Here is a 139,154-nt window from a genome sequence, read left to right as displayed (position 1 = left end):
TTCTGTATAAACAAAGGCCCTCTATCAGTATTTTACTAGAAAAACCATTAAAAACACAGCCATGATCTGTTGACTTGACAGTCTTTAAACCTCTCTCTTCAAGTTAAAACTCCTGAGGGAAATATCTGGCCCTTTAGCGGCTAAATACTCCACTATGTTCACCAGCTAGTTGCTATCTTTGTCTGTCGATTGTTTGGCGCAGACAGTGGGTGTACAGTGGGTTATTAGAGCGGCCGAAAACAACGCCATGACCACTTGCACTGGTCCCCTTGGGGTCTCACACCATCGCCATCCTCCTCTTGCTTCTCTCCTGCTACCCGTCCCCTTCCTCACAGTTGGCCTAAATACTTGTATTGTGCAAATAATCTAGACAATCAGGGGCCACATGAAAACCAAATGTATTAAATTAGCTAACTGCATACCTGAAGGACTGGATGTCAAAACTTCCTAACCAGACTGATGTCCTTGTTATACAGTAGATCCTCAGCAAAAATCCAGACAATTTCAACCTGCCCACAAAAACTACATGAAGCTTGTTTGCATGGACAGACAGTAGGGGCACAACATGACCAGGAGACAATTATGGACCATCACAACCCATGTCAAACCTACAAATTAGCCTTTCCTACTTAAAGGTGATACATGCATTCCCTCCAGCATCACACCCAATCTGGGCTTGGTCCTCTTGCAGTCTAGAGAAGAATTCCTGTCTTTATTAAAATGTGAGATTTGTTTGGATAGTACTGTGTCATATGACGGATTGTGATGCCAGACAAAAGAGTCTGTTTAAACCTCCCAGGGCCTATACTGTAGCTCTCCTTTAAACCAACATGCTCCAGCTCCCATGCTTAAACTGTGCACTTCATTATTGATTTATTGACACTGATCCCCCTATCAAGCATGATTACATTCCAAACTGTATTATGGCAACAGGCCTTTTGCATCTTGTCAAAGCCCGGCATGAGACTCGGAGGCTCCCCTGAAAGTAATGTGTGTGCACACATGCATGCTTAGGATTTTTCAAGTGTGTGGCGAAGTGCACATACAGTAGGGTATGTACAGTAAAGACACTGACAGCAGCTGTTGTGTGTTTGGTATGTGTTCCATGCATTATAATGGCGTGTATAACCTTCATTGTGTCATTAAAGCATTCTTCAGGAATCGCAGCAGGAGGTCCACAGAAGATATGAAGGCAGAGACCTCTGTTTAGGATATTTGTATGATTCTGTATCTACAAGGATAAACAAGCCACAGTTACAGACTGTATGCAAATTGTGTAACACCATTCAGCTAATTGAAACAGGGTTCCAAACAGGGACTGAACTTAATATTGTAATATTGGTTAGGTTTTATCAGCTCACTATGTATGGTGGTAACCCTAAGTGTATGTCTATCCTGCAAACCTCAAAGAGGCATTAGAATTATACTTGTGCATCACAGCATGCTTCGGCCCAGCTGTTGGTGCCTCCAGCTTAGGAATCGATTAACAATTCAGCGTCTCATTCCACCCCCTGATATCACCACCCCAGCAATAGACGGGTGTCGTACATTGTCAGGGCATTTCACGCATTAGTTTTTATTATGTTTAGTCAACAAGACCTTCATCAGTTATATGGACAACCATCAAAACAGTTCCATAATACAGCCTATACATGGATGCTGGGCAAATTATATCAATCAGGACCGCAAAAAAATCAGTTAATTGGCGAATGAGACCTTGAGAAAACAACATTTCCACCCAGGTAGTTAGGTAAAGAAGTCCATAAAAAGTCACACTATTGAAATATTATAAAAAAGGTAGATAAGGGCAAAAATGCCAGTGTTGAATTGTAAATCAGAATCTATGAATATACATAAAGCACAGCATGTGCAGCAGTGCATTACATTTGGCTCAAACACCGCCACTTCCACTACACCACACTGCCACCCGCACAAACATGTAAACACACTAACAAAATAGCCAAACAGTATAAAGTTGAACTTGAATAAGCTTGAGTTTGAATGAAAAAATACATACATTTGACATGTCATTATTCTGCAGTGAGCGCTACACTGCGGATGTGTGCAGCTTGCGGGTCTGTAGATACTGTGTGTGTGTGTGTGTGTGTGTGAGGAATGTATCAGTGCACAGTTGCTTGTCCAAACTGGCTGACTCAGTGACATCTCCCAAGTTCTAACGCCCTAAGGTGTAAAGTGCTGGTCTTTGAATGGACACAAACTCCAGTCTCCTGAATGAAAGTCGGATGTGCTGTACGTGCCAACTTCCTGCGTTGACACTGAACCTTGGCATTAGATGCAAATCGTGAGGGGCAGAATCGTGCAATCTGGACGTAATTCCTGAAGATACTGGTTATACACATACTCACAGGTAACAGGTTTTGAATGCTACCCTATATCTTATTACAAGAAAACTCAAATATCCCAGTGCCTCAACAGAGGAGAGGCCCCTAACACACACACACACACACACACCACCATGTGATTGGACCTCCAGCTTTCAGAACTCTCTGTGCTTCTCCTCTGTTCTGACTCTGTGCCAGAGTCTGTGAAATGAGATGATTATGTGTGAAATGAGGAGCCCTCTCACCTCCTCTTATGATCCAGGCAGGACAAATCAGGGTTAAAGACAGACGATAGACAGTGCTGAGAGATAGCTGCAGGCGAACGCTGCACCACAGGGGGGGTACAATACTGGACTAAATTCTTCCACATCATTACATATAACTTTCTTTGTATCCTGTAGCCTGAGGGGGGAAAAGCTTATCCAGTCAGAGATAGAGATGATGGAGGCAAAACCATCTCCTCCAGTTTGGGCTCCTTTCATAAATGATCCCAGGTTGAACAAACATTCATCTGGGCGTGAATTGCGGTCCTCACCTCCTAACCTGCGACTCCCTCTTGCAGCTCTCTGCAACGTCTGTCTGACTCTGCTGCGATGGCATTCCCAGCATGCCTGTGCTCTCAACTGACGGGGGCACACGCACAGGTCACAGGGCCACAACTGGGAGCGGATGTATGCGTATTGACTCAAATCTCCAATGACAACCCCATTTTCCCGTTATTGCGGATTAATCTTTCCCAGGCTGTGAAGGTACAGGGAATATGGGTCAAGCTGCTGAGTGAGTGGAGGGTGATGGGGTGAGGCAGGGTGGAGGTGAAGGTGGGTATTTGAGCGAGAAGTTTCAACCCTGGTCAACTGTGACCTCTAACTTCCTGATGTGAACCTGAGGCGAGCTCAGTAGGGGCCGACCTCCTCTGACGGAGTAATTAGCGTGAACAATAACGCACAATTGGTTACAGTTGGATTAGCTTGAACTCATCTAATAAGGCATGCAATGCACCAAGTGGCTCAGTGAAGCGCTCAGGTTGGGGAATGATACACACTCTTTGATGTTTTAATGAAAGGCATCTCTGTCTTCTCAGTTCACCGGCTGTTTGATCGCCATATGCACTATAGATAATGATAGAGGTATGAAGTTTGTGGAGCAAAAAACAGTAATGAATGACCAACTACATACAAAAAGACTTTTCATAATATATTTTACATTACCCACTCCTATATTTCAGTCTTGATTCATTTGAGCCCTTCCTCTCTTGCAGCAAAGTCTTCAAAATGTCCCTTCTGCCTTCTTTTGTTTGCAAGAGCTTCTCCATCTGTAAGTCCTTTATGTGTCATTTCTTTGAGGTCTATGCCTCCTTTAGATGATGCCCATTGTGGTCCTTCGATTGTATTTCATTGTCATGCTCTTTTAGAACTTTTAAAAGAGTCCCCAAAGGGAAACAAATCCAAAGATTCTGAAATTTATCCATGGGACCCCCAACTGAAAGTTGAAAGTTTTTCTCATTTCATTTGATTAGTTCAATCCTTTTATACTAAATGTTCCATCAGTGTAATGTGCCTGCTTAGTGTGTTAATATTGCATGAATGTAGTCCATTTATTCTATGTCACTAAAAGACTTAAGAGGACAGTTATTGCTCTAATCAGCCAAATGCACAAATTCAAATCTATTAAAATGTGATTCATGTGTAGCTTAACACTGCAAATCAGGGATAACCCAGAAACGTAATAATCATACTTCAATAACTAACTTCTCAGGGTTACTCCCAACCTTTTCTCAACTTTTTGGGGTTGCCTCTGACTTTTTATGTTTAAATAAACAAGCTGAAAGTCAATATGCAAAGTTAAGACCAAAAGATCTTTAAACTAACATTTAAAAACAAAATGATCAGGTGAGCCTCGCTACATTGTTCTTGTGATGCAATTATAATCAATTGAAATCTCTGAGCAGAATGTTTTGCATTTTGCCATCTGTTTTCTGTTGACCACAGCAGAGTCAGGGACAGTCGCATCCGAATGTGATAATCCTTGGCATCGTCCGTCTGGTGGCTTGCACTGCCAAATGCACAGCCTCCTCTGCTCACACAATGTGATTGGCTGCTGCTGGATTGTTTCAAAGTATGTCTGTCGTCAGGAAAATAAAGAGTTGATTCTCTGCATACTTTTTTTTTTTTTACAAAAGAAACTGTAATCTTTGAGCTTGGGGAAGATATCAGGTCATTCCAGGTCAAAAGGCTAAAGTCCAAGTGAAGTCATGAGTCTTTACTGTTGAAGTCACATGTAGGTCGGAAGTAGTTTTTGGTTTTATCAAGTCAAGTAGAAAGGCATCAGATTCATGACTTGAGTCTGACTTGAGTCCACATGTCTGCCATATACCTGCTTAACCACGCCTTGTCATCACGTCTGTCGTCAGTTAAAGAGAACCTGGCCTAAATGTAGAAGACCAGTGGACCAATTCTGACTTTTAGACTTAACTCGCTCTGATGTTAGTCCAAAAGTAGGTTGACCAATCTATCATTTGCCATTTAGTAAGTGCAAGCCTGTTTGGATCTTAAATTTTAGTTTGGGGTAAAAGTTGACCTGGGTTGTGGCGCCAAGGTCCAGATTACATACTCTGTGGACAAGCAGCAAATACATAAATGACAATTTCAACATACTTTTTGCCACCTAATAGTTGAATATCAGTACTTTGCAGATGTTTTGATTCAGTTTATACTTCTATAAATATCTCTACACAATATGTCTTCCCCAATACACATGGTGACGCCACCCACTTCTTTTCACTTGCTAGCAAGCAGCTTCAGCAGGAGGGCGAAGCACGGAAGGATGTCGATGCTATCCCCACCAGACCCTAATCCCACCCCCACAGGCGCCCTGCTAGCGCAGCAAACAGTTGTGTTTGATTAGACCCAAAACAAAAGCAGTACTGCCCTCAACTGAACTTGGGTCTCTGCAGTGGTGGGCAAGTGCTTGTTCCCCAGCGCCCACAAGGCGCCCCCAATATTTCTCCTATTTAACAGAGAAAAGCTCAGTGCCAGACTGCAAGTGAATGGAATACTATTTAACTATTCCTCCAACTTTCAAATCCCTACAAAGACCCCTGGATCCTCTTTTGGAAGGATTTCTACAATAAACTGTACCATATTTTTATTTTGCCACTCTTATACAATGCTGTATCATTTAATGTTCTCTGCAACACACCACCATGATGAGGTGATCACGTTGACTGTGCACTCACAATCACTTCCACAAAGCCTCCAGTGGCAATTTGGTCTGTTTACTGCCTGAAGTGCTGATTGATTGCAGCTTTCTCACTGTTTACCGTTGTGGAGCTGATTCCAGCATTATTAACAGAACCAAGTGGACTCCAGACCTCTGCAAACCAGCCTCTGATGAGCACTCAGTTTGTCTTCAGCTCCTGACCAGCATCCAACAAACTGAAGCTTCTTTCTCTCCACTCTCTCCAGTCCCCCTCCGCAGGCACAAAGAATGCCTGAACGGAATGCACTTGATTCATTTCAAATGTTTTGCATCTCCATCTTTGAATTTCCAACTTTTCTTCACTGTATCATATTAGCATGTAAAGAATACTGTATACCTCTTAATAGGACTTACATAAGATATCCTGAATAGTTTTCATCTAATCAACAATTGCAGCCAAAAAATTCTCAGCAATGGAAATAAGACATTCAAAAGAAAAGAAAGCATCCCTGTTAAATGTGCAGAGGTTTAATCCCTTGCTGTGGGGGAATGTCAAGGGGCAAAGCATGCCAACTCGGTGCACACAAGCTGTTTCCTGGGGAAATGACTCTGACCAGCCCTTCTGGCTTTCTGTCTGTGTGGATCAGGAGCATATCACCAGTAACACATGCTGCCCTCATTCTCTCATGCTACCTCAGGTTCACGTGTTTGTTCCTGTATATTAACATACAGGTTAAAAAGTGAATGAAAGTAGGATTGAGAACCTTCATTTGTAAGTTTTACAGACATCAAAGTCATACAAATTATAGAGTGAGACAGAGATCTTGCTGATATGGAGAAAATAGCTACTTATCTTGATTACTTGCATACAATAATTTAATGTATAATCACAGCCTGCTCTGTACAATTACAAGGTCAGGTCATATGGTACAATGCAGAGGCAAGTCAAAGTCGAAAAGTCTCAACCAAGCAAGGACCATCTAAGGACTTTTAGTGTACACCGCCAGTACGATTTAATTAGAACAGGGGTGTCAGGGGAGGACTAGCCTCTATTACCTCTGATTGGTGAGGCTGAAATTATTTCCATTCATCCATCAATTAAGTTCAGTGGTAGAGGAACCATCTGTTTGTGGTTACAGTGCCTGGCTCTGAAATATATTCTACCCTCTGCTATTCTTTTATTTTAATATTGAATGGGCTTCGTTATGATCAGAGAACTTTGCAGTCCATGCTTTGGGTTATAAAATACCATTCAGTAAGCAAATGTATGTGGGTGTGTGTGTGCATGTGTGTGTGTGCGTGCGTGCTCATAACTGAAAGTAGACTCCCATCCATTTGGCAGTTTGAAACTCATCCAACAGCACTGCATGAGATTTCATCAGTGATTATGTTGTTTACCACGCTTGACTTTCACACAGTACATTCAATATTTTGGTTCTGGTCAGAGGAATGTTATACGTACATTCAAATGATCTTGTAAATCAAGTTTATGAAAGCAGCAGAATTATATTAATGAGGCCATCACTGGCTGTGAAGAGCGGTCATGGTTTTACTATTGGAGGGAAAGTTGTAGTCTTGCTGTTTTAAGTCAAGCATGCTTGGGTGATGAAACAAAGCAACTTGTTTAGCAAATCATAAAGTTAACAGTGTCTAATGGTGAAACCCAACTAAAAGCCACTTCTCGTGTGTCACTGTGGGTTGTTTCAACGCTCTCAAGCTAGCGAGTAGTTTGCTTGTCATCCATTTATCCATTCATCCATTTTCTGCCACTTATCCGGGGCCGGGTTGCGGAGGCTAAGCAAGGTAATCCAGATGTCCCTCTCCCCAGCAACGTTTTCCTGCTCCTCTTGGGGGATCCCGAGGCGTTCCCAAGCAAGATGAGATATATAATCTCTCCAGCGTGTTGTGGGTCTACCCTGGGGTCTCCAACCAGTTGGACGTCGCCGGAAAGCCTCGAAAGAAAGGTGGCATCCGGATCAGATGGCCAAACCACCTCAACTGGCTCCTTTCAATGTGAAGGAGCTCTACTCTGTCCACCCTCCAGATGTTTGAGCTCTTTACCCTGTCCAGCCACCGTACAGAGGAAACTCATTTTGGTCGCTTGAATCTGCAATCTCATTCTTTTGGTCCCTACCCAAAGCTCATGACCATAAGTGAGGGTTGGAACGTAGATTGACTGGTATATCGATAGCTTTGTCTTCTGGCTCAGCTCCCCGGTACAACGCCTGCATTACTGTAGACTTTCTCCAATGTTACTGTTTGACTTAGCACTTAGCACTTAGTTTTTGTTTGTATCTGTAATCTTGGAGACAAGGCACATACAAAAGAGGGATCTTTAAAAAGTCCTCTAACGTTATCTGGACTTCACTAATCAGCCATAATGATTCAGCTGTTCCTTTTCTACATTCAACATTCCTCTCAGAGTGGAAGCTAGTTAGCCTAGCTTACTAATATTTGCACATATTCATACTAGATGTTACTATTCGTGCATACTATTTTAACACCTGCTGAGTCATCGGCAGTGATCTTGCAGGCTCGTCTTGCATTCTAGAAAGTTGCTGGTCTCGCTAACATGAGCTGTCTTTCTCTCTTTAATGTGGTGACGGTAAATGACCCCACAGTCAAATATTATAGCAATGTATAGCCCTGTGATCTCAGCGCTTTATTTGGTTGATTGAATGGGTAATCTATGGAGCCACAGAGTGACAAAAGGAGTGCTAAAATCATAGGGCTTAACAACGGGAAACAACAGGGAACACTCAGCTGGTTAACAGCCCATTCGGTAATTTAAGTGGTATAACAAACTATTTTTAGTGCCTGCCCATACAGATATTGCACAGGCTAATAACATTAACAATGGCTCCTTGATTCAAGTGTCCCTGAAATCCAGATAAAGTAAACTCTAAAGTTCCTGATGTTCTCACAGTTTGAAGGGAAAGAGGGTTGAATGAGTGCATGACGCTGGGCGCCCTGACTCACTGGATCGAACATGTTTGGAATTCTTGGCTGTTCTCCAGGAGAGATGGCTTTCATTTCTATGATCAGAATCGTATAACTCATTGTTGTGTGTCATCAGCTTGGCCCACAGGGGCGCTGTCCTCGAATTTGGGAGTCATTTGTTGTTTTCCTCACATAGCATTTCAACAATGCAACTTTAGTAGTGTCAGTATTGTTTGTGTCACAGGATGTTAATGACTGTCTTTTCATTTGCAAAGGAGTAATCATCAGTGATCAGTAGTCATTTTAAAGACCAGATGAAGCTCTAAACCTACGCTTTACGGACATGTGGCAGTTGAGTGCCGACACACACATATATTCAGCAGATATCACACATATTAATATGTTAACAATTTGCACGAGCACACATCCCCTCAGCTGTTGATTTGCAGTTCCTCCATGTGGCAGTCATATTGAGTGAGAGGGAGAGAGGAATAGAGAGAGAAGGATCATAACCATGCAGAGCTGTTGTGATGTGCTTGGCCAGTAGCCTGTATTAGGAGGAGTTGTGTGGTTTTGTAGAAGTGACCAGAGAGATTTTCGCTGATTTTCATTTGCAATTTGGCTTTTTCATGTGGCTCCAGAGCTTATATAACAGCCTGGCCAGAGGCGGCTGTTACATCAGCAGCAACAGGACAACGATGTCCTTGGAGTAGCAAGCAAAGCTGAAGTCACTCTGAACAGCACATGTTGTGGCAGTACAGAGGCTAAATGGTGCTTGACTGTTTTCTAGGAGCATTTGGTCCCATCATTGATAGGTGGGATTTGTTTCAATGGGCTTCCACTCCATCAGATAGGCCCGGGGGTTCAATACCCTAAAACGATGGGTTGGCTAGGATGGCGTCTGGCTTGTGATGAAATGGACTCGACACACTGGTGGAAAGTAAAATTTCTGGAAATCCTTGGCATGGACCACGAGTGGGGTTAATAAATAATACGGGAAATAATGCGGGAAGCCAGGATAGCATCTGGCTTTTGTTTGACCAGCAGGCCACAGAGCCAACCTGTATCTCAGACCTCGAGTATCTCTGTTTATCTGTTCAGTTTACTTCTCTGTTGCCCTCATAAACAGCCAGCTGTGTCAATAGATGTGAGTTTTTATGTTTGGCTATTACTGACAATGTGTCACTCAGACTTGTGTGCGCTCAGTTGCTTGATATCAATGTGAAATGCACCGAACCTAAAGTGAAACAAACTAAACTACAAGGGTACAATGTAAACAGTTTGGGTTGACAAATTAAAATTTTGGTAAAACCAAATGGATGCATGCGCAAATTCATTTACTGATAACCTCTTGATACTTGGGTATATTCTACTTTGAATGCATTTACCATAAGTCATCCATCTTGACCTGAACAATGTACAAAGAAACGGTCAGAGAAGGAAATAGGTTTAGCTGTAATTCTGTTTTAAACAGTATAAGTGATCATCTTTGCTAACTGATTCAAACAAGTAATTATTACAGTGTTTGAACCCACAATCTCTGTGTTACAAAAACTTAACAGCAGGTTCTGAGTTACATCAGCTCTCACAGAGGGATCATAACGTTAAAAATAAACCAAACTCACTGAAGAAAGTCTGATTCTCTTCATTGCATATATGAGGTATCCCCATAAAGTTACACGTGTGTCTTTGTTTTCTTTTTTAAATATATATGACAAAAACATTGGATTTATTTATGCTGTTCTACATAAAGTCTAATCCATGCTCAGAGTCTATCTTGCAACCAGCCTCTGATGTCATCTCTAACAGAGCCCCATTGTGAAATAAAGGCTGCCAGAATAAGGTTCTCACAGGGAGTTAGTCTATGTCAGCATTGCCCTCACACCCTTTTAAGAACACAGGTCTACGTCTGATCCCTTCATCACACAGAGGTCAGCCATTTCTGTCATATTAGCCAATGATGAACTGGGGCTCAACCAAGAATAAAGGCCTCAGTAACTGCTATTTGTTGCACATATATCTGAATCCACGTCACTGTTCCCATGAAACACAGCACAACAATGAAACACACCCTCACCTTATTACAGAGGCTAACCAGATGTTTGGCCAACATTTTTCATTTAACCTTGCCAATGTGCACTCACCCTCCTTTGTGACACAAGATTTAGTGTGTGTGTGCACTCTGTAGGACCTCTATTATACTACTCTAGTGACTATGATTCTCCATCTACTCACAGCCTCCTTCCCTCTTGCATACACACACATGCTGAAGCTCTTTTCTAATTGCGTTGAGATTTTGGGAATACCTGATTGGATAATCAGGAATTTCACTTGGCAAGAGGCAACGCAGAGTCAGGAATACTGGATCATTATTTCGTCATTTCAATGACACCCGCCCTGATATAACAGCTTAACCTTTGGACCTCAAAAAGAGATGGCAAAGAGCTGTGCTGACCCAGGCAGCCACTGATACACCATAGCAAATGCAGAAGCTGTGGAGAACACAACGCAGGAGTGGCATTCACATGCATTTATGGCATTTATGCACATAAATCTGCACAATTTGTACATACTTTATATTTTCCGTGTATATATTTATTTTTGTCCCCCATATTTTTTATATCTGTATTTACTATTTGTATATTGTTTTTCTTTTTAAAAAAAACTTCTAATTCTCATTGACACAGTGCTTGTCTGCTGTGTGTTTCTGCACCTTTCTGTCTTTGCTGCTGTGACTTGTAAATTTCCCCGCTGTGGGATTAATAAAGTCTAAGTCTAAGTCATTCAATCGTCCATCAACACGGTTATTACAATAGATGGCCTCTTTAAAAATAGATGGAGAAAAGAGATGAACAGAGATGGAAAAAATAGAGATCAAAGCTGCAAAATGAAGGTCAAAAGAAAAAACACAAAGGAAAGACTTAATAGAGAGGCAATGTAACACTGAAGGTGAAGAAGGAAACAAAGGATAAAAGATTCTTGGAGCGAGTGAGTCAGAGTGAGAAGGACATAATGGAGATAGATGCATAAACCCCAGGGACAAAGGGAGACAGAGAAAGAGAGGCTAAACTAACAGTCAACAATTGGGTCAAAGGTCAAATTGACGACAGGACCTTGGTGGTCCAAAACACAGATTGGGGAGCTCTGGTGTCTTAAGAGTTCAACTCTGTTTGTGGGGGAATCCAACTTGTCAAATGGCATTAGTGAATAATTGGAAAAATTAACTTTGCACGTGAATGGTTGCATTGATGACGAAAGGAGTGTCTGGCAGGTGAAAAAAAAATAGCTGCATGGGTCACGAGTTGTTTGTGAGTCAGTGAGCTGTGTGACAGTGAGTCTAACAGCCCCTCTGCAGGACAGGTCTCCACCTGTGACTTTGATATTACGGCAGTGCTGAACTGGATGGTTTCAAAAAGACTTCTGACCTATAAGACACAGACGGAAGGGCAAGTTGAAAAACAGTAAAGTGGAGATGATTCCTGGAAGGATTTGGAATTCTGGAATTCCAGGATTCACAGGCTTCCCACAGTGGCTCCGGAGCACCAGGAATCACATTGTCTCGAAGTGACAGGATGGTGCAAATTCTGCTTCCTGAGAGGATGTGCATCTATGTAAAGGAGGGGGAACATGATTTGTGTCTAGTAAGTCCAGCGTCTAAGCTGTTTAGTCCCCTGCACAGTTTATATCCCTCTCTTATCATGTTAAATTCAAAATTAAATTTTAAATCTCCTAACTTTTTGTGTATGAAAACACAAACAATGTTCGGGTGTTGCTAGGAGACACTAGGCTGTCAGCTTCGGTGGTTTGCTAGCCACTGGAGCACACCATACCTACAAATGTTGAAACAAAAGGTTTTTTCCCATTTTTTAAATGAGCCTCACCCAGCGTTGGTCACCTGTCCCTTTCAACATTTGGGAGGAGCCATTGTGCTGTTAGGTTTGTATTCCTTTCAGGAAGATGAAGCTACTTAGCCTAGCTTGTTAACGTACTCTTTCCCAGTAACTGCTGAGTCATGGGAGCTCCTGCATGCTCAGCGCTTGTCCTACATTAGAAAAAGGAAATGCAAGGTATAGCTTGCATTAGATGTCTCTCATTTAAGGGTTAAGATGCGGTGACAGCAAACGAACTGGATACCACGTTCAAAGATGACGTCCCGTTCGTTCCTAAGTTGCTCACTCTGCACGTGTGCCTAAAAAGCCACTACAGGTTTCTTCATGCTTCCATATTTTTGGGCCCTCAGAGCATGCATACAAGAGTCCTTCTCCAGCGGAGATGGTTGAGCACATGCACATGGGAGACTCCCGTTGGCCGACCTGGTGACTTCCTGTTGGCTCCCCACACACATGAATGGGATAAAATAATGAAATCATAATGCTAGACTTTCCAAATGTTATTGGACAGAATGGATCAAAATCTGATAATAAAGATTTTTGGGGGGTTTGTGACGCTCAAAAAAATGTATTCACCGTTTTACTGCTGCTCCTTTTCCAAGTATTGCGTTTGGGGAAAATGCTTTTTATTACAGTATGCATCATGTGCAATACCCCATCCTGCCACTACGCCAACTTCTTGCCACTTCTCAGCCCAGCTCCGTTCCTGGTTGTTCCAACCTCAACTTAACTTTCTTCTTTTTCTTAGTAACAGCTTTTACAGTTAAGTACAAAACAAACCCCAAGAACACACTGATATATACTGATACATACTGAATTATACTGTATTTTCAGTTTGCCTTCAAGCATTTCTGTCCATCCCCTCTTACATCCAAACTGAGTATTTGATCTCTGTCTGTTAAGTCACTCAGGCTTTCTCAGTGGCGCTAACACTGTGTTGGGTGGTCTTGTTATGACACTTACACATACAAAAGCCTCCTTCAGCAAGACTTTAAACATACAAAGGGAATGCATTGCCTCAGCTTTGTCATTGTCACAAGTGATTAATACGCACTTCTAGTGAGCTGTTTACACTCGAAAACAATGAGTCACTCTATTGGACAGCAGCTTGCCTGAATGATTTTTGATTATTTGGAAAGCATACTAAAATAAAAACTGCAATTTGAGGATGACATAATAAATGAATGTACTGTGACTGGGGGAAAAAGAAAACTGGAAGATGGGTTGGAGCACAAAGCAGTCTGTGAACCACAGGGAGTAACAGAGCAACACAGGGTCACCCAAAAAGAAACAAACGCTGTTAAAAAAAAACAAAACAGGAAAAAACAGTTTCCTCTACCCTCTGGGAAAAAAGGTGCTGGAGCGTTATTCTAATTGTGAGTCTGCTCTCACTCACTACATGCTACTTAACAGGAAACAGCTACATTAGCAGCCATGAACTAACTGTATGTTACACATTTGTTCTTGTAACATTACGATATACAGTAGGCCCCGTATAGTAGCCTGTAGTGCAAACAGTATCTCATCTGCAGCTTGATTTTAGTCCATGTTACCAATAGCTGACGGCACTTGTCGAGCATATGGAAGCAGTATGTGGTTTGTTGGCCAGACATGAGAGAAAATACAATGGGAGGGATGAAATCCGAAATACTAATCTAGCTGTAAATTCGGTGGTTGTGAAAGGTCACAGAGTTGAGCTTGGACACCTTCGCCTGGAATTGCTGTGTCATATTTCACACATAACTCTAGCGTTGGGTACCAGCAAGGATTTTTACAGTTGAGATTTGTGAGAACATATTACATTTCATTGCAAAAAAGATGTATCAAATAGCATGAAGCCGGGTTCAACTCTGTGTGTGTGTGTGTGTGTGAATGTGTTGTGGAAGGGGAGGGAAGGTTTTCTACGTACTTGAGAATCATTGTGTTTTGCACCATTATCCCTGGGTGGATCCTGATTTCTGGCAAGGATGATAAATATTGTTCTCTTAAAAACACTGAAATGCAACACCACAATCTCTTACTGCCCACAACTCAATCTCTTTAAGATGAGTACTGTCCATGTGAACTCCAGCTCGTTGTTTTTATCTGCTTTTCACAGTGGGACATGATGGCTTGGAATTTCTTTTATGTGCCAGAGCAAAATGATATTCTCTGCATGTCCAGAAACACTAATCAAATTATGGCCACTGTCAACATAATTTGAAATTACTTTAATGATCATTGACATGTCTTACCCATGACCCCATGCACTTTGACATTTGGTGTCATCCTGATGTCTCAGCCAGCGCAGGTGCCAGGTGCCTTAGGGCAGGTGTGTTTGGAGTTTCATAGCGAAACGCTGCCAGAGGGCAGAGATTTAAAAATGCTAGTCAGGTGAGTTTCTGACACATTTTTTACTCATTTCACTTCCCATCTGAAAAGGCCAAGCATAAAGGGATTACAGGGTACTGGTATGTCCAAATATCCCCATCATCACCGTAGGCTCCAGGTGTCAGGCCATATTAGTATCAGCGCCCCCCAATAAACACATCTGTCCCCCTGCATTAAGCTCCAAATCTAACCCCGGGCTTCCCGGGCCCAGGACAGGCCACACCTAACCTGTCCACAGATGTTGACTCTGTTTGGGTGAAGGAGAAGGGGGAAGCTGCTGAAAAGTGGGATTGCATTCATTTATTGGCTGAGTCCCAATGTTTGATTCCATAATCTAGTATCCTTGAGCTACTGTCTGAAGGAATTCAAGTGTTCACTGGCTGCTCTTTAGACTATAGTCCATTCAAACAAATCATAATTAACTTTCTGAAGAGCAAAGAATAAAAAAAGAATCTACTAAATACCCTCGTCTGGTTAATTACTGATGTTTCAGCTGCATTATGAAATCCAAACGTCATGCATTTATTTTATTTTTGTGATAATTTGTGATAAAAATACAAACAATATTCAAAACAGATACAAACAAATACCTACCCCACCCCAGGGTGCTGCACAACCACAAAAAAAAAACAAGGGGGAAAGAAAGGAAATACATTTTAATGTCTCTGCAAATATTAATATAGTGTTTGACAAGTCCAATAAAAGACTGTGTAACTGAAGCTCAATCTTGCATTATCCCAAGCAAACATACAACACATGTCTTGGACCTGTACCTATTAACTGTTGCAATCCATGGAAACCTTAAACACACAAGTGGACAGTAGATCAGCTTCTAAACACAGTATCATCACCACTTCTTACCTTGTGGATGGCTTAGAGCTCAGGACAGGTCAGATCCCATACTCACAGAGCAGATCCGCTGGTCTCCTGGGCTCTGATAGGTTACAGCTGCCCCCCTTGCTCCTCTCTCACGGGTCCAATGCATCCCAGATGTCTCACGCTGACTGGCTGGACAGACTCACAGCTGGCTAGGAGGCCGAGAGAGAGAGAGAGGAAAGAAAGAAAGAAAGAAAGAAAGGAAGAAAGAAAGAAAGAGAATTAAGGGTACCTGCCAAACCTGGCTAGCTCTGCTGGTCTGTCACACTGCTTTTACTGACTTTTATGGTTTATCTGTTTCAGCTCAGTACAAATGAAACACAAAACACAATATTGCAGATAAGCAGCAGTCATTGTTGTATACATTTCAATGCCAAACATCTTTCATGAACAAAGAATATAGAGTGCACATTGTGTTTATTGAACTTCACTGTATTTTGAGATAACAATCTGTCGTGAATATTAACACACAGACAGGCACACATGACAAAAAAACACAAACCAACTTTTGTTTCGTCTCTTCTTCTCATTCTACATCTTTGATATGTATTGCTTTTGTGTTTTGTTTTGGCTCTGCCTTGACAGAAAGTGAAGGTAATAGTGTTTTAGGGCTTGCTATCATTGTCCTCAGGAAAACATTTCATCAGCTGTTGCTGCCACAGTGTCTCCAGCCAGCAGAACAGAGACGGACCCAAGAGACAGGAGACCGCCTGCTTCCAGAGTCCCGTCACACCGACACTCCCTCCTCAACTCAGATCTGCCTCCCCTCTGTGTCGCATAAAACTGCTGCATACGCTGCACAACCTGCACACACACACACACACACACACACATACACACAGGCAGGCAGGCTTTCAGTCAGCCTCCGTCCCATGTGCTTTCGTCTGGAACAATCTATTAAATAGTGGAACACACCTTTAAATTGGTCTTTTGGGGATGATACCTAATGCACATTTCATTAAATGTTTTGACATGCTGTTGTTTTATTTATTACAGCAGTCACAAGAAAGTATTTGTCTGACAACTTTTTCCATTTGAGAAGGTAGTTGTGTGCATGTGCGTGTATGTGTGTAGGAGAAGGGGGTACGTGGTGTCAAATGATTGTGGCCCTAAAAAGCATTTGTGTTTGCCCATTTTCTTCGGACCCACAGGTGCTCACTTACACATTTTATACAGTACTTTCACACAGGAGAGAAAGAATAACTGATCTTGGAAATTTGCCAATCGGCTCCAGAATGAAGCCATAGAAACAAAATACAATATGTTCATTCTTTCCTGACGTTTTTCCTGTTTGTAATCTAAAAGCTGAAGTACTTGATGGAACTGAGAAAAGATGAGTAGTGAACTTAGGGGGCTTGTTAACACTTTGATCCAGTCCTGCTTAAGCCAAAAAAAGAAGAACATTTGCCGACAGCTATTCACTCTACAGGTTTTAAGGTTCCTCTGAGGTTTTCTGATCAACCACTGTTTTACAGCGCATACTTCAGTCGTTGAATCATGTGTTTAGGCTTCGACTGGATGGTGGTATTCACGTGAGTGTGACCATGTCGGTCCTCCCTGGGATCTCTTGTGGTCTTTTAACAGGAGACATTTGATGTCAGAGGCCCTGTCAAACCAGATGGTCCTTCCATTACTTTCCCCAAATCAGCTTCAGGACCAGAGATGGCAACACATGGGAGCCGCTAATAACATGTTGACATAAAAGTAACGAGGAGGAATGCTTTTCTGCTGCCTCTATTTCATATCAAAAACAGATTTGTTTACGGCCACATTCTCAAACATTTTGGGTGGCTTTGAGACAGAAGAGAATTCAAGCAATTACAGCATTACACTTTTTCCATACTTTTATAGTAAGTTTTTTACTTTCAACAGTAATAAAAGATGAGCTGTAGATTTTTTGTCTTCTAAATACCTGTACAGACTGTTTGCTAAATCTATCCTCTGAACAGGGATTTTCCAATCAAACCCTAGCAACCTTCACTGGGCATGGCAGGGCCGTCAAGCTTTCAACTTCTGGGGCTGCAGTAAGAATGATGCTGCAGTCAAGAGGGTGGTGTCTTTTTATTCTTTTAGCTTTTCCAAAACCAAAAACACATGAGCAAAATGTAAGGAATGCATCTAACATAAGCTAATGTGTCTGGCTAACCGGTTTACTACTTACAGTGAGCTAGGTAGTAAGCTAATAATGGTAAATAAAGCTAACATGCTTCCAAGACCAAGGAGCATGTCATTAGTTAACTATGTTATTTTTGAGGGAATTGATAGTTGATAGGTTGATAGAGAAAAAGCCCCATTCAAAAGTGGCACATGCACTGTGTAGTTTTCCGCTTCTGCATGGGAGCTGGTCCTGGAGGCTACTGTATCAGAGTTTAAAGTAACGTCAGTGGTCTGTCATGCTCTCTATTGGATTTGAGGCAAGTTTACACTCTAGCAAGCCCAGCCAATCTTATTACCCGAGATAAGTTAGTCCTGATCCTCAAATCCTTTTCTCATGTATAACCGAAACGTACTGTTTGAAATTTTTAACAAGTCTTGGTTGCTTGTCTAGGTGTACATTACGCTAAGCATCCAAACAGGGTCTGATCGTACATTCTATAAGGCTAACTAACTCTACCGTGAAATACAAGAACAAGGATTCTCCTTTATGTCTTCTATGTGGATCATCAACTCGTGACAATGCTGACTTTTTGTCAAGAACATGCAGCTATAGTGTCCGTCTTTTAGCATGATATCTTGTACTGTATGTAGCCAAGATTTTGCATCTAGGCCTTCTTATATGGTTCTCATTTTAAAACGAGACAACCAGACAGACTTTTTCACCCATTCACAGAGTAAATTTTAATTAGCTAGCTACTGCTAGTAAAATCTGCTAGCAACAGCTGTCATTACAGCTGAGAAAATCAATAAAAAATTGATAGCAATGCCTGCTGCTGTCAGCTTCTGTCTGAAGTCAAGAACTGAATCTTTCAAAAACTATAAAAAACATCTTCTGTGAAGTGCACAAGGTACAGTGCACGAATGGAAAGCTTGACAGGTGAAGCAACAGTAAGTACTGTGAGTGAGGGTCAATTCTCTGAAGACATCAGGGTTTCTCTCAGCAAGTTTTAACAGAAAGCCTGAGTTACAAACTATGGAATATGAAAGATGATTTATGAGTGTCTAACAGAAGGTGCACAATGGGAAGTGACGAATCTAATATTTTTGGAGCTTGACCCACATGGACAAAAAATCAGGATTCCTCATCTTCTGCTGTATTTATTTTGACTATTACTTTTTCAATCTGTGTCTCGCAACCCACACATTTTGTGGGAGTGTAATACTAAATTGCTGAAGAATCCCTTTAAATATCTAATCCTGCAAATAATCCTTCCTCAGGGAAGCCTAATGACAGAGGAGTTTATTGAACTATTTGGCAATATTTGAGTCTGTAGTCTGTGGTGTGGCCCATTGCTTTACATTATAAGTTGTTTGTGTTATTTTGACCACCCCTTTGACATGCGTCCGTACCCATTTTTCAAGTAATTCTTGTAGAGTTTCTATAGAGTTGTAAGTAATGATTTAGAAGAAATTTAGAAAAGAAAAACATGAGGATCGACACTGATTCATCATATCAGGTCAGAAAAACTGAAGTGGCCTTATCAGTTGAGGCAAGAGAGGGAAACACAAACAGCAAGACGGGCAGAAGGGAGGTGGAATGCAGAAGAATGTTTTGTGATGTACAGATTCCTGAGATCACATGTAGCTTTAAGCAGCGGCTGCATGTGTGAAAGAGCTCTTTGTCTGCAGCCCAGGTTCTTGGGTTCAGCTAATCAAATGGATTAGAAACGGCTTTGAAAGTCCGCCCATCGGAATTGGCCATCCGCACAAAAACAAACACACTGTAGTGGCTGCAGCCGTCCACTTTCACTAAGGTGCCTGTTTGTGTTTGTGCGTGTGTGGGTGCATGTGTGTGTCTGCATACCAGTGCACTGGACTGTATGAGTCTTTGTGTTCTGGTCTGTGTGTGAGAGTTATAAATGGGGTCCATTTGTACACATGTACAATCTCATGAGAGCAAATAAAGCGCCCTTCAGATGCTGATTAGAAGCTGTATAAGACAGTGAAGAAGACAGTGTGGACTGATATTTAGATTGTGCTGTTACTTTTCTGACCTGACACATCAGTGCTACAGTCCAAAGTGTTGTCTGTATCGGTTTCTGGCATTTTAACAAGATCCAGATCTTATTATTCTCTGTCCCTTCCGACGCTTTCAAGTGCAATGTCTGTTTGTACTGTGATGTCAAACCTAATCAGTGGGTATTATTGACGCAGCTAAATGATGTGGATTGAAATGTTTCAGGATGTTTTGGGGAAAAAGCTTCTGCCTCACCTCAATTGATTTATATTTGAGACAAAACACTTGGGGCTTTTGTATCACCTCCAAATAAACCAGTAATTAAGCAGATTCATACCAAGTACAGATTCAATACCACTTCAGCTATTGTTTTGGAAAAGATTTCTGTTGCTTCTCAAAATCTGGGAGGATTACTGACACTCTTTGTAAACCAAGAGGTCAGGACATTTAAAGAGATGGGCTCTGGCTTATCAGTGAGGATGCAGACTTGTAACACTGCTCCTGATCCTGGGGCTTGATTACTCAGCTTTCCCAAACTGGGAAACACTAGGACTTTCCACTCAATACTCCACGTGCATGCGTGTGTGTGTTTGTATTTTATTTCCACTGTGTTGAGGAGTTTCCACTGAGTGTTTGCTTAAGAGAAGAAAAGGTCAAATTGTGCAGGACTCAACTTACCCTTGTGTTTCAGTCATGGGATCGCAGATGTCTTTGTCTCTTTGCTGCTCTCATTAAACTCTGTTGTGTTTTTACATGCTGGACACCCGCAAATGTGCATGTGTACAAGCATGCAAACACACACAGACCCTCATATACACACACCACTCAACGCCCTGAGCTCCCAGGTGGCCGGCCAACTGCCTGGAAGTGATAAAGTTGGGAGGCCACTTGAGACATTGAGAAGAGGAAAAATAAGCTTTTTCATCCAATAGACACCACCGCACCATCAAGTGGAGATCGCACACACAAACAGATCGCTACAATGGGAGGTTACAAGTAGGGCTCTGTTTACTGACAAAGCTCTCACGTGGCTACAAATTGCATAAGATAAAGACAAATGCATGAAACTGAGCTGTCTGTGTGATTTAAAGAAAAGTCGCTAAAAGCAAAAAATATCACTCCATGTCATCACCACCGATGAGAGATGCAAATGTTCTGTCTTTACATTGTGGTATTTTATTTTAAAAGTAACTGACTACTGTGTCTGTGTCTAATCAACCACAATGTTGACGCTCTGAGCTTTGCGCAATGGGATGATTTATGGTTGATTGCAATTCATTGTTTTTTTTTGCCATGTTTATTTCCAGTATATTATGCAAGACTGCCGTAATGAAACCCTGCAGGCTCCATAAGATACAGTTTTCACATGTTCTCACTTTCACTTTCTGTCTGTCCCCCTATTACTGCATTAGGAAATGTTAACGTGTCACCCTGCCTTTCTCCCTGATATTTTTTCTGTGTTTACTTGTATGTATCTCTGGTCTGCAGATGTGAATATTTGCTGGTGGGGTTTATCTCCACAGCTTTCTGATGTCTGTCAACCTGACAGAATGCAGGGCTTACCACATAACTGGATCCAAACTATCGTCTTGGCTTTGTGTCCTCGTTTGACCAAAATGGCCTTTCTGGAGACCATGTAAACCCTCTGGATGAATACTGCAATGCATTATAATTATGTATAGTTCAAGGAGAGGAGAGGAGAAGACTTTAAATATGATAAAAGATGGAGGCAATGAGTTAATATATCGTCTAAATTTCCTCAAATTGGGAATATGCGTTTTGCTCCCTCCAGATGTCTCTAATGACAAAGTGAATTTTAAATGAAGACATGGCATCTGGTGTCTCCTGGACCAGCACTGTCATCTTTGAGGCACCATGATGGCTGATGACTTAAGCTCCTGTTCCTTGCTTTAATGGACAATTCAGCATCAACAGAGACAATACTCCAATTACTCTAATAGACACACATTTAGCAGTTGTGGAGGTACACATGAGCATATTATAGCGCACAATCACACATGTTGAGAACGGAGAAGCAAGAGAGAGATGTGAAACAGCTAGACAGCACTCATTAGATATGTAAAACCTGACAAACACACAATGGTATGTGCGAACACGACTCATAGGCACTCATGCGAAAACACACACTCACTGTACACACAAGCATGCATTCAATGACAGACAGTCAGTGGTGGGCTTTGGGGGCCTTTTGGAGGCGCCAGATGGGACAATCTGCTATAATTGAGGTAATCTGGAGAGGCATCCAGACATACTGATGCAGCACTGCGAGTTCGAGTTAGAAAAGTGAGAGCAATGAAGTATCATAAAGGCTGTCACTCTTGAGCCAATTCAGCCTCTTTTCTCCATGGATTCCATTGAGCTTCATATCCTGTTCTCATTCATCTCACAGTGCATCGTCTCACTTTGTTTTTGTTCCACACATGAAAAACCGTGCCAAAGTCTTCGGTTACCGCTGGCTTTGTCTTCAGTCGCCGCTATCAAAGATGTCACTAATACTGTGGATGTTCTGAACTATGCCTCTTCTGCTACCAATTCTACCAGGAAATCTGTTCCCCTGTCTCTCTGGCTCGTGTCCCTGTGGTCCCAGTGGCTCCCAGGGCCTCGCTGCGCCCAGCTGGCATGGCTTAGGGAACTGGGACAGCTGGGATCCTTGACCACCCGGATTACAGCAACCCACTCACCATCATCATCAACAGCCCATCAAGACAAGAAGTTTTCCACCTCAAACCCCGCAGAAATCTCTCCAAGTTCCCAGCCAGGAGTGATGGCTAATTGTTGTTTCATACTTGGACATAAAACAGAGCCTTTTCTCAAATCCTTGACTCTCTAACTACTTCCTCCAGAAAGTGAGTGGTTTGGATATAACACTGATTTGACTGCTAAACCTCATACCTGGCCATTAGGAGTTGAGAGAAGTGTCCTCCTTGATATCCAGTATGAAAATGTTTAGACTGAGAGCTGGTTTTGGCATCCAAACTATGTGTCCTCTGTGGATATGGTTCCCTCAGTGTGCAGCGTGATCACAGAGTGGCTGTGGATCTGGGAGTCAAAAACAGGAAAAGGCTTTCAGCAGTCCAAATCTTAGTAGCATGCGGCATGAAAAAAAATGTCATCTATCGACACTGATGGCTTCCAAAACCTTCAAGCTGGGATGTAGCACTCCCTAGTTGACCATCTGTGTGTGAGTTGTGTTGTTATAAAGAAAGTGTTGAATTGAAATTTGGAATTGGATAGCCCCTTTTCAAACATTGCTAGCTTCATCTATCTGTTCAAGTTTGGGACTTTCAAACAATGGTTATGTAAATGGCAGAAAGACATATCTGCAAAACTCACGCAATATCTGTCACGTGGTACACGAGTAGTTGGAAAATAATGATATCGAGGAAGATGAGAGTTCTCAGTTCTCTCGCAGGCTGCGACAGTGATGGATTTTAAAACTTATTTTGTTTTTGCAGCACAAATCAATGACCATCATGAGCACAAGGGACACTCACTCCTGCTTGTCAATAACTCGCTTCATTTCATTATTTATCAGAAATAATTCTAATGTATATGCTACAGTGTTCAAGCATAGCAAAACATTACATTAGGTTGTGATTCTCATGTAATTCCTATTGGCTCACACGCTGTATTTCAATGTTTTCTGGACATTTATACTGCAAACAGATGAAAATATTGTGAGGGTGACTGATTATCCGATTATTATTTCAGTATTAACACATCTGAAGGGTGGAAAAAAAATCAATGAAATTACATTTTTATTGACTGAATCTCACCACAAAGTAAATTTGGTAGCGACTACTTATTATTATGAGGCTCCACCTCTCAGTTATTATCCAATGATTTCACTGGGGTTGTTTGTGGGCTTTCCTATCATCCAATGATCATCATAGCCGAATAATATTCAAACCACCATACCTATTTGATCTCTCTGACGTCATTGCAGTTTATGTTGCCTTGCAAAGTGAATGTTCCCATCATTTATGTTGTTGTTGCTGCTGAATGCCCGTAATTATCTCTCCACCAACACACACACAGCCATCTTGTACACACTATCCAATCATTGAGTCAATCGTAGAGTCATGAGGTTTGCGTGCTTGCCCTGGTTTGTCCCCGGTGGTCACACATGGGCAGAGGGCATAGATGGAGTGACTCTGGGCCCCTGTTTGGCATGGCTAGGGGCCTCCTTGTGCAGACTAGCAGACTCCTGCCTTTGTTGTGTGCTGCCCTGTGAGAAAGCCTAACAGCCAGGGTCTGAATGTTGACCCCACGCGCTAATGGTAAACACCAGCCAAATGCCAAACAAACAAAAGCAAAACAAGGAAAGAGCTCCTATACGATCTCTTTAATGAGCCCATTTCTCTCTATCTTTCTCCTTCACTCCATCTCCTCGTGTCCCCTGGAAAGCCTCAGTGGTTAGTGTGCTAATTTAACATTGGAACATCAAGTGAGAGGCCAGCACCAGCAGCAACCCGGAGTTCATTCAGATGTCTGATGGAAATCCAGCTCAGCTTTGTTTACATATTCATTCAGGATCATTTGGCTCCAAAGGATTTGATTTTCTTGTCCATGTTGGGTTTCGTTCACCATTTCCCCTCCATTTACTGTATTTCTGAGAGCTTTGGGAGCAATTTGGACTTGAACCCACATCTCTACTTTTTGCCCGCTTATACACTCTCAGGACTCCCGTGTCCACAATTACACACAAAATTACAGTCACATGGTGATGAATGTGTGGTTCCACAAGCACCAGCACAGCTGTTGTTGTGGTTAATATGGTTTGTATCCTTGTTCTCTTTTACACACACACACACACACACACACACAACTAATCCAGTGCCAGTGTAACCAAGCCAAATCCTGGTTATGAGGTAGTCTGTGGCAGGACTCCATTAGTTTTGGCCCAGACGGGGCCCCTGTGTTCCAGCCTTGACCAGCAACACTGGTTCACTAACCTCTGGATCTGTGAGCAGACTAATGCCTTGTGGATTTGCACTGGTCGAAGAGAGTAACCACACTCTCTCTACATTCCAGTGTTCGCCTGTAAGCGAGCCTAATCCTGTAAGCCCTAATAGATATTATCACTTTACTCTGAAAACCACACGGCATTTAATTAAACCCGGCTGCTCTGATCCTGCTGTAAAGTAGCGGTTTGTTTAAGAGCAGCACCAGTCAGTTTACATGTATTAGTTTTCATGGTGTAGTTAATTATTAGCAAGGACAAATCTACCGGTGTTAACCAAGTAATACTTCTTTAGTAAATATAACAGAATAACACTGTGTGATGTTCTGTCTCTGGTTCTCGGTCTCTCTGCTTGTTGTTGTCCATTCAGAACTTTTAACTGGCTCTTGTCTTTCTTCTTCCCAGTGTTTTCCTTCAGATGACTACGCCTGCTGTTTTAGAGTTCTGCTTTTCATTGGCTTTTTGAGACCAACTGTAAATTCCTGAGTGCGTTGTGTCTCACAGCGGACTCTCTCCAGGTTTTCCTTCACCCCACTGAATTCTGCCTCCCTCAATTTAACTGCCTGGCAAGCACTTGCCCTGGCACACCTTTTACACTTTCTGTTTGGCTCGTGAAAACCTGGACCACTAATTATGAGGTGATAATTATTGAGTACAGCTGATGAAGGGTGTGCTGGTTGTGGTGAAGGAAGCAGGGCCATTTCCCTCAAAGGGTGTGTGGCTTAATGACCGCCGAAAGACTCAATGTGTTTCACAGACACAAATGAAAGACAACAAAAATACCTTTGAGTCGAATTTTTAAATATTTCATATCTGTATTTTATCACAAAATAGAAATTAATTCTATTCTCCCCCAAAAGGAAATGGTTTGACTGAGTAAAAAGATAAATAGAAGTGACACAGTCATTTTATGAAGTGGTCTTGTGACAACTTCATCTTGCAATATGGGATTAAAGATGCCACAAGAGAGCACAGGCCGCTACAGCATAACACAAAACATGAGAGACGTAAGTGTTTCTGGTGATCATGGTTTTGTTGGAATGGCATAAGCCTGAGCACAGAGGTGAGCAAGTGTGAGTTAGTAAGTTGTCTCTGGGAGTATTTGCATGTGTTTGTGGCCTGAGAGCATCAGCACGTGAGCAGTGGAGATGGAATTGAGGAAATGCAAAGGACCGGAGCCAGACGTGGTGACTGAGGAAATGGAATAATGTAGTGAGGTAGAGAGAGTGTGTTTGCGATACGCTGGCCGAAGGAGGCTCTTTAGACATCTGTTAATGATTTTGCAGATGTGTGTTGGGGACAGAGAGGGGCGAGTTTCACTGTAACAACAGAAGCTGCATTGTGCTTTGTCTAATTTAGGTGCATTTTGTTCTTTTTTGTGACCCAGGAGCTCCAAGTGTTGGCTCGCAGTGCTTACTGAATGGTTACCATCACTTGGAGTGAAATGCCAGTACACTAATATCAGCATGCAAGACAGTGTGCATGTGTGCATAAATGTGCTTTTGTGCACACACAAGTGCACCGGCACACACACACACAAACAAGAGGTAATCCCTCATATCGCGGTAATGCCAGTTATGTCTCAGGTATGTCCTGTAACTCTTTGAACTTGCTGCCACAGCTTCTGTCTAATAGAAAGGAGTCAAAGGTCAGTGCTGAAGTCTCTTAACAAGAGGACATGACATTTGAACTTAACGTAACCATAGTTGTTGCTGCCGTAGGACATCTTTGATTTGTGGAAAGGGTTGACCTCTGCAGAAGGATCTGTGCAAAATGATGACAAAGCCACGTACCTCAGGCTGGGTTTTAGTATGAGAAAGATACCACACTCAACCCTCAAACTAGAGGAAGAGGCTGTGAATGGCATTCCACTATCAATGAACTGAAATCGGCCCCTCTGTTTACTGCGTGATCCAGAGAGGAAGAGAAAGGGAAAGCATGAATGAAAGAGGTATAGAAAGCGAGGCAAAGAGTGGGGTGGAAGGTGAAAGAATGTCATAGACAGAGATGGTGGTGGGAGGGGACGAGAGGCTTTGGAGAGCGATGGGATTGAGCAGTTGAAGAGTTGACGGGTTTGGGTCTGATAGCTCGATGTGCACCACTGATCCCAGTCCACTCTCAGTCCATACACACTCACCCCCCCTATTCTAACTCTGGCATTCAGAATTACTTTCCCACTGGGAAGGTCAAAGCCCCATTAAGAGAGCATTTTGTAGCTATTTTGTGTTTGTTGTGGTGATAGTGAGTGGAAAGGGCATCCTGGTAATAGAAAGAATTTGCTTCTGCAGCCCCTCTCTCTACCAATTCAGACTCCAATAATTCCCACTTCGGTCGACACTGCTCCCACACACTCAGGCTTTGATACTTGTCTAGACAGAGGCAGTTTGTGTGTCCATATGAAAAGTTAGTTCCTCTTGTTTTCACCGTACTCGGAATCTCAATTTATAGTTTTAAAATCTAAACATAAAAGCACTTTTGGCCCACAGTTTCACCCTAAGAGAAATGAGTACATTTGTATCTGTATGTGTGGGTGTACATGCAAGTGTGCTGGCATGCACATACAATATGTGCTAATGTTGTGCTTTAATGTTTATTGGCACAGGTGCATGCAGCAGCGCAGTCCACAACTTTGAAGAAGCCAGATCAGGAAGTCAGAAGTCTGATGAAAGAAAAGTTGAGGACCAGTGAAAGGTGGAGGTGAATGTTTTACTTACACCAGATGGAATCTACAAGTGGTTTTAGTATCCATGGTTGAGCCTTACATCGGACTTCTTCTAACAGTAAAAATTTAAACATTAGCGTATGACTGCAAACATTTCTATCAAGATTTATGGAGAACAGCTCTCAGTACTGCAGGCCTGACTCATGTCCTGTTCTGTCTACAGTCATTAGTGTGTCTAATAGTGTTTCTGTTCGGACGGTAGCTCTGCTGTTTGACCCTCACGCTGTGAAACCTCCTAATTACGGTTCAAATGTGAAGGGAAACAGACTTCAGCTGTTAGACTCCTATTGGGTTTAGGTAGAGGAAGAGTCTTTGGCGCCAGAGCAGGAATCTCTGTCCTGACTGCTTGAAAAGCCCCATCAGAATGTGCTGCAAGTTAGCCGGGCTGTAATCAAAGTCACATAACAGTCTTTGAGATTCAATTTTCCTTCCAGTACGTCAGTATTTATAGTACGCAGACTGTGTTCTTCATAAATCTTGAAATGTTGCCTGAAACCTCTCCTTTCGGGTAGGTCTGTTGCAGCATGGTGACTGGCACCAGGAAGTGATTGGGCGTGGCACAGGAAGCCCTATTTTAGTTTTTGGTTTGTGCTGAATGGTGCTGTTTGAATAAGAGCACAGAAATACATCCACCTCCAAGGACCAGGAAATGTTGCACAATGACACCATATATTAACCATTTTTAACATAGAGTGTCTAAAGCCCCTTTCACACATACAGGTTATCCCTGAAATGTTCAGGAACATTTCCTGCATGGGGTCATGTGTGGAGGGGAGTAGTGATATCTGTACTGCCAATTTCCCACCTCAAGACCTTGCAACATTTGAGGGGAAATGCCGGTGCGTCTGTGTTGTAAATTGAAGCAGTAACATTGCAGGGACAAGCGCATAAAGAGAACCAATCATAGACTCCACTGATGACTTTTGACATAGTCACCAGACAAAAACTGCTCCTCGCCTGCCATGTCCCTGAAAATAAGACGTCCTCCACCGCGTACATGTCCATCCTGCCTTGCCCCATATTCTTCTTCTTCAGTTGAGTTTTATGGTGGTTGAATCACATTACCATTACCCATTCCAGCATTACCATGGCATGTGTGAAAAGGCTAACAGCGGAAATATTTCTGAATGCAGCTGCATATGTGAATAGTGAAAATCACTAGCAGTGCCCGAAAGGTTATCCCAGTACAGTACCAGGAACTGTGCATGAAAGAGGCTTAAAATTGCATTTCATTCTCAAGAAATGTCCCAGGATTTGTCATATTAATGCCAGTTTAGAAGTCTGTGACTCATGGTGTCAGCGGTGGCATGCATGCATCCTTTCTGTGTGCATAGATTCGTTCTTGTGTGTGTATGCCTGTAATTACACCATATCTCTTTGTTTGTTTGAAAGTGCAGATCTAAGGTTAATATCCCCAGATTAGAAGAGCTAAGGACTTTGATTGCAATCTATGCCTCAGTCTGAAACGCTTGTTAGCCTTTGGTGGACATCAACAAGAATGCTGTAACTGAAGCCACATCAGTCACTGGAAAACAGTGATGTCATTTCCCAGACCCAATACTTTGGCTTTTTAGTAATTTTTCACTTTCACTCACAGCCCACTGGAGTCTCTGGATCGTGGTCTCTTTGTGGTGAAGTTTAACATAGCAATGGCTGCTGGCACCAGCCAGTGTGGCCTCTGCTGGGTTTCCTGGTTTTCTTTTATACCTAATTGCTCACCACATATGTGACAAACGACGCCAGATGCCACAATTGAGAGAAATCCAGCTCTCTAAGATTTATTGGCTCCAGAGAACCAGTTGGCCTTATTTATGGAAGCCTTTTTACTAGACCTGGCCCCAGGGAGTGGAGAGTGAGTGGACCAAGTGCCAACACAGTCCCTGGCACGTGTAATCCATTAAGTATACTGGGATAATTCAGTCAGGTGTGTGGAGCAGCAGGTTGGACTATGTGACTGTGTATCTGGGAGTGTGAATAGAGAGGAGAGGAAAGGGGCAACAAAGCTATTCATTTCTAAATCAGAACATACTAACTCAAACGATTACAATGAAAATATTATGGAAATATTATGGATTGTTGCATAAATAAATTATTGGTAAAGTCGTCAGCTTGTTTCAATCAAAGTGCTTGTCGGATTGAACAACGTCTGAAATGTCGGAATTGGGTCAGATAATTTTAGTAATTTTCCAAAACTGGCAATCTGACCTTCACAGCCACTTACGTATTTACAAATCAGTGCAACAGTTCGAAGGCCTTCCACAAAGTGTGCACTGTTATCCCTGTGTGGACGATTATTTGGTCTCTTTGGTTCCTTTATGATGTCAGCATTTAACACTAAAAGACCCTTTTCATAGCAGACCTTTTGACTTGTCATAGCAGGAAAAGCCCAAGTGTGACATACTGCGTTGGGTGTGCGCTCAATGTGCAGTCAACACAGTAGTAGGTGCAGACATGACCGGATGATGAAATTTACATCACACTTACTCTCACAGCTATGCGGATGCAACTGGTATGGCTTACTGGGACACATAAATGGAATGGAGCCATCATTAAATTACAAAAAAAACAAAGACATTATTTAATGTACCCCTAGTAGAATCTAGCCCTGCTAATAATTTTGGTTTTATTTGCCCAGATTTTGAGATGACCCTCACTAAGATTTCTACCTCCACTCCTTTTTGTAATTTTGGTAAACCAATCCTGTGTTATATCTGACACGTGAAAAGCCAATAGTGCATCATTCAACACAGACACAAAAATACACACACACATACAGAAAACATGCACGCATACAGAAAAACAACACACCTGTAACGCTTTGACAGCATCTGTAGCAGATGTGTTCTTGACATATCTATCTGAAACTGCAGTAGTAGTTGTAGACGAGTGGACAGCTTTATTGCTCTATTATCCTTCCATTTGTGCTCCTTATTTCCCAGTGTACTGTAAGTGTAGCCTGAAGTTAAGTTCTTAGTGTCCAGAGAAATAAGAGGGGAACACATTATCTCTGTTCACATACACAGCAAACAGAAGATCTCAGAGGCTGGTGAGGAGCCTCAGTCTGGTGCCGTGTTTGAACTGCAGGGCGGCGCGTTTGATGCTTCTTGCCTTGTCTCCTCTATCCTGTCTCAGCTCCCCTTGGTATGCAGGCCAGGGGCTTTTGGCATTCACAGCTTGAGACTGCAGCCCAGATGAGCCCTACTTTACTACATGTCTGCCGCGCTCCCCTCACAGGAAATTAGGGAGGAAAAAAGCATGGCTTTAACTCGAGAGACGATTTGGCCATTTTAATTTGAAGTTAACTGTATATTCACTCACTCAGACTGGGTTGTCCATTTAAGTTGAATAGCAGATAGGTGATGAAGTGTTGTAGTTATTGCATTCATTTTCCACTTACTTTATGAGGAGTCTATCGAGATGATGACTTGTGGTACAGAAAATAAACACTCACAGCATCCCATTTTTCCTGTGAATGCTCAGAAAGTCACTGACAGTAGGCTGCAGTCTTTTCTGTTAAACAATGCTAGCAAATGTTTGTATGTGTGTGTTCTGGGAGTGCTGTGTCGGTGGTGAAGGTCAAAAAAGAGAAACAGATTGCACGCAGTGATGCCAACTCCACCAGAGTGATAAAAGCCTTCATCGTGGTCCTATATCACAGCACGGTAAAACGTCCCTCTTCGGCCTGCAGCTCCTGCCAAACGCTCTTCTTTTCTTCTTTCTTCTTCTCTGTCAGTGGCGTTTATAAATCATAAACTCACCACACAGGCAGAAAAGCAGGACTGCTGCACTCTATGGACACGTATTCACTGTGCTCCCTGTGCGCCTGCTTGTGGAAGTAACAAATTCACTCTCCTGAAAGTTTCCTGAAAGTAGCTCAGTGTCTTAAATGGAAGCTTCTTTTAAGCCCAGAACTTGACATAGCTTGGTGAAAATGGTGTGTCTATTTCTTCAACCACCAACCTGTTTTCAGCTCCTGACTCTCCATTGTGAGTGTGGTTTCTTTCTCATTTAACGAGGATCAAAGCCTATCCTAAACCTTAATGATAGTATTGAGTGGCCAAAACATAAACCACCATTAAACTGCCTGGTGGTGGTGGCAATATAGCAGCTGATTTCACCACTGGGTGACTTAAACAGACTTTGACACACAGTGACATCACTGTATGCCTGGTGGTCCTCCAAGGGGATCCTAGTCTTCTTCTCCATTTTCTTCCTTAATCAGACTTTCTTTCTGTGTTTCTTTTGTTCTCATTGAGGCTCAAAGTTTCAGGGTTTGGTTTTATTTATTGTTTCATAATGTGGCTGTTGTGAAGCCCTTTGAGAATGCAACTTTGATTAAGGGCTGTACAAATAAACCTAGCTTGACATGGCTTAAATCATGGACGCTGGTTTGAGACGATTGCCAAATGCACATTTCCAGAATTCCTGTTGCAGCAACTGATGGTCTGTACGGCCTTTGGGTGGTATTTATTTCATCAGAAGTGTTGTCCTTTTTTCTTTTTTGTTTGCTTGATTAATTTTTAGTCATGCTGTTGACGTGGCTCTATGGTGGCTGTGGGTCGGTCCACAACCAGACTGAAATATCTCAACAACTATCGAACGGATTGAGAACTTGAGGTTGACATTTGTGCTTTTGACTGAAATGTCTCAACAACTATTGGGTGGATCATTACATCTGATACACACATTCATGCCCCCTTAGGAGGAATTGTATAACCACTTAGGTGATCTGCTGAATCAGGTCAAACTTTTAAAACTTGTCCAGTACTTTTTTGACCAAATACCTGCAAAATCGAGGATATTCCCATCTGCCATAGCTGGACTTCGTGTTTATTGCTAATTAAAATGTTAATGTACTAAACTAAGATGGTGAACATGATAAACAATATACATGTTAACATTGTCATGAGCATGTGAGCATGTTAGAATCCTGGTGTTGGCATTTAGCTCAAAGCACTGCTGTGCCTAAGTGCAGCCTCCCAGAGCTGCTAGCATGGCTCTAGACTCTCAGTGTTGTTAACTTTTGGTTGCCTATATGTTTTCTACCGTATGTGCTTGTAGTGTAGTGAAGCACCATTCAGTTGTGTCTATTTTAGTATCGACTCTTTATGTTTCTGTCACTCTGTACATTGAGAGACCATTTACCATTAACTGTTTGAGCTCCTTCTCTCTTTGGAGACTGAAAGTAAGTGGCTGGGTGTTTGGAGTTTTGTTGTTTTTGACTGACACTCCAAAGGGCTTTTCAGTCGTACACACAGAAACCAGTTGGCACCAGTCAGTGATGCTGTGGAAAAGTGAAAGCTTATTGTGATTCCCGGTGCCTGGTCTCATTGTGAAGGGCGGTTTTTGGACCTTGTCCGAGTGTTTCAGAGGGTGGTGACACCGGCACCAATGGCAGTTAACACACTACAGAATCAGCTTAGAAAGGTAGCCAAGCTGTGGCTGGAGAACTGCACTGGTCGGCCTCAAGAATTAAATTCCTCCATTATGATGAAGGCAGAAGGGGCGGGGGGGAGAGAAAGTCAGTGTTACACCATGTATATTTGGGGGTGGATGCGAAGACGGGATTGAGGAATGAGACCCAACAAGTTATTTCTGACAGATGAGTGATATTCAAGGATATGGGCAGGGAGAGGCAGTGATGGCTTTAGTATTGTGAGTTTATGACCCTTTAAAGTGTTGACCTCACGTGAACCATTAACAACCCCCCAGTGTGTGTGGGAAAAGCACACACACACACACACACACACACACACACACACACACACACACACACTTCAACTTGCACAAATGAGGGCACACACAAACACATATCTTCACACACACTGCACAAAGTTGGAAGAGTGATTGGTTCATTCCTGTTGTTTTCCCCACAAGTCACAGGAAAGAACAAACACAAGAACACAAGGCTGCTATTGTGTGCTCCAGCCTCTACCACAGATAAGGAAGGGATGAGGATAAGAAACATGAGCGGTTATCAGACGAAAATGACTAAAGCCTATTTATTAGATTGATTTATTTTCCTTTTTAGTGTGGTAATAAGTGAAGAAACTCAACAGTACAGCACAGAACAGCAGCGCTGAGTTTCTTCACTACTTCTCATTATGAAAATAAAGAGAGAGAAAAAAATGGCCAGGACTTCTTCCACCCCATCACCCACTTAAGCCACAGCAAAAATCCCAAACCCGTTGACCCTGAGTGGGCCAAATACTGTGGAACCCTGTTTCAAGTCTCTCCAAATAACAATAATCCTTCTTCATCATGTGTGTCTATTTTGCTGCTGGAGAGGTTTCAGAGAGAGGGGAAAAAAAATGTCTCACACACATGGAGAAAGTTATGCCCGTTCACACACCCTGCACTGCTATCATAGGACACATTGGCCTGGTGTGGTAGTCTCTCTGCGAAAAAGACACAACCTGTACAGCACATACCAGTCTGAGCCGTGGATACTGGCTGACTGAGAACCAATAATATTTAGCCTCATAACATACCCATACTCAAAGATTTGCTTTTGTTGTAACAATGAGCACCGTTGAGCCTTTCCTTGTTTAAAGATAGTGATTGCAGTAAAAATGATTACAGTGACTAATGAATTAATATTTTGCTAAAGTTATACCCATGAAACAATCCATCAGTGCATAATAAATAAACGTCTAAGAAGGAAAGGAGTAAAACCCTGCATATTTACAGCACTTTGCTAAATTTGATCAATAATCAATCCCTACTTGAGGGCACACATTTCTGTCTTTTTAAACTATATGAAAAAAAGAGGAAACACAAGAAGAGTTTTCATCTCCCAGGGCAGAGTCAAATGAAAAAACAATATGAACAATGAGTTCATTCAGGAAACATTGTAGAGGAAGTGGGGGAGAATTTCGACTTGGTAAGCGCAATCCTTTTCTGCTTCCTATTTTCTTTATCTATGAAAAAGGTTAAACAGGTGGAGGTTGACGTCACTCTTATGATCACTCTTTCATATATATCTTTTGCTGCATAAATAAAAGGTTAACACTGGGGTCTGTGTCCAGTAAATCCATGTTGAGTCAACACATTAATGACTGTGACTTCACGGTAAAGTTTCTGTCACTCATAGTTGGTGAAGTAAGAGCCTCGTACAGGGCATGCCTTGTGCTGCAATAACGTAGAGTGTTTACCTTCTGCCAACTCTGGCTAAGCTTAAATGATGTGTGTATGTTTGTGCGCGAGTTCACGTGTGTTTATGTCTCTGGCCTCTGCCTCTGCGTGCACGTGCACATGTGCCTGTGTTTGTGCATGCCCATCACTCAGCCTTCAGCTGGGCTAACCTGGAGGATTGCGTCACAGGCAGAGAAAAGAGCAGTCCCGGCCAGTAAACTAGTCTTTAATTGCTTTGCAACTGAGAACACATTGCTGAGGAAACAAGGGGCTCATTGTGAGAGCGTGTTCATCCCAACGCACCTCATATTTTCTGCAGACCGCTGACCCCCACCAGTTCTGCAGCATTTACAATAAAACACAAAGCCAGCAATTAAAGTGCTAAGTGTTTGCATGCACGCTCACATGCAGACGCTCTTGTGTGTGTATGCATTTGTATATGCTGATGTATTCCAACAGCAGGTCAAAATGCTGTATGTTACAATGTTTAAGCAACGAGGATTGATGTGAAGTCAGTTTGCTTGCTGGACGATGAAGAACAACATTGTGCTTCTGTGTTTCACTCTGAAGGAGCTGTGCATGATGAGGTATTAAAAATGAGTGAGACTGAAACGTGTGTATGTATGTGTGTGTGTGTGTGTGTGTGTGTGTGTGTGTGTGTGTCTCATGATAGATCTGGGTTGGGTGGTGGTGGTGGTCTGGCTATGATGTAAACCAGATGTGTACTGGATGCAGACTATCGTACCCACTGGAGGGAGAATGAGGCCTGTGCGTGTGTATATGTTGGTGCATGCAGAGCGCCAGCATTGATTACAAATCCAATGTAATTTTGCGTTGCACCAACCACATTTGGCAGAGCGTGGATACTGTGCTGGCTGGAATGAGCTCATGCTTCATATGACTGACCCATAAATCATATAGACTGCATACAGTCAGAGCTGTCACAGGGCTCAATGGTTGGAGAATACTTTTATTTATTTATCTATTTATTTATTTTATTTGCACACACATAAGACTGCAATAAAATGCAGGAATGAAAATGAAAATGTGTCCGGAGAGGTCAAGAAGCCACAGCCCCCCCCCCCCTCCCTTTTTTGGAGAAAAACAAACAATAACAAGAAATAGAAACTAAGCTAAGATGAATATAAATATAACAAAAAATGTCGACATTATTACAGCCATTTAAAAGCAGCATTAGATAAACTATGTCAATACAGGAAGATTCTGTTTAACCTGTAAACCTCCAGGCCTATATGTATTGCATTTCAGTTGATGTAGAGACTTAGATGGAGGAATGATCATGAGAAAAAAAAGAAGAAGAAAACATGTGAAATAATAAATGTGATTTTCATAACAAAACCAGCTGTTAAGAATGAGTTGAAAGTCTTTGCAGAACATCTAAATTAGCGAAATCTAATCAACCTATCTGCTGAGAGTCCACTGGGTTCATCGTGTGTACAATGCTGCATGTGTATGAGCACCAATCCAGTCTCTTATCCTGTCTTCGTTATATTTTCAGAAAACACTGTTGGAGGAGAAACAATAGACTCATTCAAGGATGGCTTGAATAAATTGGGATATTTGGGGGAAAAGGGAGTTCAGTTCAGTGAGTAAACTGACGTGCCACAGATTTATTGTTGTATGAAAACATAATCTGTAAAGTGTATGTACAGCTTATATTTGGAGCAATATGTTAAAATATTTTTCTAATGGATAGCTGAAGAGGAAGTGTGCCGAGGAAATATAAAAGAAAATAACATATTCAAATGATTATGTGAGTGGAGCTGTGTGCAAGACAACAGTCATGTTTACATTGCTAATTGCTAACATTCCAAATGTACAACATTAGCCTCTACTAGAGTCCACTAGAGCAGCAGTGAGCCAATGGGAACCACCCCCCTCCCCAAACAAGACTGTGGATAAATATACCCATGATCAATTCATCCCATAAGTATAAATATTAGCATTCATATTTCACCACTTCAGAAACTGGCTGCATGAAAGTATCAGAATACATCATCTGTCAAACAACATCCAAAAGAAAAAATGAAACACTTCTGGCTCAGATCAGCAGCTCACTCAACTTTTTTTTTTTTTTAAACGACATTGGAAGCAAGCATTCTTGTCTGGCAATATGATTGGTGCAAAAATTAGCAGGAATTGTAAATTAACAAGAAACACAGTGAGCCCTTCATTGAAGCGCATCAATATCTTGTGCTTGTTTGCTACCCAGTGTCAGAAACTAAAATCAAGTGTTCAGACAAAGGGCCACAGATATTAGTAGACAACAACCAGCTTTCTCATCTCTGCCTGAGGAAACTTCCAGGAAGTTTACGTGTCATCTCCAGCTCACACTGGCACTCTGTTTCAGCCGTTGTCACATTCTCACAGCCAAGATGCTGCTGCCACCACAGCCTCAATGAGGTGCCTCTCTGTCTCAAACTCATGTGGCCCTCCATCTCTTTCTCTCTGTAACCCATTCACCCCCCTTTCACTCTCATTCGAAAACCTGGGCCGATGGTAAACACGGGCGTACCTGACATGGAGTGACAACAACACCGAGAAGTGCTCTGGGACGGTTGCAAAAGAGAAGAGGAAAAAGTGACTGTTGTGCATTCATGTGTACACTCTCAAATGCCATTCCATTCCCACACCTCTCCCGCACTCATCTTTACGAGTGCATATCCTCCTGGTCCTATTGTGGAAAAATAAGCTGTTTCCATCTCAGGAAGGCCCCTTTGACCCTTGTGAAAATCCTGTTTGTCCCCCTTATTTGAGGGTCCGTAATGGCTCAATCCACAATGGCTACTCCCTGGTGTATTGTTTAAAAAACACACTTGACAACTCAAATACTACCCAATATAGGCTTTCATCCAAGATCATGATGGAATCTTAATCTTTAAGTATTTCTCTATAACATTTAATATTCATGACTAAATAAGCATGAAAGTAAAAAAAAAAGAATTTAGGTGTTATTTATTAAGAGTTTAATACTCAAAAACTCACCTCAGAGTTCACCTGCTTCATCAAGACTGTGGCGATGGTTTACTCAGATTGGACTGATAGTGATGCGTGATCTGTTATCAGATTCTGCTTTAAATGTTGCTATATCCTAATTGGTGCACAGAGGTATGTGACGTCACCTTTTTCAACTGAGGTCCGCCCACTTCAAACCAGCGAGAAGAGCATAGAGAAAAAAAGGAAATACAGAAATCTTGTATGTGAAATGACCAGTCTGTGTCTGTGTGAAATCCCATCACTCACAGTGAGAAGCTGATTGAGAAAATATGTCGTCAGGGTCAGGCTGAAATCAAACTTACCATGTGCCTCATCTGTTCTCGTGATAGTGGGATTCCCATGAAGGCCATTTTTTTTCTGTGCACTCCATGTGAAATCCTACCATCCCCAACGCCAACACAGAATACTTCTTCTTCTCTCTTCGGTTGGAAACCACTAGTGGGTTTTTTAATGCCTGCAGAGTGGAGAGAGTGGGTAATTTATCACCGTCCATCTTGAACTGTTGTAGATGGAGGCCTGATTTTATGTGTTGGTGTCACATGTTAACGAGCAGATTTTATGGTGGAAGTGATGGAGGGTCACACCACCTTGGAATTAACACACCAAGAGGCTTAACTGCAAATTGATGTCTTTTAGTAGGTTTTCTTTTTTGGGGGGGTGGTTATAAATAAAATGCACCTTACAGCTGACTTGCCTTGCTCTCCGGCTCTAACAGATCTTTTATTTTTTTGTACACATGTGCACCAACTCTCTCTGTCTCACCTTGGGGTTTAGGGAAATGAATGACAGCTATTCTCCGTGTCTTCATTTCTTTATGGAGATTGGGTCGCTTCCCAGGTCACTACTGTAAGAAAAGGATCAAGTGTCCTCCTCATTGCTAAGTAGCTGATGTCACTAAACTGGAATCCATCCATTTTCTCTACTTCTCCCTCACTAGGTCTGTGCCCCTGTGTCTAAATCTGATAAATGTGTGTCCTGTAAAAGTCCTGCAGAAGACTGATAGCAAAAGATGGGGATGGTTCATGGAGGGGTTAGGGCAATGAAACTAATTGAGTGGTGTCCTGTTTCGCTAAAGTGGATTCATTAACTTTGTCTCTCATTGCTGCAGAGACTCTACACACTGATGGCTCCTATCAGGCACTGGGGGCTAAGGGGAAAACTGGACACAGGCTGTATGTCACTTAGAACGGGATACGATATCCTGAGCCCAAACCCAATATAAAGACGAGGAAATTGCACATCGTGCGGTATAATATTTTTGGTCACTGCCTCATATTCAGTATAAAGGCCAAACTATTACATAAGCCAATGCTTGAGAGGCTTACAGACTTCTTTAAAATATTGCATGAATTTCATCTCAGATTTCCATCAGTCAGTCAGGAGCAGATAAGGATACTTATCTGAAACTACTCACAGATGTAGCTCAAAAGACCAATAAAAAAGTCCAGCATTGCCAGAATGACCGTCTATTCTACATAAAACACAAGGAAATGAAAAAATGAAGAAGAGAACAAACCCATGAGACATATAGCCACCAGAAACTGTTTTGGTTCACTAATGAATAAATGAAACAGAACATTTAATTTTTGGCTCACAGCAAATACCCCATTATTACTAAATGTTGATTATTTTAGTCATTATTTTATTTGATATGTTTTGTTTGGATTATTTGGTCTTTCATTATGTGATTCTATTTAATGTTCTAAATGATCATAAACTCATAAACTAACAGTGAGAGGTGAGCGAGAGATTCACAGATATCTCTCGTTTTTTCCTCAACATCTGGACAGTGTGCTGTGGCAGACATCTGTTTAAAACTGTGCCAGTCATTTCTGTGAAAAAAAACATGGTATTTCAGTTCAGAGCTGTCTGCCAGAATAGACAAAGATTTAGAAATAGTTTCCTTTTCACTTTCTCCCTGCTTTTGTGAGGTGACAGTTTCTGGAGCGACGGGATGAATCTTCAGCAGGAGGCTAAACACGTCAGCAGCTTCACACACTGTAGATCTTGGAATCTGTGCAGCATTAGCGGACGAAAGGAACCTCTACTGGATAAACACGATTCAATACTAAAGTACATACCATGGAATAAGATGAAAGGACATAAAGAACCATATCTCAAAAGCGTTTTGCAGGGTCTTTTTCAAAGGTTTAGTTCATCCTTTTGTCAACACATTGGTTGAAAGATCTACCATCTCCGTGTCTGTTTGAGTACTCTTGGGTCTGTATTTGGAAACGCTTCCATTTAAGTGTCTCTTTGCATACCGTGAAGCTGTGAGTTTTTCTTTCACACTGGCCTGTAAATGAAGCGTAAATAAAGCAGGGTAAATGGTGCGGAGTCCACACACAGGTGAGAAGGACTCCGCAAATAAACCGTCCAAACAAAGAGGCCATTTCAGACACCGGCCTCCAAGTCTTCCTTCTCAGGGTAGCTTTTAGAATCAGCCACGCTGGGGTCGTCGTCTTCCTACTGATAACATGATCCAACCAGTGGTTATTTTGGTGGCTTGGGCTTATCGATATTTACAACAGCAAAATTTGAAATAATTTCTACAGAAATTTGCAGAGGCAAAGTAAAGTTGCACAAAATTTAACACAGAAATTTGCACCATGGACCAATCTTAAACTTTCTTGAGAGTGCATGTTTAGAGTGAGAGTGCATAATGTGTTTATGTTTCTATATTGCAACAAACAAACTGACTACAACCGTTATTAGCTATCGCATGACACAAAAGCAGCTTTGAAGAAACTTCCAACTCCACCTATTTTGGAAGTATTGAGGATGTGCAAATGAATTTCTCTGTGCCACTCCCTGGTGTAACCGGACACTAACGCCAGAATTTCCAATAGAATTTTGGAGAATGAAAAAAAAGATGTTATTGTAACTGTAATTTGCTTTGGCTTCTTCTAAAAGTGTCTCTGGAACAAGTCATGGATTAAAAATAGAATATTGCAGCAAAATTTAAAAAAGCCATCAACTGACAACAATCTAGCCTCCCTTTCACTAAAGGTTTAGAGACATATTTTAGGGCTCAACAAACATTAATTCAGTCACTGAACAAACACCGACGCTCTCTTATTATAGAAACTGAACTAATTTGCGTAATTCTCAGGGCAAACCTTATGAAAGACACAGGAGGCGGTTATGCATGAATTCAAGAACTACATGGAAGTGCGGTAAGACATAAGCAGGGGGTCGGGGTGTGGATCGCAACTGAAGCTGTGGCTGGGATTTTTAATGAGTGACCACAGTGAGGCAAGGAGGAGGTCCATTGTGTCCAGATCTACAGCGTCTTAGCCGGCTGCAGCCGCAGCCACGCACATGGCACAGCACACTGGGGCTGCGCTTTGATGTACAGCTGCTCCCAGTGCAGATGGAGAAAGAAAAAGAGAGGGTAGAGGAATAAAATTGTTAAGGGATTAAAGAGACAAAAACTTAGATTGTATGAGATTGGAGAGAAAGGGGGCAGACCAGGAGAGGGGACAACAAATAGAATGAAAGCAGAATCAAGTAACAGAGCTTTTTTTGCCCTTTAAATCTAATTTGAAGCTGCGTGTTTATATGTGTGTTTGTGTTCATGTGTGTGTGACAAAGAGGGAAAGAGTTACCAAATCATATTAGCAGTCAGTCCCACCCTTGTGCAGAGCAGCCAGGCTGGAGTTGGGGTGGGATATGCAAATACAGGCTGTCTGTCTGCCTGCCCCTTCAGAGGCAGCAGAGCAGCACGCTGCTTCTTGCACACACACCCTCACTCATGCAGAGTGCAGAGGACTTGGAGGGTCGAGCCTAGTCAGCAGGTCTCACACACGCTTGCATGTCTGTGTGTGCGTGTATGGAGCTGAAACTTTCCTAGAGACACACTCACACACTCCTTCTTTCCTCTGTCCTGCTCTCCTCTTTCTCCTTTCCCCTCCTCCAGCACACCTTTGTGTTGTTTTCCTTGCCCCTCTTCCTCTCCCCTCCCTCTTCAGCCTCACTAGTTTTCCCTCTGCTCTGTCCTATGTGCTCAGACTGTGGTTAGTGTGCGAACTGAAGGCGTACAGGGCGAGATGCTGCTGATGCTACAGCTGTTTGGGCTCCATGTCTCCTTCAGGGCCCTCTGAAGAAGACAAGACTGAACGTGAGCCGGGGAACTTCAACACAGTGCGCTGAGAAACCTGCAACTATCACTTTTTACCCCGTTTTCCTCATCAGCCAGGTGCATTTGCAGGACTCTGGAATTAATTGAGCTTTTAAAGACTCAGACCAAAAAGAACAATGAGGACCAAGTTGTGTCAACTGGTTGCGCAGTTCTTTCTCTTTGGAGTGTTGCTATCTGTGGTGGACAGTAAAGGGACTTTCTATGGAGGCCATGTCAACCCTTTCTATGGAAACAGATACAACCTGTACAAGGCTGGACTCAACCCTCACCATTCACCAAACAAGCCCATGACCCGTCACAAGTAAGTGCTCCAGGTTTTGGACATGTCACAGGCGCTAATGCACGTTTTATTTCCCTTCCCACGCTGCAGGGTATTGAATTCAAAAAGCATTCCAAGTAGCTAGAGTGCTCGCAAGCAGGACCCACCTCATACTGTATTTCCCCTGAGAAACACATGTCACCGGCGAGTTGCAGAAATATGGTTTTAGTTAGGGCATCGGCTTGGTAACGGATCCCTGAATTGACTCTCTGTTTCTCTCTTTCTCACCATCAGCCCTTCTCTGTGGTTCACACCTAAAACCATCTGTGGCTGGGGATAAACATTATAGAGCAACAATGGCATACTGCGTTATGAAAACAAAGCCGTCATTATGGTCTTTATGGTGCAACAAGGGGGGGGGGGGGGGGGTGCTGAGTTGATGACAAGAGTATTGATCCCTCACAGCCGCTGTGTTTGTGTGGTGGGAAGGGGGGGGGGCAAGACTTACAGTACAGCTGGGCACCCGCTGCCAGAAGGGAGTGGTACAAGTAATCTCCAATCAATATTAAAGCAATAACACAGTGGTCTCAACTGAGTTTTCATTGAGATTGCTGTTGAAAGCTGGGTTTTTTTCCCTAGCTAACTCTTCCAGTATCAACAAAAAGTGGTGAAGGATCTTCGTGTTTTTAATCATTGATGTGTGATGCATGTAAATACACTGGACTGATACTGTCAGGACAGTCAAACCACATGAGAGGAATAACAATCCCAGGCTACGCATGCTATTTGAAAGCCATGAAGCTGTGAGATGAAACAGAGCCCTGTGGATATATTTTGCCTGGAGAGAGATGGCTGATGTTTGGCCTGCAGCGCTCTTTCGGTTTTTCCTCCCTTTCCCCGTCTCTTTTGCTTGGCTTCCCATGAGAGCTGTTATGTCTTTGGACAGCTCCCCAGCTACCTGCTGCTTCACTCAAACTGCCACAGAGCACTGCTGATCGCCCAGCCCTGCTTAGTCTGCCATGTACCCTCACCTCCAGGGAACAGGCTCTTCAGCATCCTTCACGCTGAATGCAACACCCGCATTCGGTCTCCACCGTAACAATGTAAGCTTCACCCATTCATTTCCAATCAGCATGTCAACATGTGTTTAATCTCACAGCACTTCTTCAAAGCCAAAATCACCACTTGTCACACACATGTCTCACGTAAAGCCCTTTGTTTTACCTTGTTGTTTAAAGATGCTAAACAAATAAACTTCCCCTGCATCTTATTTTTCCTCATATCTGATACTTTAAACTTTGCTGTTCATGTCTACTGCATGCTGGTTGCACATGACAGTGGCATCTATTTACTTTTTGACAGTGGTGCCAAACTGGTGTATTTATATTCACCCATGCCACTTTATCCCAGCTACAGTTCCAAGCCTGAAACTGATAGATTAACCAGACTTTATAGATTGTTCTATTCAAAACTAACTGATCAGTAACTACAGATGGTCAGTAATTGCTTGTTGCTGGTAGCCAGTAATATTCCCCCACATATGTCAGTGTCCAACTATAGTGTTTATACAAGAGCTGCTGACCCACCTTGGACACACAGTGGGCCCCGGGGGACGTTTCAGTGTCAGACCACCACCACAGATATATGAGCTCAGTTGTTGTCAGCCTGACTGGTCAGTGGAAATAGAGACTTAAAAATAACACACGTGCTATGACGTGTCTGAGTGTGTGCATATATGTATGCGTGTATGTTTGTTTATGTGTATTTGTGTGAAGGATTTCATTCACATTCTTTTACAGCTTGTAAACACGAACTCTTGTCTCTTACTGACTGCACAGTCACGTGGACAAGAAGCGCGCCTGTTTTTTAGGGAGACATTTAAAAATTCTCAGCTGTTGGTGCAACACAGACTTTTTTTTTCTTCAAGTTGAATTATTGTCTGTGTTTTGGCAGCAAAGCGAGTGATTTGATTTCACAGTCATTCCTTTCCTTGCTGCAGTTAGAAAATATATAGCCCTCTAGTCACTGACTGTGACATCTTAGACAGTTACAATACTGTACCTGTCACAGCTTTATTGTATAGAGGGTTACATTGGGCCATGGCTAAGACTGTGCATGAGTGGCTAAGCTCACATTTTCTGCAGTGTGCTTTAGTCCAAGGCTTTGGCAAAGTGGTGAATATTGATTAAAAGATATTATGTTTTAACATTTCATAATGTTGATGTTTTTGACATTAAATCTCTTTATTTCTGAGGGCAAATTATAAAAAAGTAGAGAGACTGTGTTGTGATGTAGTGTACATAGGAACATAGGTCTCTCTAATGTATTCTGTGTGACACATTCTTAAGATGATTGTATAAATCACAAAGGAAAAGAGCGAACATACAAATGCACAACAACAGGTGAAACATAATCCAAGAGCCATACACCCATCACTGGGAAATGGGTGTTGTTTAAATCAATTAGGATCCCAGTAGATGCCACATGTCTTCTCTGACCAGATTAGAGGCATATCCGAGGGCCTTTCGATGATCTATTGGACAGAGATCAAGGGGGAAAGGTCAGTGAGTTGGTAGGGGTTAGAGGTTATGAGTTGCTGTTGTAAGTTTGTGTTGAGTGTCCAGTGGAGGACAAGAACGGAGCCAGTCTCCTGCTAAGGGTCAGTGAGGCTGGGCAGTAAATTCCCAAGCTCCTTGACAACACATATTTATCGAACTTACTCCTTTTGCTGACCTTTCTGCTAAAATGTTTGGATTTCTACATAAACACACATTAAACGTGGATTTTTAACATTTAGTAGGCTAATGCGCTATACGTTGTTATTGATGCACCAAATTCTGCTGTCCAAATTCATAATGCCAAGGAAATTGTTGTTGAAAACTGTCAAAATAAGACTTTTGAGAAATTCGATCGTTACAGCTTCCATTACAATTTTCAAATGTGGCAGCCTAAACCATAGCCATTACTTGAGTCATCATAACTTGGTTTCGTCCATATCCATAAAATTCATAAATTTCTCTTCTAAGGTAATTTTTACAATTGTAATTTCTGTAATATGTCTAAAAAACATTACATTATTCTGTCCTCTCTGTTCTGCTGTTCTTACAGACATGTCTGAGCCCTCGACTCGACCGCGGACTCGCCTCTTTTGTCAAGCCGTGACATTTAAACCCTCAACGGGACTGTGGGAAATAATATTTGTTAAAGGGAGCTAAAAAAAAATCATAAATAAAATAACACACACAAAAAATGGATAAACAACAATATTTGATACGTTTTTCAAAAAATGATCGTCCGTATCTAAACATACGGAGTGAGTCACACTACATACTGAGAAAGGCTCTGTTCCAAGCCGGAATGTTTAGTTATTAGCAATATCGCAAATGTCAATGGGATTTTAAATGAGGTTTTCTTACTTCTGGAACAGAACCCGGAAGTTCTGGTTTCACTTCTGCTCTCTATAAACATTATATAAGGCCTATCGTTATCAGAAAATATTTTTATTGGCCGGTCCTAGATTCAAGCTACTTATCGTTTTCTTATCAGCACCCTGGTACATATTGTGTCATGTTGCTCTGGTTTGTTCAGTGTCCACCTTCTGTACAGCACATTACTATTGATTTAATTCCCAAGAGTATACAGTAATCTAACAATTCCGTTTGAATACCCTTTTATTTTAAAAACACAGAGAGCTATTCTTACTCAAAGAAGATTATGTGCTTTGGGAAATGCCTGAGGATAAGTTATTGGTGTGTTTTTTCATTAGGTGTTTGAGCCTCTTACTAGACTACAAAACAACATAAAGTATATATGACAGTCCAATAAGGCAACATATGTGGTTGTCAAAATTCAACAACTAAAAATGATCTATAATGAAGAGGAACTAACAACGAGAAATTCCATAGAAGAGAACCTACATGGTTTTACTGCTGTAGTGAGGATTAGAGGCGGATAGCCAAAATGTAAGCACATGTAAAAGCAATGGTCTGCCTTTAAGCTATAATAACCAGAGCTGGCAGTGAATGAGTGAATGTGATCCCCCTTGTTCCTCGAGCTTGGAGTATCACGTCTTTCCTTTAACCCTAATCAGTAGCCACAAGAGCAATGTCAATCAACCCTGCACCATGGGGCCTTCAAGACCTGCCAGTTGGCTAGAAATAGGTTTCATTAAGAGCATATATGGAAAGAGATGGGCCCTGGAGGAGAGTTGTTAGCCCAAAGACACGGTTGTTAAAGGTCCTATTAAAGGTTGCATGGTTTTCTATCTGGCCCGCTCCGGTCATAAATCTGTCAGAGGCAACAGCAGTGGCTTGGGTTCAAACAGTCAGGAACCCTGCAGGTGAGAGAGTGGTTAGTAATGAGGAAGGTGAGCCCTTAATGCCACAGCGTCAAAACAACAGAGGCAATGGAGGGAAAAGCGGCAGGTTAGAGGGCTGGAGACGTCAGGGTCATGATGAGGCAACACAGAGGGGCTTCATGAAAAATCCAAAGAGGAAAAAAAAAACACAATATTAGAAACAGAGGCAAGAGCAGGACTGGTATGCTGCAGATTACCTGCAGTTTTGGAGATTTTGCGGAGAAAAGGAAAGGAAGCTTATGAGAAAATGGGGGATTGAAAGGTGAGTTGTTTTGGGCCCAGCAGAGGGTGGAGGTCCAGCAGCAATAATATTTGCCGAAAAACGCTCCACATGAGAATCTGAGATGGGAATTCTGCTTTCCCCCTGGGAGGCTGTGAAGCGATTTAAGAACTGTAATGTTATACTGGAAATATTTACAGTGGGACCAGACTAGCAGTCAAAAAAATGACACGCTCCAATGACAGAAAAAAGACAATATTTTGGCGTTAAAAGGGGGAGAGAGAGGAAAGTGAGGTAAAGAAAAGAAGTTAGTGTGGCTTTCCTGTCGTGGTGAAAGGAGCGTTTTGATATTGATTGGGGAGGACGAGAGTGAGAGGTGAGGGAGGGAGGTGCACAAGAGAGTTTAATCCACTGATGAATTTGAATCAGCGTTAAGTCAGATTGGGTTGGGTGGTTCAGTGAGGGTGGGGATCAACTGGAGACATCTCTTTTATATATATTTTTTTGATTGTTTTAGTGGGATTCAACTTGTAAGTTGAATGTTTTTCTACATGAATAAAGGAGGGAGAAATATGTGAAACATCATCAGAAATATCTAAAATACAATTTAGAGCAACTGTAGAGTAATATGCAGGAAGCCAATTTTTTCGTTTGGCTCAAAAAAAAATCCCTTTTTTTGGATCTGTACTGCAAAAGAGTCAAACAGGCAATGAGTAACATTTGACTCAGACCTGGGTCAATTAGTAGGGGCATTCTTCAAGGCCTAATTTTGTTTTTTAGTGAAATGTCTCAGCAACTAATGGGTGAATTGCCATGAAAATTGGTTGACACATTCATGTCCCCCACAGGGTGAATTGCAATCATTTTGGTGACCCCCTGACTTTTCATCTAGCGCCATTATCAGGTCAAAGTTTCATTTGTCCAATACCTGCAAAACGAATGACATTCCCATCAGCCTCAGCTGTACTTTGTGTTCAGTGCTAATTAGCAAATGTTAGCATGCTAACACGCTAAGATGGTGAGCATGATAAAGATTATACCTGCTAAATATCTGCATTTTAACAATGTCATTGAGAGCATGTTAGCACGTGGACATTAGCATTTAGCTCAAAGGCACAGCTGTGCCTAAGTACCGCCTCACAGAGCCACTAGCATGGCTGTGCACGTATGCTGGCAACTTCCTATTCGCCTCACCTTCTTCGTTTTTCTTTTTCTAGGTCAGTCAGGTCTTCTGACCAGATGCTTTTGCGTGTCCCAGGGGCAAAGTTAAAATGAAAAGCTCATCATGCTTTTGCTGTTGCTGCCTCAAAGCTAAGGACACTTGCTCTCATTTGACACCTTTAAATCTTGTTTGAATACCACTCAAGTCAGATCAAGCTCTACATCATCATGATGCATATTTAAAAAAATGCAGATGTCTGTTATGTTTACTGTGACTGTTAATTGTAATTGTGTGGTATGTTGCCCAATGCTAGTTGTTTTTAAATGAGTGAGTCATAAATATAGTTGACTTGACCTAAGTGGTTTTTACTGTCTGGCACTTACTGGGTTATCCTGGGTGGCCCATCTGTCACCAGAGAGTGCTAAAACAAACATCAGAATGTATTTATACTTTTTAAAACCAGTCTCCTTGTGCCACATTGGTTGAGGGATGAGGTGTGAAAATAGCTGAGAGAAGGCCAGCACTCCCCTCTCTCTCTCTCTGTCTCTCCTTCCTCTCCGTAGCCCTCTGACCTCAGATCAGTACCCTGCAGCGGCTGGACGTGGCTGAGACATTTACAAACACTAAAGACGGCACTTTTCTTCTCACACATGACCACTTACACATATTTGGTTTGTATTTCTGGCAATAAAGCTCGTATAATCTTCATCCTGCAGAGCTGTGTCGTCTCTGTGGATGTGAGATAAAAGAAGCTAAGAGCTTCATTGTGTGTGTGTGTATAATACGTGCATGTGTGTGTGCAGCTCACACACACTATCACTATCTCTCAAGTTGAAACTCAACATTCGTCCTATAAAGATCTGTTTTTACACAGCAGAGGAGGTGACCTGTGGTTGCCCTGACCGACACTGCGGCGCAGAGGGACAGGATTTATCTCAGCGCTCAACTTTGATTCTCACAAAGCCAGAACCCCTCTGTCTGTAAGACACTGAGGATAAAATATCACTCACAGACCCAAATGACATTGACAGATCTGTGAAAACAGGCAAAGAGCGGACTGGGGAGAGAGCGGCAGAAACAGAGACCAAGAGAGAAAGGTTTTTTTTTTTTTTTTCAACCCATGTACATCTGGATTCCTGCACTTTTCAGGCATTGTGTGTGAGTCTGAAGGTCATTGGCTCCCCCCAGATGTGCACCTGACAAACAAATCGGGGAACATGGTCACTTTTCACTCCGCTGATTAGCTCTGCGTGTAATGTGTGAAGGGTCACACACTTACTGTACTATATACACAGACATACTCATGCACTGAGTCTGCTCTACATCAGCTGTCCAAACTCCTTGAATGCCTATTGAAGCTTTTCCTCACATACACAAAAAACAAAGCCATAAAGCTCCTTGTTGCAGTCGATAATGTCATTTATTGGGAGGAAACCATACCCATTAAACATTGTTGAACATAATATATATATATATGAACATAACATTCACTATAGTGCTGACGTTCTCTGGATGACAGTATCGTCAGTTTTTCTTAACTCCAACAATTTTTATTACCATCACCATGTGAATGTGATCTCGTACAAATATATTTGTGCCAGACTTCTCACATGTTAAAAAGTGAAGATTTATTTGGCGCCAAGGGCTCTGTGTATTCTGTTAGCAGCAGATGAGAGCAGAGGGAGTGACCAGTGTTAACCACGCTCAGGGATCATAAAGAAAAGAGCCTGCAGGTGGGGTGGTAGTGAAAAAAACAAAAAGCATGAAAGCAAATCATTAGCAGCATTGTAACAGTGGCGTCAGCAGGGAAACAGTACAAGGGTTTTTTCGCTAGTTTTCATGAGAGGGAAAATGTTCTAGAAATTATGACGCATCACCACTTGTGTTGTCAGATTAAGTTTACAGTCTTGATTTCATAAACTGAAGCAAAAAAAAAAAGTGATACAAAAACAATGTTTCTAGCCAGATTTCCTGTTTTTTTTATGCTAGAAAAATCATCTGCAGCAACCAGTAAATTGCCCAGTTTAAAGTGCTTTAAGAACTCCCATCATACCACATCAGTTCTGCACATAACCGCCACTTCCTTAACGACGCATGACCTGGCAGCAGGTTGTCAGGCTGGTATGAAAGGAGCTCTGTCATTCTGACTCCTGCCCTTTTCCTTCCACCACTATTAACATACGTCAACACAGGGAGAGTGGTGACACACACACAGACACGCACACACAAAAACGCTGTCAACACAGTCCGCGATTTGTAGAAAGCGGCAGCAGTGCAGCGGTTTCTCACAGATTCTGACAGGCTGTCTTGCCTGTTAGCCCTCTGAACCTGTTAACTTGGCATGTAGACCCTCCTCGGCCCCTGTGTCCCTCGCTGCTCCTCCAAACACTTCTATTTGTCCTGAAACAGCTGTGGCGCAACGTTAAGTACTGCATGTGTTGCTAAATGCTCCCCTCTGAATGTAAGAAATGCTTCACATGTGAGCATAAAGAGAGCGCAGATCATCGTTTCCTGTGTTGCACGGGGGCCAGGGTAACATTTAGCAGTTGCTGTAGCTGCACTGGCAGTGAAGCGAGAGAAAGAGGGAGAAGGTCCAGCTCCAGCATGATGCAACAACTGTTCAAAGTAGTTATAGTGAAGTTTATGTGTTGGATTCTGGACATATCTGAGCACGTCCAGGATTGAAAACAGTCTCTGTGATAGTTCTTGTTTCTTGTCTTCATAAATAACTTCAGCTCAGTGTTGATAATTATAAATCAATCAACATGTCAATAAGAAATGTGTTTTGAGTTGGTAGGGAAGTTGCTGAATTACCATTTGGAACTAGAAGGAAACAAAAGACAATCCATCCTGACAAAACTCATCCTCTGCCATCATTCTGCCAGACGTATCCATAAGATTAAACAGGGAAACATAATTCAATATATATACTGTAAATATATATATATATATATATATAAATATATATATATATATATATATATATATATATATCATCCATGTAATATAAAACCCTTCAAAGCTTGTAAGATCTGGTTATAGGTTGCAAACCATTAATTTGAAATGAATAAATCTTATCTGAGGCATCTATTATCGTGAACAGCCGTCTTATTAAGAAGAAGGTTATACACAAAAAAGTTGTGTTTATTCAACATTTTATAAAACTGGTGTTATAAAACAAATAACAGAATAGAGGACAGATAGAATAATCAAACAAGTAAACAGTACAGTAAAGCTTTCACACAGACTAAACTCAAGGGAGGCGTCATATTTGAATGACTTATTTGTGAGGAAGAAATAATCTCATCACCCAGCTGGAGGAGGAGTAGCAGTAGAGCTTTAAAGGGCACTGAATGTGATTAAGTGTTTCAGCAACTATTTGTTTGTTTAAAGTGAAACTATGTCATTTTTGAGAGAAGAAATAACACATTCTTCCTTTTACAATTAAAAAGGACCCCACCTGAATTTCATACACTTTGGGATTTGGTGATACAACCTTACATGGTCGGGTATGGCCAGTGGCTTATGGTGGCTAATGTTATTGTTGTGTGACATGACAGTTTAGCATTTACCTACAGGCACAGAGCAAAACAAGGGCTGTTGTCATCTTTAATGAGATCGAGATTACAGTTTCGATATATCAGTGCTGTAACTTGTTTGACTCTGATGCCACTCTACTGTCTCCACAGAAACCACTGTGCCTACGTGGTCCAGAAGAACATCACATGCACCTTGCAGGATGGAGTGGCTACCTACGTGAAGGCTGAGTACACCACCAAGTGCATCTGGGGTCAGAAGTGTCCTGTTGTCATGTAAGTTTTTCAAACAACAAAGCAACAAAAAGCAATAAAAGTCCTATGGAGTTTGGCTGTGAATTTTAAAATGTGTAATTATTACTTCACATTCAGTAAACTGCAGCATGGGGAACCATGTAGAATATACTCTATACCAATGTTGCCCTCTAGTGTTCACATGATGTGCTGTCCATATAAGGATGTAGGTCCTCAGCTGCATGCACAACTGTGTTTATAGTTAGAGTTCCTCTGCAGAGAGACACCACTGGGGGGAAATGGTGTTAATTCAATTATTATTCTTATATTAGATTGTTTCTTCAACTGAATAATGTTAGTTCAAAGGACACTGACTGCTGAGAGCATTTTTTCCTCTACACATTAGAAATGCTGAAGACCTCCTCCTCCTTTATTCATTCACTCACTCATTTATTATTCTGGGCTGGATGTGGTGTTGCTTCATACATCTATCACCTACCTTTATGAAATGATGAAGAATGAGAATAGTATCATTTATCTATTGTGATACAAACTGAGGTCTGAAGTAAAGTATTACTGTGTGTGTGTGTGTGTGTGTGTGTGTGTGTGTGTGTGTGTAAGAGAGAGAGAAGAGAGAGAGAGTTTGATTCACAGGCAAAAGGAAATTCAGCTTAAACAAGATAACACTGAAGTTGGGTGCTGACCCTGGTTCAATCCCCTGATGCCACATCATTTACATTACACTTTATCTTAATCTCCTAATCTCCCTCTAATCCATGTTTAATCCCATAGAGAACAACTTCATCCCTTTATCTCCGCTCTGCACCTCCCATCCTCTCATACTCTGGCCTGGCTCTGTGCTCTTAATTACTGAAAAACAAATAACAGCACTTCTGATAGAACTTTTGATACGACAATTGTAACATATTCTTTATCTCTGATAGTAAATGTGTTTTCTGTCATGCGTCCTTCAGGTACAGGACATTCTACAAGCCAAAGTACAAGGTGGGTTATAAGACAGTGACTGAGCTGGAGTGGAGATGTTGTCCCGGTTACTCTGGAGAAAACTGCCATGATGGACCCACGTCGCTGCCTGACGTCATGATGCCACCTTTCAAGGGTGCAGGTGTGCCCCATCGTCCAGGGATGAAGGGCTTCCCCCATGGCCCTAGACCCCCTGTGGACCAGAGACCTGGAGGAGGCCAACTGGAACCTGGCAAACCCTACCCCAGCGTGCCTGACCACAGACCAATACCCACAGGACAGCTGCCAGCTGGCAATGGAAAACCAAATTACGGTGAGCAAACACCAACCAATTTATTGTAAAGCCCTGAGGTTTAAACCAACTGCTGTTTGTACTGCTGCATGTGTGTGTGCATCTGAGCAAGCACCTATTTTCTCTTTTTCCCTTTTAAATGCTGCATCATTCCTTCTCAGGTGCTGGCAGACTTTCTCAAAATTAAGTCCTCCTTTCTCCTTTTTGTTTGATCCCTGGAAATGCAGGAAACAAATTTGGGATTTCAGGAGTGACTGGTGAACGTTTGGACCGCATGGAGGAGGACCTGCGTCGCCTCACCCAGGGTCTAGACACTCTCAATGGAGTGGTGGCTGGCCTCGAGGAGCGACTGCGCACATCCCTCCGGGAGGATACCAACAAAATCCTGGTGTCCCTGCTACCCAACGCTCCCCGTGTGCCCGACTCTACAGTGGGATTCGGGGTGATCCCAGATGGGACTCCTGATGGACTTGAAGGAGGAGAAAGCTTCACTGGTTTTGGAGACTTAGCAGGGAGGGTGACAGAAGTGAGGGATGACCTCCGAGCCAAAACTCATATCTTAGAGGAGATTCAGGTACTGTACCACTAAGCTTGCACAAAGATTAGTTGATACAGTATCTGTACAGATTGATCAGGCCTCGGCTCTCCTTCTCCTTCCTTTATTAAATGCTACCTTTTTCTCCTTCTCACCTGTATATCCTTAGGGGATGGTCCTGGGTCATGATGGCCAGCTGAAGAAGCTGTTGGAAGGAGCTAGAGGCAGGCCCATCCCTGGCCCCAGCTCAACTATTCATATGGACGAGATCATGGATGCCAAGCTGGCTGACATGCGGGCTGAAATCCTGGATGGCTTTGAGCGACGTCTGACCGGTCTGGAGAGCCAATGTGACACAAAGATTGGGGAGGTGCAGAGGAAGTGCCATAGGGATCACATGGACGGCCAAGAGCAGATGCAGCAGTCTCTGGATGGAAGAGAGACTGGGCTCCGGGAGGAGTTGGGCTCTTTGCAGGCCCAGATCCAGGGTCTAACTCTCACTGAGAGCTGCTGCGGACAGGTATGACATGGATGTGATTGTAATATGATCATCGTGCAGTGAACACATCCAATTTGTCAAGTGAACAGTCCTTGAATAAATAAATAAATAAATTCACCATGTTTTGACGTGATGTGACACTACCAAAATTTAGACAGACGATTTAAAAGAATATAGTTTGTCATGTTGGGCAGTATGCACATTTGCTTTCTTGACGAGAGTTAGATGAGAAGATTGGTACCACTCTCCAATGCCTGTACCATAAATATGAAGCTCCAGCCTGGAGACCTTTTTCTTAGCTTAGCATAAAGACTGGAAGAAGCAGGAAACAGCCAGCGTGGCTCTGTCCAAAGGCTTCTTTGTGACAGTTTGTGGTTTTACAGGTGGTTATATTGGGAGCAGTGACTACATGGAGTCTTGACATAATAAGTTGCTAGACAACCAGCAGAGACTCAAGGAAGTCATTGTACTCGGCTTAGAAGTAGTCCCGCTTTTACACTTTGATATTTGGAAGGTTTAAACAAATGAGATTTAATGTTGTTAAATTAGTATTAATTAGCCAGCTTTAGAGGTGCTAGTAGGCTGATTTATTTACCTTTGGACAGGCCAGACTAGCTGTTTCTCCCAGTCTTTAAGTTAAGCCAAGCTAACCAGTCTCCTGTCTGTAGCTTCATATATATTGTAATGTAATCATGTATGATTGGACATTTTATCACTAATGAACTAATAAGTTATTGATTATTGCAGGTGAACAGTCTGTCCCAGCGTGTGCTGCTGCTGGAGGAGTCAGTCAAAGGTTTGACAGAATCTCAGAGACAGCTCCAGGCTGCCCTCACTGACCAAAGCATACATGTGGAGACACTGATCGAGACCCGCCTGGTGGACATAGAGGGCCGCCTCAATGCCACAGAGGTTGGACCTGATGGGGAAGCAGGGCTCCCTGGTGGTCTGGATGGCTTCAAGACCATGCTGGAGGACAAGCTGAAGACCCTGGAGGAGAGAGTGTTTGTGGCCGTTGCGGAGCTGAGTAATGCCACTGCTCCAGCACTCCTGGAGGGTCAGGTAGTGCCAGCACTGGAGACAGAGATCGAGTCTGTGAGGAGGAGAGTGGAGGGAGACCTGGATGGCATTCAGAAACAGTTAATAGATCTGGAGCTCCTCTGCACCTCTTCCTGCTCACCCTCCACTCCGCCAGCAGGGGGTGTCAGTATCACTGAAGTAGAGGAGGAGTGTCAGGGTATGGAGAAGAAGATGACTGACCGCCTGAACACCCATTCGAACCAGCTGGACCGCCTAAACAACACCCTGCAGAACCTGCTCTTCCGTGTCGCCCAAGAAGACACAGAGGGCTTAGTCCAGGGAGAGATAACCCTGCTGAAGGTCAACATCAACTCTGTGAACCGCACACTAAAAGGCCTAAAGGACTCTATTAGCTTCATAGCCAGTGAGGTGGGCCACGCTAACTCCAGCTGGGAGCAGAGAGAGCACCAGCTAGTCAACCAGGTGCAAGGAATCACCAAACTAGTGGGCCACCAAGCCTCCCTCCTGGGGGCCGGGGAGAGGCGACTGGCCACGCTAAAGGGAGAGTTACTGGCCTTAAAGAGACAGCTGTCTGGGGGGTTGCAGGGCTGCCGGAGCACAGCGATAGAAGTACAGAAGGAGGTGAAGGATGTTGATAGCAGGGTGAGCCAGGTAGAGGGTCAATGCAGCAGCCTGGGGGAGCTAGCAGAGCACCTGGAGAGGATCAGGGCAGAGCTTGAGAGACACTCAGACTCCTACCTGGCCCAGGTGAATGGCACCCTTGCCGTCCATTCAGAACAGCTAGCTGAGCTGAAAGGGGAGGTCAAAGACTGCGTTTCCAAGGAAGCAGCCAGCCAAAAAGGAGACCAGTAGCATCTGAGCTACAGAATTTTTTAAAAAGAGACTTATGTGTGCTTCTCATTAGGCTCAAGTGACTTCCTCTGCTTCTCTCTTTCAAATCCCATCTGCACAGATGCAAATTAACTGAACCGGTGAAAGTAATTTCCCATAAGCTGCCCAACCCAGTGCCTCCAGATGTCCTGGGTGTTTAGTTTAGTGAAGTGAGGAGAGGAAGACACAGAATACTAAGACACACCTATGGTTGTATAGCTGGGCAATATTTTCCCTTGAGATTTTATTCTATAGGGCTTTTTTTTTTCTCTGATCATGATTTCTTTGTTTCACATTTTACTTTTTTTTAACTTATATGAAGTGACTGCATTGTTATGGTGTTAAACTGTTTGTATTAGAGAAATGATAACAAAACAAAGTGGATGATATGGGACTAATACGCTGCTACGGGTTTCTACTGACAAGCACAGTTGACATCCTCTGTGTGGACACTTGTCTGGTCTTTTTGAAGAAAATACTGTATGTCATCTTGGTGCTATTTACATTTTTGTAAACTTGTTTAAAAATGATATGTATTTCTGCTTTGACAGTTGTGTTTGTTTCCTACTGCAGAGAAGTTGCAAAAGTCACCATTGGGGGACAGTGACAACACATTACATGGCATGGTAGATGGAACGAAATAAAATCTAAAACACAGTGGCAGTGTTTTTGAGACGCGATGTTGGCAATTTTTCAAAATTCACGTGGGTAATTATATTCTCAAAAAATGACAATTCATTCAATTCAATTCAATACAACTTTATTTATCAGTGTAATGGGACTTTTTTACACCAGCTCGCCCATGAAGTTAATATGAGGTTTATTATGGAGTTTAATGGACAATATTAACTCTGCTCCCACCCATTTATTGTGTGGTGTCAACAAATACACACAATAAATATGAGGAAAACGGAAAAAACACTCTTAATTACGAGGCTAAAACAATCAAATGCTATGAGCTTAAAAACAACGTGGAAATGGCAAATAAATACATAATAACAAATATACATATCAAAACATATCTCAAAATACAAAAATTGAGAAGGGATACCGGTGTTACATCAAATTCAGTGACCCATCAGATCCTCTGACCCAAGTTTGACCGTAGATTGCCACCGCAAACGTTTGTATCATACTTCATATTTATGGGAGATGGTGCCTTCATTGTATTTAGATAGAAAGAAGAAAAAACATATTGCAGGAAAGAAACAAATTTGACCCCACAGATACAGAGAGAGTCAGAAATTACAGCTGTGATACCAGAAACAGTGGTGTCTAGGTCTGTTGAGCACTAACACCTACCCTTTGACCTTTTTCATGTAGTTTTTCGTAACAGATAATAAAAGAAGTATGTGATTAAGAAAGATAAAAACGTCTGCAGTGGCAAACTGAAATTCCTAAAAAAGATTTTTTTAAGATTTAAGTGCAATGCCAGAATAAATATTATTTTCTAGGCAGATCGCATATCAACTTCCTGTAGGTTGCTGCCTACAAAATCACTTCAGGTTGAATATGCTCCTCGATTTCCTCATGAGTTGTTGATCACAAAAAGAACTTGTTTCACTGCAATAAGCTTTGAGCAGATCTTGAAATTTGAATTTGAATGAATAGGCAAATAAAATAGAAGGTCAAATAATCAGTTGTTGAAATGACTAAGACCACACCTACTAAAGCTCCCATGTTTGTCATGTCCACATGACAAATGAGTCACAGTGTTAATCTGAAAATAATGAACTTCTGTCTAAAGAGTTTTTAGAAAGCTGCATCGCATGTATTTCTCTCAATATCTGCTATCACAGATTTAGGACAGAAAACAGATTTTGAATTATGACTAAGCCTGTAGTCAGGTTGCACTGTCTGCAGGTTTCACAGAAAACCAGCGCATAGTTTAAGACAGCAACATCTCTCACTGATTAACTGGCTGTCAGCGTGTAATGGGGACCAGAAATGTATCATTAATATATGCTGCGCAGCATATAGGCTGGAGGAATCTGAGGCATGACTGCACAGAGTCCGCAGAAGTTTTGTTCGAGAAAAAACCCTGACTTTACCAAATTGATACATAAAGGAAACTGTGCTCATTTGATAGAAATGTGATTGGAACAGCATGAGTACATCTTAGTGAAGTTGCAAACCACACCAGCTCACAAGACTGTGGTCACATGAAGTGGTCAGATGATAAGGTGAGGTCATTAGGTGAAAGCGCAGAGGGTATTACGGCGTTTACAGAGTCAGAGGTTAGTTGAGACTCAACGATAATGAATGAAGCTGAGTGAAATGAGCTGTAAAAATGAGTTGACCTTGCACCACTGAAGCGTTGTCAGCAGGTCTTCGGTACAGCATCAGCACATAGTTCTAAAGACAACATCTCTTAGTAACCAGAACAGGAAGAAGCAATCACAGCATAATGAAAACCAGAGGCTAGACATAAAAACAAAAATGCTGGAGGGGCAATACAGAGCGGATGGAGAGGGTGGAAGCCACAGACAAAGGAAAATATGGATATGATTGGCTTGGAAACAGAACTGGCTGAGGGATGATAGTGAGATGATCATGAGCAGGAGACGGGCGGAATAAACTAAAGTGAATGTAATGAGAAATTTAAAAAATAGTACAGTGAGATGGCGTCAGAGAGGAAAAATGAGCAGAGACAATGGATGAGCATGGCTGTGACAGTCAGTGTAGGGAGGAGGCGAGCCGAGAGGACGGGCCCAGCTCGCTGAAGAGGAATACTCAAGCTGATAGACAGGGATGTGACAAGGGCAGGGCAGGCAGGAGAGCAAAGGATGGACATTGAGACAAGAGAGCGCAGCAGTGTCAAGGAGGATGAGGAATGTGAGAATCGGAAGCAGACGTGTTTACAACCTCCTCCGTCCCTCGGCTCCATCCCTTGAGTCCTGACAGGAAAGCAGACAGGAGTCACAACAGGAGCTGGGGAAGATACGTGCCTGCTCAGATACACATCCGCAAGCGAAAACACAACAGTGAAACAGCAGCCGTGCTAGTTTAAACCCGAGGGCCCGACAGCAGCTGGATGCTCTCTCGTCCCTTGGGAAGCAGCACTACACAAAGGACTGTCCTGTTGGTGACCTGGAGAAGACGCAGCAGGGGAAGGGGGGGGGGCATGACGAGAGAAAATAGAATCAAAGAGGAGGGGGAGCATGCTGCTGTAATGCTGGGTAATGCTCATACCTTGACAAACAGTTATGTAATACCAAGCGATGTTACAAATTCATGTGACATCCACACATGAGCACAGTGGCTCCTCTCTTCCCCCTGCTTCTTGTTGTTGCACACGCATGAGACAGCACATGTGCACACACACACACGCAGAATCCCATAAGGCACTGTTGTTCTCTATTACTCAAACGCCTGATTTAACCAGATATGAGAGCATGGGCCCTTTAATGCATGATGTCAGCACATATATCATATAGAACGTACACACAAAGCTAAAAATTGTGGAAAGCTAAAGGGCATGTCTCTCTGGTTGTTTCTCAGAGCCTGTGTGTACAGGAGGCACGCACACACACACACACACACACACAAAGACAGTGGCACAGAGGAAGTGTGGATGAAGAGTGTGACACGGTTCTGCACCACTGAAAGCCACAAATCTAGTTATTCTGCTATTTCCTGATGCAGATTCCAGTTTAAGACACTCTGTAGGGAGAAGTGCATTGAAACAGACACACAAGCAGCATACAAAGGCAAAGGCGCCACAAATGGCATCAAAGCCTTTGAGTGGCACAACACTCAAGGGGGTTCGTGTGGATGAATTAACAACGGATGTGTATGTGTGTGCCGGCGTGTGTTGTATACACATGCCAGGGCGACTCTTGAGATCTTGAGAGCTGCCCTGTGTGTGTGTCTGACAGCTAAGTGACGCTGGTGTTAGCATACCAAAGCCTTGTGTTTCCCAGACTCCATTAAGATGTGGCTACTCCAGCGGGGCTCTGTGCCTCTGCCAAGCCTCTCACACACACTACAACTACTGTTGCACAGCAGGAGAGAAGCAGGGGCATTTTCAGTGCGGATAAATGGGGGTGTTTTTGCACATTTTTCAAATGCAGTACATCATATGAATTACTAGCCATCTTTTTCCTTACGTTTTGCTGGAGGAATACAGTGTGGGAGGTGGTGCTCAAATTCTGTGGAATACATTTAAACTCCCATGTAGATTTCCCATCCCTGCCACTTAGCATTTCCTTTTCCGAGAGTATAATTAAATTATCAGCTGTCACTTCTGTTAACTAGGGGAGATGCGCAGTTAATGTGCTAAATGCCACAGGGCTGGAGCTGCTCCGATTCAATGAATCTTAAGTGACCTCATGTCAAAGCATCTCATTCGGCTCTCTGTTTTTCTTCTATGGATGGCAGGCTGGACAATCGCAACAAGCACCATCTTTGTCTCAGGTTCCGGATGTGTACAGCACATACACACACACACACACACACACACACACACACACAAACTGTCAGCAGAGTGACAAGAGTGGAAAGTGGGGCTATTAAAAGTGTACCAAAACAGAGGAATCTGGTCCCAAGATGCCAGTAACTGTGGATCACAAGACAATAATCCACTGTTTGGGCAAGAGGGTTTAAGAGGGGACGTGATGCTGTTTATGTTCCTGCTTACAGTGTAGAACCCCTTGGTGCTCATGTGGTCTTCAAACTACAAGGACACTTAGTTAAGGATGCTCACATTGACATTTCTGTCATTATATTAAGTTAATGACAGAAATATCTTTAATTAGAATAGCAGAATATCCTCTTGGACACAATGAACACAATGTCTCTCCCAGTGTTACCTACTATCATAACCTCTTATAGGCCATGCAGGCTACAGAAAGTGACAGCAGTCGTTTGAAAATAGAGTAAAAAGCTCCTAGTAGAGCCCTGTCATTGGCAGCTCGTGCTCTAACTGCGGCCAGTTGGTGCTGTGCATTTTTTGTATGAGTAATGAAGTGTGAAGTGAATGCCTCTTTACAGGAAGCATGCCTGTGTGTGCATGTTTACACTCTGTGCAGCAGTGGTAGCATGCAGCATGAAGCACGTTATTATTCAGAACACTTAAAATAGAGCCACTGACCACAGTGTGAGGAAATGCTCGCACGCGGAACAAATACCCAGGCAGAGACGGGATACTTTATCTTTACAAGTTTCATTTTATTGGTGTACTTTGACAATAACAATGATGGTATAAAAGAAAATCTCCATCATACAAATTTCAATAATCAAAAGATAATATGCCGATACACAAACAGATCCACATAAGGCTGACATCAAGTTTTGACAAGTGGCTTCGAATGGCTTCAATTCAAGGAGAATTTCTCTCCTTACAATCAGAGAAGATATAATTTAAATTTAGCAATCTGTATCCTTTTTCTTTTCTTTTTTTTTAATAGTTCGCTTTCATACAAAAAAAAAAAATTAAACTGTGTAGATTTCAGAGTGGATTGTGTCGCTGGTTTGGGTGCTCTTGTTTCATTGCATTGTAAGCATATGGTGTTTTTGGCTGACACATCGCTATCCTGCAGTGCTTTCCTCGGACCTACACCTTACCCCAACTGCCGTCACTATCAAAGAGACGTCACGTGCGGAAACAAGGACACCGAACTTCATCTGAAGATTGATGCCTACGTCTGCTAAGATGCGTCTCTTCAGCTGCTACAGCATATTAAGTGTAGGGAGGCCTCTGGAAGGCAGAACACCTCAGAGATTGTGAGAGGAATGTAAAATTCATGGGATAAGGATATTTTTAATTTTCTTCAAAAAAAAAAAAAAAAAAGGCTGTGCTGGGAAGCAGTGATGTAAAAACATTGATGTCGCTGTGTAAGCTTCACTAGCACTTAGAGTAAATGGCACCAGATAAACCCCCAGCCAAATACCTCCAAAGCCTTGTTCTTTATGCTAGCATCTGTAGTGATTTAAGACCTTATAGAATTTCTAAAACACTACACACAACAATATTTACAATGATAACGTTCTTGATATGCACTTTTTTTCAATTTAAATATTTTTGCTTATAAAAAAAAATAAAAACTCGAGTGAAAAAAAACAAAACACTGCAATAAATTAAGAAGCTTTAAGGCTGCCAGTCTTGTCAGATGCCAAACGAATGGCCCCTTCATTTAAACTGGCACAGAATGGATCAGAGCAGGTGAGATTATGGTACGATGAAGCCTCTTGAGTGAGCAGCAGGCTTGGTCTTGGTCCGGATTGAGACCATGTACAGTATATAATCACAGGAACAAGACTAGCCAACATGCTCTTATCGCCAACTAAAACGATCAATTTCCTGTTTTAAATAAAAAGAGCGCTGACTGATTTGCCCCCGTTACTTAGTCATCTAGTCAATCTAGTCATGGACTACTATGACTAGATTACTTGGTCATCTAGTCATAGTAGTCACAGAAAGCCCATCTTGTTGATTATGGTGATGGCTGAGGAAGCCGCTCCTTCTACATTATGGAGTATAGAGTCTAATACTGACTCTAAGAATATCTACGTCACCCAGAGGGCCTCTTTATACTGAGAGGGTCTGAAACTTCACCTTAACACTCAAACTAAAAACCATTTGGCTTTTGCTATATGTCCATCTAGCTTTTAATTCAAAGCAATAAAATAAAATAAAATATACAATGTATCACGTAAGTGTCAAGAACTAGAAAAGAACCTGTGACCTGTGAGTTGTTCACGGCCAGGTCACCATAAATCATTTTCTTATCAGTGCTAGAAAACCAAAAGGAAAAACAAAAACTTCAAAATCTAAATGGAGGACAGTTAGACCTCTGAAAGGTTTAGCCATTTCACTCAAACACACGTGGAAAAGAAAAACTTAACACAAATACTGCTACTGTCCATGACTTCCACTGGGCACCTCCTGGGTGAGTGGCTGGGAGGTAAACACGTGCTGAACAATGAACAAATGAACCAGAACAACAAATACACAAATTAGCTTCACCTGGCAGGATGGAAAGGCAACAGGTGTACAAATGTATGGATGTAAAAACGCAGAATATCTACACCACTCACATGCAGGTTGGAATTAAATGAAAGAGCCATAAATGTTAGAGGGATGTTTTGCCTTTTGATGCTAGCCTTTATGATGTTAGGAGTGGTACCAGTGAGCATGTTGAGAGAGACTCTGGAAGGTCAGCACCATTGATTATCAATTAGTATAAAGGAGATGCTCAGTGAAAGACAGTGACCACTAGCATTTTCTGATTAGGTGTCTTGCTCTTCCTGTGGTTGTCACAACAAAATGGCCTCCTCCAACGTATCTGTTTAGCAGATTAATACACACCAGGCTACGGGTCCCGTTCCATTTCATCAAGGCCAGCCATTCATGTCATTTCTGAAGAGGGAATCTGCATCTAAATGAAATGGAACAGCCCCCCGTTTACACAGACCTGTACCTCACATCCCACACAAATACACATAACTACAAGTTTCAGTGCATCTAACACAGTCTGTCATGTCACCTACTAAATCATCACATCAACTGCAAGAAAAATAAAAACAATTACAGAGAATAATCCATAAAAGATCAAATAAATAAAATGAGGTCCAGCCTCTTTAACTTCTTATTTCATTGTGGGAACACACACAACGTTTGTCAACCATCCACATTTTCCTCAAAAGATACATCTTAAGAAATGCATACAAGGCGATTTGTGTGAAATGAAGTAGCTGCAAGACTAGAGGACAGACAGTGAGGAGAAAGTGTCTGAATGTTTTTGTTTTTAAAAAAAAAGAAAAAAAAGAAACTACGTTTACAGTATTGGGATATCTTACTCAAAATCAACACTGTCAAACACACAAATCAGAGCAGGGAAATTTTAGCAACTACTGTGTACTGCCAGGGTGCTGTCAGTCTGTGTCAATGCACAGTGTTAAGCTGCATGCCACCGAACAAAAGCTCTACTCAGACCAATACCCCGAAGTTTGATTTACCCCAAGAAACTCACTGGCCAAGGCCTGGCCACAAGCTAACAACGCTAATCAATTGTCTTAGATGAGCATTCAAATCTGCTTCTCCCTATCTACATCTAGGTAAAGAAGTGTCAGTTAAAAAAATAAAGGCAGCCATAGATTGGTTGTTGTAGAGATACAGTTTTCACAGCACCCACAGTGGAGGAGGGCTGGCTAACAGTATTACAAACACTAGACAATCTGAAAAATAACAAAGCAAAAGCTTCTGTAAACACCAGTGACAGTGACAGCAATCAAGTATTCTCTACCTCCAATTATCTCCTGTAAAAAAAAAAATGAAGGTGAGTAAACATTAAGGATGTGGGAATCTGAAATATGAGACGGCAACTGTTCATCTCTCCCTGGCCTGGACGTACACACCGCACAGAAAGTGAGGTCTAAAGGCTGTCTGTCACAGCTTCAGGGGTGAAGTCTCCTGGAGGTCACCCTGAAGACCTCGCACTGACAACAGGATACATACAGGCCATTTGCATAGCTCTCCCTCACTTATACACACACAGACACGCACACAGACACACACGGGTTCTGCAAAGGGCGGCATGTTTGCTTAGGCAAAGGTGTGTTGAATGTGAAGTTTGCATACGCAGTCACTCCTTCTCTGTAGTCCAAACAGGGTATGCTAGCACCTGCGCTATTGCATCTGTATAGTGAGGAAGTCAGGTCTAAGTTCTGCTGTCTGATATTACAGCTTATTGCTAACAGGATGAGCATTGCTCTCCAACATACAGCCACTTGCCGGCAGCCAGAACATCCAATGCAACTATGCAAACACAAACATCACAGTCTTTAAATGGTAAATGTTCATAGGACAAAATATAGTTGGTAAGCGATGATTAAGGTATTAATATTCTCTAAACTTCACATACAGTATACTTGACTGAAAACACTCTTTATATTATTTTTCTCTGGCTGTCTTCACTTGTAGATTTGGCATACCTTCTGCAGAACCAGCTGCAAGAGTCCACGCGGTTATAGTTTGCTGTGTGGTCGTGTGTGCATGCAAATGTTTTCACAGGTTTACTGCATATGTTGAAATAAGAAGTGCAAGAGCAAAGCAAAATTCGAAGCCTCGGGAACCATGTCAGCACATGTGAGTCAAACGGCTGTGCGCATGCGTGTGTGGCGCGTGCGTGCACTTGAATGTGCGTGTGTATCATGGCCTATTTTATTAAACAAGCACAATAGCGTAGGGCTGAGCTAATCATTGACTGAATAAAAACATGAATGAATGAATGGATGCTGAAGGCCAAAATGGTGCAAAAGGCATGTGGAGACTGAAGACTAGATAAGCCCAGATGAAAGGAGTGATAGACTGTGGCACAAGCAAGTGCAGCATCATTTATCCTTAATTTCTTATATGATTTATCCAACATACTTATTTGAGTCTCCTTTTTTTTTTGCATACAAACAAAAGAAAAAAAAGCAAAGAATCAGTCAACTGAAAAGTCCTAAGCAGTGCTGCAACTGGTGAGATATGGCTGATGTCCCAGAGGACTTTGATTCCCAGGTGTTTTGCAGTCCAGCTGTGCCTACGTCAGTAGTCAGCTACGGGCGCAAGCTTTCTGCTCAAGTTGACTGTGATGTTGGTGTAGAGAGGCCTCCTGGACACTAGAGGGGAGTAGTTTAGGTTGTTAAGACCATCCACTTTCTGTCTCTCCTTTGAGTGGCGTAGAAGACTATACCTGCAGGAACAAACAGTCGGTCAGGAGAGGAGTGGAGACATTGAAACAGCATGCAAAAGTTCTGCATCCAGTGCAATGGAAAGTAAGTTTAATGTTCAGGTTAGACAAGTTAGGTGGCACCTGAACATGACTAAACAATGAGATAATATGTAGAGGAACAGGTTTCATCATCCTGCACGGTGTCACTAGATGGTAATATTGGCCGACACCGAGAGGGTAATTGTCTGTGGTTTACACAGAAACAGTTGCATGTTTATTTTCATGGGAATGATTCATCAGCAGATCACTGCAGCATTGTTGGCATGAATACACTAGATTAAATTGTGCCAGTTTTATGAAACGTTTACAATGGCACATTCATTTTGGAGACGTTATTTGTATTTTTGTCTAACTAGTATCTACTCCTTGAATTCTCATATTAACAAATGAAAGAGACATTCCTTGGGCTGTTTTAAGTAACAGAGAGAGCATGATTGGAATTCAGCCCTGAAGCATACAAGCATATCACATGCAAAGTCTTTAAAAGAGTTGAAATTCTCTCAAAGTCACTGCTTTGGCTTTTCATGTGACTGGCTTACACCACATGAGCCTAAGCCTCATTCCAATGACCAGCTTCCACTTTTAACCAAAGGGTGTGTGTGATTTGTGTTTTGTGTGTGTGTGTGTGTGTGTGTGTGTGTGTGTGTGTGTGTGTGTGTGTGTGTGTGTGTGTGTGTGTGTGAAGATCAGCTGTGCATACACAGACACTAACCTCCCCAGGAACTGGACTTCCCCACGATGGTGATGTGGAATTGACATGTAGCGTCCCTGCTGTCCTTGTGGTCTACTTACTGTGTAATTGGCAAACCGTACCCTATACAAACATATTTAATGCTCATTAGTCCATAATGTACACAGGCAAGCTGAGCAAGCATTGTAGTGATAACTCTTATTGTCATATTTTCATAGCATAATAGCATAATAGCCATCACTGTGATAGTCGTGCTATTATATGACAACTGTATGTAACATGATATAGACATATAAAAAGAGGGAGATGCTTCACAGTAAGTGCACACAAAAGGGATCATTACTGTACATACAGAAATAAATATACAAGCCAATCAGTTGGAGGGAAATACTGAGAGTGTGCACAGCTTTCTGTGAGCTGTGTAGGTGGGGGGAGGGACGACAATGCTGTGTGGCAAAGGCAAATGGAGGGGAAAAAACACACAAAAACAATTACAAAAGCCTGATCCACCTCTTAAGCACGCCTAATGTCAATGACACTGACAGCTCTGCAGCTTTGTCAGGTAGGACAGTGTCTATGTGTGTGTGTGTGTGTGTGTGTGTGTGTTCCCCTCACCTGTTCCAGAGGTCATCGTCCTCTCCTCCCCAGCCCCAGAATGCATTAGGAAATCCATTAATCTTTTTGAACTGCTTCACCGCCAGGCCACTGACACCACCGAAGAACTCATTATACGGAAGCCTTGGGGGGACAATTACACATATTAAATTCATATTAAATAAGGGATACATTGACTTTATATGCCCATAGAGAAAGAGACTCAGGACTCACATGTAGGAGTACTTGTCGAGTTTGACCGCAAAGTGTCGGGGCATGTCTGTACAGCCGTAGTAGTTTCTGTCGTTCTCCATGAGATGGTCCACGTCGTGGAAGATCAGACAGTCCCAGTCCAGGTCCTTCATAGCCTCCTTGTAGCCCACGTTGAACAACATGGCTCGATTAAATGGCTCTGTGCCCCCCTAAAGAAAAAAAAAAGAGATACTTTCATATTATGGCAATTCGTATTTTTGTAGGTTGCTATGCAAAAGCTTGTTATGTTTACCATTTCAACCCACTATCAGACACTATCACCACCTGAGGAGGAGACTCACTTCCTGCAAGTGTTTGAACTTTATACAGGTGAATCTGTCAATCCCTGTGAATAGGTGTGTGTGCATACCTGCTCTATGACATAAAAAGCAAACTGGAGTCTCTGTTTCTGCAGCACGGGCACCAGGTGTCTCAGGAGAATGGGTAAGTGTTCATGTCGGTTCCTGAACGGGACTAGTATTGCAACCTAAGGGACACAAAATGAATTAGAATACAATAGGTATGAAATGACATGCATATAAATGTATGGGGACAAACAGAGGAACAGAGTCCCCTGATCTGCACAACAAAGTAAACGGTACTATTTGTACAACGTGAATGTTTCTGAGAGTAGTGACCTCTCAGCAGTGGGTAAATAGGGGCGTGTGGGTGAAAACAGCACCAAAAACCACTAATTACCATGACGACTCATGACAAAGAAGTGGCAGGTTCTTTAAATCTCATTTGCACAATGACATCTTGCACGCATCAGTCATAGACGCACTGAGGCACCAAATGTCTGTGAAAGGTGTTTATTTTTCCCCATAGAGTGGTAGCTATGACGGTCCCTGTTTTTAAGTTCCCTTTGAAGCTCAATAAAAAGCAAACTGTCACAGGTAGGAACAAAAAGAAAGTGAGATCGAAAACAATGAGTGGCTAAGAGAGAAGGTATTGCGGTAGATGAGAGAAAGATTGCTGGCTAATGAGAGAGAGGGAGAGATAGAGAGTTGGTTGTCAGAACACAGTCCCTCAGGGCAAATGAAGACAGATGCGTGATGCGAGAGACAGACAGACAGATGGCAGGCAAGATTGCTCTGTTGGACAAAAAAAAAAAAAGAGCGATAAAAAACAGAGCACACAGAGGAGGAGGCTGGCTCAAGAATGAAACAGTGCTTGTTCATGCCTGCTTCCTGTACTAAGTACTGAGCCAAATGTGTGCCCTTTTCGCATTTGAGTATCAGACAGGACAACCGCATCATCCTGATTTGCAAAGTGAGCAACAGAATAAGCAGGCATATATATATATATATATATATATATATATACACACACATGGGACATGTGTTAGGTATGTGCACTGTATTGCTGGACTGTGAGTGCTGCAGTATCGGGCACTGATTATTCTCCCCAACATTAGTTTTCCAGTGTAAAACTAAAAAGGGACACCTCACTTTCTTTCAGGTGTATTGGGCTTAAGTGCAGCTAATATCGTCAAACTGCAACAAATAATACTGAAACAATCGCCATGGAAGCATCTGCATTAAGTTCCTCCACTCGTCTGTGTATTCGACAGTGCTTTTCAGCGAACAGTACTTTTAAAAATGTCACATCCACACTTACCTTCCAGCGAGGTAAACAGTCTTTGGGCTTCCAGTAGCCTCCTGGGATCACGTTGGGCTCTCCCTCCAGCAAGGATCTCTCCACTTCCTCCAAAGATACCTCACTCATATTCACCTCCAACCTGCCCTCTGTGTGTGTGCGGGGGAGAAACAGAGAGGGAGAGAAAGAAGAGACAGATTGCATGAGCCAGAAAAAGACATGAGAGTGAGGGAGGAAGGATGAGTGAGTGAGAGAGGGAGCCATGACGTGGATGTGAATAAGATGAAATAGTAAAGGATTAAAGGAATAAGATGAGGGAAATGTTAATGACAATGGAGAGAGGTATGGAGAAGGAGGGAGGAGGGGGAAGAAAGAATAACGCTCGTCAAAGCCTGTAACACTTGAGCAATCCTGGGCATAAATTGCTGGGTTAAGCTATTCTGTGCCATTACAACATATTTGCATGCGCCATCAATCAAAGCTGAAATAAAACACGAGCTCCCAATCATTGCACTGCTCATTATTAGAACAAATATGTACAGAAGCACAATGAAAATTCACTGAAGGGAACATTTTACAAGGCCAAGAAAACCTGAAGAACAACTATTTTTAGTCATTAAAAGGTCAACCAAGGAGACTGAGTGACATTTTTCGCATTGGGTGCCTTATTACAGGAACACCAGCCATCAAATCAACGCATTAACAGACAAAACTTTAAATCAAAACTTTAACCGCATACTTACTCATGGAAGGCAGCCTCTCAGGGCAAACCTGCGAGGGGAGGTAGGTGAAGTCCTCAGGGAGGTATGTGGTGGGAGGAGCATCACTCTCGCTCATGTTGAAGTCATAGGAATAATCTGGAATAATCACACATACATCAACATCACCATCAGCAGCAGCAGCAGCAATCCAGTCTTTATCTGCATGGGTTTAGCTGTATGCTCCATTGTTTTGTATCAATGCTTTTCATCTTTTCACCTCTTTCACTGCAGCCTAAGCTTTGTGCTCCATACACATGCATGAGTCACCAATAGTAAGACTGGGGCAGACTCGACAACAACAGTGCTTTACTTTCTTTATTTAACCAGGGTGGAAACTGCATTTGTGTCCACATAACTGCATAAAAGCTAAGCATCCCCGATACCACTTGGTGTATCAGTGTGTAGGTTTTTTTTACCTGTGCCATTGACGCTGTAAGCCCCTCTCACCACCTGCTCCAGAACCTGGGCCCCAATGTTCTTCACGTTCTCTCTGATCTGGATCCCTCTGGCTTGGACCATGAACACATACTCATTCACTGTGGACAGAGGAGGACAGAGAGTTAAGCCATTTTATTCTTGGACACACTGTAAAAGTTTCTACCCAGCAGATTGAAAGAGACATTAGTAAAACTGAAGTAAAGCAGGGAGCGGGTCAACAAATTCAAACAATACCTCCTCAGGCGTAAAATACAGTAACCCACGATAGTGTATGAATACAAACATTTAAAACCAAACAAAACAAATGGAGGTCCTTTTTTTAAACTCATGACCAATATCTTCCTCTTTTCATTCCTCCGTCTATAGAACAATACTCACATTTGACAAAGATAAACTTGGAGCAGGTTAACCCCTGCTCTAGTGTAAGCACTCTTTCACCTGATCTGGCCCAAACTGATTATCTGCCTAGGGGGTCTTAATGGGGGGGGGGGGGGGGGGGGGGGGTCCTACACATCAAGGGGCTTTCATTCCAAAGAAGCCAACTATTAGAATGTTAATCTATGATGAAAGGGGAGGAGGAGGAGGGAGAAAGACACAACTCAAACTTATTTAAGAACTGAGCTAATGAATTTGAAATGATCAGTATGGTCCCTGCCTTCTGTGCAGTTAGCATAATAATTGCAATGTTTTGCCTTATTGTGTTGTACCATTTTCAGTCATTGTCTACTGTTCCGCTGTTAGCCATGGACCCTAATTGTTTGATGCACTTGTTTGTCACAAGAAAAAAGAGGAAGCACGTCCGCAAAACACCACAATAACCACAACACCCCTCAGAAGAGTGTTTCATGTTGTACAACAATGACCCGCAACACCGACCGTGCATGCAGCCTGTTACAGTCGCTCCTGTTTGTTTTCTTGTTTTTTCTTACTTTTCTCCTTTATTCCTTATTTAATTCAATACTTTTTTAAAGTACTGACTTTTTGAAGTTGTGCCCTCTCCAAACATGGTGGTGGAGAGTGTTCTGGTACTTTTTTTCACTCTGGAATTACTTTCTTGTACAATTTCCCCCCAGGGATCAATAAAGTATTTCTGATTCTGATTCTGATTATTACAAATGTTCAGTGGATTTGCATGACAGTTACTGTTGGGAACTTCACCAGAGAATTCCCCTCATTGTGGGTTGACCTAAATAACGGAACACCAGAGGTCAACCTGCTAAAGAGGAGCAATGCAGTGCCACAAACGGGGGATGTGGTCTAACTGTGAGGTATCTCACCCCTCTAGCTCACTGCATTCTCACAAACACCTACGTCCTAGCCTCAATGCACTTGCACTTGCATGAGGATGTGTACACACATTAAACGGCTGTGTTCCTGATCTGCCAGAAGAGTGACTCACACAAGTTTCTGATGTCAACGGACAACAGAGGAAAAGACCATTTTGTCCATAACTCCTGGAATAACTTCCAGGATCCTGGACTACTACTCCGGTTTCTTTATTTGGAGCAGTGTGCCAGCACAATGCTGCCAAATTGATGGAACTCTGCCTCAGTGAATCTGTATCCGACTGCACAATCTCTGGCCATTAATCCAATCAGCATTTATCTTAAAGCAATCCCAATATGATCCACACCCTTCTGTGAATGCGCGTAGATGTGTGTCTGTGCACACGCTGGTGCACGCGTGCGTAATACTGCTGAGCTAGAAATCCACAGGATGCGATTTGTCATTAGTAATTGTATTACAGTTTCCATCATATTCATCTTGTTTTATACACACTGCCTGGCTTGCAGGACTAGAGACTCGTGGCTAAGCGGTAACTGAAATCAATGTTCTCATTTTACCTCTGCAACACGCAAATATTACAGTGTAGCTGAAGCAAATCTGCAATGGATAATAATGATAAAAAGGAAAAATAAGAACACAGACTAGATCCTGTTCAATCTCACTGTAACACATGCACAAGTGGATCAACAGACACACATGCATACAGAAGTCCACACACACATTCACTGATGCCCTTCTGACTTCTGAGGCGCCATATGATGGAAAAATGCTAAGAGGCTTCTGGAGCATGAACCAGTCCTGCAGGCACCAACACATTTTGAGACGCTGGCATCTCCTCCTCATGCCTGCCAAACGTATTGCGATATATTATCTATGCATACCCCTACAAGGACAAATCCAGGGTACATACTGTATCTACTTTGCTGTAGAATATCTTCCTTGTAAAACATTTTTGGTTCTCTTTTCAAAAAGTCAGTTGTTGGGTTCTTTCAAGGGTCAGCGAAAGTCTTCAAAGTGAACTCTTCACATCTACTGTACTCAAAGCCGTGGGCATACAATTCCTCTCTCATCAAACGTGCACTCCGGAGACTGGAGTAATGGTTAGTGTCAAAGTATTCAAGGCTACTAACTGTGACAAATGCAATTAGACACGAGACCTGGAGTTTAGAGGAAGCTAACATTATAGGCTACACACACAAGGCCATTAGCACTGGACTTATAAGCAAGGGGATGCATGTGCACACACACAGCATTCTGATGTGTCCCTGGCAAGGGACATCGCATGCATTCACAACTACATGATACGCATGTAGACCACAAGGACCCCCACAATCCCACCCTCACTGCTCCTCATCCTATCAGAAAACCCCCACTGTAACCTATCAAGCGTGACAGGAGACCTTGAACGACCTTGTCCTCTATAGCTCTCACAGAACACGCAGTCCGCATGCCAAGCCCAGCCCACCTCTCTCTCTTTCTCTTCATATCCCTCCCTCTTTCCACTTATCTGTCCTTCCCTCTATCTTCCCTCTTCATCTCTCTGTGCTGCCATCTCTGTGTAATGTGGTTTGTATCAGTTTCTGTTAAGTCTGTTTGTTCCTATCGTTTAAGTAAATAATCTGAATGATGGATTGTGGGCTTATGTGGAACAATTCCAGGCACAGGCCCCACGCCATATTGTACTGTAACTGAGGTTAATCAGAAAAGAAATAGCCAACAAACAAGCAGAGGAGGAAATGCACGCACAACCTCCACCCCCGCCTCCCCGCTTTGCCTCTGAAAGGCAATTAACTCCACATTGATAGCTCAGCAGTGGGAGGTGATCGGTCCCGTTCTGGTAGCTCCCTGATAACAGCAGAAATGGTTTCTGCATGCACACACATAGTAACACACCATACATGCACTCGTAGCTTTCAGGGTTTAAAGCTGTCACTCGCAGAAAGGGTCATTTTTACCACTGCATCTCATTGATACCCACACATGCATAAAGACACCCAGGAAGTGGGGCACAAAATACATCATTCCTCAGTGGATGCTGAATGCATATTATGTCTGTGTAAAAGCTGAATTAATGACACTATCAGTAATGTAACACACTAAATTGGCCATACATGATTTAGCAGCCCATTTCAATACATTATTGGAAAGTAAACAGCCGATTACTCAAAGCATTAGCACTAAATCCCTCACAATTAACCTGAACAACCACTGTAATTTGAGTGTATTGATCTATTGAGGATGTGTAGGATTGACATGAGATGGTGATGCGGATTACATACTTCTGATTGGATGGAGGCTGTTTTTTTTTTTTAAACACGTGTGTTCTTTTTGAACCATTATTGAATCTCATCTGAAGGGACTGAATTACCTCCTTTGACCCTCCATAAGTGATGCCGAGAAACCCTGAGGCTGAGGTGGATCAATACCAACACACACAGCAGACTCTCGGTCAATACGCAAACACACACACACACACACACACACACACACACACACACACACACACACACACACACACACACACAGTGGGCAAAGCCATGTTTTACCATATCGGGTAATTATACGTCTTTCCCCTTGGCCAATATATAATTTTGAGAATTTAAAAAAAACAGCTATTGTCATACATTTAAATGTCATCTGCACAAATGAACACTTTGATTTATCATTGTGGAAATAAACCACTGTAAAAGTGTCTTTTTGTGATTTTCTGAACAAACATGTTGACAATTCTGTTGTTGTTTTTTTACAGTTTTCTGCGAGGGTGGGGTACTTATGCTTGTTTGTCACTCAGACACAGAGATAACTCAACTCACATCCTGTTTGCTCACTACCATCAATCCCTCAAAACCACTCTTGTCCACACACAGCCTTCAAAAACCACTTACCATGTGTTTGTGTGACTCATTAAATTATAATACAACATCCATTGTGGGATATCATAGAGAATTTCAGAGTCAGACAATGATTCCTAAGGAGTGGCTGAGTTCATTTCAGTATTTTAATGGAAATATTAATGAGCTGAGTCAGTCCTTGGGGGAAATATTTTGTTAAAATACTGAGCAAAACCCTGAGGTAGTTGTCCTACTCTGCAGAGAGTCTTAGTTCATGAGTATCTTGACAAAAATGTACAGCTGGTGTTCTGTGTAAAACCACACTATTATCTGTAAATTCCCCTGAAGTTGTGCCATGGTTCAAACAATAAGGCTGCACCACAACTGCAAGGCTGCACAGCCCTGGTATTTATAAATATTTGAGTAGCTGATTAGATGCCACTTCCACAATTGTTGTGGTAACATTGGCAGATACATCTTCCTTAAATATTTCAGGTTGACAGGAAGAGAAAGAAACTACATCACACAAAGTACTTAATATATCTAACCTCGCACTCTCTCATGGAAAAAAACCCAGCATTGCTCTCTAAGGTGGATTTTTTTTCATTTCCGTTTCCATTCATCTGTGTTATAATCAGTTCCTTATCTTCTTCTTTATTTATTTCCCCCCCATCCCTCCCTGTTGTCATGGGTAACTTAGGGTTATGTAATCAGCAATGTATAATGCTTTCCCATGGGGCCATTCTGTGCACACCTTGAGAGACACATATATGCAAAGTTGCTGCATCCTCTTTGGGTAAAAAAAAAAGTACACATCAGCGGGAGGGAAAAGTAAAAATGCTGCAACTGGGCATGATTCAATAGTTGTGCTATAAAATGTGTTCTGTGATGGGATCTCACAAAGTTCATACACTGTCACACTGGGCTCACTTTGTAAATGGATGTCCAGTAGCAATTCACTTTATATTTTACATTTTATTTCAGACCCATTGTCCTTGGAAGAAAAAGGTTAAAAGCTAAAACATAAGAAGAAAAAAGATGAATTATTCATTCTCCAAGCGGACAAATAAACTTTTATACCAGAGTTGCCACAACACTAATACCTCGTACAATTTTCATTTAGTATTTGGTCTAAAATTAGTCAAGATTGTTGACCCCCTCCTCTTCTATATATCTAAATAGGACGACAACTATTCAATTATTTTAATTGCGGATTCATTAATCAATTATCTTGTAAAAAGAATCATTTAGGCAATGTTTGTTATTTGGTTTTGAATTTATAATGATATGCAGACAAGAAAAGCAACCAAATTACTTGCTAAATAATCGAAACAATTCATCAATTATCAAAATGACTTTTTTTCTGTTCATCTGTAATCATTACAGCGCTAATTGTAATGTAAGCTGTTATCAGCACCGAAATGTAATCAAAGATGTGTTTTGTTACCGTAACACAAACTCCACATCTGTTTGGGTTTGTTCAACTCTACTTTTAGGGAAACAGAAGTATCACTGGAGAATTTTTAATATACATATCCACGCACCAGTTACTCATACATTTACATATCATTGACATGCATTTGTTAGTTCACCCAAACAACCAACTCCCCATTCTACACCTGTGTTTAATTAGCATTGTACACCTATAGCGTGCCGTTTTAACACTGTGTGGAAAGTCTCTTATTCTCTCTGTTTGTCATGTGATACTCCCAATTAGTTAATGGGAAGGTCACGCTAACACATCCTATGGATTGGCTTGTTGTTACAGTCAGGAATCAGCTCAGCTGTCGAGACCCTGGACATGGAGCTCTGTTCACCACAGGAAGGAAGAATAAGTGGTTAGAAGTGAGCCAAAGATGGAGGATGGATGTATTAGTGTTGACATACTAACACTGGCCAAGGGGAGTTTGCCAGCCATGGCGAGACCATCTGAGTAAATAAAAATGTCACTTTGCTCTGTGAATCTGTTTTCTGACTGTTAACTTACAGAAACATGAACACAAGCAGTTGCAGCTGATAATGAGGACAATATTTGTCCAATGCTAGTTATGGTCACATGACACTCAGTCATAAGTGGATCATGAGGCTTCTTCCAAACCCACAGCTGCACTGAGCACACACACACACACACACACACACACACAGACACACACACACACACACACACACACACACACACACACACACACACACACACACACACACACACACACACACACACACACACACACACACACAGAGAGAGCCTCTTTCACACCACACCCAAGCTGACTGAACAACTGTGTGTGTGTGGAACTACAATGTCAGGAAAACCATCATGACTGCATTAACCAGAACCCTCGTCATGTGCGCAGGAATTCAAAAACGCTCTAGTCCTTGATCTGACTGGAGGGCATGAACAGATTGGATGGCTGCATGACAGACAGGAGATAGAGAAAGCAAGAGTCCATGACAGGGAAAAAAAGAAGAAGAAAAAAAGCACGAAAGACAAGATTCTCAGAGCAGATGTCTCTTTGGCAGGCTGAGTACTCTTCATTTATTGCAGCAGAAATGACGTCAGCACTTATCACAGTCCCTGGCATCCTGCCCACTTCCTGAGAGCATCCAAACCTCTTGTACTCCCATTCCCCTCCTCTCCACTTCCCACTTCCTCTTGGCCGGTTAGCTTCATTCATTCATTTAATTGTCATCCATCTCCCAAATCTTGCTCTTCTTTGCCTTCTCTCCTCTCTGGACTGGCCCCTACAACTTCCTTTGATTTGTTTATTTTATTTACAGGAAACAGACAGGAAAATCATCCACGTGACGTCAGCAACACTTTCACTTCATGCCAACTTTTTGTTTTCATTTCCTGTGTGTGAGTTGCAATAGGGGTGAAAGTAAGACCACATTCTCTAAAATCACTGTGTTTCACCAGAGAGAAAGACTGAATAAATCAATGGGTGAAACAGCCTTGAGAAATTTAGGTACTTCCCTACTCTCTTGCATATATATATATATATATATATATATATATATATATATATATATAAATAATCGAAGGTCAGTTCCTCCAACCTTTCCACTGTCAAAAAGGTCAGCATGAGCCTGCAGGAGTAACAGTGATGGAAGCCCGTTTGTGCATGCGTGTGCCTGAAAAGCCCTTAGTTAAAGCTTTGGGTTCATTATGTCACTACAAAGTGACAGCAATTAAACTTACATACTGTTGTGTAAGTAAATGTTGAGTAAATGAGTAAGATTAGAAGTAAGAAGCAAGACTTTCTCTTTAAATACATAGTAGTGTACACAAAAGTTACAAAAATCCTGTAAATATTGAAACAATGTCATCCCTTAATCCACAATTTGGTTGAGGAGAACAAAAGGAAGCTATATTTAAGTATGTAGAAGTTGACATACACATGACAAAGAGTCAAATCAGAATTAGAAATTACACAAAAGAGTCAGATCAAGTAATGCCGGTAGTTCTGACATGTGAAAGTAATAGTGAGCATGGCAGATGCCAGGTGTTTGCGGTGTGGCAACAGACAGACAGACTTTTTCTGTGTTGGTTGCCTATATCTGAATGACTAAAACCACGACTACACCTGAATAGCTGAACCACGCGATGTGTTAAATTCCATGTAAAAAGAGCACACGTAAGAATATTGACCCAGATTAGATTTAAACCCTCTGTATTAAGTCTAAAGAGGTAGGTGAGAGACTAATTTAGATCAGCGTATAACAATGCAGATTTATAGAAGACGAGTGAAAGTAAAAATACCTCATTTGTGAGCACAGGAAAGGGCGTAAGCATGGGGAAATACCTAGTTTTAAAACGTTTCCCTCTTTAGGGCCACAATGCATTAACTGTTAACTGGCTGCAACTTCTCAGCAGCATTATACTTATCTCTGCTTTACTTTATTTTCAGTTGTGGGTACAGCAGCTTCCTGAATACATATGCTGTTTTCACTCCTCTTTACTCTATATAGTATACTGTCCGTGTCACACTCCTTACACAGATTTCCTTCTTTCTTAACCTCTCAGCTTTAAGGCCGTTTTGAAATGCCCTGGTCAATCAATGACGCCAATCGATTGATTAACCTCCAGACAGAGAGACAACAGCGCTGCTATCTAAGCTGAGAAAGGCAGCAGTGCACTTGTCACTGTAAGGAGTGTCCGACACTGCCGAATACCAAAAGATGGAAGAAAAGGAGTGGAGCTGATAAGGCACACTTAGAAGATATGGTATGATGTGCTATTATATACAGCGAATGGGAAACTATGTGTAATGGAAAATGTATTGTGGGAGGTAATAAACCTCCCTTAAAATAACATATCACACTCAGACACAGTATACACTCACACATGCCAGCAGAGACAGCATGCGGTCTAGTTTGAGTTCATTTTTGGTCTTGCACTAGTCACTCTGCCCCTCCATCTGCTCTGCTGTCCAAAGTGTGTGTGTGCACATATCCGCCTGTTTGTGTGCATGTGTGACCCTCCCCTGAGTCACAGTGTCTGCCGAGCCACTACATGGCAGAGAAACGCAGGGACCAGACGCGCTGAGGAGAATTACATAAACGACACAGTGATGCCAGGACCCCTTGTTTTCATTCTGCTGCAAGCTAATACTGGAAAACAGATCTGAGGGAGGGAAAGTGAGAGATGGAGAGCGGGAGACAGACAGATTGTGTATATGTGTGTGTGTGTGTGTGTTGGCTCGAGAGAGACACTTTCTTTTCCTAGTACACACTCACTCGCTCTCTCATCTTTTTCTCTATTCTACTGCTGCCTGTATACTTTTCTAGGTGGATCAGAGAATATATGAAGGTGGACGTACATCATTTCTCTCACTGTGGGCTCATTCACGCCAATGGCAGATGCCAGTTTATTCTCTGCCCTGGCTTTGGTCTGAAAGGGGTGAAAGTGCATAGATGGGAGTATAAATTAAGGAAGAAAGAGAGCTGTTATAGTGTGGTATACAATTTGAGGGAGGCAATGTGAGTTGAGAGAATGATTAGCAAGAGTGAGAAGTTGCGGGAAGTCCAAGTTCCTTTATTTGGCACCCCATTTAAAATAAATGAGCTGATATATATTAATACGGATGTAAAAAACAGAACATCGTTTTGGCTGAGGTGCTATCTGCTTACTATCAGGGTGTCATCTGCTACAGTAGACGATAATGATATGACCTGCCTCCATTTATAAATACATTTGTCTAAGTGTTGCAGGTGCTAAATTAAAATAAATTTGCTAAAAGGGTTGCTCGTGGTGATGAACCTATAGAGAATTATCACCTGAATGCGCAGCTCCTATCAGCTTTATGGAGCTCCAGCTAATTGTTCAGCTGTCTGGCCCGCAACTTTTACTGTTTTGTCCTGTTGAAATCTTCAGCATTAAAAGTTTAGAGAGCAGACAGACTCATACAGGGATGCCGATGAGGAGCAATGAGGATCTAAGTTTTGGATTCTGTCTGGCCAGTTGGGCGGTTTTCCAGTGGCTCTGGGCTGCTGTAGTAAGTGTGCCTCCATGTGGTGGTAACCCTCCCCAGCCTCCCCTCTCCCCTGCTTCCCCTCCCTGTCCACTGCTGCTCTCCGTGCCTGTTTGATAGCATTTTTTTCATGTGCGGAGAAGGACTGAAACTGCATGTTTCATCACCCTTAACTCAGCTCCTGCCAAATGCAACTACACTGAAGGTCAGTAAATCAACTCAAGAGTCACTTCAGTCTCTTGTCCTCCACATGCCCTCCCCGCTTCCTGTCTAGCCACAGCTTCTCAGTCTTTCTCTAGCCTAAGAATTTCTATGCAAACCCGGCAGTGTTGCATCCTTTCACAATATCTGATTTCAAAGCATAGAGTGTTTATTACTACTGAATGTGCACATGTGCATGTATAACCTTGCTGAAACCTGTTAAGCCCTCTAATACTCTACAAGCATACACTATTTCACACAGACTCCTGTCCCAATCCCAGGACTTACAGTAAGTGAGACAGTTGTGGTGTTGGTAGGATCGGGCTGGTGAGTAGTAATTCCTTCCTGCAGTACCCCCGCCGCTCCCCTCTACCAGCCCATTTCCGCCTGTTTTTATATTTGGCAGCTGTCCAGAACATTCTTGTGTTATTGCAGTGGCTGAGTGTACGGGGTGCGCAGCGGACATACACAGACAGGTACACATATGCACACAAACACACAAGTCTCTCTCTCTCTCTCTCTCTATTTTCCTACCCCCCCCCCCCCCCCCCAGCAGAAAGATGAGGTCTCTTCACAGCTGGAGGTTACTCCTGTTGACTGAACAAATGGGCCAGAGCAGGCAGCTAGTATGCCACACTGCCACAGTACCTACGTACAGTTGAGCAAGATGCAGACAAACTACATATGGCGGCCGTTTCTCTTCCGCAAAATACAGAAATTGCACAGTTTGTAATCCACACCTAAAATCAATGTCAGACATTAGGTATTCTGGGTAATCACACCAATGAATTAAATTACATTAAAACCTTATTCTGCTCAACTAAAACATGAGCTGTCAAGTGACTGTCCTTGGGAAAAGAAAAGGACATAGTAAATAGTATAGGCTACATAGTACATGCCCCAGTACTGCACTGTATTACACTGCATGTATTAAATATTTGTCTATGTATTAATAGGAAAACATGCAGCTGCAGTTGGTGCAGTTAATATTTCATGAGGAAGACCGAATTTGTTGCTTTAATGCACTGAGGGTTGTGTAAACAACTCAAAGTGGTAGTAAATGGACTAATGAGTTTCAGATTTAAGCAACAAACCAATTAATTTCTGCCAACAGGAATCCAGGTCATGACACTGATACTGTTGATACAGACTCCATAAAAAAACATGTTTTACAGGAGAGGCTGGTGTCTGTTGAACTGAGATTTGCTGTGCAGACAAGACAAGAGGTGACTGCATGTTTTGGTGGGCAGTGAGATTTAAATATGAACTGGTTGATAGTATCAGGCAGTTGAGGAACACTGGTTGAATTTACAAGAATATAGTCTAAGCAGGAAGAAGGTCTTTCCCAGTGAGAAAGTACTAATAAGAAAGAAGTCTAGTCTATTACAAGTCATTAGAAATGCATTTCAGTTTCTCAACATCCAGTCACCACTAAAGTCTGTTAAAAACTACATTTTGTGCAGCGCCAACTCTTCCTGATAAATGGTGTCTCATCTAGCCACTTTATCACCCAGCCTCTAATTTTAGTGGCCACACCAAAGAATAATATAAAAGCAGCTGGCAATTAGCATTCAGGGAATTTGCCCTATTATCATACAGTGCATGTAAATCAGCACCTGCCACCACTATGCTTTGTTAATCAACTAAGCTGCCCCCCTGAGGTTTTATTAGATGAGCCTTCTAATGAAGCACCTTCATAGGTTCTGTGCTGATTGTTTGTGTTTGTTGCCATGACCAACCTACGGTGTTGATCTGGATACCTGAGAATAAGGCAGCATCATTATATCCACCTAGTCAGTTAGGTTGTGTTCAGACTGACAATATGTAGTATACTGAAAAGGTAATCGGTTAGTGTAATCATCCCTCCTCTCTATACTGGCCCTGAAGAGATCCCTTCCTAATGTGATCCCAATGTAAGAGATGGGGGACACAGTCCTCGTTCTGGGCTAAAATACATTCCAAAGTTCCACCTAAGCTAATATAAGGCTTCAGCAGACTGAGTTCAAGGAAGTAGGAAATTCCGTCTTTAGCCCTCCTCCGCCGCTCCTGGAAACACTGTCCAGGAAGCGGGAATTTCATACTAAAAAGACAGTAAGTCTGAAAGATTGGGGATCTTGAAAGGCTTCATTTGGCTAATTCAGACAGCTGACCCTCATATTAGCTTCAACTTAAGTTTAGAATGTATTTTTCCATGGAACGAGAACTGTACCCCATGTCTTACATTAAAATCACATTGGGAAGGGATCGCTTCACAGTCAGTATGGACAGGAGGAGCAATTGAAGCAATCGATAACTGTTTCAGTGTTCATGTGGGCAGGGGAGTATTTATTGTATCAAGTCAGACTTGAAAAAATGTGAACCTATCCTTAACATAGCCACAGGCTTACTTTTTTTTTTTTGCACTTGACAGTATTGATTTGGTGTTTGAGAAAATCATCCTAGGATTCACAGGGAAGGCAGCGGGGGTATTCACAAAGAAACAAAGCAGAGAAAAAGTAGCATGCAAATATTCCAGCATCGTTGAGTCTATAAATATTCCCATGTGCAGTCAACTAGGGTACCAACCTTAAAGGTTGCATTCAACATTCAAATTTGAAATGTTAATATCAAACTGATGCAACAGGGAAGGAGTTATGTTTACACATAATTCAATTATACTGTAGCCACTTAAATCTGGTGTTGAAATGTAATATGGAAAACAATGATAAATCACTGTAGCAAGGTGATTCATTTAGGATAAATAAAGGATAAGAAGGATAATCTATTATATTTCCCACCCCTTGTAAATACAATGCCTGGCTGTGGGCATGAAGGTGATTTATGAATCATTACTATTTTTTAAAGATGGGCAAGGGTGGTTTGCACAGGGTCTACTGTTGTGCTACTAATATATATTTGTATGCATATAGCTGTAGACATGCAAAAATGTATGAGGTCCGTGTGAAAAATGACAGTTTGTCTGTGCTTGTCCAGAGGTAAAGTTTAGACGAAGTATACTTGCTTTCATTAAACACATATTGTGGGCAAACAGGTGCAGTCATCACAGCCATTATCCCCACCATCAGCAGTACTCCACTCGTCATAAACATTGTTATCAACATTTGTGTTTGGATTATGCCTCACTGGCATCATCACCTCTGTACACCAGCTCGTCGCAGGTTACAGTTTGACCACCCTCAAACACATGACCAAAGTAACCACGGTAACAGTCTCAATAACAAAGGGAGGCCCAGACCAGGTCAACAAAGACTGGGATTCTCCTCAGGATGATTAGGTTACATAAATGATTAGCGCCTCAACACAAGACCTTCAGTCTGCCTCTGAAATGACTCACAACTTGCCATCTAACCCCTCCACACCTCTACCCAGCTCCACCATCTGTCTGTAGTCAAATATCTAGACTATAGGGGTTGGACATGGGTCATCTTACAGAAAACAGTATAAGACATGAGACTAGAGTTGCTATGTGTGTAGGGATCAACTCTGGATCACCAACTCTGGTTGCTATATCTTTCAACAGGTAGGCCAAACAAACTTCGGTAGAAGTTACAGTATCTATAGCAGCAACAGAAAGTCACAGTAAGTTGAGGGAAGCTGGAGTTATAAGTATATATATATATATATATATATATATATATATATATACATACATACATAGAGGAAGTCTGTGTGAAACTACTGCTACATAGTGTCTATATATTAAACACACAGAGGAAACATTTATAGAATACACCAACACGTATGAAGTTAGGTAGGTAAACACACAACAATCAATATTAGAAGAAATAAATAAAGTAATGCCATAATTCTCAACTTGGGAGTCACAATAAGGTGGTTTACTCGATAGGAAAAACATATTTCTGCTGTTGTAGTTTAAAGAAATATAAGGAAATGGCTTTCATTCCTTATATGCAGGGTGTTTTAACACATCCTGCTAAAACCTGCATTTTACCAGTGTTGAGAATCAGAGGAGTAGTGTGCCTTGATTGTAATATTCTTTAAATATATTAGAGCATTCAACAGAAGAGAATTTCCATGGTTGACTATGCAAACAGTAACGTAGGAAAACATTAGAAACATCTTCATCAAACACAGTGACGTGAAGCCCTCAAATACCTGGATGCACTCAGGTTACTGTGTACACTATGTCTAGAATTTTCCATACAGGAGTGGCTATGTCATTGAAGGGAAAGGCCAAATCACTTAATAAATAGTATTTATATGTGTGTCAAAAAAACAAACCTGGGTGCATACCAAATAGACCTTGCCTCTTTAGTTAAAAGGGACATAACCCTCACAGAAGGTCATAGAGTTGGTCTTTGTCTATCTTACAAAGCTATAAACCAAAGAAGCTGTATCCTGTGATGTACAGCATACAAATCCATTCACTTTGAACAGGAGACTCATAACGTTTGCTTGTTTATACCCAAATAAATATTACAGTGCATCAGCAGCAACAGGTTTGAACCATCTGTTCAAAAGTGATCCCCAATAGATCTGTGGATGGCATGTTATCATTATTTTAGGTCAGAATAATCTCTTGTTTCTTGCTATTGGCTATGGCAGAATTATGAATATCCCCAAATATAAACTGAATTGTCTTGAAAACATTGGATAAAGTGATTTCCTCTATAAGCTAGGTGTTCAGACTAAAGCAAGGACTTAGTGTCCCTTGTCTTCTGCAATCATAGGGAAAGGAATGTTTTAGATTTTACAGTGTCACAATCAAAACAGTTATGTAATCCATGTCCAATCAGGGTGACGCTCAGTGTTCCTGCGTATTCTTGTAAACCATATTTGGAGGGTACAGTGGGTGTGTGTGTGTGTGTGTGTGAGATGGAGAATAGCGGGTAGGGTATCACACGGTCAATGAAAGGCTTTAAGAGGATTGCTCATGCCTCTGACTGACTCACAAGGTGCAATGAACTCCCTACTCTATTGATGTTTAACTAAATTCCTTTGTTAATAGAGTATTTAGAGTCACATGTCCTTGGACTGTACGGGGGCATAAGAGACTACCACTGGAGGCAGATTTGTGTAAAAGGCCTAGACGGAAGCAGAAATAACAATTTTGAGGTGTTTATTTAAGTAATGGGGCGAGTGTTGTTTTGACCAGTCAGTGGCAAAGAGAAAGAAAATCTGGTATCTTTAAAGGGTATTTATACTAGTTGTAATGACTTTTACTGAAGGGTCCTCTTTACAGTGTACAGATATTCCAGACAAAGAGACAGTCCATGGCTCTGTCCCAAATGACTGTAATGACTGTATCCTTGGGGGATTTGTTGTCACCTCGGTCATCATGGGAACAAGGATGGCATGTTTCTGTGGTTGCCGTGACACTAAAAAAGGAGTCAGTCCTGGATGAGAACAAGCCCTCAGGGAACCATGGCAACTGCAGTGAAAATGTCAAACGCCAGACCTTAAGTGCTCCAGTTGGAGGAATTTCAGCGATTGAACTGCTGTGCATACTGCTTTCTATGTTTTCCTTTCGTTCTGATTTTATACAGTTTTCTATTCATTATTACTAAACTAGAGATGTTCAGTTTTTAAATGGCTGAAGAACTTTTACAGAAGTTAAACAGAGACGCTGCATAATTTATCACTTTGTAGCATGCTTGTTTATTCACAATGGACTCTATCTGAGGCAGCTTGGCACCAAGTTAATATTTCACCCTGGCTATCCCTAGCCTCTGGAAATTAGCCTTAAGAGGCTGGCTGGATTGAGCTAAATGGATGGATCAATTAAGCAGCAGAAGGGGGGACGGGCGGGGGGCATTACAGTGGGCCTTGACGACTAGAGATGGATGGCTTTAAGAGTGCCAGAGAAGCTCTACTGCATCAATACAAGCGAGGCGTCAGCTCAGATGCAGCATGACCACAAAGCACACATGAGCATGACTATTGCCATAGACACACACCTGTGTACTACTATACACATAAATACAAACACACTCACTCCCCACTGCATGGCACAGACTATAACCACAGCACGTGGATTGTCTCTGAGCACTACGGTTACCAACAACAAGGCTATAAATGTTGATGCCTATAAACTTGTGAAGAAAACCAGCTTTACAAGACTTAGGAGAGGCAGTTAAACTACACCTAGTAGTGATTTGGGTTTCTGTCCTACCAGTGGTGTAAAGATTAGACAGATCAAACGTTATTCATTTATCAGACAGTGCAGATTTAGCTAATCCATCGAGCACGATGAACTAAAGTTCTATGTGGAGTTAAACACTATCTTCCTCCTCAACAAAGTTAATGATTTACCCCCATTAAGCGGGCCAAGGTAACAGGTTAGCATCTAAACAATGCTGCCACAAACGCATGATAATGTAGGCAACAGCTAGCAACATGTGGACTTTTTCCATGTTCTTCTAAAGCAAATCACCAAACTGCATAGCACGTAATCTGTCTGATCTTTACAAGCACTTTCCTTCTTCAATACCTCTCCACCTCAAGTGCCAGTTTTTACCCAAATTAGGATTCAAATGTTCCTGGGGAAAGGCAGCCACACTTTATAATGTTGCCAAGTCGGCTTTGCATTAGGTGGCTCCACAAACAGATAGACTTAGAAGTGGATGGACAATCATATAGAGTGTGTGCACACTCACACACAGCTTGGCGGGTGCGACTAGAGGAAATGTAAAAAGTGCTCTGAGAAAACAGCTGCCTCCGAATACCGTGGAGAGACCAGCATGCCCCGTAGCAGTGGGGGGGGGGGGTGTAGTGCCATTAGGACTGAGAGTGCACGGAGTGATAGCAGAGAAGTGGCCTATGATATCTCTGCTGTGAAAGTGATGACATGGCACAAGGCAAGGACGAAAATCAAAAACATGCTCCTTCTGCTGGTCTCCACAAATGAATCCCTTAAGGTAGGCAGCATTCCACATTCAGTTATCAAACTATATAATACTACATTTGAATGGAAAACTCGTATAATAGGACCAGGCATTACAGGATAGCTCATTACACGTTACATGTTGCCCATGATAATGATGGTATCACTATACATGCAGATTCTGTAATTACTGAAAATCAACTCCTGTGCACTGCAATGTAACCGAAAAATAACCCTCAAATGCCAACACGATCATATACTGCATTATGAAGAATTTTATAGACCGCTGCGAGGAGCGAGTGTGTACCAATATATACAGTGAGACACATATAACACCATGAACACACGTGACACAATTTAAGCATCAACAAACTACGAAGTGTCAAAAGGCTGACCTGCAAGAAAGCAGTTCAAAGCTAAAATGTCTTTAGCAAAGGAAAGACACACCTCTGCCTCATCATCCCCAAGAGAATATATTGCTACACTGGTGCAAGAGTTGATAATGTATCGCAAGAGACTGCAATATAAGTTTTTTATTTCTTCACAAATGATAGATTTACACACACTTCTAATTTATAACACTTTCGCTTAACATATTTCACAGTTTAAAGCACAAGACGTACACTGAAGATACAATTTGTAAAAATAAATTTGTCACCAGTTTCACATTTTGTGATATTAGTTTTATGTTAACATACTCTCTACACCTATTATTTTACTGACAGAAGTTGCACTGTGTTACAATAGCAGGCATGTTTTCAAAAATATGGGTCAGACAAAATTGCACTGGGCAGCAGAGAGTATGTTTATTATCAGTTACCCTCTCTATAATACATGCTTATAAAGCAGACAAACTGGAAGACATGCAATCTGCTATTATTTCCTGGCTGTAAGAGCAGGAGGTGTGTTTACATCGAAAGGCTTTGGCCTTTGCTTCAGAGATATATACTTACTGGCAGTCTGCAGCCCCCTGTAGTTCTGAGGATAGGGTGATAGGTAGATAAGTCATGCGTAGGTGTCTATAAACTGAAGAGGAACGATAAAAGTGAAGTCTCTTTAAAGCCAAATGTCTATATCGCTGTTTGCAAATGTTTTGTTGTTACTAGTCGAGTCAAGGTGGCAACTGCGTCCAAGCGCTTCCTTACCTCATCTTTGTATTGTTTGACAAAATACTCTAAAGCTACTTTAAAAACCTGGTGGATCTCTACATTCCAACTATGTGTCTGGAGTGCTTCTCACTGTGAAACAACCTGACAGACACTGCCAAGACTCAGTACTGGCTGTCAGCAGGCCACACCGAGAAATAAATCTGGTACACGCTAAGATATATACAGTATTGCAGATAGATATACACAAGCCTTACATCCACAAACACACACATAGCCATTCAGATGGGAGGATGAGCCTGGTCTCCAGAGACAAAGGGAAGCACCTGTCTTCCTTGCTCTCCCCGGATGTGAAGGTGTGTGTGCATCTGCGTTCAAACCTATAAATAGAGCCTGTGTCTTCCCTAGCGCTCGCTCCAGTGGGATCCTCTCATGTTTTAATTAAATAAACTGCTGCAATCAGGCCCAGCTGTGCCCTGCATTCCCAGCCTGCATCAGTCAGTATCCATGCTCGGGGGCAACATAGAGGCTGGGGTGTCGGCGCATATGAGTACATGGAGACAGAGAAACCGAGAGAGAGAGGCAGACGGAAACAGAGAAATGGACTAAGCCGTGAAATTGGGGCATTCGGCACTGAAGCCACCTGGGTATCATAGGAAGCCCTGCTCAGGTGTTCGGGATGGGTTCCCTGACATCCAAACCAGCAGAAGGAAAGGAGCTCGGCTCATCTCTTTCATCCTTCCCTCTCCATTTCCCCCTCCACCTCCTCTCGCCCTTTTTCATCTTCCATCTGAGTTATTCTGCTAATTCTTTGCAGTGTCCCCTCCTACTGTATATGATCCCTTTCAGCCAATCTGTTCACCTTCAAAGTGTGTCTGCCATCATATTTTATATATTTACATATTATATATTTAACACATTTGAAGCCAGAACTATGGCCCCATGTGATGAGATGTACTGTATAATCTAATACTATAAGAGGCCCCAAATGGGAGGATTTTGTCGTTAATTTAATTTAAACTCACATTGTATGCTATTGTAAGATAATAACGGCAATAGGAAAAGCTAAAGTGATCATTCATATGCACTCTTGCCAGGATTAATTATGGAGAATGTAGTATACAGTATAGTGAAATGATGCGAAGGATCCACTGGCATCTCTGAAGCCCACTATGTCCTCACCTGCACTTAAAGGGATAGGGCAGATTTTCAGACACACAGTATGGACATTAGCTCAGGCTACGACCATGTGGACAATGTCCCAGCGCGGCTGCAGTTTGTCGGATGAAAATCAACAGTAGCCGACAAATGCTATCACAACATGCAGTACTACAATAACATCCACAACAGAATACAGCATCTTGTATGTTTGATTCTTGATTTATCTCTCAAACTTCTCTGTATCATATAACTATTTTCTTTGTTGAATAGCTCCTCAATACCTTGAGGTCTGAGACTCTTTACTAAAGATGTATTCTGCTGGGGGTGATTAAACCGAATGCTAATGCTGTGTTGAGTTTTAAAATGTTTTTGTTAACTGGCCACATTTGTTGCTGTTTATCTTCATCTGACAAGCTATAGCTCACTGATGCATCTCTGACCACAGCATCTGAAACCTCAGCTAATGTCCATGCATCAATATCACTACCAGTGAATCATACCACATTATGTCAAATAATTGGAACAATTCCTACTAAGCACCATCCCCCAACCCCCAGCTGATTTTCCTGTTCGGGCCTGCTGCTAGAGCTCCATCAGGCACCCCAAGTGTAAAAGACTAAACTGTAGCTTTTAGTAACAGCAGCAGAAGCTGCCTTGCTCCTGGTTACCATCTATAATTAATGGACTGGTGCTGCTGGTCCTTGTTCTGTTTCTGAACGAACCTCCAGTAAACCACGTGGCCATTACAGCCCTGCACTAGTCGACACCCATGAGGATACATATGGCCGGGCATAGCTCTCAGTCAGTTACCAGACACCATCAATACTTGAGCTGGAAAAATAGTGAAAAAATAGTTTTATCCTGGTTGCTCAATGATTTATTAGTTTATTTGTTTCACATTTAGAGGAATCATTGCTCTCTGTTATTGGGACTTACACAGGCTATTCCTGTCAGTAATGTGTCCCACATATGAGAATTGATTCAATTATTGATTAAGTTGTCCACAGCAGGTAAAAAGCGTGAATGGATCAATACCCATTTTGATGAATAAGAAGGACCAGCTCTCTCTCTGGTGTTTTAGAAAGGCTACACTTGTAGGACATAAACACTTTTTCACTCACACAGTCACTCCCCACTCCGACAATGACAGGCTCTCACGTTTGGCAGTGAAATGCCGTTACCAACTGACTGTAAATGTGTGTGAAATTAAAAGTTTTTTTTGACTTTCTTCTGTAAATTATAACATTGGTGATCAATGTATTAGGGCTCAGACAAATGATTGATGCCTCTTGGTGTGGATACTACATAGAAACTATTCAAGGAAGCGTCAGTCTTGACCTGCTCTATTTGTAAAGTGTCATGAGATGACTTTTGTTGTGATTTGGTGCTATATAAATAAAATTGAATTGAATTGAATTGAAGGAAGCCCATTGCCAAGTATGCCTGTTCAGCAAGCACAACAGGATATCCAACCAACGGTGGCTTAAGCAGTAAATAGGAAAAGGTCCAAGTAGCCAGCTTTTAACTGCCCCTTGTGTTTCCTCAAATATTTTCTTATGAACTCTCCTCTTCTGTTGCCCAAAATAGAATAAAGGCAACCACTTTATTGCTGCTAACATGCACATTAATCACTGTTCTTAAATCCACTCAGTGGAAAGTTATAGCAGATCTGGTTTGCACAGAGTCAAGGACAGAGTCAGGTGAAAGTCCCATTTTACAAGTGCAATGCATCAAGATAAGCTTTGCCTGTTCACCTGCAATAAAGTGACTGATGTTTAGGCATCTCATGGGTAATAATGAGCACAATAGCAAGCATGATTGTCCCTACATATCTATAGAGTGATAGGATAAGTGGACCATGGCCTAAGCTAAAAGGCCTGGAAGAAAGGATGGGTGAGACCGCAGACACTCAAGAAGGCTGATGTGACACACGAGTCCGCATGCACATTCAAAGAGAGAAGCAAATAGTGACATAAAAAAAGAGAGAAGGGAGGGGATGATGAGACACATTAATGAATTAATGATAGGAGGGATACAGGACATACGATATTACACAAGTGCATGTGACTTACAGGAAGATAATGATGTAAGGAACGATTTGGTTGTCAGTGATCTCTATGCTCAGACTGACTTCACAACTATCATTTAGGCCTATGAATCCATGACTCATAACCTAACCTTTGCCCGCCAACCCCCCCCAGAAATGGTGAGAATTGTGAAATACACATGGGTCAGCTTTAACTATGTGGATGCCAAAAATCAACGCCAAAACACCATATTTTGCCAGTCGTTATTATAAGCATTATAATCATAGCTGTTAGGCCTGCTAACATCATCATGATTACAGCAGCCATCGTGCTCATCAGAAGCACTATTATTATCATGGTCAGGTACATGGATATTATAGGATCGAGTTCCAGCATCCAGCTGAGTCTCATCATCGATTGGGAGAGATCAAGGCTCAGCAGAGGCGCATGGCCCCTTCGCTTACCTACACTCCCAATGGCAAGCCGAGCTGTCACACATGACCTAACAGCCCATACAAACAACCTCACTTCATCCTATTGTCTCAGTCAAAATAATATAATAGCATCGGTTTGATTTGACTTACCGATTCCGGGGGCGGAGTAGATGAAATACAATGCGGAGGTGGACAGTGAAAAAAGGAATAAAAGCCCAAGGAATGACCTTCTCCGAAACCGCAAATGTGTCGGCATTATACAGGCAGCAAAAGCACACACAGGCACGTTTGCGTGTCTACAACGACGATAGAGCAGTTCCGATGTGTCCAGATGCCAGAGCCAGTGGTCCGCGGACAGACTGGGTTAAATGAGCCGAGGAGGGTGGCCGGGTCTGCGGCAGCGGTGAGGATCCAGGCGACTAGGAAGTCAGACTATTTCCGCGGCAGGTCGAGCACAGGAGGGGTCCTCCAGTATTCAATGAAGACATTCAAATCCCATTCCTGAGAGGATGGTTTTAGTTGAGAGTGTGTCCGATGTCGAAACGGCTGACAATGATAGCGCAGTTTAACCTGGCCTGGTATTTTCAGTGAGAGACCATCATTTGGCTCACACACTACGTCGCTGATGGTGTTTGGCCGCTCCTGCGCTTTGCTTGCCTGCCTGCCTGCCTGCCGCCTGCCTGCCTGCCTGCCTACTAGCCCTATGAATGGGGCAGCCCCTCCGCAAAATGAGCAATACCTAAAGTGGGCGTTAACGGCGGTACCGAACAAACAAGTACGTGGTCACAACGTTAAGCAACGTAACCTGGCGACCAAAAATTCGTAGCAAAGCAGCCACTTAAACAACCGTCGCGACGTTATGGCATATGGCATGACCATAAGCTAGCTATTTAGCTTAACAGACATTACATAGGGTCTAATGTATGACTAATTTATATCATATGTAAATGATTACGTTTTATCATTTATCTGCAGTTTTCCTCTGAAACTGAATTTAAGTCGTATGGAACCTATTTTTTTGTATAATATCTAATCATGAAGGTTATAATGTTCCGTTTTTGTTGAAACGGTTTTATTCTTGTGTGTGTTTCTGATAAACTTGTTTTAATAGGGGTGTATTTTGTCTACCCCATTAAATGAGGGTAAACTGTTAGATCACAGTCTAGAAGCCTCCAAGCCTCCAAAATGACCATAAAGCTGAAACAACATCTCGAAAACAGTTTCAATAATAAAAAAACGAACCCCCAAAAACCCAACCTTCATTTTTATTGTATTTATAACCTATATAAGATTTATTGCAGGGCCGTATTGTGTATGATATTTATGAAGCAATGTGATTCAGACAATGCCGAAGCTAAGGTAGAGGTCCTACACAATATGACAGTTGTAATCCACTGAATACAAGTGTATGATTTTGAGTGTATGATCTTGCAGAATAGGCTTACTCATGAATACACAAGATGTAGGATATATATTTTTACACTTCCCAGTAATGTTTATATATTTATGTATATATTCGTTTATGTTACTGCTATAAGACTGTTTAACAGCACTGTATAATTCTGTACATAAATCTGCACATCTGTACATATTTATATTTTCCGTGTATATATTTATTTTGTTCCCCATATTTTTTATATCTGTATTTATTATATGTATATTGTTTAAAAAAATAAATACTTCTGGTTTTTATTGACACAGTGCTTGTCTGCTGTGTGTTTCTGCACCTTTCTGTCTTTGCTGCTGTGACTTGTAAATTTCCCCGCTGTGGGATAAAGAAAGTCTAAGTCTATTATATATATATATATATATATATATATATATATATATATATATATATATATATAATAGACTTAGACTATTAGACTATATATATATATAAATGTGCATCCATTTAATATGATTCATTACTAGAGGGCAGGTGTTTTTAGTGCTTCCTACATCTGCAGGTAATTTGCAGATAGTGCAGGATACAATAAAACTACAATATCCATGAAACAGCAGGCGGACAGCTGACGCTACACAACAATGGCTCATGGGAAATTGAGTAGTACACAAGAGTTACTGTGAACCATCGACACCTTATTTATACTATTGAAAGTGAAATCCAATCCACTGTGACGAATAAATAAATAAATATATATATATATATATATATGTTTTAGTCGCTTCAAAGTGTGTCCGTTTGTGCCTTTGCTGCGCTGTCCTGTCGTCCAGGCAACGTGAAGACTACAATTCCCTACCAAACCTTAACCAGGAAGTGGAGTCATGATGTCACAGATACATGGAGCTGTCGACATGGAACTTCCAGTCTTTTTTATCAGAAAACGTTACTTTCGGGTTTAAACTCGCTGGTTTGAGAATGAGAGGTGTTAGCCATAAAGTTTTGTTGCTGTCCCTTTTGCTGTTATTCGTAAGTCCGTGCGAGCCAGAGCGAGCTCAGGGGGTAAAGTCGTTGGACCTGCGTGAGAGAGATGACGACGGAGGGGATGTCAACCATAAGGATAATACTCCAGTTGAAAAGCAGCAAATATTGACAAAACACGAAAAAGAAGATGGACTCGAGTCAAACGACCCACAGAAGGATGGACAGTCTGTTAGGTTTGAGCCAACACATGTTGATACCAGTACTAAGTTACTCCAAAGACACTGGAGTAACTTAGCCCAATGTAGCTAACTAGCTAGCAATAGCCACGTAATGTTATTAAACAGGTTTCCAATGGATTGCAGTCTAACAGCTAACGAACAACTTCAAGACACGTTGCTGAGTTAACTTAATTAATAGCAGGTGACAGCTGTTGTACATTTTAATTTAGTCATTAACTTCACCTTAATATTAATATGGAATGTTTTAGGAGGGTTTAGGTATAAAACTAAGGGATTCTGTTTCCAACCAGTGTATCTTTGCTCTCCAAGTATAACACTATGTTGTTAAACAGAGCTTTATAAATAATATGATTTGAATGATGTGCAGTCTACAATATAAATTGATTCCAGAGCCTTATTCATCTATCTATCTATCTGACTGATTGATTGGTTGAATGCTTAACACCTACATGCTTGTTTTCCTGACTGTGTCCTCGCAGAAAGTCCAATGACACTGATAACTACAGCAACGAGACCCTCCACTCTACAACACCTGCTGTCAAGCCGACGACCCCGGCACCCCCAACCCCCAAGCCCATTCTGCCCGTGCAGACAGGGGTCAAGGCCCAAGAAGAAGAGCAGTCCAGCGGGTTGACCATATTCTTCAGCCTGCTGGTTATTGGTTAGTTGTCTCTCTGTTGCTGCATTGCTGAATATCTGTTTGACTCAGTCTTATGTTCTGTTGTAGTCTGTTAATGTCAGCAGAATCTCCTCACACACATTAAGGAATATAGTCTAGTGTCCTTCTGAGCATACAGGATAAGAAATTAATACACAACGGGAAATATAATGATTGTGGTTCACGCAATATATATAACTTAAACCTCATACAGCTGATAATGGAGTGCAAATGTACAGCCACTTTAGTGTTTTATTAAATCAGATGTTCGGGTGGTGATTTAGGATGAAGGAAGTGGATAAAGGAAAGGATGTGGTTACACATTAATATGTGTAAGGTCATGAAGTGCTTCTTCAGACACAAATTGCTCATTATGCACTTTAGTTCACTTCAGGTTAAGTCACATGTTCACCGATATAAGGCTTTGGACCAAGGAAATGGCATAAATCATGCATAAGGTTACCAATTAGACTCATTCACTTTGCAGACGCATAGAAATGTTATTTTGTCTTGAACCAAATATTTCAATGAAACACACATTTTATTGGTTGAAGCACAACATGTAGAGTCCCATTCCTTTTGGTTTCTAAAGCTAACACAATCTCATCAGTGGTTTTTACTGAGATGATATATCAATAAATGAGAGACCACCTCAGAGTACAATCTGGAGACCACACATTAGTCCTAAATAGCACTTCCTGGAAAGCATATTAACATTATGTACCATTTCCCTCCACAAGTGTGCATGCTTTAATTAGGCCTGAATTTAACATCTCCCTCATAACATAACAGTCCAGCGTTGATGAACCGATCTCTGCTGGCTTCATTGTTGCATACACTATGTCTTATGATTATTTCATTTGCAGCACTGCATTACAATATATATGAATTGCTGTTTGCTTTACTTTATTGTGGCCTTGGGGTTTGTCATCTTAATTATGTTAATATGCATATGCACTGATTTAGCACATTGATATACATGGGTTCCTGTCACAAGGTAATTTTATGTTTTAATTGGGGGCAATTCTCTTTTATTGTACAGTCTCAGAACTATACTTTTGAATGTGAAGCATCTGCTTTGTAGTCATTTATGTCAAGCAAGTGTATTTGAACTCATTTGTGTAAAATATTTTTATAGTTAGACTTGTATGATATGAATTCAAGCATCCATTCAGACTTTCAATGAGAGGAAATCAAGTTAGAGCCAGATGTCCAGTCTACAGTTCAAGACTACAAGATCTTAACTCTATATGATGTGGAGGCTATTTTGGGGCTGATCTGAGTTGGTGTGATGTGATGGTTGGGACATGGATGTATTTGTCCTGAATATTCATTCAGTGGTCTTTGCGCTCCCCACTCACCCCAGGTATCTGCATCATATTGGTGCACCTGCTTTTCAAGTTCAAGCTGCATTTTCTTCCAGAGAGTGTAGCGGTCGTGTCCCTTGGTGAGTACTTTTTTTTTTTTTTTTAAGGCAGTGAAAGTTTGAGTACAGCAAACTAATTTTGAGACTGATTTGGGAGTTTGCCAGAATACTCCACTTTTGCTTTTTTTAGAGCATGCATAAGTAATGAATAATGATGCCTGCTTCTTATGATATACTTATCTTTTACTCCGGCTTCTCTTCCTCATGTTTTATATCTTAAACATATCGTGTGTCATAGTAAATTCCTAACATTATTGCCAATATGTGTGAGTCCAGCAATGAACTAATCATGTAGACCTCTGCAAGGTTACAATACTAAGATTATTTTTTTTCCACAGATACAGATTTGTCACTTCAAGTTAATTCTTAACTTCCTCAAATGCCTTCCATTGTCTCCTTCTTTACATGTTTGTGCAGTTACACTCCCTGAAACTCAGTGACACACATCTGTCTTGACCCTCTAGGCCTTTTCCTCTTACACACCCTGCATACTGCATATCAGCCCGAGCTTGTCTCAGTGTTTGGAGCAGGGGACTCTGCTGACGAGAGATAACACTCTGCTTACAAATCAGGAAGAACTGCTTTTCCTTCCTCATCACTTCCTCTTTCTCAACCACTCATTATGAGTCTTCCCTGCACTATCCCTTTCCATCTGCCCGTATATATCTGGATCTTGCACAATTCTTTGATGACTCTTTCTTTTTCCATCTTATGTCTCTCTTTCTCTGCCCTTTACATGTGTTTGTGTTTTCCTCGCCCTTTTAATTAATGTTCTACTGGGCTGTGTAACAAGAGAGCTGAAGGCCCAAGGGGACTTTCTCAAAGACAAAACTAAGACAATAGTTACTCTCTTCGCATCTAATTTATCCCTGAACTATGGTGGACATTTGCCAGGCATCCGTTTGTTTTAACCACTAAAATAGCACTTTGCCTCAGGTTTGCGCTCCATCTGTATCCTGGTTGTATTGACATTTTCATGTGAAGTAGTAAAATATTTAAACAGTGGTATTGTTTTTTTGTCGCCTCGCTCTTTCCAGGGATTCTAATGGGAGGCTTCATTAAGATCATTGAATTCCAGGAACTTGCCAACTGGAAGGTATAGTTTGTTTCCTTTTTAACACCCTGCTCCACTGCTCCTTGTGTGCACACTGCACTGCCCACAATTCTTGTTCACAATGCTTAGTTTGGTTTGCTTTGTTTAGTGTGAAGCCAAACAATGTATCCATAAAGAAAAAAGCTACACCTGCTGCATTCTGGATATTAACTGTAATTTAGAGGGAACGGACAAACATCAGCATTGCTGTAGTGTTGGCTTATTGAAAACACAATGCATCAAGCTTAGAGTATATAACCAGCATTCCTACTTCTTGTATGATGCAGTTCATCCCACAACAAATTCTCCCCCACCCCAACCCCCACATTTATCTACCCTGTGCTGTAGTTTTTCATTTATCTTTCTGTGCCTGTCTTTGTGCTCACTCATTCATTTCCTGCCCAGTTTTTTTGTCACAAATCTCATCTCTCTATCTTCACTCTGTTACCTATCCATAGTGACACACACCATTCTTTGCCTGCTATCTTTCCCTCTGTGTCCCTGAGCCCTCCTTTTTTTTCCTCCCGGTTCTCACAGCCTTTAATTAACATTCCTTGTTCTCTGCCAGTGAGTGAGAGAGAACGAATGAACAAGAGAGGTAGAGAGAGAGATGCAGAGTGAGGGGGAGGGAGGAAAAGAGGACAGGTTGTGTCAATGTTTCTTGCACACTGGGGCCCATTGTTTTTTATCCTGGGGGCCCCAGGGTGTTGCTGAGTCATCAGCACTAGTAACCAGAGCCCCCGGAGCCCCTTTCCCCCTTTTACCCCTGTCCTGTGAATTACTAGGCTGCTATCTCTGTGTTTGTGTTTAGCTTACAGCAAGCAGACCTGCTCACCTGTCCATATATGGTAAGCAGTGGCTTCATGACTTATTATCACCATACAATTTGATAAAGAACCGTCTTGAATAGAGCTTATTGAAGTTGCACTGTGATATGCAGCAGCTTCTCTGCAGGAGTGGTTTGTAGCCAGTTGAAGACTGAAGACCCAGGCCATGATGCAAATCCATTATGTCTGACCTATTTGTTTTTGAGAGAGCCCCTGAGAGCAGGATGCACCATGCAACCTGTTCATTGAGTGACACAGCCAGTGGCAATACTGTGATTCTGTCAGTGTCATTTTGTCATCAACTGCAACTCTGCATACAGTGCACTTACTTCCATGTTTTACCACCACAGCCAATGGAAGTCTTTTTTTCAATCACTAGCTCATTTCGCAGGTTTAAACTGGATGTGTCCTCATGCTTGTAGTGTAGCTACCTTTTAAGGCTGCATTTCCTCCAACTAGCATGTTTCTAAAGCTGGCCCAGTTGGCTAATCTAGCAAGCCCCAGGGACTGCCCCACAAACCACCAAGGGTGTACAGACCCCTCAGGCAGCAGCAGCATCCTGTCATCACTGGCTTTGCCCTCACCAGCAATCTGCTTTCTTCGCTTTTTCCACCAACCTCTCTATCTCCAGTTCTCTTCCTATAATCCAGCAAATGAAGAGGAGCGTTTCCCTTTTGTGCCTTTCTGGTACTGTTAACTGCTTTTCCTTTTCTCTCATCTGCCCATTTCTCCCATGTGCTCTGACACAGATTGAAGAAGAAATAGCATGCTGTTAAGAAATAACACACTAGCAGCAATTTGTCACTTAGGCAAAGCACAGAGAGAGATACATAGGTGAATATATTTGCATCTACAGTGTACTCCGGATAATAATTTAGTTTTCTCTCTGTTTTAGTATTCTAGCCTGTACCGTACTATCTGGGCTCATCGTTTTTCCTCAGTGGCGACAGTGGTGTGTTTTAAGCCCCAAAGGGCAGCACATACTTTTAATAGATCTCTCCCACGCCACAGAGAGAGAGCGACACAGGGAGAGTAGTTTTAATTGTGGTTTCAGGGGCCTTTTTCCCATGTGGTGATGTCACTGTGTGTCAAAGCCGAGCCTCCAGGGAGCCTGTACTCTGAGCGAAGGTCTCTCCATCGCTCCCGCTATTCTGTTATCTCTCAAACCCTCTTTTAACTGTGCTCCCTTCATCTTTGGCATTCATCTTTTCTCATTTAGTTCAAGCTCTGTCTCAGCACTTCCCTAGAGTATGCCCATACGCTGCTCTCTGGTTTTATCCATTTCATCTTTCCTTCTCCCACAACATGTATTTCTCTGCTGTCTATCAATATCTGTGTTTCTGAAATCTCATTACACCTCATCTTTCCTCATGGTTTTAGGATGAGGTCAATGTAGGGCATTCTGACCTAAAATCTAAAAGACCTAAAAGCAGTAAATCAACAGCAATTCTGATATTTGATTAATCTTTTGAGCCATTTATCATGCGAAAATTTTGTTGTTTTTAACTTCTCAAATATGATGATTTGCTCATTTTCTTTGTTTTCTATAATTGTAAATTGAATACCTTAGGTTTTGGACTGTTTGCCCAGCACAACAACCAATTTAAAGACATCACAATGAGCATTTATTTCAGTTAATCAATTAAATAATTGACAGGTTATTGATAATAATTGTAACCCTTAATTGCGGCCCTACTTGTCGTTTATCAACAAATAATGCAAAGCACTAGCTTGCTGACATCTGCTATGTGTAGATATGTGTATACCAAGTCTGTGTGTGCTTGCTCAGTCACTCCAGTAGTACTCTGGTAGTGTGTGCATGCATGCAGAAGTATGGCTGTAGATGTCAGATTTTGTAGTGCATGCATGGCATACCATCCTCTGTCTCAGATGTTAATATTCATTCCTGACCTTTCACCTGCCATAAAGGGTATAGTTCTGCCAGAGATAAATGTCAAGAAAAAGTGGTAACCTGGAAGCATTCCTTGTTGGCCTACTTTTCCTGCAATTTGAATGCATAATAAGATAAAGTAAGCAGGAGCATAGCCTTTTACTCCAGCATACATCCTGCACAGGCTATCCTCTATGCCTGAACAAACAGAGGAATGTAAATCATACCCTTATCTGGCTCAGCAGTTGTTCATTGTTAACCTATAGCAACTTATATCTCTGCAGTTTTTACAGAAATACATTTTTAAACTTTTTGGCAACCCACATCAAATCTGGAAGTATGTGTCTTCATGTGGGGTTGCTGGGGTTGAGACTCAGCCTCTATCAACTGTCAAAACTGGCTCCCATAATACAATGAGAGAGATTGTTGACTGGATGGAGTAATTATGGGCCTGCACTCTTCCATCTTTCTGACAGACACAGCTGTAGTGTCAGCCACAGTCCAGAAATGGATCAGATGAACATTTACTAATGCATACCGTGTATTGACTGTTACATTACTAACATTATGCACAGAACACACACGCACATACACACACACTGGCTTATACAAGAGCACATGGTACATCATCCACAGACACATTGGCAGCCAGAGCATAATGCATGGGCACATGATGCCTACGCCTGATCTGGGAGGCTGGCCCATTTAGCTGAGAAGCAACAATGATTTCATTATATCGCTGAAATAATCAGAGAGCTAGGGTCACTGGGATACTTTGTGTGTGTGTGTGTTTGTGAGTGAATGAGAGACTCTGAGATAAAAATAAAAAAGCATATGTAGGTATTCACATGTCCTTTTACAGCACGTGTGCAAGAAAGAGCATGTCAGTAGTAGTGTTTGAGTGCATGAATTGGCTGGCAGGCAGGCAGGCAGGCATTCCACCTAACGTGTGTGTGTTTGTTTGTCATCCTGAAGTCCACTCCCAAATTAGTTTTGTCAGATGAAGGGCTGTTGGTAACAGCTCTCGTCACCCTTTCCCCTCTTCCATGACTAAGTATTAAGTCAGCTGATCATCACTGAACCGGCCTTCAATGGTCAGATGAATAGCAGGGAATATTTGTTGATGATTACGTAATAACCACAAGCACATGTTTTATCATTCAGTGACACACACATAATTTGCTCATATATAACGCTACTGATTAGCATTAGGATTCGTGTTTGGATTAATTCAAGATGACAAAACGTGACAGAATGTGTATCAACGCAGTCAATTAAACATGTTTACTATTCACTGTACTTTGTAATTTATTTAATCTGAAATGATTTCTGGATGCTTATGCTGCTCACAGCTCCCAGCTAGTTGGACTTGGCCTTTTCCTTTTTCCACTGAAATGTCTTGCTATTAACCAATGTGCATCTCTGGTTAGAAGTTTAGAATCACTTATTTTGTGACCTGACCACTGCTACCTTTTTACTGTGGATTGTATGTAACTTTGTCTCTGTCCTTCTCTAAAAGGAGGAGGAAATGTTCCGACCCAACATGTTCTTCCTTTTGCTACTACCGCCCATCATCTTCGAATCTGGATACTCTTTACATAAGGTACGGCAGAGTGTGTGCATGAAGCTGAATTTACACGCTTAAGACCTTTAGTTGAAAAAATAAGGCTTGGTGATGTACTTAAAATGTAACAGTGCAAACCAGTTGGCTACAAGTTTAAAAATGTAACATTACCCAGATGTGCAGAACAAGAATCATAGCAATAATTACAGTCACCAAAATAAAAAAAACATATATATATATATATATATATATATATATATATGTATATGTATATGTGTATGTATGTATGTATGTATATACGTATGTATGTACATATATGTATATGTGTATGTATGTATGTATGTATATACGTATGTATGTACATATATGTATATGTGTATGTATATATGTGTGTGTGTGTGTATATATATGTATGTGTGTGTGTGTGTATATATATGTGTATGTATATATATATATATATATATACAGTCATGGAAAAAATTGTTAGACCACCCTTGTTTTCTTCAATTTCTTGTTCATTTTAATGCCTGGTACCACTAAAGGTATATTACCTGAAGAATACAATGAACACGACAAAAAATGCAGCTGGTTACATAATACTTCATGTCCTATTTGACATGCTTAAGCTTAAGTGTATTCCCAGGGTATATAAGAGGCCATTTCATGTCATAAGCAGCACTGCACATGCAAAGGCCTGGAGTGGTTTCCTGCTTACATTCAAGCCGTAGCACAACTCAGAAGTTGTCAGCTCTCACATAATGCCTAAAACAAAAGAATTATGTGAAGCCACAAAGGCAGCCATCTTGGCACTGCTGGAAATTGGCATGAGTGAGAGACAGGTAGCCAAAAAACTGAAGATCTCCAAGACAGCCGTTCATTACACCAAGAAAAAACAAGCCGAACATGGTACTACCAAATTGCTAGCTGGTCGAGGCAGGAAACGTCTTTCTACCCCACGAGATGACCGTGCACTCATCCGTTCCTATGTCAGGAATCGTCGTCAGACCTCCAGGGACCTTAAAAATGAGTGGGCACTGTCGAGAAATGTGACTTGTTCGGCAAGGACAGTTCGAAACCGACTTCTTGAAGCCGGTCTGAAGTCACACAGGGCACGGAAGAAGCCCTTCATCAACGAAAGGCAGAGGAAGGCCTGGTTACTCTTTGCTAGGGATCACAAGGATTGGACTGTTGATGATTGGGCTAAGGTTCTCTTCAGTGATGAATCCAATTTTGACTTGATGCCCACTCCAGCCAACTTACTGGTTAGGAGGAAGCCTGGAGAAGCCTACAAACCAGACTGTCTTGCCCCTACAGTAAAACATGGGGGTGGATCAGTGATGATCTGGGGTTGTTTCAGTATGGGTGGAACAGGGCAAATGCAATTGTGTGAAGGGTGAATGAACCAGGTCATGTACAGGGCTACTCTTGAAAACAGTCTTCTTCCATCAGCTGGAAAACTCTTTCCTGCCTCGAATGACTGGATTTTCCAACAAGACAATGCCCCTTGCCACACGGCAAGGTCAGTTAAAGCCTGGATGGAGAACCAGAACATTCGAACCATGCCTTGGCCTGCTCAATCACCAGATCTAAATCCAATGGAAAACCTGTGGAAAATCATCAAACTCAAAATGGAGAACCACAAGCCCAAAAACAAAGCAAATTTGTTTGAATTTGTGCAACAGGAATGGGCTGCTGTGACAGCAGAACAATATCAGAAGCTGGTGGAGAGCATGCCAAGACGCATGGCTGCAGTCATCAAAAACAATGGTTATGCAATCAACTACTAACTCCTGTGTGTATCATGTGACTAAAACAGACAGAAAAGAAAACATGGAATGCCTAAAAGCACTGTTTTTGGCAGTACAATGCCATAGCTATTGATGTAAGAACTTAAGTGATTTTGGTTATTATCAAGAAAACCATGGAAAATGGCTAGATATCAGCTCTTAAATTAAACTCTTATGAGCTATTTTTGTTGTTATCATTATATTTGTCCAAACAAATGTACCTTTAGTGGTACCAGGCATTAAAATGAACAAGAAATTGAAGAAAACAAGGGAGGTCTAATAATTTTTTCCATGACTGTATATATATATATATATATGTATATATATATATATATATATATATATATATGTGCTAAAACATTCTAGTACTTTTACTTTTATTGTACTGGTGCAGCACAATACAATTCAGAATAAATTAAGATAAAAAAATAAGCAGACTCTAAGGTTGCTTACACCTCAGGCTGACTATGACATGAAATCATAAAAGCATAAGCAGCTCTGCTCTCTGTCAGTTATGTTTTTCCTGTATTGTTATTTATTTTTTTTGTTTTAAATGAATCGGCAAATGCAAAAAGGTGTCTCATAGCACTTTATTATTTATTTTTGATGATCTTAATGGTTTGCTGATATCTCAAACAGGGTTAAAAAGGGCAACTGTCTTGTTCAGATACATTCTGCTTCATTAGTGAAATTGTGAATTTTTTTCTGTGCACCTGTACTGTGCCCTAATTTACATTTTGATGCTGACTACATGTTATGTAACACTATGTAAATATAATGTCATGCTACTAACCCCATGAATACTTAAGCTGTGTGTTTGTGTATGTTCAGGGTAACTTCTTCCAGAATATTGGCTCCATTACTCTCTTTGCTGTGATTGGCACAGCCATCTCTGCCTTCATAGTCGGAGGAGGCATCTATTTCCTTGGTCAGGTGAGGATTGTAGTAGTAGCTGTCACCGACTCTGGCATTGCCAGGATCTGTTGACAGAAAGAGTATGAACTGAAATACTTTCCTGGAACAGCTTGTTAATACAGAGAACATTTGTGTAGTTGTAAATAGCCATTACTACAGCATGTCTTCATTCTTCAGAGTTTGTCTTGCTCTGCAGATGTTGACATGATCAGATCTCCTTGTTGCAACTCTTCACAATGTGTGTCTGTGTCTTGCTATGTTTTTTTTTCTTAGGCCGATGTGATCTATAAAATGACTATGACTGATAGGTGAGTATTTGTTTTCCACTCTTAACTAGCATTAATATATTTCTTGCATTACTGTATTAGAATAACAGGGGATTTCTCCAAACCTCCAGGGATTTAACTCTATGACTTCAAGGGAAATTGGATATTAACTATAAGTGACTCGCAGACAGTAGGATTATCCAGCTGCTAGAGATGACTGACACAAAAGCAGTATGCTACTCCACACCCATGTGCTTAAGTGTGTATACTTATTGGTGCACAGTCAACCTGAGTGTGAGCGTGTGTCAGGTTTGTCCAAGCAGGGCTTTTGTCTATTCATTTCCTTCACCAAGGAGGATATTTAGTCTCATTTGTCTTTCTGTTTGTGTGATTGTTAGCAGGATATATCAGAAACAGCTCAACAGATTTTAATGACATTCGGAGGTAATTCAGGACATGCGCCAAGAAAGAACTGATTAGATTACAGTAGGAAAACTCCCAAAACATAGCTACTTAATCTTTTTTTAGAAACATATACTGTATCTATCCACCCTTTTCTGCCCGTGCAGATTTTTTGCCATTTTAAAATGTTGTTTTTTACAAAATAGTCTTTTAATCACTCCTCCCTCCTACAGTAACTTAATCCAAACTTTACCAAATTGTGTGCATTACATGGACCGAGAGAGAGACAGAGAGAGGCTGAGAGAGAGTCAGCCCTCTTATATGGCAATGAGGAGGAGTTGATTCAGATGTGGCTCATCCTCCTGACACACCTCTGCCACTTTGTATCCTACACAAGAATAGGAAACACACAGGAGCCACAAACAAGAGTGGGAGGGGTCATCACAATTTGCATTAAAGGACTAAAAAGGATTATGCATTATAAAGACATCTCAACAACAAAAAAATGACATCTAAAACTAAAAAGTTCATCAAAAAGAGATTTTTTTTTCATTTTATGTCACTCCATACTGCTTCCCGAGATTTATTTACCAAATTGTTGTAGGTGTGGCCTATTTGACACAGACTGCCATAACTCATGTGTAATTTTAGCCAAATCTAGATGCATCTTTTTACAAAGCCTTAATATTCTGGGACAGGATTTATGTATTCTTCAAAAATCATGGCAATTATTAAAGTAAGTAAAAGGATTGTGCTGCCTTAGCCAACACATGTGCTCTCTCATTTGTGACGTGTTTCTTGTCTGTCTCCCTCTGACCTCTTTACATACACAAATTACGTTGTTTTGGCTGTGTTATGTCCCTTTGTTGCCCACATGTGCTTGTTTCTTAATTCATTTTAAATATTTCTGTGCCTGTAGAAGTGTCATTACTGTTTTAACTGTTTTCCTCCACTCATTTTCTCTCCTTTGCTGTAGCTTTGCCTTTGGCTCACTGATCTCAGCTGTGGACCCTGTAGCTACCATCGCCATCTTTAATGCCCTCAACGTGGACCCGGTCCTCAACATGCTGGTGTTCGGTGAGAGCATCCTCAACGACGCCGTTTCCATTGTCCTCACTAAGTAAGAGTCTCTATCCACACAAAGTAAAAATTTCACACAGCCTGTCAGAATTACTTGTAGCCAAAAGAAATTCTTATGGTTTTCTGTAATTTTTATACTTTAATCTTTATTTTATCACCTGCAGCTGTAAGGATTTATATTCTCCTCTGGGTTTACACAAACAGTGACACACTGGTTGCTCAACATTGTAAATGTCAGCTGGGTTGTAGTCAGGCATCTTCCAACCTTTGAACCCCACCTGCCTTTTGCTGATTACAGTGTGACAGGAAGCGAGGAGGATAATAGAACCAGTGACCTATTTTATCACCTAAGACATGCACTTAATGGCAAAGCCATGGTTTGAAATGGATGTGGGTACATTTGTATCAGAATCTACTAAATGTGAAGTCCAAAAGCTGGGACTTAAAATGGTGATCTGATAAATGTGGATGACATTCACACGTGAGAATTGTTATGGAATGTTTTCATAGTATCTGTTCAGAAATGAGTAATGGGGACAAAAAAAAGTCCCTTTGACGCCCATAAGTGTCACGAGACTTGCTTTAGACATAGGGAGCAATCTCTTTAGAGTATCGCTCTCTCAGAATTGTTTATCAGGCTTGTCCTGTATCAACAGACAGGCGGCCACACACACAGTCTTGACAGACAAGTTTGACGGAAACAGACAGCTGGATTCCCTTGTTTGTACGCAGCGCTGTCATCTTATCTGCTGTCTTTGTACTCACTTTATTGCTGCCTTATCTCTCCTACTCACGACCAGCTAAATGTGCAAAGTGATCTCAAGTGTCTGCATGCCCCTGTAGAGTAAATGAGTGCATTAATAATAGATAGGCTGAACAGGCCTGGCAGTTTGCTTGTTGTTAGCACCTCACAGACTGGCTTTCTTTGAAAGCTACTTTACAGTTTGGCCCAGTCGTTTATAACAGCCACGCAGCTAATGCCTTTACTTGGGAGCTTGTTGATAAACATTGAAATCAGATTATTAATTACACTGTGTTGTCTGGCTTTTTGTCTGGATAACTGTTATAAAAAGGATTGGAATTGTACAATGAAATTGATTGTCTGTGTTCCTGCTACACCAATTTTTGTTTTGGATGAAAACATGATGATAAATCCTTTTCACCCAACTGAGTTTAAGTCCAAAGAAGTGGGAGAGAAAGAAACATATGACAGATGTTGTAGAGTAAATGCTTGAGCATTAATGTGTCATTATAGTGTTCTACATGTTTTTAAAAGTGACCTTACTCTTTTAAGATCTAATAAAGTTTACATTTTTCTTTCAAAAACAAATTACTATGGCTCAGATAGTACATCCAGTTATATTCTGTGTGGCACAATTTCACAATAAAGTCCTTCCAATTATTACATTCCTGTTAAGTCATTGGGCTGATACGATACAGCCGACCTCTGTTTAGCAAACAGGATTTTGATGGCAGGATTACAAACAAACACTAATCCGCATGCACACACGCACACGTACACGCACACACACACACACACACACACACACACACACACACACACACACACACACACACACACACACACACACACACTCCCTCTCTCATACTTGTGAGTTTGTAGGATTCAATGGTGGAGTTTTCCTGCCCTCTAGGGTCAGATAGATGTATTACAACACAGAATGTGCAACTAATATTGTGGCTTCATTTGTAACTTTCCTTTTTCGTCTTTTGTCTTTCAGCACAGCGGAGGGGTTCTTCTCCCGCTCAGACAACTCCGTGATAACAGGCTGGGAGACTTTTTTGCAAGCATTGAGTTATTTCCTTAAAATGTTTTTTGGTTCTGCTGCCCTGGGAACCCTCACTGGACTCATTTCGGCCCTTGTATCCAGACTTATTTTGTGTGAGAGAAATTTGTGTGTGTGTGTGTTTTCAACTTATTTAAATTCCCTAACTTACTGATTAGTTTCTGAAACACTTTGATCTGAGGAAGACACCGTCACTGGAGTTTGGTATGATGATAATCTTCGCGTACCTTCCCTATGGCCTGGCAGAAGGCCTCAAACTGTCTGGTGGGTGCACATATTCTTGCATGAGAGCCAAAGAAGATTTTTATGTTTGACTTAATAGGACTTCTTTTTTAATGCCATGCTTTCTCACCACCTACAGGAATAATGTCCATCCTGTTTGCGGGAATCGTGATGTCTCACTACACCCATCACAACTTGTCTCCAGTCACACAGATCCTCATGCAGCAGACACTGCGCACGGTGGCCTTCATGTGTGGTCAGTGAATTCTCTCTTTTTCCCTCCATTCCCCCCTTTTTTCATGTGTACAACATATCCTCAACACTATTTTTCTAATTTTCTCCTCAGAGACATGTGTGTTTGCCTTCCTTGGTCTCTCCATCTTCAGCTTCCCTCATAACTTTGAATTTTCCTTCGTCATCTGGTGCATAGTAAGTGCTCTTGCATTCTTTAAAATGTAACCTGAATGTTGATTTAAAGGTCCCATATTGTAGAAAGTGAGATTTCCTTGTCTTGTTTGATTATAAAGCACATCTAGTTGCTATATAAATACTGTGAAAGTATCAAAATGCTCAGTCCACAGAGAAATGCACACAGCCCATATTCAGAAACTGTGCCTTTAAACGAGCCGTCAGGACTTCTGTAAGGTTGTGATGTCAAAACTATACAGTACTGCACTCAGCCACGCCTCCAGCAGGTCATCTGCTCCAGGCACAGCACGCCCACCAAGTACAGGGACGCGCTCATCCACCCGCTCAGTCTGTCTAAGTTATGCGACCGCTCTGCTCAGGACTACTCGTCACGTTTTTGGAGGTTGTTCAGTTTGTCTAAAATGGCTTGTTCCAGACAGAGGGTGACCTGAGGGGCTGCATAAAGGTCCAGTATAAAATACATTTTTTGAACTGTGAATCATGTAAAGCTACTCTAGTGGAATTCCAGAATAAAACCCTAGAGCTGAAATGAGCATAATACGGGACCTTTAACGTAATTCCTGACTGTCAACTGTTGTTCTCTCCGTAGGTCCTGGTTCTTCTCGGCCGAGCAGTGAACATCTTCCCTCTGTCATTTTTGCTGAACTTTTTCAGAGACCACAAGATCACTCCCAAAATGATGTTCATCATGTGGTTTAGTGGTGAGATGCTACAGTGAACCTTTTGACTAAAGTGTTACAAGAACAGTTGTGGCCCGTTTGTTGGTGTCTAAGCCGTGATCATTGCCCTGACATAGTGTGCATGTCTCTGGGTGCAAATGAAAGTAGTAACAACTAGAACTGAAACAAGTAGTCGATTAATTGATAAGTCGATGGAGAGGAAACTCACCAGATCACAACTATTTTGATCTGTAAATTGTTTTTGTCATTTTTCAAGCAAAATGATCAAACATCCTCCATCTTCCACTCTCGCTTTTCAAAAAAAAGTTTCATGAAAAAGAGCTGCTTTTCTATGTCATGTGAACTTTGGGATTTGGACAGCTGGTCAGATAAAAAGGTGAATCTTGCCTCACCTTAGACTCTGGGAAAGCAACATTTGTCACTATTTTCTGACATGTTATAGACAAAACAATTAATCAATGAATAGAGAAAATAATCAGCAGATTAATCAATAATGAAAATAATCATTATTTGTAGCCCTACGCACATTAAAAAAAAAAAAAAAAAAACTAAGGAAACAATTAAAAGTGTACTAGTGTCCAGATTTCCGATTACATAATATATATTTATTATAACTAAGTATATGTAACACTATTTACAATGTATTTGCTTCCGGAGGTTAATCGTTAAATGCTTTCCTTTGTCTGGTAGGTTTGCGAGGTGCCATTCCCTACGCGCTGAGCCTTCATCTGGGCCTGGAGCCCATTGAGAAGCGGCAGCTGATTGGCACCACCACCATCATCATCGTACTCTTTACCATCCTCCTCATGGGGGGCGGGACCATGCCGCTCATTCGCATCATGGACATTGAGGAAAGCCAGTCTCGGCGTAAGAACAAGAAAGACATCAATCTCAGCAAGACACAGAAAATGGTAATGGTGGAGCAGTTATATTTCACTTCAGTCTGTACACAGACACACAGACAGTTTGTTGGCTGCATTGATACTTTCTGTGCCATTCTCTCATCTGCCATCAGTGCCACTTTGACTGGTCTCTTCAGAGGGAGAAACATCAAAGGGTTGATTGTGGTTTGTGTGAAGGACACTGAATCAGCGGGGAGCAAAGTACTCATCACAGAGATGCACACTTAGAAACACCAGAACTCAGACAAGCACAAATAAAACCCTAACAACTGGCATTAATACAATTTCCCAGACACATCAGAATACAAACTATTGTGTTCAATATGTCAGTTGACGCTGTTAGCTCTAACTCTAGATAATGGCTCATTCTTTTGAAGTACATGCTACCATTGAGGTCATTGGCGCCATGTGGCTGTGTGTTTGACTGTCTTGTGTGTACAGTATTTCCATGTTTGATGTCTTCCAAAGCTTAGTTTTACACCCTGGGGTACCAGCAGCTAGATCTGTCGACCCTCAATTTTTCCTCACGGCTCTCACGCCCTCTTTGATGTACTTCCCTCTCTTTGCTCCCTCTGCTCTTTCTCCCTCATCTCTGATCCTTCTGTGTGTGATCTCGACTCCACCACCCTCACCGCTGTCCTGTCATTTTGGCTTTTCCCTGCACCCACCTTCCTCTCCATCGCTGCCTCATTTGTTGGCTCCTCTTCTTTCATTTATCTGACCCCCCCCCCCTTCCTTTGTCTCCAGGGTAACACCATTGAGTCAGAGCACCTATCAGAACTGACAGAGGAGGAGTACGAGGCTCAGATCTACCAGAGACAAGATCTGAAGGGCTTTATGTGGCTTGATGCAAAATACCTTAACCCCTTCTTCACTCGCAGGCTCACCCAAGAGGTAAGAGAGAGACAGAAATCCTTTAAGTCACCTGAGAGGCCGCGTGATACTGCTCATAATCCCTTATGTATTTTATTGTTTTCCAGTCATACCGGTTTCCTCTCAGTTCTTATGTTTGGTATGTAATGTTAAAAACTGATATACTGACCAAATGGCGCAGAAAAATGTCCATATCTGCTTGATTAGAGCTGTTTTATATTGAAGAATAGCACCATTAACTTGGTCACAAACACATTGCATTTCCTATAACTTCTTCACAATAAAAGCATTCGCTGGTGGAAAGTTTTTAACAGCAACAGCAGGAAAGGTTCGGTTTGCATCGGCAGTAACTTAACACAGCTGAAAGGTGACACAAAACTTTGCACCCTAATGGTAATTTGCTGTAAGTTAAGTAAATATATATAGTTTGTTGTTTTGCAAATTGAACACATATCTTTTAGCCATATCTGTTAATTTGCTTTTGCAATAAATATTCCCCGTCAAACCTACCAACTGAAGGGGGCGTACTCTACACTGCCATTTGGTAGATAGTTTAATATCACTTCCTTGTGTAGCAGTTGTACCATTGTAATTATGATTTACAACTGTTTGTGCCTGAATTGCTGGTGAACAAGTCATAAACAGTGCAAAATTATGTAATTTGGCAAGGGGATAACTCAATATAGTTAATGTTAAATCAAAACCTCTCACAGTATTACCAAAAACACTGTATTCTAAGATGTGTTATTTTGTCTACACCTCGGGCCTGTTCATGTGAATAGATCTATATGTCCATTTATTCTTGCATGTGTGCTGATGTGCCTATTTGTGTTGTGTGTGTAATGTGTGTGTCTTACAGGACCTGTTACATGGCCGGATCCAGATGAAAACCCTCACCAACAAGTGGTACGAAGAAGTTCGCCAGGGTCCCTCAGGCTCTGAGGATGACGAGGATGAAGCAGAACTTCTGTGAACTGAACAAACACTGTCAGTTCATATGAAAACAATGAATGGACATTGTGTGTCCTGGGCGGAGGGAGGGAGTGTGTATGTTTGTGTGTGTGAAGACAAGCACTCTTTTCAGTGTTGTTCACATGCACTTCTCGTTTGTTCACCTGCCACCAACTTAATGTGACAGAAGAGTCTCAGTCAGTGCCCACAGTGCAGCTTTAGTACACAAAGTGGGCTGGAATGTATCAAATCACAGTGTGGTCCCAGTAAAACTGGATTTGACAAATGTAACACTGGGTGAAGCAAAAAACCCTGTGAAAATGATGTTCCTCATATGAATGCCATATTGTGAATAAGTGTGTGCACCAGTTCACTGATCAGCTGAACAGTACACGAGATGTTTTGTTGATTCTGAGAACTTTTCCCAGGTGTTTCTTTTATACAGGTTTAGGTCTGAAGGGAAGATGGCAGGGAAGCTGAGAGGGACATTTTCTATGTAAAGCAATACTAGAGCACCTTTTCACTTTTTCTCCTCACTTTTGTATTGTTCATTGCTATGTTGCACTCGCTTATTTAAGCTCTGCTGGAAGTTTTACTTTGCGTCAAGGGGATAGGAAGGACACAATATAATGTTGCTACAGCCTCAATTTTTAAAGTGGGATTTGTAATAAGCCGCAGGTGGCTGCTTTGAATAGCTTCCTGTTGAACTAGATGTAATTCTCTCTGGGTCTCCACATTTGTATGCATTAATGATTCTGAGTTTATCTATTAAAAAACACATATTCATACTACTGTAATGAAGATAAAGTACCAGACGTGATGCAATAGCTACCACTACATCCTCCAGCAACAAAGAGAAATGCAGGAGACACTTAAAACTAGTTCGAAGTTATTTTTAAAACTAATCATTTTCAAAACGTTAAACACCTAGCTTACAGGAGAATAATTATGCTCCAGAAAATTGGAAATTGCTTTAATTTCCAAATGTGGTTTCAGTTTGTTTCCCCTAAATTCTCTTCTTTTCTGTGTTTTATTTTCATTCTCTCGCGAGGCTCCTGCCACTACTTTGTGTAACTTGAACTGTTGCTTTTGTGATTTTCACTGTGGGTTTTGAATGAAGACAGGCACCAATGAATGCGTGGGTAACTGGGAATAATGTCTTGTGAATGTTTATGTATTTTCTTCTATTTATTTATCAAATGTTTATGTGCTGTTTGTGGGATTAAAGGCTTTTATACAAGCTCTATGAGCACTGCAGAATTATAGAAAATATCTATAATAAAACAATTGACATCTTCTATGTTGTATCGAATGCTGTTTTAATGGGAGAAGAGCTACGCCTCTTAAGGAGTTTCGCATTACTGTACTGTATTGTTTTCATAAATAAACCTTAGCGGAACGGGAAACTGCATGTATAGTAAGTCTACTCCTATAAATGTATAGGCACTTGGACTAAATGCATATTACAGTCTGCCAAACTTAAATTGGCACATAAAAGCACTCCAGTATAGAGAGAAAATGGTGAAATATGAGACATACTAAAACATTTTGTGCTGTGGGTAAAATATAAGCACTCACCTTTTTTTCTTTGTCTTAACACACCTCTTACACAATAAGATACCTTCCAGGGAAAAATGTACAAAAGTCTCACGGTAAAATTCAACTCAACACCACCTTCATACCATCCTAACACTTCAGTGATGTCTTTATGACATTGGAGTTTCCTCTACTCATTTCATAAGCAGCATGTGCTAATTAGTCCATAGATTATAAAGTGGGAGATGATTAGTGTGTCAGGCTAAAGCAGGAAGACAGACCAGTCCTCAGAGTAATTAGAATATATGAAAAGGTTAATGTGTGGTCTTGCTGGGGACTATATCCTGTACATATCCTGTAGCCCAACAGGCTAAGCTCTAACTCTGAGGAACACCAGGCTGACATACCCTTGAAGCGTCTCATGGGATGTCATTAGGCATATTGATGAGGAGGCAATAGCGTTAAACTGGAGGAAGAAATCATATCACAGTGTCCACGTTAGTAGTGTAATTAATGGCAGTGGCTCCACTCTGTATCTCAGGGCAGAGCAAGTCTATGTAAGGTGAGTGGACTGTAATGCATGCTTTGCCACTTTGGAAGGCACAACATTTTTTTTTTCATCTGAACATCAGATAATTGAAAAATTCTGTTAGCACAGTTGCTATTTATACACAGCATTTACGCTGTTAGCTGTAGAGTGTCACTGCCACCACTAACCAGCCCAGGATGGACATCAAATTAAAAACATGGTGTGCAGCTGACTTTGAATGCATAAAGAGGCCAGAAGGCTACTTTAAATATTTGTTTTGTTTTTGTAAAGCACTTGGTGCTAAGTGCTAAATATGTTATGCCATGATTTGACTAGATTATATCCTGTTATTTTCAAAAAGTGCATTTGTCTGGTAAATTGATTTTTGTAATGAGGATGTACAACCAGTAGGGGGGTGTCTAAATTCACAGCATTGCTCCATGAAAAATGAATAACGCCACCTAACAGTGGATAAAACAGTGCTACATTATTTACTTTTTATTAGCCAGTTATACCAAATAACTCCTCTGCTGTGCATTATATATAACTGAAACTGGTTGAAATGCATGTAATAGTATATCAGGGGAAAAGGAGCAAATTACAATCTCCAGTCATTTTGTACACATAACTCAACCTACTCTGTACAAAGCCTTTATAGCTCTGCCTTCATTCACTTCTAACTGTATACAAGCAAAGACGCTCTATTCTTTGTGAGTTTATATACATATATTATGTGGTACCTCCATCAAACAATACATCTTGACAATTTTGTGTAGTTTCCCCAACTGGAGTTTCTAATAAGATGGGTAGCTAGTAATACACACTCAAAACCAATATTTCCTCATTAATAATTTGTATACTGTGGTGTACCATCATCACTTTTTTAAACAAAATATAAACATACTTCCACACTCTCCCAGAATGTACATATTCAGTGTGCATATTAATATTAATATATATTAAATATTTTAATTTCCTCTCATTTGTCATATTGCAACACCATGTTAATATGGTCCTCCCTGTACTTCAATGTCACAGAGTTTAGGTATTCTTTCTCTGTTTAAACGGACACATCAGTGCCAAGAGCCCTCAGCAGTATAGATATGTTATCATGTTTTTGGGATATAAGCAATTCTTGTAATCCTTCCTGTCACCAAATCCTAAACTATGATCTGTCCTCTGGAGGACACAAGTATCATCACCCAAGTTATCATTGCTTGTTTTACAATTTACAATGTTCTTTTAGAGATTAAATAAAAGATTAAGAGGCACACAGTGAGTGAATCCAGCCGGATCCTCTGCCAAATAGCTAATGAAAATATGTTGATTGAAAAAATTAGAGAATGTAATTACCATCCTGGTTTGCATAGGTGGTGAATCTCCCGCTGGCAAGCTGACAGTTTCTGATTATGTACATGTATTGGTATGTGCAGGCAAATGTGCAGGTGAGATGGATTTGATAGTTAACATCAGGCCTGTGGACGACAGCAGGGAATTTCACTGATTAACATGCCTGGAAATTGGAGGTATGTAACTCCTCTGTGAAATCAGAAGCTTTTGATCAGTTAAAATGAACATCTGTAGACTATCTGCCCTCTATGGCACATCAGTCTTCATCCCTCAAGGTGAGAATTCATTTGGCTTATTGTTGACTGACATACATGAATTTACTGTTGTAGCTTTGCACCTCAACCACACGAAATCTTTGTCTTGATGGCAGCATGCAGACCGAGGAAAGAAAAAAGGCATATACATGTATGTATTCCAACTCTCCGTCCACTTCAGGCGTCCTGCCAAAACATCAGCGGAGAACTACAACACATTAATATACTTTAACTACAACTACACATAAACTCACAGTGTGACCGGATGACCTGCAGCATTCAATCAAAAAGTAACCTTGTTGTGTTTTTCTGTGTTTTTTGGGGGGGTCATGGTTTGACCCAAGTCGACAGCAACACAGAAATAGGCAGTCAATTCCAGTTCTCTCTTTCTTTTTCACACAGTTGTTCATCTCCTAATAACATTTCTTTCTTCTCTTTGCCATCTGTCTTTGTTTTACTCGCTCCTCCCAAAGGCTCTGCTTTCAGGTGCTGATTCCTAGAATCACTCCATTAATGTTCTCATGAATTCTCAGTAAGTGAGACTGGCAGGCGTTTAACTATTGAGAAAATTGATAAAGTAATTGAATGTCAGCTAAAGCAGAGCAGCTGTCGGCTGGAGTTAGAAAATTTGACTCACCTCCACATTTTGGATGTGATAACAAAGGATTGTCAACCCCCTAACTCATATCCAGCCACAAGGGGATTAGTATTTGTTCAGAGTAGTAGTTCAACATTGTGGGAAATACTCTTATTCGCGAATTAGCAAAGAAAAGATTGATACCACTTTCATGTCTTTAAGGTAAATATGAAGCTACCACAAGCGGCCAGTTAGCTTAGCTTAGCACAAACAAAGGGAAACAGCTTGCCTGGCTCACCAGCACCTCTAAAAGTTCACTAATTAACATATTGTATGTTCAATCTTCACCAAAACTAAAGTGTAAAAATGACAATTAGCCATTTTATGTTTTTTTTTGTGTCAGACTATTTCTTGTTCTTGTTGTTCTTGTTAGCCTTCCGTTGGACAGAGCCAGGCTAGCTGCTTCCAGTCTTTGTGCTAAACTGATTTAATTAATTGCTCACGGCATGTTGCAAGAATCAGTCTAATCTGTACACTGTATTTAGCTACAGTACATCAAGTCGACGGATGGAGGGCTATCTGAGAATATCAATATCCATTCACTGACTGTTCCTTCCTTTCACTTCAGTCTGTACCTGTAGACCGAATAGACACTCGTACGATACCTTGTGTCCATTGTGAGAGAGAGTATGAACATGCATGTCCTATGAAGGTGTATAGTTTGTGTGAGGGGTGTATCAACATTTGAAAATAGCCCTATGTGGCTACATGTAAGAATTTGAGCCTATAACGCTAGACGCAAGAAACCAGTTCTGACACTGGTTTTTAACTTAACTTGCAATTATTGAGCATCAAGGTAGTAACATCTGGACATTCAGACTGAATTGTCATGCTGTTTCACATTCATTTTGAACCTCTGAACAAACCAGAGATTAAGAGGTCTGAACATCTTACTGTAATTGAATGAAGTTGGGACATTTCTATGTACTTACTTCATTTTTTTCTTGTACTTCCACAAAACACAGGAACACTGAGTCTGAGCTACAGTAATCTTATAAACTTGAGTATATATATATCTGACTGGGCTGTCTGCGTCTGAGTGAGCCGTGCGCTGAACTCACCATCCACAGACAGATGCAGGCAGTTATATATCTAGCAGGCAGCGGAGACCGGGGATGTGAAAGACTCCTTCTGATTTAAGTCCATTGAGTTGCCATGGGAACTGACTTCAGGTCAATGATAAGATTTTTGAGTGGGATACTGTCGACAGCTACTTCCTCTTGAGGCGCAGGAGGAGGATTTCAGCACATTGTCTTGTTTTTTGCCGAGTTGTTAGAAGCTGCTTTGCTGGCTTTAATCTGAAGCTGAAATATGCAGAAAGATGGTGTCTAATGGAGGAGCTAATGTTTAAATTAATGGCACAATACTGGAAATTCAATTAGCCCGAAACCTGTATCTAATTAGATTATTTTAAAATGACAACATTTTCTCTTTTTTTCCTTCTACTTACTAATCTTTTAATACTTTTTATGTTGGTTTGTCATTAACCCCTGAAACCCCACTGAACTGCTGGTGGATCAGCCAACACAAACTCATGTTGTGCAGCCAAACTTTGCTTAAACCCACAGAGCTCTACTGCAAATTCTAGTGTAGATCCCGACGTTTTCAAAGATACCAAATATGTCAGGCTGAATTTTGTGGACATGTGAATAAAATGATGCACAGGACATCTTTAATATTTCCATTTGGTTGGATGGCGCAGCCTTATAAATCATGGACTCTTTGGTTTGAATATTTCACTAAATGGAAACATCACAGAGGTTTGAAGAGTTGGAACAAGCCAATACAGAATATATGCAGTGGGGAATAAAATAATTTCTCTAACCTTGAAGCCAAATGGGAACGACTTAAAAGGGTAAAACTGGATGTTAAGGGGTTTACTGGGGGAGCAGTGTTCATAGATGCCCAGTCATTTTGGATTCAGTTTAAGTCACCTATATTTGAAGTAGTTCTGTTAATAGAATAGAATAGCAATAGATTGGACGTGGCTGTTACGACTGGGGCTATGGTTTGTGCAATGTTATGAGCTTTCATCAGTGCTCACTTATAAAGAAAAACAGACAGAAACAAGGCTAGCAGCTATTCAGAGACATTAATTGCTTTCCAGTAAGACTTCTCACCTTTGGAGCAAAAATGTCATCTCATGCTACTGTGTTTCACAAAAGTTAGAAAGCAAACTAATGCAGGATATTAAAAAGGACTACTTAGTCCTCACCACTGAGATACAATAAAGTCAACGTCATCAGGCAAAGCCAACTGTCTCACTACTTCCAGCTCCCTCCTGTGATCCTCTGTGATCCCAATGGAGCACAGTAGAACAATCAGAGCAGACAAATGGCAGAATTGTAGAGTTCAGACTCACATTAAGAGACAATAATATGTATTTATCTATACTGGATAGGTATAATATGCTATGCTATAATATGTGCTCTGTGGGGATAAGACACAGTGACACATACAGTGTATAACATTCCCAAATGCACGCATTGGGTACAAGTACAAGTACCCAGTATATAATCACAGTTATAGAGGCTCAGTGCAGAGGAGTGCTGAGTGAATGTCCTGAGAGGATCTGCAGGGAGCTGGCTGCACAGCCAGGGAGCTGGGAAGACCAAAGCAGAAGCCCTGTGTTGCTCGATTGGCCATGGAACCCCAAGATATCTAGATTTAAACACAGACCCGGTCTTACAGTAACCTAAGGGCACAGGTGGTACGGCATGAAAGGGTCCCACTTCAATACACTAATTTTAAAAAATGCGTAATGTACTGACTGACAGCTGCAAGGACACTTACTGCCATCGCTCATGAAGCGTAATAGAAAACATCAAATAATGTAGCAATTCTTTCTACATAAATTCACTTTGTAAACCTATTCTATATGCATGAAATATTTTCAGAAACCACATATTCAACCTTCAGGCCACAGTGAGATCTACAGGTCTTTCACAAATTCACCACAGTGGGTCTCTCTCACTGCCTTTACCCAGCAGAGAGATGCATGCTTGGTAAACAGTCCCGCCTGGTAGTCAAAGGTGTTTTATCATCTCTTCACCTGAATTCATTCTCTGCTTTTAAATGTGCTGTATAAATGCATTTTAATAATTATTACTTTCCTGGAGCTTTTTGTTTTTAGCCTGGTTTTGGCTAGTGGCTGCCAGCCAGGTCAGTGGGAGGATCTTCCACCTCTCGCCTCTCATTTGTGTCCTCCATATTGATGATGCTACGTGGCCATACATGCTGGGCCAACCTGATCATCATTTAGCTAACAGGCAACAACCAACACACTGCCAAAGCTTTCCAGCTGGAACTTGCACTTTTGAATTTATGTTCATTCCACCGTAATTAGACTACATTCGACTAAAAAGACTAATTCATTGGTTAATGATAATATTGTCTAAAAAGAAAAACATGAATCTGTAATGCTGTATCATCATATGTGCAGATTGTTGAATAAAATGTGGTTATAAAAACCAAAATCATATTTTGTGTTTGTGGGGGACTGAACGGAAACAAGTTCTGCTCCGTATTAAATTATTGTAAGACAGGGGTCTAACACAAACCTTGAGAAGACTGTTAAGTGACACAGTAATTGCCCTGGGCTTGGAGGTGACAAATTAATAACATGTGAATGTGTGTTTGTTCTGTAAGCCAGCCACTTTTCCAATACATCTCACAGGCTGTAAGGTGCGTGCCTGTGAGCATGTTTGCACGTGTTGGTGTGTAGGCGTGCATGCCCACTTGATAGACTGATGTACACCAGAGAGAGAGAGAGAACATGGAGTGGATGTGAGCAGGTTGAATTGACCTCTCAGCAGAAAGAGGCATAAAGTCAATGATGGCAATGAGAGTGATCAATAATACACAGTACAGACTGATTATTAACGTTTTGGTGGTAATTAGATGATAGGGTTAAGATGCTTCTGGTGGCTAACTGTGTTGACATTTCATTGGACATCCATCCATATAGAACATCAATAGCTGCACTCTGCGTATTGTGTACTAGATTGAAACACCTATATCTTTGCCCCCTCACCCCGAATCACAAACACCATCCATGTGTTGTGTCTTGTCTTGCTTGTATGAGACATCATTTTTGAGGCCAGGTCATTGGAGATGTCATTAGTTTTGCAGGTATTTGGTCATAAAACAAAATATTGGACTTGAATTTATACCTGATGATGGCACTAGATAAAAACCAGAGGATCATCACAGTCATTAGGCTTCATTGTCTGGAAACCATGAATGTCTGTATAAAAGCTTGTGTCAATCCATGAAGTAGATGTTGAGATATTTCACAGAACAAGCCAAGTCATTAAGATTTATCCTCTGGGCACCATGAAAAACAAGCTAATTGTGATGCTGTTGTTAATTTCTTCTTCATTCCCCAGATGTAGGCATCAATGCCTTTTGTCTGTCAGGTCGCTGCTCATTCATTACCTAACCTGACAGAGCAGCGGGCAACTGCATTAACATTTAAGGTAATTCACTTTGAATGGCAGAATGATATACGAACAGGCTCCACTTTGCTTCTCAGATGCCCTGGAGTGAGGTCTGTGTAATTAACTAAGCATCAGAAATGCACAAAAGACACCTTTGTCTGTTATGGTTGGTTAAACCACACAGCACACAAAGCAATTTTACTTTGCTTTGCTTTGCACTGCCTTTTGCTTGTGGAAGAAGAAAAGAAAATTGAGAGGCAAAAAAATAAAGAAATCTGCACAAAATTGTGTTAACTTGCAGAATCTTGTGAATTACGTCCATCACCTATTCAATATGCTCAATACTAGTGATAGCTTTAGGTTTTCAAATAAACTGAGTTAGTTGGTACACCTGTACAGTCTAATGCAATCGAATCACCCTACAACAAACCTTTTCTTTGTGAGGTTCAGCTTTTGAAGACAGAGAGCTGTCGATTCTATGGTATGAACTCATTTTTTATTTTATTCATTGCGTTATATTGAAAGGTGTTTCTTGTACTTTGTCCATCCATTTAGATACAGAAGAAGCATAATGTAGCATATTATAGATAGTAATAATACTTTAAGTAATACTTTAAATTGTTCTTTTCAGATTAAAGAATTTTGACTTTTTCCAGCTCTGTAATTCCAATTTGTCTATACATCACCCATTATTCACCTTTTCTAGAAACCTGACCTCTAATACTTTGAGCCTTAATATGTAGGAGAGAGAGCAAACTAATGACTATGTGCATGTATCGTGACATGGGACAGCTGTTATACTACTGTGAGTAGTTTCCTCTAAGCAGTCGGATTTCAAACTCTCACATTGATATATTCCATGCAGTTAACAGTACAGCATGGCTTGCTGTGCGTTAGTGGTCACTATGCCGACTCCTGTAGTAACTAAGGAGCCATTAGCTGATATTTCTTCCCTTGTACATTATTTACATGTATGTTATTACTGTAAATACTCACTTTAGATCAAATAAAAAGTAATAATGATATTCATCATCAATTGAAATACGTTAGTTGAGAAACTCTGGCTTACGGTCTGCTGATTCTGATGCATGAAAATAAAAAAAAATGGCATGAAACACATCGCTTCCAGTGTGCCGGCTCAGTTTTGAGCAGACTAAACTGACATTGTCAACCAGAACATGTACAACAAACCATGACAAGCTGATCAACGTTTCGTTATCAGAGTAGGGAGCGCATCTCCATCCACAGTAAATATCATTCAATGGATATGTTAACAATGTTCTGGTTAGGAAACATAACAGATACAAACCTTACATGTCAGCAGTAAAAGATGGTGAGTGCTGGGGGGGGGGGTACATTGTGCACATACTCAGATATCAACAGACAGGCAGACAGAACTCCTGATGCAACATTTATCAGCTCTCTATTTTGAAATCCAGCTCCCACGTAATTTCCAGCCTCCACTGTAATTGGCTTATTGTGACCTTCTGTGTCCATAGAGCACGACATGTAAGACATTGATTAGGCAGAAACTGTATCCATGATTGCATGGATAGTTGTTCCTAAGGTCAGTGGTCCCTATTTCTGTCTATAAACTGGACAGTTTACATGGTTGCACATAAATAAAGAAGCACAATTTCAAAAAGAAATCACGCATACACACACATTTACAATACGGGTTAAAGTTTCATTACCCCTGAGATGGTGTTTCACAATGCTGGGGATTGCATGTCAACCTTCACTTCCTGAGCGTAAAGCAGGATGTACTGTATGTGTAAATATGTATATTACTGGAATGTAAATAAATTAAGAGATATGTGCATGGCTTTGTCCCAGAGCAGTGTCCCAGCTGAATATTTAGCCCCCTTGTCCTCTGACAAGCATCCAGAGAGGTACAGTAACTGGAAATTGCATCATCAACAAATTGCCCTTACCTAACGCGATGACAAAGTGCTATTGTGTGCATCGCAGCAGAGCTATTTGAGGCAGTAGGAAGCAGAGGTGGTAAAGAGAGGAATGTGAAGAGTGACAGAATGAGGAATAAAGAAAAACACAGTGAGATTAAGAAAGATTTGTACTCCCTCTGAAGGCCACATGTCATATGCCCTCATGGTCATATTCACAACTGACATTATTGAGATGAGCTGTTCTTTTTCAGAACAATGAATCAGGGATCCGCCTCTGCTGGTAGTGTATTCTTCTACTGTCATGTTGCGTACAGTGAAGTGCATATTAGTAATAAATCACAACCCCATCATCCTGCAGCTGAAAAACAAGCATTTGAGACTGAATTGAGGTCATGGCCCCACGTCTATAATTCACCTGTGTTGTACTGTATGTTGTCATGTTAGAAGGACACATGAAAGAATCTTTACCTCACTTTACACAAACGATTGTGCACTTTTCCTTTTTGCCAGATGCTTTGGAAAGAAGGATGCTGTGGCCCAGTGCCCTGATGTTGAATGAGGACATGGAGAAGGGATTTGTGAGAACAGGCCGTCTGCTGCTCAGAGGAGAGAAAATCAGGACCCCCTTGTAGCCCCCCTAAAATGAAGTGGCATTTCTCTCAGGAACCAAGTCAAGCCAGGGCTCCCTCACTATCCATAAGGGCTATCATTAAATGATTATCATTTTAATCAAAAAGAGATTCAATTATTTTCCTTGTCACATAACCAGTGGTACCCAGCAGTAGCAGTACCCAGATCCTTTACTTATTAGATTGTTAATACTGATGCATCAATGCATAGGCAGCATTTTACTATTACTCCTCAAGGTGGAAGTAGTTTTGACAACTTTAAATACACTAGTACATATAGTTAAGTAGTTCAGGGTAACAAGATAAATCTGTGGGGTCTTGAGATGATTAATGGGAGAGGAAAGAAAAACTACAAAAACTGCTACAAATTAATTCAATTTATTTGAGTTAATTCAATTAATATAATTAAATTAATTTAAAGGCAGAATGAGTAGGATTTGTTGGTTGTGGTCTGTAAACACAACATTTACAGTTGGTCCCTCCTCCCCGGCTCAATGACACCAGAGGAGTTTGATCTCTTTTATAGAGTCCCGCCCTCTATGCGCTGGTCCTACACACACCAGGCTTCCCTGGCTGCTGTCCATGGTGCTTGACTTTGAGTCCAAGGCCACATTCACAGCACCTTTTCCATCACTGATTATTCCACAGCGGGACATGGAGCATATGCAATCATTTACCTGCTTTTTAGTGAATTATAGACGGCACCTGTTCATTGTACATTGTGTCTTAAATTAGTCTGCAGGTCACTGAGTTCCTTGGTTAGTTTGGCTCTCTTAGAGTTTGTAAATGTCCTTCATAGAGAATAGTGATTAAAAAAATAGGTAGAGTGTGAGAAAAAAACCCACTGCGCTCCTAAATCTTATTTTGGCCACAGTGTACATGTAGCCTTAATGAGCTTGTGTGTTGTCCTTGCTTCTTTCATAGTTAGCCCTACGTAGCTAAATGACAGATGAGACGATGATTTCATGATTTGTGGTTTAACTGCAGACAAACAAAATGTTTTGTTACAATTGTTACCTATACATGTAGCTTGCTGTTTTCTGTTCAGCTCATTTCTTCCTTTTGTCTCCTTACTGTAAGCATTTTCTGAGCTGTCAGTGTCACAAGATGACGACTATAAACCACATCATCAGTGTCCCTATAGCCAATCAAATGTAAATATGATTTTATGTCCCATACCCACCACAAAATAGCAATAGCAAACGTGCATGCGACATCAATGTCCTTGGGAGAAGGGCTGTGGGTCATACTATGGGCTTTTCAACTGACTTTAATTATAAAGATTCACTTTGACTTTGTTCAATGTTTATAGAGCCATAACCTGATATATCCTCTATCACTTTGTCCTCCTTCCAGGAACCTTTAGTGAAAAAACTATAGCTATTATCTGTAGCTTGATGAGCTGTGCACTTCTGTCAGAAACACTGCAACATCCATAATGACGGTCCGAGTGTTCTTTGCCAGGCAGTACTGAAACATAATAGTGAGCTCACTGCCTCAATCTTAATGCAGTTACCTCATATCGGTAGATCTGGGAAGTAATATTTCACCCCTTTTCCTCGGGTGCAAGGAAACAGCTCAGTTAAACAAGATGGTCAGATTTAAGATGGGCCATTAAAAGCTGAAAATGAACAATGTAAAATGGTTGTAGAAGTCTTTTTTTTTTTTTTTTCAAAACAACGCCTCTTTTCTGGATAGCTAGGATCAACATGTATCTGCATCTGGGTGACATCATATTATTTCTTCCTCACATTTATGAGCTGGTGACTGCGTATAAAATTGGACACATATCCATTTTTAGTATGCACAGCAAGCAGCATGAATATCACTGCTCCTACAGTCACATTCTGGTATTCCTTTTCTTTATCTACAAATTAGATGAGCTGTTATAAAGTGTAAGCATTGGCTTGTCTGGGATGGAGTGCAAAATTTAGGACCTGGTTAAAGTTGTGAAATTGTCGAATCTACTCAATAAAAAAAATATGAATCAGTAATGTTTTTTCTTGTTGAGAGAGAAAAGGTTCTATGCCGCTAATTGATGCTCTGACTTATAGTTATTGAGCAGGTAATGGTGCAGTGTGTTGCTGAGGCCTGCTCTGAAAGGACACATGGTAATGGCTCAAGTCTAAAACCTTTCTGCTCAAGGTCATCTTGATTTCAGCAGCATTTGAAGTGCTCACTTAGAGGCAAGATATAAGAGGTAATACGGAAAAGAAGCTAGAATTCATTCATCATTACCCAATGTCTTTTCTTGGAGACCACGCTTGTTGACACAAAACAAGCTATATGCAAATGATGCATGAAGAAAGCTCGAATGCATTCATGCACATCAAGCAGCGGCGTAAAGTACTAGCAGATTTTCTGTAAAGAGGAAGATTTGTGAGCGTGCCAACAACGCTTGTGACGTGCTTTATGCTTTGGTCATCTCCTTCCTAAAGTGACAATAATATGTGTCCGTCATGCTCTCTACCAGATGCCGTGCTCAAACGGTTTCACACAAAAGAGCACGATGACCAACGATGAAATGTTTACATTTCATGACAACGGCTCTGTGAATGAAATGAAAAGGATCATCGAAAAAGACAGTTTTTGTGGCTTTAGGCCCATATGTGCATTGAAGAGAGATTATCCTCCACGGGATTTATTATATTTGGGAGTTGTCACTCTGCACAGAGAAATCAGTAAGGCTGTTTACTGTCTCCACTCTGGATCAATGAAAAGGGAAGAGGGGAGGATGAGTGAAAAGGGCGGGGGGTCATTTACTCTACAGGGACTTGCCCTTGAACATAAACACTCCTTGCATTTCTACCAAGCAGAACCCCATAAAGCAGCAGAGGAATCATAATTGACCATGAGTGCAGGGTGCTGGCTGGCTTAAGTGCTGTGAGGCGTGACGGGACTTACAATGAGTTATAAGTCAGGTGGTTGCATCCCCCCACCATAGTGGGAGATCTCACGTAATGCACAGACTTGCAAAGACATTTGTGAACAGCACTCTTGTCCATCACTAGTCTCAAATTGAAATACAAACTGAAAATTGGCGTGACATGAGCTGTTGATGTAACAGACCGGGTTCAGCGGGCGAGACAAAGAGGGAGACCACACAGGGTTTATAATGATTTAAACAACATTTTATTTGAAATTAAGACAAAAGCCACGTAATAAATGGATTTGTAGTCTGTAAGTCAAGGGTGGTTGCAATGTTGAATGTATGTGTGGTGTTGTGAAGCCTAAACAGCCTGCTCAGGTGCAAGACATCAGGTTAGATGGCTACGCCCATCTCTACCTGCAGGCAGCCTTCAGTGGGAAAAACACAAGACAACAGGAGGAGCACTTACAGAGTCAGAGGCTGTCACATTGCTCATGCTTTACAGGGTCGGGTTGTGTGCTAATGAAGTCTGATGAAAATGTATGGAATGGGCACAGTGTGCATCACTCCATATATATTTGAACTGGCAATGTAATTAAGGAGTTGGCTGCTGAGATTCATGGCTTCAGGCTATGGCAAATGTTGAAATGTTGCTAATTGTTTTGATAAGTCTACTTAAGCTTCCGCAGAGGTGACTGGGGCTGTACCTGATGGATCTTAGGATATATATATTTGACTATGTGATGGATCAGACATGTGGTGTGTTCACAGTGGGCATGGGCGGTTGGCCTTCCGAAACATGTTCTACATGAGGTGCATGTTATAAAGTGTGTGGACAAGAGAAATCTTGAGAAAAATTCCTGCTGCCAGCCCCCCCCCCCACCAGTATGCACAGATGGGTGGGCAGGACACAACACAGCACCAGGAAGGCAGAATGGACAGAAAGATAGATACGTGCAGCTGCTTGCAACTAAGAGACAGGTTTCACTAATGTGCTGGGCTTTGAATGGAAAGGCCTTACACAGGAAAGCAGACAAAGGAGGAGAAACACACTAAAATAGCTCAAGAGACAACGAGTACCCAGAGTTCTGAGAAATACATTAATTGAAAATATGACTGCAGCAACAGTGACATTTACTGCTTTCTCGTTTAATGTTAAGGTTTGTGTCCATTTCCAGAACCACTAAGAAATTCTTAGATACAGATACCTGGAACTGGAGGGGCACAAAGACACATGTGCAGCTATGAAAAAGAGATAATTGCCTAATAAAGGATGAGACAAATTCATTAAGGTAAAGAAATAAAGCATGACATCTGTGAAGGGAAGGATAATTTGGACCAATATGCATAAAAGGAATGAAGGTGGATAATTAACAGAGGAGAGAGGAAATCAAAAAGACCAAGGACAGGGGAGCCAGACAGGACATGGAATCTGGCCATTTTTAATGAAGTAAGCTGGAGTTATAGTCAGTACTTCTCTCAGTATTAATTAGCGTCAGTGAAGAGCGGGTTTCTCTGCCCAGGCCCTCTGCAGCACCCAGCCTGTCTAGTCCTCACCCTAAGCCAGCCTGTCTGTGTAAGCACTGGGACAGGGCGAGATGGTGCGTGGCCTTCTGCTTCTTCTGGGACACCATGTAACATCTGCTCCCTCCAGCTGTTGTACTCGTGCTAACACACACACACACACACAGTGGAAAGTCTGACAGTGTTGGATTTGGAAATGCAGCTGTGTGCATGCGTAAGTGTGCAGAACATGGCTGAACGCAGATGCAAAGTAAATTAATCAAAGTAAACAAATCTTGTTTCATAAACAGATCATTTTCCATTTTTTTTAAATTTGTTATTAGGTTTTTATTTTTTATGTTTCACTTTGTGTGACAGTGCTCAGGAACCAAGCCCTGAGGGGAGATTCATCATTCCAATTTACTGAAAACCACAGCAGACAGTGACTTCTCTGTCTCACGACAAACAGATCCACCCCCATTTGACTGAACTGTGCTCAGAGTCGGGTCACCAAGTCAGAATACAACCTGGGATATGCAAGAATGAAAACTGTTCATGGCTTTCAACAGCTGAATCCCCACCGTCTGCTGCAGCCTGCTAGTGTTGCGCTGCTCTCCTTAATGACAGCCTACAGTGCGAGCAGTCACTCCATATGCGAGTGTGTATGTGAAAAATAACAGTAACAATAACAGTCTTGCAGATTGCTACACATCAATTTCAGGAGTTGCATTCTCCCAGATGAAATTTAATTCATATCATATCAATCGATGGGATGGATTTCTGGATGAATTAAGATCTATGTTATTTTTCAGGTTGTGATGTTGAGGGCACACTGGGCAGCTTTGTTGGGTGAATATAAGCATGGGATCGACCTTGGTATCAGAAGATGGTGATTATTATAGGACTCAGATCTGGATTTTGAATGCAGGAGTATTTCTACGTTGTGGTGTTGTTACTTTTACTTAAACAAAGGATTTCTTTCCTCCGCAACTGGTCCCCTCTGAGTGGGTTTAGCGGTATGGGAATCTCTTTCTGCTTCAGCTGTTCAATGTAATAAGCTGGCTCATCCTGGGGTTCAGACTTGGTGAGAAGGAGCAAGATTCCTGCTCTCTGACCAACTAGCAGAAGCAGGGATGACATTTTTGACAAGCCTTTCTTTCTCTCCACAGAGCCTTAGGTGGGGACTTCACCTAATCACCAGAGACTCATCATGGCGGAAGAATCGTCTTATTCGCAGATTAACACTTTCAAATACAACTTTCTGAGAATTCTGAGCAGTCCAATGACTCACTCACACACGCACACACAATGTGCTGCTATTTATTGTCTATTATCACTCCCTCGCCACTTTCCAAACACTCCAGCATCACAACAACAAACACCCCACCTCTCACTACTTCTCACCTTGTCTTCATCTCTTACATGCCCACATGCCTAAAACTACGCAGACGTTTATCTGCACTTCAGCTTCAGCCACTTATAGTCCCCATGGTGTCGTTTACTGTAAGTGTCATATGTACAGAGCACATGATGGCCACACGTGAGAAGTGTGCCCTCATACATGTTACTGAAGTTCTTTCCGCATGATGTGCAGGACAGAAATAGTCCCTCTGTAAATGAACCATGGACAATCCCTGGCTTACTGCAGGTCTGAAGATAGAGAGACCTCCTAATGATGCAGTGCACATATGCATGTCTGCACGGATTGTATAGCGCTCACATCAAAGTCATTATCTTTCTTATTTAATTGTCTGTTGGAATTGAAGAGGGACCAAGAGCTTGTGTCAAAGACCATAAAAGTAATGGATAAGTACTGAAAGGGTAAAACGTCAAATAAATCATCCAGAACAGTTTTTTCGTCGCACACCTACATGGTGCACACTCTCGTCAAGCTGGGACCTGAGTGGGAATCATCCTGTGTGTGTGTGTGTGTGTGTGTATGTGTGTGTGTGTGTGTGTGTGTGTGTGTGTGTGTGTGTTACAAAGGCTGATAAGAGTTGCTTAGACGTGTCCTCTGGATGTCACAATACCCCGAGGGAGAAGGTGTCACAGAGAAGGATATCAGGCAGAACAAGGACTGCTCTGCTCTGTGATTCCTCTCTCCTCTCTGTGGCTTCAGCGTTTATTCCTGTGCCCCAGTACTGGCATTACACATTATGTATTATCTACTATTATAGTAGTTCTCATCTTTAGGGCCGAGTAATGTTTGGAATTCTTCAATATTGATACAGTACCTCGAGGTGAGGGAACCAAAATTAGTTACTTTGAGGAACATCTGCACGTTTAAAATGTTTAGCCATAGACTGTAATATTAACTACTTCATGGTTTGCCATGTCATTTTGTACAGATATTCATGATTACCAGAGGATGAATGAAATTTCCTCTAGCACCACCATGAGATTGACATTTGGGAAGTCTTTGCTCTGGCAGATGCGTCTGGCCCCCAACCTGTTCAGATAGATTTCCATCCAGCCTGATATAGTCGGGCTAATCACAAACATTTATCTAATATGGGGGTTAAAGCACGTTGACGCATTTTCTTAAACAACCAACAACCTCCTCGTCTATCCTAAGCAAAAATACATGCCAACCAACAACCCAAACATGTCCTTTGTACATGATGTATCAAAACAACAATTTGCGCTTTTCGGGGGAGTTATGTGCTAGATCTACTTCTTGATAAGCAACAGTTTATCTGTCCAACCAGTAGTGTCTTCTTCTGTGTAGCATCTCAGTGTGGGTTGCTAGATACAGTCGCCAAGTTTTGGTTTGGTCTCTGGTCACCATGGTACCTAACCTGGAAACCTCAGGTGACATTTTAAAATGTCTATTTTGGCTTTAGTGGTGTTGTTAACTGAGCCTGACTGATAAATCTTCTGGGTAGATATTAGCATATACTGGTAGCCTAAAGTGTGTATGTTGGCTGATAAGCAACAAGAAACTGCAGAAATGTCACAGATATGTGAAACAGCATCAACATTACATAGTTTGTCTACCAGATATTCAATCTCCTCATTAGACTCTTAGACTGAATGCAGATAAGCAGATTTCCCAAAATGTTGAACTAGTCCTTTAAATGTCGTCTAAACACACGCTGCCACACAAGAACTTTGCTCATTACAACTAGTTGGAAACTCGCAAAATATCCATTTAAATCAGGAACGAACTGATTGAAAAACAAGTCAATAAGATTACAAATCTGACCAGACATTCAGTGCCAGCTATTGGTACCTGACATTTTTCGATACTCTGCACTATAGAAACATTTCGACTGAAAAAAGTATTAAGATTTTAAACCTAGCATTATTCATATTATTGCTTTCACAAACATGCTGTAAACACACACTCAGTTCTACAGCCTGGCCTCTCGCCTACAACTAATCTAATAGTCCCACATCAGGCCACTGATTTCTCTTTCTCTCTTTGGCCTCAATCTACAGTGGGATGCTGTTTCATGTGGATTACAACACATGGGGCTATTTCAAGTAACTTGCTGTCTTGTTAGTGGTCTAAGCCAGGAGGACAACAAGCCTCATCTCACAATGACTTCTGTAATGTTTTTCCCCTCTCTTTATTTCTCTCAGCTGGGGTTTTGATTATGCAACTCTGTTCACAGGAACACAGACAGAGATGTGATTTATAGTGACATACACACATAGGCTATGCAAGAAAGCGCACACACATATACATGCTCACATGTCCGCATACTAACAACGTATGTACACACTGTATACACACATATACATCCACATAAACAAATTCTCACACAAAATACAGAGAATCTGAGGTTGCTGTCTTGTTTACTGTGGTAAGATGCAGATATCCACATTAAAACAAATACTATTTAACATATATGCTACTATCGATCTAATAACATACTATTTTGTCCTTGCAACCTTTCTGTCTGAGTTCTGCTCAGATTTACTTATAATTAATACAGTAATATGTTATGTTAAAGTATAAGATTATAAATCATAATTATAAGGTCAGCGTTAAACCAAATTGCAGCCTTATCTAATGTGCTACGGTGCTGATTGATCGCTGACAGTCTGCGATTAGAGTCAAATCATTAAAGATGAAATGGGTTTAAAAATAAGAAGAGAAGGTAGAGGAAAAAAACGGGTGGGTTTGGGAAGTAAGGCAAGGACAGATAGAGATAAATATATATACATATATATATATATATGTATATATATGCATATATACATATATACTGTATGTAAGGAGAAGGAGAATAAGGATAAATTGAGAGGTGCATGCTCTGATAGATGCAAACCCACATCCAGTCATGGATTATTTTCCAAAAAGGTCACCTCCCCAAGCAGGACACACTCCTCCTCAGCTGACTGGATTTAACAAGACTTTTTTTTTTAACTCCATCCCTTTCCCCAGAGGAGGAGAGATTTGATCTTGATGCTCTTTTCCCCTCAGGAGCACAGGAGCCCCTAGAGGCTATGTTCTCACACACACACACACACACACACACACACACACACATATATACACACACATATGTTCTCTCACACACACACACACACACACACACACACACACACACACACACACACACACACACATATATACACACACATATATGTATACACACACATTATAAAATGAAAAATTAAAGATCTGGCAAAAAAAAATAAAAGGCAAGGGGCAGCATAATAACCTGCGCTCTTGATACTCAAATGTCATTCTGCCTCTTTCTTTCTGTCTGTGTTTGTTTCCAATCGTGTTCTTCGGTGGGGCTCATATACGATACCAAAAACAGGCAAGATTATTCATTCATGGCCCTGGGTCGTCAAAGGAAAAATCATCATGCTAGTTTTATGTCTGTCTGGCATCATCAGGACTGCTTTCATTTCACAGCTTGTTCAAACGTAAATCATGGCTGGTTTTTCAGCCATTCATTTGCTCCCTAATCTTTCAATGTATCAAAAGAATTTATAAATGTCACGGTGTGAAATTCTCTGCAGTTTGCTTTACATTAAATGAATCATCAATGGGTGCTATAGATGGCGCTGATCAGAAGGGCACCCAAGCCCTTTGTGAAGTCTTTATTTGAATCCTTTTCATGTCTTCAGGGCGAAAGAGTCATAATGGCTCTTCTTTTGATCTTTCACACTAATAACAGTCCAATCTTTTGACACCCCCCCCCCCCCTCGGAGGTTCAGTGCAGACTTCCTGCTGAGGACATGGACGCTCCCACACAAACACACACATACTGTAAAGTAAGCATACACGAGCACTGAGATCTTTAACTTAACTAAAAGCAAGTGAAAGTCCTGCATTCAAAATCTTACACATTGTACTATCAACAAAATGTACATAAAGTATCAAGAGTAAAAAAATATGCGTTAGGCATAAAAGTGGCCCCTGTGAGAGTGTTATATAATTGGATTATTATTACTGGATTATTATTATTATTATGTATTGTTAAGCAACATTATAATGTTTTGGCTATAACAGTGACTCACATTGTATAAGTTGAGTAAATGTGCTTAGTTCTGTTCCACCTCTTGTGGTTATAGCAAATAAGGCAAATGTCGCCATCTTGGCAGCACTAGCAGCCACTGAACTCTAAAATCTAGAAACTCCAAGTATTTTGGTGCCCAGATACAAATACAATCAAAATCACAAATACATTTATATATTTGTGATAATAATAAAGTTACTAAAATCCCTCCCATACCCTTACTCAGCAGTGTGTCATGTGATTCACTCCATATGTCCAGATAGGGATGGTACATTTAAAAAAAATGATCTAATCTTGTTTATTTGATATTTCTGTTTTCAGCTACCTTTAATGAACACCGTTTCCCATCTGAAACCCTACTGATTTCGTAATTTTCGTAATAGATTAATCTGCACGTTATTTTCTTGATTAATCGTTTACAATATAAAACGTCAGTAAATACCCACCACAATTTCCCAGAGAGCTCAATTTGACTTCAAAGTGCACTCCTCTTTTTCAAATTGCTTGTTTTGCCTCATAAAGACCTTACCTCCCCTCTCTCCTCAGAAAGTAAAAGATATGAAAGTCACCGTGTGTCTTGATCTTCTAAGCAGTGAAAGGTCAGCATGTTGATTTTTGTGTTGACTGAACAGGTTATTGAGTTGCCATTTGTGTGCTTTGTCCTCAAGACGCTTTAGATCATTACACTGTAATCACCTACTTCGTTAGAAATCTCAGAGAATTGACAATGTACAGGTAGTTGGACAAATACAGTACTGCTGGCGAGGACCCCCCATTGTTTCCCATGGAAACAACACTCACGGTCCGGGTCCAGCCTGCTGGAGAACGAGTCAAAGAAGTGCTCGGTATGAGTGAAATTGGATTCAATTAAATTTGATTCAATTTTGATATTTTTTGGAATATATTGTTAAACATATTGATAAATACGAGCACGATATGTCTGATGTGATCTAAAAGGCATCTCGACATTAATTCAGCTTTAATCCAATTGATTTAACTCAAATTAATTAAATCGGCGAGGGTTAATTACATATGTACAGTATATACGACTATCCGTTACAGTTGCATCTGTATTTATTGCAACCCTAACCTACCCCAAAAAAATATGCAAACGTTTTTCACAGTTTGTGTCATGCTTTAAGGTAAATAATGGGGACAACAACAAAGAGACAGGCAGAAAGCTGACTGATAAGATGCAGGTTCGAGGTGAGGACCAAGACACTGTATTACTCAAATAACGCTCACATGACAATATTGTTGGAAGCGTGTCGCGAGTTTGTCCGCGACGAGAAAAAAACGTTTGTGGCCAACCTCCATATCACTAGCTGTTGTCCTGAGGTCTCTGTCTCTCTTTGGGTTACCTGCTTCACCAAAACTAACATAGGGGAAGCACATATTCATATGATTGTGACAATTGTATGCATACATGTGTATAAATGAAAAAGTTTAATAAATACATTGTTATAAAACTAACATAGGGGATCCTGGATAACCAGTGTCATGAAGTTATCACCTGTCTCTGTCAACTCTGGGGCTTCCAGCTATGACCGGAAGAGCCACTACATTTCAAGCCACATAATCAGAACCATGAATGATTCAGATGAGAGAAAACGGTCTCTCATTTGCACCCCGCCATTACCATCAACACTGATCGGACATCCACATAAAACATGGCAAAATTTCCCTTTAATTGAATATGCATTTTATTGAGTGTGTTTGGAACCAAATACAGACTGACGCAAAGTGGATCTGGATGTTTAGCTACAAGAGATTTAGCATGGCCATGCATTCTACAGTCTACTGTGCTGATATATTGTATGCATATTCATCACAAATCATCATTCTGTATAAAATTGTGTTTCAGACAGCATTTACCCTTTAATAAAATGTGTGTGACTGTGGCAAGAAACAATTTGTTGGACAAATGAGGCCCCCCTGCACTGGCTGGCTCGGACAGACAGATGGGTCAGCATGTATTTTAGTAGTGACAGTTTGTCAATAGGGTTTTTTCCATGTTGGTTTTCGATTTGACTTATCAGTCAGGGGCTGAGTCACATATGCTTCCTCCAGGATAGATATTTAGCAACGTGGAGTGATGTCTAGATAACCATATTTCTTCATGTTTCTCCACCTCATCTGTCTCCGAACCCAGAGAGGGGAAAATGCTGGTGGAGTTAAAAAACTTTGCAGAATGAGGAAAGTTTGAGAAGGCTGCAGATACACAGGCAGACACACAAATAACCACCCAGCAAAATACAGCCATAATTAAGTAGTGATGAGGAGAGTATATGCCACCGGCAAGACCAAACACAAGATTTAATGAATGACTCAGAATCTTCACTGATCATTTGTGCATTGAAGTCATTAAGCCACATGCACATCACTGCCATTCATGAGAAGAGCAGTCACCATTTGTTTCCTCTGTTTGACGAATTAGACCATTAGCTGCCTAATTTGCCATCTGGCCTACATTTTTTTTTACTTGAACTCTCATATACAGTGTGTCATGTTATTAGCCTTACGCTCTAATTGTACAACTACATCAGTTTGCTGGACAGTGATTCATTACAAAAAAATATTTGTCTGTTTCTAGTATGTAGTCAGTTTGGAAGAGCACACCTATTTAGCATTTAGCACTTAGCACTCCTATAACATTGTCAGAATCACGTTGGACAGCAGAGCCAGATATTTTTGTCTTATTTATCGCACAGATTCTGGTGTGCAGAGGTCTGGTAAGCCCACTTCTTTATAACTCCATTCATTTTTCATCAGAATTCATTTCTATATTTTTCAAACTTGTGTCGTCTTCAGCCTTGAGTGGCTGACTCAGGTGACATCATTTGAGGCAATTTATTAGATTTCACACATCTCTCTCTGGAGCCACAAAAGGCCTTATAAAACTTTTTATATGAAATAGTACTCCCTAAAACCTGTAAACAGTATTTTGATGTGTACAATCACAGTGGAGTTTCCCTTTAAGCCATCTGGAATAAGAATTATGGGAAGATGTACACATATACACCTGTACAATAAACTTACATTGTTTCCGACAAAGTAAATATACTGATCACCACAATTTACAGTAACATTGTCTTGTTGTGCTCAGAAAATATTCTGGTAGGGGGAAGAGCTGCTGATTGTGCCTAGAGTCCGTCCAAGTAAGTAAAACAGGGGTAAAGTGGATTGCAAATAGTATAAATTCCCAGATTTGCTTAAAATAAAAACTGAAACTAATGAACCCTAGAATAGATGGACATGCTCACTACCATCTAAAACAAACCGAAGCTCATATTCCTTGTTCACTTTTGCATCTTACATGGATAGCACATGTCTTATCATGATCAAATCGACCATGCCTGCATGTGCATCAGAATCCGAATCAGCTTTATTGGCCAAGTATGTGTATACACATACTAGGAATTTGACTTCTGCTTTTTCGTTGCTATTGATGTTAAACACAGTTCCAAAAGAAATGGTGATAGAAGTAGATATACTGCTAAAAACAAGGACAACAAAACTGAACAAAGATAGGTAAAAATAAACTATTATAATAATAATAACTATTATTATTACACTCAAGTAAGAGAAAAGGTTTATATATACATATATATAAAAGTGTCTATATACAAGTATCAAAGTGTTTCTAGAAATTGTAAACAAATACAAATAGTGTAAAGAAAAAAAGAATGACTGGATATACATGAAGTCTCATTAATTATTTTTTGTCTCATTCATTATTTTTTGTATGTATTTATTCTGTTTTAATTGTACTCTCAACATCATTGATTATGAGGGCATGCCCTTAATAATTCATTGACACTTAAATAAAGAGAGCTGACAACTGAACAAATACCAGAGAGCAGAACACAGAGGCTGCCATCCGCAGCACCATCTTGTTCTTGTGCTTGCATCTTGTGCATGTGCATGCATCTGCATTTGTATTGGCCAGAGAAAGTTTTGACTGTGAGGAGGAGATTTCAATCTCCAGCGTAATAGGTCTCCATTTGAGTTCTGTGTGTCTGTGTGATTGTCAACCTGCAAGCATGTATTTCATACCCCCTGGCCATTTACGTGGTGTCGGGTATGGGCAATCTTTACTAACTGCTTAGTAAAATGTCTATTTTAGTGGCTGCAACCAAAGCACCTCTCTATCTCACACACCTGCAGATGCACACATTTCCCCACACACAATATAATGAGGATTGCAGGATTCTTTCAGAAACAGCAGAACCAATTTACTTGCTGTCAAAGGTTGTTTTGAATACATCACTCCAATGCAGTCATCAAGCCTATTTATATCATATTCATCCCAGTAACAGACACACAGCCTGACCCCATCAACACACTGTACTGTATAATGCAATTGAAATCCATCTCCAAGTGAAGCAGAAAACACACACGCACACACACGCTGGAACACGAGCACGAGTATGCACACACACTCGACCTGTACCCCTTAAGCTATTTGACTATTTGGCAGTGCAACACCAGATTGATGTAGCAGCAGGTAAGTGATTTAGGCAGTTGAGATAAGGCTTATTTCACCTTATTCTCCAGAGCAGTTTAAACCTCTTACATGTTGATTAAAGCCCCAGAATCCATCTGTGGGTTATAGCGTGGCTGCTGTATTGCATCAAAGGTCATCACATCCTTGGAGTGGCCTGGTTACTGAGTCCTCACTGTGTCACTTCAATCAGCCATAATAATATTAAAGGCCCAGTGCACATCACTTGCATGCAGAGTTGGTGTGGTGGTATATTTGCCTTCATAATGTAGCTGGTTGGATTATAATGGAAATTGTGCAATAATTGAATTGAGTCTTCCGTGGAAAGGTTCTGTGAGCCGCTAGAGGGTTGTGGCGCAATTCAAGCACGCTTTTCAGAAGCTGGTGCCTTAGAGCGATTAGCCACCAAGCAGTGTCTGCCTGACAGAATTCATCTGGAGATGCATGTGATAAACATGCATACTGTATTTGTATGCATGTTTTGAGTGTAAAGGAGTAATTGGAAAGGAGAAAGAAAAAGCCTGTGTCACACACATTTCCCAGCCAACACCTATATGGTTACATGTTTGATTCTATTTCTCCTCTCAGTAAAGAGCTTTCAAAGACTGCTAAAAATGCATCATGCCTTTTGGTTCGACTACAGATGCTGCTTTACCTTCACTGCTGAAATTAAATCTGCAGCTCATTATACACGAGGAACGCAGGGTGGAAGTGAATACCTGAGGTTAAAAGTAATACTGTTGCATTTTCTTTAATCAAATTACCACATTTCATTAAACTAGCCAAAGCTGAAAACCTTAGGCTAAATCATACACACACTTTTTATTACTACCTTCCTCTCCTTTGTGCTCAACAGCTCACTCCAATGACATTCAGTTTATGCTACATCCCTCCTCCAACGGCTTCATCCACTCCTCTACCTCACTTTGATTCTCCAATTAACAACGTAAAGCAGGGTTCATCACACAGTGTGAAATCATTTTTCTCTTTGATTGAATAGTTTTAATTCAAGTCACATTATGGTCCACTCTGAGGCTAAGGATGTGGAATGTCCCTCTGGACACACAAAAGGCTTATTCAACTTTATTTCACATATGCAGTTGTACTCCCCAAGAGCTGTAAACAGACTTTGATGTGTAAAATCTGTGGTGTTCCCCTTGAAGAGGAAGGTATTATCTATTCATTTATAGTGTTCTATAAATGTTTTGCACTGCCTTAAGATATCATAAAAATGTATATATAGCAAAATAATAAAATGAATGAGACAATAATATTCTGTAATGGCTATGTGTCAATGGCATAGTATGATAAATTCGTCTCATCAACATGGTTGTCGTACAACATAGAATATTCTCCTTTTTCGACTGAGATTAATCTACTGTTTGCCTAATTCATACCTTCAAGCCTTTCTCTTGTCAGTCTGTGAGGTTTAATGATGAAAGTTATATCACCGTGTTTATTAAACGTCCAACAGCATAAGCACAAGACGATGGATCACTGCATCTGTCACATTGATTGTGTGATACTGATGCCTTCAATCTCAGCACTACACATTATTTATTATGCAACTGACGGTATTAATATTATATGTTATTGTATGTTTAGAGACAACATTGACCATTTGCAGTTTAGAATTTGATTTCAATTAATATCTGCCACTGTCACGTGTATCACCACAACTAATGATGGCATTAAATACAAGCTGACAAGCAGCATGAGGCAGGGCTCTGTGGTATTGTGTAGTCTTTTCCAGTGTCTGTGTGACTGACAAATAACGTAATCAAAGTGACGACAAATGATTAGGACTTAACGTCTGCTGATTCTTCCTCACATTGACAGCTGTTATAATGGTGCTTAGTCATGCACAGACGAGCAGAGATGCTGTGCAGTCAACAAGCAGAGCGGTGCATAGGAGAAAATAATCATAGCTGATGTTTGGGGCAGGTTGGGGGTTTGTAGGGGACCACCATTTGAACCACACATTTACAAGTGAGGGAAGGTA

General features: G+C 41.3%; 3 protein-coding genes across 3 annotated transcripts; 2 read left to right on the top strand and 1 right to left on the bottom strand.

Moving 5' to 3' along the window:
- The first annotated feature begins 41,845 nt into the window (after nucleotides 1–41,845).
- Nucleotides 41,846–55,700, top strand: emilin3b (elastin microfibril interfacer 3b). Its single transcript, XM_070911113.1, has 6 exons — nucleotides 41,846–42,030; nucleotides 51,417–51,539; nucleotides 52,472–52,794; nucleotides 53,001–53,347; nucleotides 53,478–53,828; nucleotides 54,555–55,700. Exons 1-6 carry the CDS (start codon nucleotides 41,846–41,848, stop codon nucleotides 55,698–55,700), a joined length of 2,475 nt encoding a protein of 824 aa, XP_070767214.1.
- Nucleotides 55,701–65,250: 9,550 nt separating this feature from the next.
- b4galt5 (UDP-Gal:betaGlcNAc beta 1,4- galactosyltransferase, polypeptide 5) lies at nucleotides 65,251–91,390 on the bottom strand. Its single transcript, XM_070910030.1, has 9 exons — nucleotides 91,285–91,390; nucleotides 69,751–69,870; nucleotides 69,317–69,430; nucleotides 68,595–68,722; nucleotides 67,345–67,461; nucleotides 66,957–67,144; nucleotides 66,744–66,866; nucleotides 66,150–66,251; nucleotides 65,251–65,398 (listed from the first exon to the last, which is right to left on the bottom strand). The coding sequence occupies exons 1-9, from the start codon at nucleotides 91,388–91,390 to the stop codon at nucleotides 65,251–65,253; spliced, it is 1,146 nt and encodes a 381-aa protein (XP_070766131.1).
- Nucleotides 91,391–93,480: 2,090 nt separating this feature from the next.
- slc9a8 (solute carrier family 9 member 8) lies at nucleotides 93,481–112,921 on the top strand. The gene is made up of 16 exons (XM_070910028.1): nucleotides 93,481–93,735; nucleotides 94,221–94,402; nucleotides 95,766–95,846; nucleotides 96,863–96,921; nucleotides 101,156–101,239; nucleotides 103,819–103,920; nucleotides 104,176–104,210; nucleotides 105,547–105,690; nucleotides 107,393–107,534; nucleotides 107,617–107,722; nucleotides 107,820–107,936; nucleotides 108,027–108,109; nucleotides 108,699–108,810; nucleotides 109,480–109,700; nucleotides 110,439–110,585; nucleotides 111,424–112,921. Exons 1-16 carry the CDS (start codon nucleotides 93,497–93,499, stop codon nucleotides 111,535–111,537), a joined length of 1,968 nt encoding a protein of 655 aa, XP_070766129.1. The 5' UTR covers nucleotides 93,481–93,496; the 3' UTR covers nucleotides 111,538–112,921.
- The last annotated feature ends 26,233 nt before the right edge of the window (nucleotides 112,922–139,154 follow it).

This window comes from Enoplosus armatus, chromosome 8 (assembly GCF_043641665.1).
Source record: "Enoplosus armatus isolate fEnoArm2 chromosome 8, fEnoArm2.hap1, whole genome shotgun sequence".
Classification (NCBI taxonomy): domain Eukaryota; kingdom Metazoa; phylum Chordata; class Actinopteri; order Centrarchiformes; family Enoplosidae; genus Enoplosus; species Enoplosus armatus.
The sequence above is the reverse complement of the archived record's forward strand: the minus strand, read 5'-3'. Positions and strand labels throughout refer to the sequence as shown.

What these genes read in the sequence shown, in the direction of transcription:
- emilin3b (XM_070911113.1), top strand. Translation starts at nt 41,846, where the DNA reads ATGAGGACCAAGTTGTGTCAACTGGTTGCGCAGTTCTTTCTCTTTGGA. An exon ending in AAGCCCATGACCCGTCACAA is followed by an intron (nt 42,031 to 51,416) that starts GTAAGTGCTCCA and finishes CTGTCTCCACAG; the next exon opens with AAACCACTGTGCCTACGTGG. An exon ending in CTGAGAGCTGCTGCGGACAG is followed by an intron (nt 53,829 to 54,554) that starts GTATGACATGGA and finishes TGATTATTGCAG; the next exon opens with GTGAACAGTCTGTCCCAGCG.
- b4galt5 (XM_070910030.1), bottom strand. Translation starts at nt 91,390, where the DNA reads ATGCCGACACATTTGCGGTTTCGGAGAAGGTCATTCCTTGGGCTTTTA. An exon ending in CTACTCCGCCCCCGGAATCG is followed by an intron (nt 69,871 to 91,284) that starts GTAAGTCAAATC and finishes CTCTGTCCACAG; the next exon opens with TGAATGAGTATGTGTTCATG. An exon ending in TTACAGCGTCAATGGCACAG is followed by an intron (nt 69,431 to 69,750) that starts GTAAAAAAAACC and finishes TGATTATTCCAG; the next exon opens with ATTATTCCTATGACTTCAAC.
- slc9a8 (XM_070910028.1), top strand. Translation starts at nt 93,497, where the DNA reads ATGAGAGGTGTTAGCCATAAAGTTTTGTTGCTGTCCCTTTTGCTGTTA. An exon ending in GTTCATCATGTGGTTTAGTG is followed by an intron (nt 108,811 to 109,479) that starts GTGAGATGCTAC and finishes TTTGTCTGGTAG; the next exon opens with GTTTGCGAGGTGCCATTCCC. An exon ending in TCAGCAAGACACAGAAAATG is followed by an intron (nt 109,701 to 110,438) that starts GTAATGGTGGAG and finishes CTTTGTCTCCAG; the next exon opens with GGTAACACCATTGAGTCAGA.